At 37.9% G+C, this 144,179-nt stretch overlaps 2 protein-coding genes and 1 non-coding gene across 8 annotated transcripts in view; 2 read left to right on the top strand and 1 right to left on the bottom strand.

Annotated features, from left to right (window-relative positions):
- LHFPL2 (LHFPL tetraspan subfamily member 2) overlaps positions 1-10,651 on the top strand; it is a 145,933-nt gene extending 135,282 nt beyond the window's left edge. For 5 of the 6 annotated variants that reach the window (XM_045847990.1, XM_045847991.1, XM_045847992.1 and 2 more), the window contains one exon: positions 6,483-10,651. In XM_045847990.1, the coding sequence (XP_045703946.1) occupies positions 6,483-6,739 (257 nt within the window). In that variant the 3' untranslated portion in view covers positions 6,740-10,651. The remainder of the gene's footprint in view (positions 1-6,482) is intronic. The other variant, XR_006786737.1, reaches the window with a different exon arrangement.
- Positions 10,652-16,314: 5,663 nt separating this feature from the next.
- SCAMP1 (secretory carrier membrane protein 1) lies at positions 16,315-111,164 on the bottom strand. Its single transcript, XM_045847923.1, has 9 exons — positions 110,952-111,164; positions 83,644-83,721; positions 63,691-63,789; positions 63,030-63,138; positions 60,729-60,857; positions 54,595-54,754; positions 41,960-42,061; positions 38,480-38,597; positions 16,315-20,124 (listed from the first exon to the last, which is right to left on the bottom strand). The coding sequence occupies exons 1-9, from the start codon at positions 111,006-111,008 to the stop codon at positions 19,960-19,962; spliced, it is 1,017 nt and encodes a 338-aa protein (XP_045703879.1). The 5' UTR covers positions 111,009-111,164; the 3' UTR covers positions 16,315-19,959.
- Positions 54,326-54,429, top strand: LOC123825036. Its single transcript, XR_006786818.1, has one exon. It is a non-coding gene; the product is annotated as a small nucleolar RNA U13 (small nucleolar RNA).
- Positions 111,165-144,179: the final 33,015 nt, after the last annotated feature.

Consider the following 144,179-nt stretch of genomic DNA (forward strand, 5'->3'; position numbering starts at 1 on the left):
GAGAAGCTGTCCCTCTTGCTGTGTTTGCCTTTGCTTCCTGGTAGAGACGTCTACCTGGCTCCAGGTGGGGCGGGGCGGGGGCTGCGACCTCTAGGCTTTGTGCTAGAGGGAACTGAGCTGAGTCAACAAAGCTGGCGCTCAGGCTCTGCTAGGCCCATATTCCAGGCCCCTGAGTCACAGGGCAGACCTCACAGGGATGAACAACACTGGGTGACTCTTCTTTTCGTTTTCTTCAGAGATATGCTGAAAGGGGAATGGAGTCTCCTGCTACAAGTCAACGTCTGTTTCACAGCCAGAAATGAGGGGAACTCTTAGCCTTTTTAACCTGTGACACACCCATGAGGTTTATTGTGGTAAATGCTAAGACAAAATTGTGACATATCAAGAGGAATAAAACTTTTTTTTTTTTGCCCTCAAGGGACCCGGAGTCCTGTTAGGGTACTGTTTGTCATATCCTCGGGGCTGAGAGTAATGCCTGGAGCTTAGTAGCCAGGTATTAGTAGGTGACTCAGAGAGCAGCTGCTGGATAAATATGTAAAACTAACAATGTGATGGAGCTGAAGGGGGATGCACACAGGGCGGTGGGAGCGCACAGAGGGTGACATTCTGGCGGAAGGTGACAGGTGTTTCACAGAGAGGTGACATTTGAACTAGGATGAAGGGGGCATTTCCAGGTAGATGAGTGCCCCCAGAGTCGGCATGAGTAAGAGCCCCCTGTTCAGGGAAGGTAATGCATATTGTGTGACCAGAAAGCCTGAGTAGCTGGGGCCTGAAAGTATTTAAAGCCTGTGAAACCCTACACCACCCCACTCCTCTGCCCGTCGTGGCCACTTACTACTGCGCCTGGCATCAGGACACGCACCTAGAATGCACTTGGGAGACACTCCTCGGGAATTACCTAGTTAGAGCCCAAATTTATCAAAAAGATACTAAGTTTGCTGTCAGCTGTGCTGTGAATGCACTCTCCAGAGGCAGTAGAGTATTTCTCAGAGCTTTAGAATGAGCTCCCGTGGAAGCTAAGTGTGGCACCCCTCACTGGGGGCTTCTCCACAAGTTGCCGGTAGCAGTAACAGATGTTCTTCCTGTCTTTAGTAAATTTCCTTTGCGAACTAAGGTCTAGTCTGTCTTTACTATTTAGTCTAGAAGTCTGTCAGAAGAGGAAGAAGTGTGATTTCGAAAGTCTTCCTTGTTATTCTGTAGAAAGGAGCCAGCCTTTAGTTCTTAATACTTTTCAGCCAGGAACAATGGCTTTCTTCTGTACCCACAAAAAAAAACAAACAAACCATAAGTCCATTCCCTCGGCCAGCAGGTTGGCGGAGTGTGGAGATTGTGTGACTGATCCGGAGGGGAGGCGGCGGCACTGAAACAGCCAGGGAAAGACTTGAGAAATAGCCATGGAGCCTTTGCCCACGTCCTCCGCGCACTGAAGGGCTGTGGCTCAGACTTGGCTCCCATTGCTGGCATCTCATATTCTTAAAGCTTGAAGTGGGCATCTTCAGACCAGTAAATATTATTTAATGTATTTAGCAATGCTTCCTCTTTCCAAAATTGGGGGCTTAGCTGATTATGGAGATGTTTTTCTTCCCACCTAAGGGGAGAAAACTGATCAGAACTTATAATACTCCGTACTACATTGTGTGATTCCAGAGCGGCAGCAAGAAAGTTACTTAAGCCCTGTAGTTCTGTGACTGGTTGATAGTTTATGCACAGCCCGCCTTCTGTTTGGCCTTCGGACATAACCAACAACCAAGTGGATAATCCCTGGATGCACTCCAGATTGGTGACCAGAAACCCCATAGCCCGTTTGCAGCAGACTTGGTACTCTCTTGCCTATTGTCTGGCCTGCCATTTCCGAAGTCAAGGACTTTAATTCGGTCTCATTAGTTGGCGTCATCAAGCCCGGTTACAATTTGGGGCACCGATTTGCTCTCCCAGGCCTAGAATACGGCAATGTGGCAAAACAAGCCAGCCAACCGAGAGTCTCCGCTATCTTTCCTGCTGGCACATTACATTCTTACTGACTGGTGTCGACCAAAGTTATTTTACTGTTTTCGCCAGGGGCACAGAGGTTTAGGAATATTTTAAAACAAAACAAATTGCACTGACATTAGTCAAGTTTTATTAAGGGTCTACTATGTGTCAGGTGCTATTCTGAACACTAGCTTTATAGTAAACCAAATTAACAAAAACCCCTGCCCTCGTGGAGCTTAAAGTCTGGGACAGAAATGGGTAACAATCAAAGTAGCAAAGTAAAATGATATGTTGAACCATATGAAATGACTGTACACTTTTGTACATAAAAAAAATCAAATATGACTCAAAGTAGTAACATATCCTATGTCTGTAGTAAGTGCCAAGAAGAAATAACAAAGCAACGAAAGGGGGATAGCGAGTAGGGGAGAGGTTGGGGGTTGAAATTTTAAATAAAGTGGAACAGACGATCACGCTGAGAAGCTGGCATTTAAAGATGACCTGAAAGCTACCTGGTAGGAGAGCGCGGCAGGCGAGAAGAACAGCACGTGCAAGGTTCCGAGCGTGCCTGATGTGTCCGAGGGAGAGCCAGGGAGGGGGCCGTGTGGCTGGAGCAGAGGGCAAGGGTGTGAAAGGCAGCGGTGAGTTCATGTAGGTAATAAGGAGTTGGGTCAAATGGGGCCTGAAGGCCAGGGAAAGGAAGCTGGATTCTACTCAGAAATGGGAAACCTTTATGAGCTTTTTCTCAATAATTTTACTAGGAAGCAAAGGAATATGTTCAGATGGTGTTTGTGCTTCAGTAGGGGATGCTTATTAAGGCCAGAACAGCTGCTCAGGACCTTGTGAGGTGAGACCTAGGGTGGCAGTCACCTGAGATGGCCACCTGAATCACTAAACTGTCTAAAATCCCTTTGATGGAAGAGCGTTTTATAAATACCCAGACAGATGATGGGTGTGACTTTCATTTTTTGCTTACCCGAAGGCCCACTCTTTTCTTTACCAGACATAGGTCTTGGCATTAACCATGCTAAAGACAACTCTGATGCGTGCTGGGAAGAGTGGTCCATCAGCCAGGGTAGGGCACACAGTGTCAACTTCTTCCGCCCGCCCCACCGAGAATCAGGATGGGGCACGGTGTTTGTCTAGGCTGGGGTCGGGCTGAGAGCATGAGGTTTTGGTACCCTTCACCTCCACTAGGATTTGGACACATACCACAGTCCACTTTTTATCACCCATGCCCCCCTCCCCAGGGAATGCCCTGTGGGCTTATAAACACTGAGGAGTTGTTTTTTTTTAACTCACAAGCATGGCACCTTTTTGTGGTAAGTCTACTGTCATTCAGAAATTGATTGGCTAGTAACAGCCACTAAATTTTAAGGTGGCCTAAAGCACTTTGGGAACGTCAGCTGACCTCTCAGAAAAGGGGACACACAAAAAAAGTGAGGGAGCAATACTGGAGTGATGTTCCTGGCTGTACTGTGGAAAGGATCTCATAGGAAAATAGGGATTATTTTATTTATTTTAAAACTGCAAACTTCCCAGAAGGACCTGAGGGAGCCAAATGAAGGCATTCTGTGGCCCAGCACAGGGTAGCAAAGCTGCTACATTGAGAGCAAACTCCATGCTTTGTCTTTGGTCCCTATCATATTAACACATTGTATGCGAGAAACGTATTTATACGTTTTACATTGACTGGTAGTAGAGCACATGATAAAAACAACCCACAATGTGTTCAAATGCATTAACTTTGACTACAGGGCTTAAGTCATGTAATATATACAACGTGTGCCATTAATACTTAGTTGGAGCCACAATTCAAATATAATACGAACACTCTGGGCTTTAGAGTGTTTAGGAGCAGCTCATGTTTTGTTGCCTGGGGCCTGCACTAGAGCTTGGCAGTGAGGCTGCATGGCACCGAGTACCCTGAACCCTGTGGAGTCCCAGCGATGGTGCCCATGGCTCCCAGGCGGTAACTTAGGGTATGAGGGAGAAACGAGATTCCATATCCCTGGGGTGAGGCTTCCTAGGGAACAAGGTGGGGTTAATTAGGATTTATCAAGGACCTTGGAAACATAAAAAGAATTAGCTCAACCATTTTTAGATCTCCCCAGCTGAGGAAGATCTGTTCTGATGGGGGTGGCTTATTCTTTCAAGGTACGAGATTGTAGCCTGGGTTCTCCCCTCTCTCCAAATTATTACACCTTTCAAAACATACCCTCAACACTAAGCTGACCTACTTACTCATAACTGGTATCAGAAGGGTCTGTGAAAGGCTTTAACGTATTGTCAGATACTAGTCTCCATTCCTTGTTTTGTTACTGCTGTTATTGTTACAGATGTAGAAAGTACTGAGGTACTCCGAATACCTTATCAGTTGAACATTAGCCCACTTTACAGGTTAGGAATCTTAGGTTATAAGAGACTTTGCTAAGTCTCTTAGATTTCAGAGCTTGGAGTCAAACCTCTATCTTAGTCAAAATTCTGAGCTCTTAACTACTGACTGACCCATCTCCTAATTTAGTGAGTCCTGGCTGTGGTCCATTATCTTGATGGTTTCTGTTTGAGCTCACACTAGACCATAGGGGCTTTTCTGGTGTGTGATTTCTAGCCTTGAATTGACCCTGGATGCCCAAACCAAGAGTGCTGGTTCAATGCCTTGTGTGTTCCAGAGTACCAACACTCTCTCCACTGGTGGCCTTATCCTTAGGGGAATTCACTATGTGCTCTCTGTCACTTCCAACAGCATCTCTCCAAGATGCCTAGGTCTGCTGCACTTTTCCTTTATGCTTCTCAACCCCGGATTGCATTCCCCTAGCTATACACATCGCTGCCTCCCTGCTCCCAGCACTCAGACCTACAGAGAAGAGAGGACTGCAGGGTTACAAAGCTTCTTTTGCAAAGCACCCTTTTTTTGAAAATGGGCATATGTGCAGATTCTCTGTTCTAGTCTGAAGGCCTCCAGGAACTTTCTAGCAGGGGGGCAATACAATTAGGTTAATTTGGGAAGTAGGAACAGTCAGACCCAAAAACCCACTCTAGTCATGAACTGCCAATACTTGGAGAGCAGACCCCATCACAAAAGAAAGATATGATCTGTGGTTTCAAACATGGTCCCTGATCTTTCTTCAAACCTCCCATTACCACAAATTCATTCATGTTCTTTCTGTGGGGAAGCTGCATTAAATGACTTGGAAGCTTTGGTGTGGTGAACCCAGAGAACTAAGCCAAGATTATTAGTTTATGAGGATAGAGTTGCTATTCCATGGTGTCTAAAGAACAGGTCTTCTGGGTTAAAAACCAGCAATCTTGATATGTAGGTGTCATGTTTAAGAAAAAAACGTTTTTCACCCCTGCCACAAAGAAGAAAGCCATGCTCTTGCAGCATCCTTTCTACAAAGAAAGTTTCACTGGGTAAGATTTGGGGGCCCTCAGTCGCCTCTGTTATTTCAGGTTCCGGACTTCCTTGCCAGCAGCTTTGCTGTGTGACTGACTGCTAGCGGGGGCCAGGGCCAAGGCCAAGGCGAGGCCGGCAATGTACTTATTCTCAGATTCCCACAAGCACAAGGCAAATATCTAAAAGTAACTGTTCCTTTACATTTGTGCCACACTTACCTCACCTTGGTCCTGGCCTTGGGGTAGCTCTTAACCCCGCTGGCAGGAAAAATAACTTACAATTATACAGTGTGCAGTAAAGCTGTAAGGAACAGAAAAATGGACGTTTCATATGACAAGGTGGTGGGGTCAGCAAAATGGAAACAGCTTCTTAGTGTCTACTCCAGGCTGAGTTCACCTGTTCACCTGATAGCATTCAGACCAAGAAAATAAATAAAATTACTGGTAAGTTTGCAGTTTTTTTCTAAATGTACATGAAATATAAAATCTCTGTCCAAAGCATGCAGTTGTTTGTTGGTAGATGCCATCAAACAGACTCCTGTGGACTTGTTTAAAGCACTGACATCGGATTAAGATCTGGCCTCTTGCATTTAACCAGGGTGACATCAAATGGTTCTGTGTGAGTTACCTTAGACCAGGTGTTGTCAAACACTTTCCGCAAGTGGCCAGACAGCAAATATTTAAGGCCATAGGGTCTGGAACAACTACTCACTCTGCTGTTCCAGCACAAAAGCAGTCATAGGCAATCCATAAATGAATGGGCATAGCTGTGTTCCAACAAAACTTTATTTATGTAAACAAGGCCACACTTACTTGGCCTTGGTTTGCCAACCTCCGCCTTAGACCAGAAGGGAAATGCTCACCTCGGTAAGAGCCCTGTGAGAAGAAACAGTAACAAGTTCATTTGCTGTTCTAGAAATTATTAGTGGGTGCACATTCCAACATGTATAAAAGAGGCTTAAAATATTTCTAATAATGTGATGATGGTTATTGACCAGGTCAGATTAATTGCATAAAACAGTCCCTAGTACTTGCTATTGCAGAAAGGATGGCATAGCCCAAAGCTGGCAAATGAAGTAACAATCGTAACAAATCTGTCCTCTTCTGCCCTGCAGGCCTGTTCCTTATCCTCGGTTTGATCCTCTACCCTGCTGGCTGGGGCTGCCCAAAGGCCGTGGTCTACTGTGGACACTATGCGTCGGCCTACAAACCTGGAGACTGCTCCCTGGGCTGGGCCTTTTATACTGCCATCGGTGGGACAGTCCTCACCTTCATCTGTGCCATCTTTTCTGCACAAGCAGAAATTGCCACCTCCAGTGACAAAGTACAGGAAGAAATTGAAGAGGGGAAAAACCTTATCTGCCTCCTTTAATTTGAAAGAGACATTAAATGCCACTTTCCTCCTGGTGCAACCTTGTGAAACAGTCCACCTCTGGTTTCGTCATTTGAGTCAAGTGAAGAACTAGCCTTAGTACCTACCAAAGTCACATTCCATAGCCCCGAGCCTTAAATGGACCGATGAGCGACAACATCTAGCTAAACAGAGTGACTGCCCACGAGGGCCACCATGCAAATTACGAGATGGAACATGAAAACAGTACATAAACCCTGACATGCAGCTGACAATTCTGTCACACTGCATCTCCCCCAAGGCTCAATGAAGGATAATGATCAAAACCCTTAAAGCGGCACTTCTCTAGTATCAGATCTTAAGACTGTAGGCCAGATTTGCTGGCTGTTCTGAGATGTGCATCTGCCACAAGCCTGCAGGCCTGTAAGCATCTCTGCCTCAGAATGAGGTTTGGTGTTTGTTTCCTCCTGGTTCTTTCAAGCTGTCTTAGTCAGAGACGACACACTTACTGGGGATAGGATGTGGGCCAGATGGCACAGCAAGATCTCTTGCTTAGCTCACCAAAGGGATCCAGCAGGATCAGAGTGAAATCCTGTTGTGGGATTGATTTATGTGAGGCTGAATTCCAGGGTCAGGTAAATCAACTGAACTGTCATTCTAAGGTTAAAGAATAAGGACCTGTAAGATCATAAGAATAAAAGTACAAAATCCTCTAGTGGAGACAAATTCATTCCGCTTCCCAGCAGCCAAGCTAGCACCAGCACTGGCCCAGGCTCCTCTCCCACCAGAGGTCACATGATTCTCTCCCAGGGTTGGGGCTGTGCCGGCTGACAAAGGAAAGTTCAGTCTGTTTCCTTGTTCCAGGGACAGACTTCTCCAAGCCGGCTGTGGCTCATTCAGATGTTCACTGGGAGAACTTGCCAGAACCTCAGCACTTGCAGGGAGACCTTTTCCCACTGTTTGGTAACCACACTGTAGTCAGCTGTATTTCCAACTCTGACAGCAGCAAAATGTCATTCTGTGCATAAAAAAGGAGCTAATCATGGGACTAAAGTTTTTCTAGTTACTGGTGTTGATCCTGAGAGCAGACTGAAATAACCTTAAGTTACTGCAAATGGTGAGCTGCATCAAAGGCTTCATTCCCAGGTAAACAGAGTAGAAAGTTAATGCAGAGAGAGAGCTAGGCCAAGCTCGTCGTAGCACCTGCCTATACCTGTTTACAAAAAGAAGTCAACTACCACTGTTAGAAAAGGGTTCAGGCGCTTTTAATCTAGTTTCTATAAATTACCAGTGTCATTGATTCAGGAAGGTGGTCTTAGCCATCACCTCAGATTTACTTCGGAATGATCCAAGTCATCAGAAAGAACCTAGTCTGTTACTACGCTAAGGTCAGAACTGCAGAATGGTACAGACACACTCCACAGCAACTTAAGCAAATAGAATGGACCTGACAGATTTCTGGAAGGACTAGATCTCATTGGGTTTATGAATCTGCTCACTGGAGGGCTTGCTTCATTTGGAAAATTTAATACACACCTTGTCTAGGAAGGGTACTGTGTGCTGAGTGCCACCAAGTAATAGAACCCTGATTCAGACTTTATAGCCTTACCCAAAGTGAATTTCTGAGAGCTGCATGAGTCTAAACCCATGATTGGCTGCAGAAAAACTGATTGCTTTATGTACTGACAGAATGGAACTGAACTTCTACTCCATTCTGGCCTTTGGCCTATTACCAGAAACTGCCTTTTCTTACAGATTAAGAGCTAAAGGCAGGAAAGGTAAGGGTTTGGAACCAGGCCTTAACAGATTAAGAGCTAAGGGCAGGAAAGGTAGGGGTTTGGAACCAGGCCTTAATGAGTTCACCATTCTTAGTCCAAAGTTCAGAATAAGAAAAATGTAAATCCAATGACTTTGTCTGAAAAGAGGAGGGGTAAATACACAGCAGCCTAGGGTGAGGGGTCAGGAAGCATTAATCCTGTCCGACACCTCACAGAAGGAAGCAGGTTACTCACGGCAGCCACTGGGCCAGGCTCCTCTACCTGATGGAGCGTTTAGATGCTTTAACCAAGTCCTGATGCCACCACAGGAACTACTTTTCAAATCCCGGGGATAATTTTCATTAAAAAATATTTCATCACAAATTGTGTTTTTATTGTGATAAAAACAATTTTTTTCTTAAATGTATTGCCAGAAGGTTCACTCTATTTTTTTGTCTGTACAAGACAGAAAGCCTATTTTTCTAACACGAATTTTACACCCTCCTTACAGACAAGCTGTCATAAGCCCAGAGGATCCTCTCAGCAAGTCCCTCATCTATATGCCCGACTGGTCTTTGGTTAAGGTGGTAGTGTCACCCTTACACCACGCTGATAACAAAAGGCAGAAGTGCAAATGTCACCTCTCTTGGTCAGAAGAAAGTCACTTGACAGTGTTTACTTCATTAGTCTGAGTGCTAAAGAACACAGAAAAGCACATGCACACACAACCCCAAACCACTGAAGTACTTAAACACTGACTTAGTAAGCATAACAGAGATGGACTTTATGGGAGAGAGAGAAAGAGGTAATGTTGGGCCTTTGAAACCTTCAGTCCAATAGCCAGGCTTTGGTGGGGATGAATGTAGCATCCGAAACCATGCTGGTCTAGACCAAAACTGCAGAGCTGATTAAAAACCACTGAGTATGAGGAATATGTTAGAAAGAAATGTATTAAAAATAATTAGACTGATTGTTGACCCACACCTATTTTTCTAATAAACTTCTATTAATCACCTCAGTCTAAAAATCTAATATACCTGGACCATTACAACTACCAGAAAAGTCTTATTTATTTTTGCCTGCATTTGTGCTTATTAAAGTTTTGTGATGAGCTGGGCTTCTCAACTCCAAGAAGGCAGAAATGATTGCCTTGGATTCTGTGGATTCTTTAAACCTGTGTGCTAATTCAACAATGTTACATTAATTGTGTAAGGGTTTTTGTATAATTTCAAACATCTGTGGTGTAATGATCTTTGTTAAAACATGTAAAGTGCCATAGTCTTTTTATGTGTAGCATATTTAAAATATATATGTGTATTATACATACACAAGTCTGTGTGAAAGATGTGCAATAACAAAGGTGTATGTATGTTTTGTTTTTTTGGAAACTGGACAGGTGTCAGAACAGGGATTGTTTCTGTTTTGGCAAAGGAGAGTTAAACATTTCTGCCTTTAGGGCCTAGTATTTAAACCATAACAATTTTAATGCTACACAAACCTATGTGAAGAAAAGACTGGTATGAAATCACTTTTTTCTGGGTCTAGATTAATCACTCAGTTTATGTGAAGGTTAAGCTGGCAAGCCAGGCCCAGTTAATGCTAGTCTTTCATGTGAAATGTGAAGCTGCCCTTATTGCCTTTTTCTGTTAGTGTGATAGCTAGTAGCTGGTACATAATCACTAAGGAGCTATTTCTTAGCATGCTTTGATGACTGTTAATGCTACACCACTGTTTAAGGGCTGATCTCACAACTTTTTAGCCATAAGAGTCTGGCTTAGAACAGACCTCTCTGTGCAATAACATGTGGCCACTGGAAATCCCTGGCCTGCATTTGATTTGGGCAGCAATGACTCCCAAGGGCCAAAAGAGTTAAAGGCACGACTGGGATTTCTTCTGAGACTGTGGTGAAACTCCTTCCGAGGCTGAGGGGGTCATTAGGTGCTCTGGAGGAACTCGGCACCACTTGATATTCAACAGCCACTTGAGCCAAATATAATATTGTATTTACCGCTGATGGACTCAATTTGAGCCTCCTAATTTGTGGTTATCCTATTACATTGTAAACTAATTAATACATTGTTTGTCTAGCATTGATTAGGTTCCTGTGCATATGTATTTTCACAGCGTGCTCCCCTCCTCTCCCCAGATCTGAATTAAACCAGATTTTGCAAACTCATTCTGATTCTTTCAAATCTAAGTATATTTATTTAAATATGATATGTAAAATTTGATCAAGAAAACAGCTATCAGTCAAATTTTATATTAAACACCAACTTATGTAATATTGATGATAGGGAAAAAGATACTCAGGTATTTTAACTATTCCATTCATTGATAACATGTACATCCGTACCTTAGGTTAGCTTTAACTTCGAGGTAGGGCATGCAATTTCTTCCTTGGAGGAGTCAGTGTAGTTAAATATAAAAAGAAAAAACCCTGTCAACAGAAGTATCTTAATTTTAAAGTAAAATCAAGTCATGACAACAGACAACACTGGTGATTTGGGGGCTGGGGATGAAGGTAGAAGAGGGGATGGGGTGACAAATGGCCATGTGAAAAAATGTATTTAAAAAATAAAGTAAAATTAAGAACTATGAAAGTGCTTCAAAGCATTAAAATGGCTTTTTTAAAAAGAAATAATGTATAAAAATAAAGAAAAAAGTCTACTGTAGGTCACATTCTCCTATTCCAAACAAAAACACCAAAATTAAAAGCCCAACATGGAGCAGTTCTACATCCACATTTCCTAAAGGTAGTCTGACTACAACAAACCCCATCGAGACACAGAATTCCCAAAGATGACACAGAAGCCCTTCTCGTAAACTCCTACTCAATTCTCCATAATATCTCATGAAGCATTTATCCAATAGAATAAAGAAAATGGTTATTTCTTTTCCTGAACTAGGGCCTCTGACAGCTGAAACTACATTTATGCTTTGGTTTCTACACATGCCTGACAACTTCCAGGTTTCTAAAAGAAACCAAAATTAAACTGACAAAATTATCCAAATTACTCATGAAAAAAATTTTTCCAAGCAATTACGATCTAAATAATCCGAGCAAAATTGGAAATTTTCGGTTGCCTTTGCATCTCTTACTACATCTTTCCAAAGAGCTGATCCACAAAAGAAAGGACCCTGGCTTTAGATTTCAGCAGAGCTGGGGAACCACTTCATCCTCAGTGTCACTGGATGAGCTTTCCATGACGATCTTCCCGGAACACACTGCATTCGACTTAATTCTTAGCCCTCCTTAAAATCCTTGCTTAACATAAAACTACTTAAGAACAGTCCTGACTATGCTTGACATTTCCTTTAAGTGGATTATTTCAGTAGATTTCCAACAATTCAAGTACCTCTTTCAACTCAAACAGTAAATAAGGGCATCAAAGAAAACTTTTAGCATACTCTTCAAAGCAGCAAAGACCAGTAACTGTCTGTTCCATAACCCCTGTCAGCTGCTTAGTCATGCTGGGGCCATCTTCCTGTTCTCCTTACTACTATTCTCCACACCCTGAGAGTTCTGCAAGTCTTTAAGATGTGAACTGCTTTCACTTTGCTTAGGTACATAGGATGTAGATAAAAGCATAAATAAAAGGAAGTAACAAAACCACATGGGAAAAGAAAAGTCAATGAAAACCGTAAATATTAGCAGCTCCTTAGTTTTTTATAGTCAAATAACCTCAAAAATATAACACCTGCAGGCAAGCAGTGCACCAAATGCATATGTTTGGGGGAAACCACTATAATCTATTCTCAAGAAAGCCTGAGTTAAGGCAGTTGATAGCAAAGACAGTGAGATCAATTAGACAAATGTTAGGGAGAAGGAATGGACGGTTTGGAAACTGATTAGAAGGGGTAAGGGAACAAAGAGTCCAGGATGTCTCCCAGGTATTTCGTTTGGGCACAGATCAGGAATCCAAGAGAAGAGGAGACAGTAAAGGTGGGAAGGTTCAGCTTGGGCTGACAATGGAGAAGTCCTGTGTGCACCTAGAAACATACAGTGGAGAGAAGACCAGTCTGGAGACAGAGATCTGAGAGTCATCAACATGCATGGACAGACAATAAGAGGTTTTAATTATTGTGCACATTCTGTGTGCGAGTACCACGCCAAGCACTTCATCTAATTCATTTATTCATCAAAGCCCTGTAAGATGAGACTATTATCCTCATTTTATAGATAAATTAACTGTCACTAAGTAAACTAACTAAAATTAAGTAATTTGCCTGAGGTTAAAAAGCCAAGGCTCAAATACAGGTTTGACACCAAAGTCTACATTCTCAAACGGCTGTGATTTCCTTCTACATAGAATGCAGAGGATGAGAAGGAGGCCCATACTACAAACCCCTGGGGAAGCCAACATCTTTGTGTAGTAAACTGTTAAAATAACTTCCAAGTACAATTCCAAAAAGGTGACACCTTCAGATGACAACTGATGAAAACACTGCTCCTTCTTCCTCTCAGAGAAAAACCTGGTAATTTTTCATACTTTAAGATGACACCATGTGTCTCAATTTACTCAATCCTGAAGACAGACACTAAAAATCCACTGGGTGTATGACAGTGGCAAAACAAGTAGCAGTTTGACAGTTTTTATTATTTCTTGTTATAAATAATCTCTCATCTAAGAGAGGCAGCTATTATATAAGAGACATATTTTCTTCATGGTTAAACTAACAAGTAAGTAAGAACTTGTCTTTAAAGTTTCTCCAAACACACACATAAAAGCGGAAGACCACTGAGTAACTGAAACTGCTGAAGAGCAGGCAGCAGGTACTCACCCCCAGTGTGGAGCTAGGCCTTGGTCTGGCGACATCAAAAATACATGCTGTAATTTTGTTGGTTGGCTGATTTTTTCCCCTAGGATTCAATGTCCCTAAAAGATGGATATGAATTACTAGAAATGTGGAAGGGTGGAAAGACACAGAATCAGAGAGAGGTGGCACCATATGGCAGAAGCAGCCTCACGGAGACATTCGGGTCTAGCTGCCTCTCCCTGGAGAGACTGGCTGTGCCGCTCCATGACACTGTTCTCTCACTGAATGGTGACTGGGATAATTCCTACTCCTCTATCAAAATGGGGCCGATAATGGATATTACATCACAGGTCTGGGGCGAGGAGTAAAGTGCAGTAAGTAAAGCATTTGGCATAGTCTCTGATATACAGTAAGTCCTCATTAAGTCAAAGTTATTAGAAGAAAGTCTTATGTCTGCCTGGAGTATCATTTAGAATTGATCTCAAAAATTAAGAGTTGTTCTAAAAAATTGTGAAGAATAACAAAACCTGTTGTTAAAACCAATCTAATTTTACCTAGAGAGGCTCAATGGATTGGCTACCTAAGGCTGCCGTTTCTTTTTCCATCCTGTTCTAGAGTCTTCTTTAGCTTCATGCTTTCAGGAAGTAGATGATTTCTCTGTGGATGCAGGACACATGTTCACTCCTGGTTAGCAAGACCAAAGCAAAGCAAAGCAAACAAACAAAAAAAAAGTAGTGCTGGACGAGCACATTTATGGAAAGCCACAATGCTCAGAAAAACAAACCTTCTGATTATTTGTCAAAGCCTATTGGTGGCAAAGACTTCTTAGAAAAGGGGCATCCAAGGTTGGTAGAAGTAAAGCGGCCCTTACGTACACTGCTTATGGAGGCATAAATTGATAGAATTTTCTGGAGAGCAATTTGGCAATGCACATCAAAGGTCTTCAAAAGTGCACTTATGCTTTGACCCAGCAATTTGTCTTAAGGAAAAAAAAAAGCCTGGGTCCCCAAATTTAGCAACAGTGTATTCCTTGATAAATTATTTATACATTAAAAAGCAAAGCCTGAAGGAATAACAGGACTTCAAAAAATAATTTATGGTACACCCAAATAAAGGTAGTTACACAGCTATTAAATGTTATAGAAATACATTCAGCAATACGAAAAAAATTCCAACATATATTACATCATAATTTTAAAAGATTACAAACCTTTGTGCCTGTTAAAATTCTCCAGCTGAAAGAAACAGGAAACCAACTCAAGGTAGCTCGGGGAGAAAACAGAGTAAGAACATTACTGGGATAATGGGACGAAGCATGGGTGAGCAGCCAGGCCGCATACAGGAAAGGGAAAGCTATTAGTATCTTTTCTAAGTCCTTCCATCACCCCACATGTCCTTGCATATCGGCTTCACTCTTCAGCTTTCTGGAGACTCCTTCCTCATGGTAGAACATGGATACCCCATACTCTGGAACAATAGAGCTCTGGACAGAGCTAGCAAGGAAAAAAATTAATGAGCCAAGTACGAGTCCACCGTGGCAGGATGTGACATCCTTGCACCAGTGTGGTCTTCAGGGACCCCAAAAGAAATGGGCTTGTGAGAGCTGGGTAAATGTCCCTAAAAGAATCTATTACAAGAATATAGAGGGAAATCTTTTTTTTTTTTAATTTTAGGGGAAAAAAGTTGTGTTCCTAAAAAATTAATAGAAAGATATACACCAAATATTAATAATAGTTATTTATGGGTATAAAATTATAAACAACTTTATCATCTTTTGCTTACAACTATTTCCTACAATTTAGACTGATGTGTGTTAATTTTATGAATTAGAAGTTAATTTTAAAAGTTAAACTATCAGGTGATTATGATATAATGCTAAGGAAAATAAGATTTTAAAAATCCACATTGTTTATATCCCTTAACTCTATAACATATGTACACAGAGAAAAAGAATGGAAAAAAAATCCAGTAAAACATTAGCAGCGATATCCCTAGATGACAAATTACATATTATTTTTATTTTCTCATTTATAAATTTCTATACTCCTCAATTGTTCAACAGGTATATATTACTTTCCTACTAGAAAAAAATCCTTTGAGAAAGGGGTCTGCACAGTGAACTCAGTTTTTATTGAAGTGGTTACATCCCTGCAGGAACCACTGTGGCCACCAGATAAGAGACAGTGAGTTTTGGTGTCTTTTTTTCCTAGCCCCAAAACACCTGAAGAATTATAAAAATTGCCAACAGTAACAACTACCTCAACCACGATTTATCTTGAGAATCCCGGGCCCACAGAATATTTTAAAAGCTCTGGAGAATTCTGGGGTTATATCTAAGTGTTTAAAAAAATAAAATTTGCATATTATTATTCTACAAATGAGAACTGTTTAAATGTAAAGAAGATAATAGAGTAATCTTATACAAGTATATGAAACATTACTAGGTGGAACAGGCTTATCTTTTCTCCTCTCTATTAGAGAAAAGATAAAATGGATTTTAGTGGCAAGATGTTTTTAGCTACACCATCATCAGCCATGCCAAGCCCACAAAGATATGAGCTAAAAAACAAATCAAAGATTTGGATAAACATAAAATTTAGCACTCAGTTCACTGCTACATGATGGCTCCCATATATATCCCTTGCCATTTGAAACATGAAGAGTGCTAAAGAAAATTTTACATGTTGTAAGTTTTGTCCTAAACCCAGAAAGTTAAATTGTAAATATGGAAGGAATCCTCTAGAGAAGAATCTTTCCCTATTTTCCTAGAATCTTTAAATTAAGGATATCTGTACCTAGGACAAAATAGTGGCAATGCCTGGCTTAGAAAATTTCTACAGATTTCTTTCTAGCTCTGTGATAAAACCATAAAATAATGTTTAAAATATCAATCAATACAAAAAGCATGCTGTTTTTGTAAAATGTACCCTAATTCTCTAATGGAAATACTTCACGTTCCCCATCGAGATTTACTCAATTTACCCATTGAGATACAATTGTTCAGTAAGCACTTAATACAACTCTAATGTTTTAAAACATATTATTCTACTCTAAATAAATGTATACCATGGTACTTCAAAATCTATCAAATAAGGTATTTTTTATTTTTTAACCATCTTCAATTATTTTTACATTAACCACTTTTATTTCACCCCTAAAGGTCTTAATCACATGAAATCAACAAATTCCTCTAAACTCATTCCTTAAGGAAAAAACGGAAGGAGATACAGTGAAATGACATTTGACAGTAATGGTAATTCCAATGGGAAAATGTATGTAGAATGATAACAAGTTCTGTACATTAACAGTCTAAACACAGATTTTACCAATAAGGATAAAATTAAATGCTAATAATGTTAGTGTTTTCAGAAAAAGATATTGCAATAACTGTAAAAGCATTATGCGACTACAAACAATTTACAGAAACAACTAAAAAATTTAACATAAATTCTCTCTAAAATGCAAACCATACATCATCTCCACATGAGGGAGATACATATCCAATGACAATCCAAACTCATTTTTTTAGCTGACACCCAGAAAATTGAAAATGCTGTTCCTATTTTAACTGAACACATATTTCTCAAAATAAGATTCACCATTAACATAATTTTATATTACATTTTAACATCCTCTTTAAATAACCAAGTAAAAAAGCACACAGGTACTACCATCAGCACATAAAACAGCAATAGGTAACGAGGTCAGGAACAGAACACGGGCTCCCTCGAATCAACGCAACACTGGTGCAGAGGCATACGTTTGAACCCACTGGGAAAAATCTCAGCCACAAAACACATTTTTTCACTTTGAGTTTCTAGACAGTCTGTGTATTTTGACCTTAAAGTGGTCAAAATATTTAATATGAGTGAAGCTCATGTTTCACTACCTACAAAGGTCTAATGCAACAGAAACACTGTCATTTTATATTGCTGAGAGTTTTACCTAATCTTTTATGTTTATTTTCTTTAGCACATGATAGAATTATACAGCTTATTTTGTAAAATTCAAATGTGGAATTTCTATATACATTAAACCATCAGCACAATTTCTGCCTCTGACATGCTAATAAAGTATTTAAAATTATACAAATATCCACTAAACAGCATTTTATTTTATAACACTCTGTGTTAATACAATAAATATACAAAACTTCCAAACCACCGAAAACATGCAACAGTAGAGGGACAGATGGAGGGCATTTGTGCCGACCTGCGACAGTCACCATGATGGCAGCGCAGTACTGCTCCCTGACAAGACACACACACATCCCTAGATAAATAATCCAAGTCCCAAATCACACGTCACTGAGCCATGATTTTCCAGTGTTCAAACTTCAGTTTTAAGTAAAACAGCCACAAGTAAATATTGCAAACTAAAAAATGACCTGGGTGCTTGCTTACCCTGTGAAGACCATTTCATGATTCTGATACTGGGTAATGTTGATAATAAATATAAAACACTTCAACAAATGCCTATCTTTTGCTGAGTCAAAACATGACTGTTTACTAATTATTGTTAAGGGAGTAGAAAATATAAGAATTTAAACCCCCTACACGTTATCAAACTGTGAGCATTGCCATCATTTTAATGCACATTTATGTTTTTAAAAAACAATTCTCTTATAAGCTTTTATTAATCCAAACAACTGAATTTATAACAATGTGTTCGCCGTCCACACAAAAAAGCTACTGTTGGTTGTAATCACTCTCTGCTATTTAACAATGGGGTTTCTACAGAACAGGTACAGACACTTCTGATGCTGAAGAACAGTATCTCAGCATTTTCCAAAAGTCTCTACACTACATCTTTTAGTTGTACTGGATTTGAGATATAAATTAATAATGGACATAGTGTTCTTGCTGTATTTTGTGGTTAATGTTTTTAATGTCTGTAAAATCCACACTTAATTAAAGCACACAGATGAAACATTTTCAATAAGATTACAGATTCTGAACTGTAATTCTTGAACTGGCTTATTTGGTTGAGAAAGTAGGTGGAGATTATCGCTGATGAGAAATACTCATAAACAGCTTTAAAGTCATACTCTGAGCCCTATTTTCATCAAAATAAAAGAAATATATTCCAAGTATATTACTTCAGTCAAGTCCTAACTAAATCCAATGTAAACACCACCTGGATGGATCTGAGTCACCCAGCAGCAATGCCACGCAAAGCCTCTTCATAAACAGTGAGAACTCACCATTCCGGCCCAGAGTTAGGGAGGGGAGAAAAAGGGATTTAACCATTTGTGTCCATCCGATCTTTTTTTTAAAAAGGATGTGCAGTCTCAAATAATATAATCCAATAAATGATCCTTACTTAAAATCAAATTGAATAAATCACTGCCTAGTATTCTGTAATCTTAAATTAGCTAATGACTTTAAAAACACAGTATCACTACTTTACAAATGTCTTGGGTCTCTTAATCAGTATTAAACATGATTCAAACTTTCAACCCAAAAGCATACTCTGAGAATGAACCCCTGTGCTACACAATAACAATTTTAAAGTGATTACATTCATAATTAATGCATTCAACTGTGTATTTTCTTGCTTGGTGCAAGTTAAATGTTTTATTTTTTCTACTACTAAATTTTTTTAATATAGTTAGTCTCAAAAATTGAAAGACCGAGATACATTAGGGATTCAAGTATGTGTATGCGAGGGTCTTTTTATTTTTAATGCCACTAGATAGGAGAGGCTAAAAAAAAATCCTTAAATACTGTACGTTCTTTATGGACAAGGAGTTAGGCTAGACTTTAACACCTCTGTTAAAAATTACACACACACCCCAAAAAAGAGCTGCCAAATACAATCTCAGTTCAATTAAAAAGGGTAGCCACAAGAATATACCAAAGTTTCCATACAGTAATATTTTACTATGATATGAATACTGAAAATTTTTTTTAAAAAAGGAATTCTCATCATTACATTCTATTCCATCAATTTTCTACCTTTTCTTTTGGGTAATACACTGCATTTTATATTCTCATTACACCCCAGTAAACTTTTATTTAAAAGAAATTATTATAGAAAATCATTTCTATAATTCTACAACTTCCCAATCCTACAACCATAAGCAGTGCAGAACCCAAAATACTAATTCTTTTAATTTAAGAAACGTGGTGCCCATGCAAGATCCGAGATTGATATCAAAGTATCAACTACTCTAAAAAAAGAAAAGAAAAAGATAAAATTTACATTATCTACTACGAATGCACATAGGCTCTTCACTGGTGACTGAAACTGCTAAAAAGCAAGCCAATTTAAAAATCCATAAGTCTCTGATGGTCTATTTTTTTCAATATAAATAAGGAAAGAGAAATGAAGCAACAATTTACTGCTCCAATGTGCAACCCTTAAGTATAAGATTCTTGAAAGAATGACTGCAGCTAGTACTAAATGCATTTTTAATAATAACTACCATGTTAATTTCAGTGTCTTACCACTGAAATAATCTGCTGAACCTTCATCCTCCAAAAAATATGGAGAATATTTATTTAGCAGGTAATATGTTTTTCTGCAAGGGGCACTAAAATCTTAAGAAACTGTTAGGTAAATAATAAGACGAGGATGTTTTTCTGGTTTTCACCCATGCACAAGTGAATAAGAGATATACATGCTGTGTGTATTGTGTGTTTTAAACATAAAAATATTTATAGAATACAGTAACTAGAGAAAAAAGTACCATCAAAAGGTAACAGTGTATTGTTTGAAGATTCTCTAAATTTGGTTACCCTTGAAAGCATTCTGAGCTGCACTAGTTGCTGCAGTGGAAGCTGCGTTTGCAGCTGCGGTCTGGACAGTTTTGTTGGACATCACACCTGTTGCGAACTCTTGTTGGGCCTTCTCAAAACTAGCACCCGTCGTGCGATATAGTCCATGTACCTACGAAGGCACAAAAAAGTGGGAGAAGATAAGTGTTCATCTACGCATTCATTTTCAACAGCTCTTCAGTCAATCTCAGCATTACTCAGAAAAAAAGTAGATTCTAGGCATGATACTGAAGATCCAAAACATCAGCCACCACACTGGCACATAATATTGTATTTAAGTATCTTCTTAACACAGGATTCTCCTTTTAATCTCCAATGCAGAAAAGATAATTATCCTATGTGAAAACAAAATAATCTGAAGAATCTGACCAAATGAAAAAGCTGTGACGCTGGCTGGCAAGCTCAGGTGGTTAGAGCATTGTCCCAATCGCCAAGGTTATGGGTTCAATCCTCAGGTAGGACACGTACAAGAAGCAACCACTGAATGCATAAATAAGTAGATCAACAAATTGATGCTTTTTTTCTTTCTCCCCCTTCCTCTATCTAAAATAAAGAAAGAAAGAAAAGGAAATAAATAAAAAAGAAAAGGAAAAAGCTTTGTTTTCTGCTTTTTCTAACTAAGATATTATAGCATTAAAAGAAAATGGTTTAGCATAACAAGAGACATTCTGATTTTAAAACATTAATGACTCCCTCGACAAATCAAAGAAAATAAAGCCTTCCCTATTTCTGTATTGGCTACATATATACGACTGACCATATTATAATCATATATGATATCATTCTATCATTTGATGTACCAAGAACTATTTATGACTTAAAGATATTTCTGCTATCCACTCTGTAAACCATTTAATCTTTTGTGTATGGTCAGGTTTTATTTATTTATTTATTTATTTATTTATTTATTTATTTATTTATTTATTTTAAATCACCAAGACCAATGTCAAGGAGCTTACCCCATGTTTTCTTTTTTTTTTTTTTTCATTTTAATCATTGTTCAAGTACAGTTTTCTCCCTTTTACTCCCAATCCAGCCCCCTCAGGTTTTAGAGGATTAAAAAAAACCACTTCTCCCTGGCTGGCATAGCTCAGTGGATTGAGCGCGGGCTGTGAATCAAAGTGTCGCAGGTTCAATTCCCAGTCAGGGTACATGCCTGGGCTGCAGGCCATGATCCCCAGCAACCGCACATTGATGTTTCTCTCTCTCTCTTTCTTCCTCCCTTCCCTTTCTAAAAATAAAATAAAATCTTTAAAAACATTGTTAAAAAAAAACTCACTTCTGCGAATTATCTGTCTATCACGCAAATCTTGGGATTTATTTTCATTAGCAGAGTTCAAAAATGCTCTATTAGCATATGTTTTAGGATGCATAAACCCAAATCTGGAGAGGGACCCAAGATGGCGGAAGAGTAGGTGGAAGCTTCACAAACCTCCTCCCAGAACCAAACTGGAATTAAACGAAATTATAGAAAAATCATCCAGTGACCAGAGGGGAGAGGGAAGGGAATTTCAGGGGAAAAGGGGAAAGGTTTACAGGAATAGGTATAAAAGACACATGGGCAAAAACTAGGAGGGAGTGGAAACGGGAGGGAGGTGAGGAGGGTTGGGGGGGGCAGCTGGGATGGGAGTAAAAGAAAACTGTACTTGAACAACAATTAAAATAAAAATTTAAAAAGGAAAAATAAAGTATATTTTGAAGGACAAAAAAAAAGAAAAATCATCCTGAATAACCAACTGAACACTAGCTGGAAAGAAGCCTTATAACCATGGGAAGAAAGAAGAAGCCACATCAACACAACATAACTAGTAGAAAATGTAGAGGAGGTGTAAGAGGGTTGGCTGGGCTTCCACAGGCACCCTGGCCATGGGAGGGATATTTCAGTGGCCAGGGTGGTCCACCCTGAGAAGTGTGGCATCTAAGCCCCAAGCTGGCCTCCCTGGCCTGCAGTACCAGGACTGGGAAAAGAACCAAATAAATTCTGGCTTTGAAAAGCAGCAAGGTTTCTATCCAACAGCGAGAGACAGCTGGAGATGCAGAGAGCCTCTTCAAGGGCCAATGCACAAAACTCTGTTTGCAGCCACCTACCGTGGGCTCCAGCAGAGGGAGAGCAGAGTAGACTGGAGACACATGAGCAGAGTTTGGGGCTGGTGGCTCTGGGGAGAGAACTGAAGGAACAGTCACCAGGATCCCTGTGCTGAGTCATTCCCCACACTGCAGGAGCCATCTTTCTCAGACAGAGCACTCCTCTCCAAGTGTCCTTAGCCTGAGGGGAAGCAATAGTGCTGCCCACAAGAATCATTCTTGTCCCACCCTGTGGTGCTTAGGACCTGCCAGTCAGGAGTGTAGCTGGAAGATATTCACTGATAAAACCTATCAGATAGCCTGCAGGCAGAAGCAGATCTGAGACTTCAGCTGACACTCCCACAGGCCCAGTGCCAGTAAAAGCCAGACTTGGTGAGCAGCCTTGTTCTTTCTGCACACAAACGGGCCCAGCGGGAGCCACGAGCTGTGGATTGCTTATAGCTTCAAACAGGTCATCAGGGGCCAGTCACAGGCAGCATCAGACATAGGTCTAAACCAGAGTCTTTGCAGATCTACCTTATAAATAGAAACAAATACAAAGAAGCAGCCAAAATGAAAAGACAAAGAAACAGACCCCAAATGAAAGAATAAGAGAATTCTCCAGAAGACAAACCAGATGAAATGGAGGCAAGCAATTTATCAGATAGGGAGTTTAGAGTAATGATTATAAGGATATTCAACAGCATGAAAAAACACAGAAACCATTAAAAAGGATCAGTCAGAAATAAAAATGTAGTATCTAAAATAAATAATACACTGGAAGGAATAAACAGTAGATGAAGAAGAGGACTGATCAGTGATTTGGACAATAAGGTGGAAAAAAACACCCAAGCTGAGCAGCAAAAAGAAAAAAAAGAATTTTTTTAAAAATGAGACGACCTTAAGAAACCTTTGATTGGTACACTTGAGAAACCTGAAGTGTACCAACATACACATCATGGGAATATCAGAAGGAAAAGAGAGTCAGTGAGGGACTGAGAACCTACTTGGAAAAAATAATGACTAAAAACTTCCCTAATCTGGTGAAGGAAAAAGACACACAAGTTCAGGAAGCTGAGAGAGTCCTAAATAAGTTGGACCCAAAGAGGCCTACAGGAAGATACAATCAAAATTAAAATGGCAAGGCTTAAAGACAAAAAGAGAAGCCTAAAAGCTGCAAGAGAAAAACAGGTAGTTACATACAAGGAGGCACCAACTAGACTGTCATCGAATTTCTTAACAGAGACCTTTCAGGCCAGAAGGGAGTGGCACGAAATATTCAAGGTGGTGAAAAGCAAGGACCTACAACCAAGGCTACCCAGCAAGGCTACCATTTAGAATCAAAGGGGAAATAAGGAGCTTTCCAGACAAGAAAAAGCTGTTAGCACCAAACCAGTGCTGCATGCAACCAATGTTAAAGGGCTTGCTAGAAGGGAAAAGAAAGAAGGAGAAGAAGAAGCAGAGCAAAATAACCTAACAATAAAATGGCACTAAATACATATCTTTCAATAATCACCTTAAATGTAAATGGCTTCAATGCTCCAACCAAAAGACATAGAGTAGCTGAATGGATAAGAAAACAAGACCCATATATATGCTGTCTACAAGAGCCCCACCTCAAATCAAAGATATACACAAACTAAAAGTAAAGAGATAGAAAAAGATATTTCATGCAAATGGAAGGGGAAAAAAAGCTGGGGTAGCAATCCTCATATCCAACAAAACACATCAAAACCAAGGCTATAGTAAGAAACAAAGAATACTACATAATGGTAAAGAGAAAAATCCAATAAGAGGATATAATCCTAGTAAACATTTACATACTCAACATAGGAGCACCTCAATATGTAAAGCAAATCTTGATGGACAAAAAGGGAGAGATCAATAGACAGGCAGTCATACTAGGGGGGAATTTTAACACTCCCTTGACCTCAATGGCTAGATCTTCCAGACAGAAAAATCAACTAGGAGACAGTGGCCTTAAACCACAAGTGGCAAACACAAGGCCCGTTGGCTGAATCCAGCCCTCCACCCTATTTTATCCAGCCCAGCACCTTGTTTCTACCCGGTGGCAGTGCGGAGCTCTTATTTAACTGTTAAGGAGTAGTTACATTTATACAGTCCTAAAATTACATTCGGCCCTTTGAAGGCAACTGCAAGGCTGATGTGGCCCCTGGTGAAAATAAGTTTGATACCCAACAGTACACTGGATCAAATGTTTTTAATTGATATTCTTAGAGCATTTCACCCCAAAGCAGCAGAATATACATACTTTTCAAGTGCATGTGGAACATTTCCGAAGACAGACCACATGTTAGGACACAAAAAAAGTCTCAATAAATTTACGACTGAAATCATATCAAGCATCTTCTATGACCACAATGCTATGAAACTAGAAACAAATCACAAGAACACTGAAAAACATACGAAGACATGGAAGCTAAATAACATATTATTAAAATGAATAAACTATGAAGTGCATCAATACATGTAACATCAGCTACTCAATACAAACTTGAGAAAAAATAATAAAGCAGTTTAGAACAAATATTTATTATATGCCTATAAACTTGGGGGACAGAGAGGAAGAAACAAAAACATGAACTTGTAATTACACTGCACTGTGATTAGTTCTAAATTAGAAGCCTGACTGAAATGCAATCAAAGCAGGTTTGGTGGATGGGGGTAGTGCAACAAAGTCAGTCCTTTTCCAAAACATGGATAGAAACTGCTAATTATGGAGTAAATATCAAGTGTAAAACAGAATGAGTCAAAGACAGTCAAGTTCGGACACTGTGTTGCCATTTCAAAAAGAGAATAGAGAGGACAGGCTGGTTCAAGGAGGGAAAGAGATGCTGGGTTGGATTCTAAACAGTCGTATGTTCTACAAATGTTTATTAAATACCTATGCTAGGCCTGCCACAGAAGGCAGGTGAAGACTTGGTTTGCAGCTCAAGAGAGGAGTAGGCTAGAGACATGGACTTGGAAACCATTGGCACATAAATGTACAACTCTTGACATAAATGAACCTCTCCATGAAAACCACAAAGTAGAGGTTTTTGTGCAGTTCCTGCCAACTCTTGAGGTGATCCTTCCAGATCTGAGTGCAATGTTCCACGCGCCATGGAGGCGTTTGACCCTGCTGAGCTACCGAACTGCATAAGCTTTATTACCGGAGGCTCCTTCCCTACGCTCAATACAACTATGGTAGAGTGATAATTACTTTCAACACCAGTAATTTTCATTCACATTGACAGATGATATTTACATTCACTACCAATATTTCAACAACCAGGGTGATCTGGAAAGGAGATGCAGAAAATGAATACATGCAAGGTTGATATATGCATGGCATATTCCCACAGATCCAATCAACATAATACAGTATAGCTGGGAGCTTTCCAGGCTCAAGAAAAAAACAACTGGTGTCTGGCACTGACATGAGAGTCTACGATATGATATGAGAAGATGTCGTAGTTCTGCAGACATATATTCTAAGTGCTAGACCCACATGGCAAGGGCCATATGCATCATCAACTGAGCTTTGAAAGAGGACTATAGATTTAAGTGTTGTCTCTGGGTATATTCTGGAAGAGGAGGAGTTCACTCTTGGGTCTGCAAAAATCAGAAAATTGTCATCCACAGTACAGTCTGGGAGCCCGAAAATATGTAAAGCAAATCTTGATGGACATAAAGGGAGAGATTGATAGAAATACAGTCATAGTAGGGGGGATTTTAACACCCCTTTGACTTCAATTCTGTCTTCCAGACATAAAATCAACTAGGAGACAGTAGCCTTAAATGACACACTAGATCAAATGGATTTATCTGATATCTTCAGAGCATTTCACCCCAAAGCAGCAGCATATATATACTTTTCAAGTACACATGGAACCTTTTCTAGGATAGACACGTTAGGACACAAAAAAGTTTCAATAAATTTAAGAAGACTGAAATCATACCAAGCATCTTCTCTGACCACAATGCTATGAAACTAGAAATCAATCACAAGAAGAACACTGAAAACCACACAAAGACATAGAAGCTAAATAACGTTATTAAGATGCATAAACTATGAATCATATCAATACATATAACAGTCACTCAGTACAAATTTGAAAGAGAAAATAATAATGCAAATCAGAATATTTCTTATATGCCTATTTAAAGGGTGGTCAAGACATTAAAAAGGAAGTTCCCTAAGTGAAAAAATTCACCCTTTTGTCAGAAAATCTATAAGCATAATCCATTAGTACTTTCAAAAATATGCCTTGGTTGATCAAGATATTCTTGGACATAAAGAAAGCTGCAATAATTCTTGTTCCTGAAACAATTCATGATGACCCTCAAAAAGCTTCCAAAAGCATCACAGTTCACTTCAGTGTTGGGAGCATTTGAAGAATTCAGCCAGATATCTAAAATGACATCAAAAATGACAAGTGTGGACCCAGGCTTGAGTGGGACGTCATACTGCAGCACTCTTTTCCATGGCTGGACATGGAAGTTAGCAAAGGAATCAGTCATTTGCTGAGGAGCCCTTTCAGTGTTCACCCTAAAACAGGCTGAATTTCAGTGCCTACTGGTTCACAGAAAGTGGATCAGTTTGATCTGTTTACTGTTCCAACCATAAGCTCCATCTGCCATGAATTAGATGCCAGTTCCATTAATGAAGAGGAAGAAGAGGAGAACAATGCTGAATCCAATATCAAACACAGAATCAGAGATTATAAAAAGACCAGCCCAGGTCCTTAAATAAAAAATTTTGAACCGTTTCTCGAAAACCTGGATAAATCTCAAAGAGAACTTCTCAAGAAGAGTGATTTCTAAAATGACTTCTGAAGATAGTAACTCCCCTCCAACCAATGTGGGTAACTTCTACATTCAACCAAGAATCAAATACTTCAAGAGCCATTTAATAAATCTGGCAGAGCCATGTATGCATTTTAATGCTCAAAGCAAAATTTCTTTCTCCTGATAAATAAGTATGTTGAAAAGATTCCCAAGATCACCAAAGAAGAGTGTCCAGATTCCTGGAAGGAACAAAAATGGGAGGAATAAGAGGACTGAAAATAAATTTGTAAAATTTAATATTATATAGAGATAATTCTAAGATTTTTGATATAAATACTCACTTCTACCAGTTGCCATATATTAAGGTAACTGGGCAGTAACATGCCCCAGGCTTTAAACTCAGAGAACTGGATACAGGCTCCGAAATTCTGGAGCAAATATTCTAAGTGAATAAGGGCTTTGTCCTTAAGTCTTAGACCACTTAAGTTCATTACACCTGCAGTGTATATTCAGTCACTTCTTTACTTACTGGCATTTTTATAGGTCAGGCAACATCCCACTGCCCAGCTTTTAAAAATTATTTTAAATTAAGCATTTAAACCTATTTTTAATTCCAAAGATATGAGTTACTAGATATTAGGGCCTAGCAGAGAATTGTTTACAACTGTTGCAAACTGTAGTTCCTAACTTCTTTCCTTACAGAACCATTGGAATGGTTAGTTAGTCTATATAGTAATGAAGCAGCTTAGAAAAAATAACCAACTTCACTAACATAAAACCTGTTATACATGTCAAAACATAGGGACTTTCTATATATCTGGATATTTAAATTTAATTTTCAAGTTTTCATTTCTTTCATATTTGATTTTGTCATATGTATTCTGAAGTGTCAGATTTCTTTTGTCTGGTTTTACAACCAATCTAAATAAAACAGCATTCTGGTTTGCATTCTATCTTTTGAGAAACACTGGAAAGCAAGTTATCAGGCTGATACTTTGTGTAATTTATGAAAACTTTCCTTCTTTTGCATTTTCTTTACCATTGTTTTCTCTATAGCCACACAGTCTGTTTCAATAATCTTTCAGGTTATATAATGCAGTCAACACACTGAAATGCCCTGCATTTATCTTTTCACTTTTTAAGAAAAATATTAAAGACTATTATGCAAAACTGAAACACACACACACAAAATAAAGACACCAATATTTAAGAAGTACCCAGAACAAAAAGGAATATTAGGAAAGGAAGGGGAAAAACCAGGGACCCTTCTACGGATGTCAAGGGAAGAAAGCATGTTAAAAATAAAAACACCCAGATCGTCCTGAATCCTTCTGATACGGTGGCACAACACATGCACTGCTTTACCATGGATCTATACTACCACGGATCAGAGTGTGAAAAGGTGAGGGAGAAAAAGAGAGGACTGACAAGTATACATACTGGTAAACCCTAAAAGTCTTTTCTTCTAGTAACCACAGCACTATCCTCACAGCATAGAAGTAACTATTTTTACTCCTCTTTCAGAATGACATTTTCTATAGAACATTAAAAATAGGGACAAATTACTAATCCTGTGTCCAAGAAACTATCTTACAATGAGCACATATGACTAGATTCTACAAAATGAAGTGCATTACAGAAATCTAATAAACCTTATTTACTTACTAGACTCAGTCAGTCCAATGTAATTACAGGTTCACTTGCCTCTCTCTTCCCTTTTTCCCCCAGTTTACAGGCATGTAATAAATAAACATTTGTTCTAATGTGCTTTGTTATTTCCTTTTTCAAATGTGTATTGAGTAGCTGATGTGATATATTTATGGGCTTCTCAGTTTAATTACTTGAAATGAACTTTATAGCCCCATAGAGCACAGAGGCAAAACAAAGACAGGAACAGCACACACTTCTCAGTAGTTTGTGTCTACACAGACCCAGAGAGCCACCTAGAGGGAAGCAACCATGTCAGTACTCGGTGTACAATGCTCCAGTACTGTCATCACTCAGGACCTCGAATTCACCTTCCATAGAACAGTATTTGTTGCTCTGTCTCTGAGAGTTTTCCTCAGGATATGAAATAATTATGTAAATGTGTTACACTAATAAAAATTATCCTGTTTCCTTAATGTATCTTCAAAATATTTTAGTGTAACACTGAGGAGGTATATGACAAAAAATATATGTATGGAAAATAAAGAGCCATGGCACTTTATTTAATCAAAATGATCCAAACATGTTTCCATCAAAGATTATAGAACACCATTTCAAGAATTCATGCTATTATTAATGTAAGATCCCTGCCATACTAAAATTATTTTACCTTTTTTAAAAGCTGGGAAAATATAAACAAGTGAGTTTCTGAAATATTTTTATTCTTGTTTTGAGTTTTTAAAAAATTTATGGATCTTTAAGCCCAATTTTTTTAATTAACCATTTCCTAGAAATCCTCTATAAACCCTATCACCCACATATCTGGGTCAGATGCCCCTTCTGTAACCTCTTGAAAACCACTCTGGTTTCATGGTATTGAAAAATCCCACTCATCCTTGGAGGCCTATCTCCAATACTGCTGCCCTCTTCGTGCGTGAACTAGCTATGGTTCTCCTCTCCCTACAGTGAGCACCTCCTACACTCTGTACATCTTTTAGGCATGCATATTATGCTGCTTCTTTTGGGGGGCTTATCTATACGTCTTACACCTCACACGCTTTTAGTTCCTTGAGGGGAAGAGCTCATATTCACTCACTGTCATGCCCTCTAAAAGATATAATATTTGCGGTAGAAACCACTGAATACTTATTTGTTTATCTGCTAGGAATTAAAAACGGCCTAAAATTATCTTCATCATTAAAGTGTTATCAAAGAAGTGCAATACTGAGACTTTCGGCAAGATGGAGGCATAGGTGGATGAAACATACCTCCACACACAACCAAGACTAGAACAACAACAATTTAGAGGCAGAATAACACCCAGAACTGACAGAGAATTTATCTGAATGGAAGTTGGACAGCCAAGAAGTTGAAGTAGACCTGTTCATCCAGACTGGTAGGAGGGGTGAAGAGAAGCAGCTGGGTGCGTGTCGCGGCTTGTGGAGAACAGGGAGAACTGGGCGCATAAGGCAACCGGGAGCATGTAAGGCATCCTGGGCGCGCAAGATCACAGTGGGTGGACCCTGAGTACACAAGCAGCAGCTGGCGGACCCAGTGAGACAGTGATTGTGGACCAGGGCAGAGCGAGCAACCCAAGATCCCAGGGAAGGGACTGAGGTCCCAGGAGAACAGAGCTACCACCATTGTTCCCTCCTGCCCCTGCCCCGACATACACTGTCACAATCTAGTGACTGGGGTGCCCAGCCCTGGTGAACACCTAAGGCTCCGCCCCTCACCGTAACAGAAGCAACCAGACCAAAAAAAAAAAAGAGAGAGAGAGAGAGAGACATGTCTCAAACAGAAAAACAAATCAATGCCCCAGGGCTCATCCTTTTGAGTGACTAAGAGATAGCCAATCTATCAGATGCACAGTTCAAAACACTGGTGATCAGGAAGCTCACAGAATTGGTTGATTTTGGGTGCAAATTAATGAAAAAATGCAGGTTACCATAAAAGAAATGAAGGAAAATGCACAGGGAACCAATAGTGATGGGAAGGAAACTGAGACCCAAAACAATAGAGTGGACCAGATAGAAGAAAGAAACAACCAAACAGGAAAGAATGGAGAAATAATAATTCAAAAAAACGAGGAGAGGCTTAGGAACCTCCAGGACATCTTTAAACGTTCCAACATCCGAATTATAGCGGTACCAGAAGGGGAAGAGGAAAAGCAACAGTTTGAACATGTATTTGAACAAATAATAAAGGAGAACTTCCCCATTCTGGCAAAGGAAATAGACTTCCAGGAAATCCAGGAACCTCAGAGAGCTCCAAAGAAGTTGGACCCAAGAAGAAACACACCAAGGCACATCATAATTACATTAGCCAAGGTAAAAATGAAGGAGAGAATCCTAGAAGCAGCAAGAGATAAGGGGACAGTCACCTACAAAGGAGTCCCCATCAGACTGTCAGCTGATTTCTCAAAAGAGACCTTACAGGCAAGAAGGGGCTGGAAAGAAGTATTCCAAGTCATGAAAGACAAGGACCTATATCCCAGATTGCTTTATCCAGCAAAGCTCTCATTCAGAATGGAAGGGCAGATAAAGTGCTTCTCAGATAAGGTCAAGTGAAAGGAGTTCATCATCACCAAGCCCTTATTTTATGAAATGTTAAAGGGACTTATCTAAGAAAAGAAGATAAAGAAAAAACATGTATAGTAAAAGGACAGCAAACTCACAATTATTAACAACCACACCTAAAGTAAAACCAAAAGAAACTAAGCAACTAGAACAGGAACAGAACCACAGAAATGGAGACCACATGGAGGGTTAGCAACAGGGGAGTGGGAGGAGGAGAGAGGGGGAAAAGGTACAGAGAATAAGTAGCAAAGATTATAGGTTGAAAATAGATAGGGGGAGGGTAAGAATAGTATGGGAAATGTAGAAGCTAAAGAACTTATAAGTATGACACATGGACATGACTAAAGAGGGGGATGTGGGTGGGAGAGGGTGTACAGGGTAGAGGGGAGTGAAGGGGGGAAAATGGGACAACTGTAATAGCATATTCAATAAAATATATTAAAAAAGAAAAAAAAGAAGTGCAATACTGCTCTAACAAACTACATCTATGTTACAAAGTAAAATGCTTACTTTGTAATGATCTCAGAGGTAAATTTTTTAAAAAGTGAATATAACTACTTCACACCAACTAGAATGGCTATAATCAGAAAAATAGAAAATAAGTGCTGTCAAAGACATACAGAAATTGGAACCCTTGCTGGGGAGAGTGTAGAACAATGCAGTCCTGCAGACAGCAGGGCAAGGGAGGACAGCAGGGGGCCTATCTGTGACTACAGAACACCCGTGCAGTAAAGTGGCCAGCCTTCTGTCCTAGAGCCAAAAATAAAGCCCCCCAAAGCAGGAGGTGGGGTATGGGCAGGGGGCAATTACAATGATTTCAAAGAAAGTGAAAGCCGCATTTAATCTAAGAAGGTTATCTCTTTGCATGTAATAGATTACTGTCACAAAACCTTTCTGTAAAAACCAATTTAACTAATAAATGAGACTTGTCATTATCCTGGATAGTATAGCCAAATTCTATACACTCAAACAAAATAACAGTATTTGCAGAATATTTTGGTATATAAAAAATTTTTAAGCATTGAAGGAAACTTGTTTTTTAAAGAAGTAACTTTTTTCTAAAATGCTTTCCAAATGCCAAAAAATTCTCTATTAATAATTATATTATGTGAGCACAAGAGTCTATGAACAATTTTTAAGGTTCCATGGAAAAAATAATATGTATCTATCAACAACTGAATCTAAAAACACAAAATAAACAAGCAGAACAGAAGCAGAATCATAGATACAGAGAATGTTTTGATGGTAGCCAGAAGGGAGGGTGTCTGGTGTATGGGCGAAAAAGATGACAAGATTAGAAGTACAAATTGGTGGTTACAGAACAGTTATGGGGATGTAAAGTACAGCATAGAGAACAGTGTAGTCAAAGAACATATGTATGACCTGTGGGCATGGACAACAGTGTGGGGACTACCTGAGCGAGTGGGGGAGCAGGGTGGAAGGGGGTAAAGGGGCAACTGGGACAGTTGCCCCAAATTGGGGCAATTGTAATAGCAAAATCAATGAAATATAATAAAAAAAAAAACAAATAATCATTCAAAACTAGGCCCCAAAAGGAATATGAGTTATGTATTATCTATTTATCTCTTCCATACCAAGTTATTCCAGCTCTTACAACAATTAAAAGAGGAAATTTTGGATTGGCCTCATATATAGTCTCCTGTGATTCATTCATTTATTGTTATTTGACCCACTTATAATATCTCTGCCTTAGCCCAAAACTATTATTCAACTTTAATAATTTACCATAGAAAGATCTTTAAAAAAAAAAAACAACACCATTTAGAAATAATCCAAGGAAAAATTTAAAAAAGTTAAAGACTGAACTATACCCTTATTTATAGAAGAGGTACAAAAGACAGATATTCTTGCATTTCAACTTTTTAAAATGTGAATTATAAGATGACACTATGGGGGAAACAACCTTAAGCTACCACAGTGCTCATACTGGGAACTCTACACACCACCGATCACCTACTCCAACTGCGCAAGACATCAGAATGCCAGTCAGGTTCTGAAAGATGGAGTCACTGTAACTGAAATAGATATATACACCACAGAACACATTTGACTGGGGATGGAAACACAGAGCAATCTAATGAAATGCAACAATTCTAGAGTAAAAATGTGTGCACAGATAACTTTTAGAGGGCATTAACTGTTTATGAAGAGCCTGACCTCTAGTGGTTATAAAGGATGGCTACACAACTCCAAAGGATTTTTTTTTAAACAGCCATTTTAAGTGTGGAAAATGAAATAAAAAGGAAAAAAAAATCAGGTGTTTTTATTGGATCAAATTTCTGTCAAAGGAAGTGAAATATACACTATTACAAATATGAAAGCTGCCTCAAATTACATTTTAGCTTATATTATCCCCACTGATTGTACTTCATAAAGTCATATAGAAAATTATCTCATCTAAATTCCTTATTTCACAGATAAAGAATAAGAGATTTAGAGAAGTTCAGGAACTTGTATAGAATGAAAGAAAGTAAACAAATATAAAAAGAGAAGTAACTAGGAACTTCTTTAACTATGAGGTAAAAGAAAAAATGATCAACCAAAATACAGTATGCTGCACAATTTCCATAGCAATATATTTATTTGTGACGTAGTCACATTTCTTTTGAATGCCTGATATGCAACAAGCACAGCTCTAAAACTTTTCCTTTCATGCACTGGGCCCTGGAGAATTGTGTTACTTGCTGGGAAACACTGCAGGTCAAAGATTTAGGGTGCTGCCACATAGCAGTCAGTTACTCAACAGTAGCAAAAAAACAAAAAAACAAACACTTCCTCCACACTCTGATTCTGCTAATCATCTGTGCCACACATTCCCCAGCACCACCAGTACCAGTTAAATCTCCTCCACATTCTTCCCTCAGTAGATTCTTAAATGGTAGGGGTATTCTACCCAATGCCCTCTTCTCAGTGCATATCCATCCACTTACCAGGCTTCATTTACATCAAGAAGTCAATACTTCCCAAGTTTAGAAATCCAGCCTGAAGCTTTTTCCTTTGCTCACAACTTATAGGTCCAAAAGTCTACCAAGTGATTATACTTTAATGCCCCACCAGAATTTTAAACTCTCCACATATAAAGTTAAAAACATCTTGATGCTCAAATCTGTTCTTCCTGTACTTGCTTCCTGAATGACCCACCATCTAAAAACCTGAGTGTCATCCTTGAGTCTTCCCCTCATCCTCCACTTCCAGGCCCAAGTGGACTCAATCACTACCTGCTCATTTCCCCTTACTACAGTTATTTACACCGCCACTTTCTTAGCTTAGGCCACCATCATTACTAGCCCACTTCCTACCTTATCTACCAGTCTTACTTTCTCCAAGTACTATATCTGTGCCCAACAAATCCCAAATCTATTCCTGAATTGTGTTTCTAAAGCTCAAATTGGATCAATTAAATTACACTCCTCTTTGTACCTCTTCTATGGCTCACCACCACTCTTTGGAGAAGATCCAGACTTCTTAACAAGGTTTCGTAAGTCACAAGACTCTACAGAATATAACTACACTTGTGTGTTTAGCCTCATCTTTACTTGTCCCCCACCACCAACTAGTCCACTTTTCTCTCTGTACCAACCTTACTTCCCATCCATTCTCAGCTACTTTTAATTATCTGAACATGCCATGCTATTCCCTGCAACTAGATATGAAAACGGTATCCCTGCTACCTGGTATCTACTTATTTTCTCCCTTCTCCCTTATTCCTTGACTTAGAAAACTCCTGTTCATCACGATACATCACCCAAGGCAATACAAAAAGGCCTCCCTACCAAAAGAAATCTCCAAAACTTGGTTAGGTTTCCCTCCTGTGTGCTCCCTATATTTGGCCTTATCATAGCCACTAAATCACTGGATTGTGGTATCCATTCATTTGTTTCTCTTCCACACCAAAATGTGAGCTCCTTAAGCTTGTAGTGCAGTCCCTGGCACATAACACATAATCTTCAGTGGTTGTTTTAACAAATGAGTAAAACCTGCAACATACCACAAAACCCTCTGCTGTACTCTGAACTTATTACATTTCTAGTTTTATAAAGCACCCCCCAAAGATATATCCAGAATAATAAAGAAATTGTACAAAGAGATGCTGCAATGATCAGGTTATAGTGAAGGTATTTTGCATATGTGATTACCATGCATAATCAGCTTATTCTGAGAAACAGAGAATACCCTGAGTGATCTGGGTAGGCCTGATCCAATTAGTTCAAGGCCTTATGAACACAAATGAGGTTTCTCTGAGAAAGAAGAAATCCCACCTGTGGACTACAGCTTCATCTTCTATTTGAGTTTCCAATCCTTTCTGACTGCCCACGCTGCAAACTTCAGGCTAACCTAGCCAGCTCCCACAACCACATAAGCCTATTCCTTTCAATAAATATCTTCATTATATTTTGTTTCTCTGATTGAACAGACACCTACTAAACAAAAGTACACATCAAACCAGACACTAAATATAAAATGATAAAGAGGTCAAAAAGACTAGTAAAGAAAATTTTTTTTTAATCCTCACCCAAGGATGTGTTTACTGATTTTGAACAGAGAGAAAGGGAGAAAGGGAGGGGAGGAAGAGCAAGAGAAACATCGACTAGTTGCCTCCCATATGCACCACGACCAAGGATCAAACCCACAATTTAGGTAAGTGCTTTGACTGGGAGTTGAACCTGCAACCTTTTTGTGTATGGGATGATGCTCCAATGAACTGAGCCACCTAGCCAGGGTGAAAACTAATTTTAATTGAGACCATGTGCTATGCAATTTACAGTCATTGTTTAATCATCACACCAATAAAAGTTGCAGTTATTCTCATTCTTCATTCAACATATATTTAAGTACCTATCACATGCCAATCACTAACAGTCACTGTTCTAAACGTGAGGAATACAGCCTGAAAGCACACAGACTAGGCCCCTGCTCTCATGGAGCTTAGAGTATAAGTGGTTATAGAGCATGCCTCTGTTCACACAGCTGTATATGAAGGTGCCAGAATTTCAACCTGTGTTGAGTGGCTCCAAAGCTACTGCTCTTTTCATTTAATTCCAATGGTACAAGACATGTTCACCCTGGAAGAGCTTAACAAGCTGTGTAGCGAGAAAATGTGCGCTACAAGGGACATACAGTGGCCTGTGCCCAGATCCTGCCGTGTATAGTCCAGACAGCAAGTTCCCCAGGAAAACAGAGGACGACATAAGCCCTAAGACATGGGGTAAGAGGAAGATTCTGTTAAGAGGCAGGAAGATTTGAGTAACTTCTTGAAAGAACATTAATTGAGAACTAAAGCACCCTGAAAGTTAAGAAGCACAGCATGAACAAGAACTGGGAACATACGTGAGGTATTTAAAGAAACTGAGTAGTACAGTTTGAGTAGAGTAGGAAGTCTCGATCTGGAAGCCGTGAAAGGAACTACCTCTACTTCCCACGATCACCTCAATCCCAACTCCCCTCCCCATGTCCACTTCAAAAGTCTTCACAGCACTGGGTTTGTCCAGGTTTTTTTTTTTAAAAATATCAAATAGACTGAAGAAAGTGGGGGCAAGGTGTGACTAAGCAGTCCAAAAAAATTCTGGATTCACTGAAGTTGGAAATGAAAAGGCACAAAGATAGTTTTTTTTTTTAAAGGTATAAAAGTATCTAGGAAAGTCACTAAAAAAGTAATGGAAGCACTGACTGAAGTAGTCAAAGTGCTGACCCAAGTGATAAACAGAATCATCTGAGAAAGTACTTAGCACCACCTCATTTATAGTAGGTATTTAATAAATGTGCCTTTAAAAAAAATTGTTTCACTGAGATAAAATCTGTATACTACACACGTTAGCCTTTGAAGTGTACAATTCCATGGGTTTTAACATATCAATAGTGTTATGATTATTTCCTCTACACAACTTAATTTTAGAGCATTTTCATCACCCCAAAAGAAATTCCATAACCATTAGCAGTCACTCTATACCCCACCCCAGCCAGACAACCACTAATTTACTTTCTACTTCTACAGGTCTGCCCATTTTGAGTATTTCATATAAACAGAATCATATAATATGTAATCTTAATAAATGTTTCTTGAATATGAATCAGAACCTCTGGAAGAAGAGCTAGTTCTGAGAAGAAAATAATGAGTTTATGATGCATTACTGTGAGACAATGACACCAATCTACTGGTGATGCAAAGAGTCACCTGATGATGCAACTGAATGTTTATGCAAAGCACTGTATCTCCCAACCCCAAGATTCTAGGTCATCCAGATAAAAAAGACACTGAAACAATGAGGGAGGCTGCAATTCCTCACGAAAAAAGATTGCAGAGCAGAAAAGGGAGAACTGATTGCATTTAAGAAGACTTACTAATGAGCTGGACAAAGAAATAAATAAAAGAGGAAGAACAGCCTCAGAGGCAAGAGAATTAGAACACAATTATGAGGACTGAGGAAGAGGAGCTGCCTGTAGTATAGAAGACAACAGAATTCGAGGAGGAGGAAGACTGAAAAAAGACTTTAGGATTTTGTAACTTTAGAAAGCTGAGTTTCAATAGTATGTGTGCGTAGTTTAAAAAAAATGAAAGGTATTATGAGAGAAATGAGTAACAAAATTTGGACAGAAAAAACACTATCCAGCCTTCATAGAGTTTTGAGGACAAAGGCAAATGCATAAGTAAAATATTTCAAGAGTGCAATATTCTTAAATATAATGTACAATTATTTCTATGCATTTTGGGGACATATTCTCAAGTTACTGGGCATTAAAACATAAAAAAAATGTTGTATAGACTTATTTTCTTTAGAGTGAGACCCACCAAAAGTCTTTTATCATTTTAAAACATAGATGTTATTCCCAGGGTTACTATATCATGTTTGAACACAGGTAGAATATCAAATATATATGTATATATATCTCACAATTAAACTTTATATACACAAATAAAAACATTGGTTTCTCTCCTACCCTATGCAATGATGTTTTTGAAGGCTGTGAGACCAGTCATGGGAGTTCTACAGGAAGAAGTATAATCGGGCAGCCGCTAAAAACAAAATTCATGTCATAACAGAGCCCGAACCTGTCAACAGCTCACTTTATACTATTAGATAAATAAATTAGTGTCTTTACATTTTAAAAATAAGTTCAACTCTTCAATTGAAAAAAACTTCAGTTGACAGGATTTTAAAATATTTCCTTTTTAAAGGAAGTCAAAAATGTGATATGTGACACAATCTTCTAAAATATATCTATGCATAACTTAATTATACAAAGTAATCCTCAGGGAACCAACTTGCACAAGAAGAACAAAAAATGGCTTGAGGCTACACTATAGTGAGAGCAAAATGGGAAAATGAGTTTCACTGTAAAGATTTGCAGACATGAAATTTCACTCACCTTTTTAAACATAACTAGTGAGATGACTGCTGATGCTGTGAAAAGTGCTGCTATGAATATCATCATGATTCCAACAGGAATACTTCGGTTGAGACCAGTAAGGGATGAAATCCAACCACTAAGAAGTAATAAAAAGGAAAGTATAATTGGGCAAATAAATCAATGCACACTTTTTAGAAAATAATGTAACAACTAACACATATTCAGTTCTTATGAGCCAAGCAACATTCATGTTCTTTATACATTTAACTCATTTAATTCTCACAACAATCCTGTAAGAAAGTACTGTTTTAACCCCTACTTCACAGGTGAGGAACTGAGCCACAGAGATATTCAGTACCTGCCCAAGGTCACAGAGCTAATAAATGGCATAGTCTGAATTCAAATCCAGACATCAAACTCTAGCCCTAAGTGTGTATCACCAGATTTTATATCTTTTAGGCCTAGGTGTTCGTTATTACTTTCTTTTAAAGTTCATTTTAAATTCAGCTTAATTATAAAAAAGATATTTTCAACCATATATCCAACAAAGGTTAGCATCCAGAATATATAAAGAACTTTCGAAGCTCAACAGTGAAAAGAAGAAAGAAAAAAAATCAATAGGAAAATGGGCAAAAGACATGAAGAGATATTTCAATAAGAGGATACAAAGATCTCAAATAAGCAAATGAAAACATGTTCAACATCATGAGTCATTAAGGAAATACAAATTAAAAACCTCAGTTAGAAATCACTACACACCTATCAGAATGGCTAAAATAAAAACAGTGACAATACCAAATACTGGTGAGGATGTGGAGGCTGAATTTACTCATACATTGTTGGTGGGAATGTAAAATGATACAGTCATTCTGGAAAACAGTCTGTCAGTTTCTTCAAAAAACACTAAGCATGTAACTTCCACATGAATGAACAATCACATCGTGAGTATTTATCACAGAAAAATGAAAACTTATGTTCACACAAAAACCTGTTTGCAAATCTTTATAGTGGCTTTATTCATAATAGCCCCAAAACTGGAAACTCCAGAGTCCTTCGACTCTGGTTAAACAAACTGTGGTACATCCACACCATCGAATACCATTCAGAAACAAAAAGGAATGAACTACAAATACATACAAAAACCTGGATGAATCTCCACTGTATAATTCCACTTATATAACATTCTTGAAAAGACAAAATAATAAGAGATGATGAACAGATCAGTGACTGCTGCAGTTAAGGAGGAAACGGGGGCAGGAGGAGAACTGAATGTGACTAAAAGAGCAACACGATGGATCCTCTGGTGCTGGAAACATTCTTTACCTTGACCATATCAATGTCAAGATCCTGGTTTTGGCATTACACCAGTTTTACCAAGATATTATACTCAGACATTACAATTGGAGAAAACTGGATACCTGCAATCTCTTTGCATTATTCATCACTGTTTGTGAATCTACAATTAACTCAAAATAGTTTAATTTTTAAAAAACCTGAATTACATGAGGTCTGTCTTAAAACCGATCATCTTGTATGCACCCTCACTTAGCAGATCCCTGTGCTATTTCATTACCATTCATGCTGCTATGCTCAATTTTACCACTTTTTCTAAGTCTGTGCTAAAAAGCAAGACATTAATTTCATAACTAAAAAAACTGTTAACATATGCAGTATTTTTTAATTAAACATTTAAAACATTTCTGTTCCCTCAAATGTAAAAGACTAAAAACTTTTAAAATGATAATACTACTTTTTCCTAGAACTGATCTGAAATATCTATATAAATTCTCTGCATGATGATAATGAATACTACTTTTTCCTAGAACTGATCTGAAATATCTATATAAATTCTCTGCATGTATATATATGCCCATTAGGAGATCTGATTGCCAGCCACTTCTCTGATTCAGTAGTAGCACACTAAACATAAGCCCTCAATATACTCTACAGCTACATGCTCATTTCAGTTTATGTACACAGTGCAGTAAATTTGCCTCATACGTGCTTTCAGCTTACAAGAACACATCTACACGCACCTCAGTTATAAAAAAAGAAGAGATGGAGGAATAATTTTAGAAATGTGTACTCTTCTACCTGCCGTCTCATTCAAGGAATGTTTGCTCTAGAGTGCATAAACAGAAATATAAATATGCTATTACCTCCTAGCCTGGGTCCAAAGAGTGTCCATTTCTGAGGATCCCCCACTGATTGACTATTTTGCCATGCTGAGAATGTCAATGTTGTTTAAAAATATATGTATAGATTTTGAAGCAGCCCAAGTGTTCATAGGTAGATGAGTGGATAAAAGAGCTGTGGTTCATTTATAGAATGGAATACTACTTGGCCATAAAAAAGAAGGAAAACTTACCCTTTGCAACAGCATGGATAGACCTGGAGAACATTATGCTATGTGAAATAAGCCAGTCAGAAAAAGACAAGTACCATATGATTTCACTCATATGTGGGATGTAGTGAACTAATGAACAAAAGAGAAGCAGACTCATAAACAGAGAATAGCCTGACAGTTGTCAGAAACAAGGGGGATTGCAGGGCTGGGTGGAAAAGGTAAAGAGATTAAGGGAAAAAAACCCTCATAGATACAAAAAACAGTATGGTAATTTCCAGAGGGAAGGGGTAGTGGAGGGAGGTAGAAGAGGGTAAAGGGGGGAATAAGTGGCGACAGGAGGAGACTTGAGAAGGGATGGAGAACACGCAATACAATATACCAATGATGTGTTATAAAATTGTACACTTGAAACCTATATAATTTTATTAACCAATGTCAACCCAATAAATTCAATAAAAATAAAAAAAAAACGTGTTTAAGTGTACGCAGTGATTCCACTTTTCAAAACAGGTGTTCATATGCACGTGTATATGAAAACATGTTTGTATACCTAAAATAGTACTTTACACACATTAGGTCCCCTTTTCCTTGAAATCCTTGAATTTCTTTTCTTTCCCTTCCACTATCCTTGGCCCTCCTCTCTATCTAATCACTCCTCAGTCTCCTTTTCACTCTTCCCCTTAGTGCTTGTTACATATATATTTTATTTAAAGTAGATATAATGTGCTGTTTTTAATTAACATTTTTCCATCATAATTTTCAAATAGAATGGTTTGTCCAAAGGTTATACCTTAGACAAGTTTTAAATACTAAAAAAATGTAATTTTTACTTCTGTTTACTTTTGCTAATCTGGCTTTTCTCTGTTAACTACTTTAAAAATTTTTTTCATTGGTTTTAGAGAAAGAGAAGAAGAGAGAGAAATAGAAAGAGAAAGAAATGTCCATTTGTTGTTTCACTTATTTATGCATTCGTTGGGTGATTCTTGTATGTGCCCTGACCAGGGAAAGAACCCGCAACCTTGGTGGATGGGACAACACTCTAACTAATTTAGCTATCCGGCCAGGGTCTCTCTGCTACTTATTTTTAGGAAGCCAAAAATTACATAAAGATACTAGATGAACAGATTAACTACAGTAATTAAGTGACTTACCAGTTGCCCCAGTTGTGAAATCCTGCAGCCTGCAGAACATGTACAGCGAACTGACAAATATAGACGAAGAAGAATACAAAGAATCTGAATGAACTGTCACTCCTTTTTGTAAAAAAAAAAAAAGGGGGGGGAGGGAAGAAGATAAAATGTCATTTTTCTCAATACTTTTACATTCACATGCAGATTGACACTCAACATTTAAAAAATACATATTTTTAAAAATACCAGTAGCAAATACCTGAGGCTTGAAATTATAATAATTTATGTGAATATTTTGTTCAAATACTATATGATATTTTTATTATTGTAACCTCCATTTGTCCTTTCAATTTCCAACTGTACCACAAAATATCTTGGCAAAAATTTGTTTTCCTCTTGTTTTTCTTATAAAATAGCTTCACTGAATTATAATTAACATATAATAAACTTCAAATATTTAAAATGTACAATTTGATGGTCTGACATATGTATATAACTGTGAACATTCTCCAATAAAAACAGTAAACATATACCAAAGTTCCCTTGTGCACGTGAGTAATCCCATCCTCACTACCCCACTCACTGTTTTCTGTCACTATAGCTTTCATATTTTAGTTGTATGTAAGTGGGATCATACACTATGTACTTTTTTCTCATCTGCCTCTTTCACTCAGCCCAATTATTCTGAGATTCACTCAAGTTGCACTTGTCAAAAGTTCATTCCCTTTCATTGCTAAGTAGTATTGCACTGTACATATGCACCACAGTTTTATTCATTCACCTGTTGATAGACATTTACGTTGTTTCTAGCTTTTTACTATTTTAAGTAAAGCTGCTATAAACATTTATGTATAAGTTTTCATGTGAACACATACCTCTTTTCTCTTGGGTAACTACCTAAAAGTGGAATAGCTAGAACACATGGTAGATATATGTTTAACTTTTTTTAAGAAGCTGCCAGCCCTGGCTGGGTGGCTCAGTTGGTTGGAGCATTAGCCCATGCACTAAAAGGTTGCAGGTTTCATTCCCAGCCAAGACACACACCTAAGCTGTGGGTTTGATTCCTGGTAAGGGCGCATAAGGGAGGCAACCTATCAATCCATGTTTTTCTTTGACATTGGTGTTTCACTTGTGTTCTCTCCCCTAACTCCCACCTTCCTCTCCTCAGGTAAGGATTTAAAAACAAAAAACCAAGAAACTGCCAAACTGTTTCCATTTTATATTCCCAATGTCAATTATAAGTGTTCCAGTTCCTCCACATCTAATGCTGGTATTATCAATCCTTTAAATTTTACCCATTCTAACAGGTATATTATGGTATCTCATTTGATTTCAATTTGCATTTTCCTAATATCTAATGTTTCTGTGAGCACATTTTCATGTGCTTTTTGTCATCCATCTCAATGTTGATAAACTGTTAAAATATTTTTCTGAGGTTCTACTTGGGTAATTTTCCTTATTGTTGAGTTTTATGAGTTTGGGTATACAAGTCCTTTATCAGATATATGCTTGGCAGGATTTTCTTTCAGTCTGCGGCTTGTCTTTTCATTCCCTTAAGAGTGTCTTTTAAAGAGCAGAAGTTTTGCCCTTTTATGACTCCAATTTATCATTTTGTTTTTATGGATCTTGATTTAATTGTTATATCTAAGAAATCTTTGCTAATGCCAAGGACACAAAGATTTTTTTCCTATTTTCCCCTAAGATCCCTGAAGGGAGAACCCCAAGAGTCCTTACATCACACTTACAAACTCTATTACGGGGGTGTCAAACTCATTTTCACTGGGGGCCACATCAGCCTCGTGGCTGCCTTCAAAGGGCTGAAATCATTTCAGGACAGTATAAACGTAACTACTCCTTAACTGTTAAGGAGTTGAAATTACATTCGGCCCTTTGAAGGCAACCACCGGGCTGATGTGGCCTCTGGTGAAAATGAGTTTGACACCCCTGTTCTATTATTATAATAATATCAATTCCTGAGCTTTAAATATGATTTTAAACTTAAAATCAAGTATCTTTTTCTTTCTAATTTTATTTTAATCATTGTTCAAGTACAGTTTTCTGTCCTTTAAAAATCAAGTATCTTTACATAAAAGAATTAAACTGACTTTTTGGTTCATACTCTATGTCAAGATGTTAAAATAGTGTTGCAGTTCAATTATATTTAATTTATAACTTCAATTAACAAACTATTCCAATATAAAAGGTATAATATCCCCATGGATATGAAGTATATCATAAAGAAAAAAAGACATAAATACTGTCTACTGCCCAAAGACAGCTTTTAAAAAGTATACCTAGAAAAGCTTAGAAAAAGCCAACCTATCCTAACAACAAGTAAAAAGCGAAACAGACTGAAAAATCAACAACTCTTCTTAGATCCAAAAGGTAAGTGAAGTCACAGGGCAAACTGCTACCCCAAAATTGGAGAGACAGATGAATACAAAATCAAAGCTTAACAGAGCAAAAACCCATGAGCAAAAAAACATTCACAGAAACCAGTGCCACAGTAGGAGAAACTGCGGGAGGCTCAAGTGGACAGCTCTGAGAGCAGGGAGACCTACTCATGGGAGAAGCCTCATGCGTTTGTGAGTTCTAACACCAAGAGCTCAACCTAGTTCTCAGAGAATATTGGGGGGAAATCCCCTCATGCTAGCTGCAGGAAGAAGGGAAAAGGAACCATTTGGAAATACTCCAGATCATTCTATTCTTAACCAGGTTAGCAAAAGCCTAAAGTACTGGGGTCTTATTAGAGCCTATCCTATGTAAAAAACAATATAAATGGAGCCACTTTAAAATGGAGTCAGGGCTGTCATTCTAAAGAGACTGTCTTACACATCTTATACCTCAAACCTCTGGAATGTTAAAACACAGTAAAATAACCTTTGCACTGGGTCTAAAACAACACTGTGCTCCAAAGAACTGTTTCTAAAGATAACAAGAAAACAGATATTTTGACTACTAGACTAAAAATTAACATAGTCTAAAATTACTGTCATTAGGTTAGCTTATCTGTACCAATAGAAATGTCTTCTACTGAGATAATTGTTCCTTTCCCTTTCTCATAAATACCCTTTATCTTTGTCTCCTAATTGGGACACTATTTGAGTTTCAGCCTGAATGAGTGCTTCCCAGAATAGCTATACTTCTTTATCTCAAGTGCTTGTTGCCTCCCACTTTGGCTTCCTTATTGGGTTAATACCTGCGTGGGTAAAGGGAAATACCAAACTCCTACTCTAGCCGTCTGTCCTATCTAAGGAAGGGGGGCCACTGAGAAGCACGGGTGAAGTTCACAGTCCAGAGGCACAGGCACAAGTAAAAATTACAGGGCATATTAAAATGAAAAAAAAAATCAAGTTACAAATTTACAACTATTATTGATTAGTATGCTAAAGGCTTTCATGGATAAAGTAAGCGGCAAGCAAGAACAGATTAGAAACATAAGTAGAGAGATGGAAATTCTAAGAAAGAACCAAATAAATGCTAGAGATCAAAAACACTGTGAAAGACATAAAGACTGTCATCATGGGTTTATTAGTAGACTGGACATGGGGAGGGAAGAATCTTGAGCTTGACAGTCTCTCAACAGTATCCTTCAAAACCGAAAAGCGTAGGAAAAAAAATTTTTTTAAGATTTTTATTTATTTTATTTTTAGAGAGGGAAGGGAGGGGGAGAGAGAGAGAGAGAGAGAGAAACATCAATGTGCGGTTGCTGGGGGTCATGGCCTGCAACCCAGGCATGTACCCTGGCTGGGAATCGAACCTGCGACACTTTGGTTCACAGCCCGTGCTCAATCCACTGAGCTACGCCAGCCAGGGCTGGAAAAAAATTTTTTTAAAAAAGAATACCAAGGACTGTGGGACACCTACAAAAGGTATAATATTCATGTAACAAGAATAGCAGAAGGAAGAGGAAAGGAACAGAAGAAATATTAGAAACACTGATGACTGAGAATTTCCCCAAATTAATGTCAGATACCAAACACCAGATCCAGGAAGGTCAGAGAACACCAAACAGGACCACACCTAGATAAACTGTAATCAAACCACAGAAAATCAAATATAAATAAAGGGAAAAAAACACATTAACTATAGAGAACACAGATAAGAATTACATCTGACATCTTCTCAGAAACCATGAAAGCAAGAGGAGAGTACAGTAAAATACTTAGTGTTGGGGGAAAAAATATATACCAACCTAAAATTCTATACCCTACAAAATTATTCTTCAAACATGAAGAAGAAAAGGACTTCCTCAGGCAAACAAAGTTGAAGAAATTTGTTGCCAGTAGATCTGCCTTACAAGAAATGTTAAAAGAAGTTCTTTGGGAAAAAAAAGTCAATCCATTGTTAATATAATGAGAACAGTTTGCGCAATATCGATGTAACCTGGCAGCCAAGGAGGGTGGACTGAAATGTACATGGGTGAACAATGACAATTTCACTGTACTAGTCAGTGGAGGCAGTAGATGCCACTGAGGGAGCGCATGTACTGTGTGGCTGTAGCATTTGAAATGACTGAGAAAGTACAGCAATGAATCTCCATCAAATTTTGCTTGAACATTAAAATTTTAAGCTTGAATATTCCTCCACAGAAACTACTTAGATGATTCAGAAGGCCACAGCTGTGGGCAACTGGTGACTGGCAGCTTTATCACGACAACATGCCTGCTCATGCATCACGTTTCATGCAGTTTTTTTGCAAAACATCAAATCACCCAGGTGACTCCAACCTGCTACATGAAAACTTTAATTTTTTTATTTTCAGTTAATCTAACAGTCTGTTCGAAATAACAGCAACACTATATTTGATTATATATGCTTGTGTGTGTATACTTATGTATAAGTGAAATGAAGGACAGCAATGATGAAAATGAAAGGAGGGAGGAATTAGGATTATTTTGTATTATAAGGTACTCATACTACCTAAGATGTGGTACAGTGTAATTTAAAAGTGAATGTGGATTAGTTGTAAATGCATAGCATACACTTCAGGAATGAGGCAAGTATAACCTGCTTTATATCACAGCTTATCACCATTGTATTGTAAGTCCAAGCTAATGCAGAAAGACAAGAAAGGAAAAGATATTAAGACTGGGAAGGCAGAAATAAAACTGTCTTTGTTCACAGCTGACATGATTGTCTGTGAAGAAAATCCAAAAGAATATACAAAAAACAGCCCTCCTGGAACTAACAAGTAATTATAGCAAAGTTGCAGGATACAAAGTTAATGTAAAAAATCAATTGCTTTCTTACAGAGCAGCAATTTTCAACTGTTGTGCCACAAGGATTTTTAAAACATGCAATGTCTGACTACTTAGGGGCACTGACCTCTTTTTTCCTTAGATTGTCAAATAAAAAAATGACAATGGCCAACACAACAATAGCAATACAGTGTGAATGAATAAAAACTATACCTTTTTTTTTATCAGATGAGCAAAAAATATGCTTTGGTGTGCCACAGAATTTTAGTAATTAGTTTATGTGTGCCATGAGATGAAGAAGGTTGAAAATAGCTGCTATAGAGAAGTAATGAACAAGTGGAATTTGAAATTCAAAACACAATTCTCAGTTAGCTCAGTTGATATAGGGCATCATCCCCATACACCAAAACTAAGGGTTTGATCCCAGGTCAGGGCACATACAAGAAACAACCGATGAATGCATAAATAAGTGGAGCAACAAATCTCTCTCTCTCTCCCCACTCCCTCCCTACCCCCAAAGTCAATAAATAAAAATTAAAAAAAACACAACAGCACCCCAAAAATGAAATACTTAAGCACAAATCTAAAAAATATGTAGAAGATCTACATGAAGAAAATAAAAAACTCTTCTACTCCAGGCACTTTGAAAAAGCAGGCTTCTTTAGAGAAGACAACAATGCTGGGAAAAACAGAAGGCAGCAGGAAAAGAAGATGACCAAATATGTTAATTGACTCCATAAAAGAAGCCATTGATATGAGTCTACAGGAGCTGAGCAGGGTTGTTGAGGACATAACAACTCACTGGACATAACTCATTCATAGGGTCACCAGCAGTTGGAGGCAACAACAACATGTAACAACAAATCTCTGATAAAATAAATCAAAGAAATAAATAAATGGAGAGATATTCCACGTTTGTGGATAGGACAAGCCAATATCGTCAAGATGTCAGTTTGTCCCAACTGGTTCTATACATTTCTTTACTCAAAAGAGTAAAAAAGTTAAGTCCACACAAAAACTTACATACAGATGTTGATAGCAGCTTTACTCATAATAGCCAAAAACAGAGCAACCAAGATGTTCTGCAGTAGCTGAATGAATAAAGGAAATCTGGTACATGCAATGGTGGAGGAGTGAGTGAAAGTTATACTAAGCTCCTCCCAGGACCAATCTGAAATTACAACTAAATTGTGGAGAAATCATCCAGAATAAACAACTGAACATTAGTGGGAGGGAAGTCTTATAACCACGGAGAGACAGAAGAACAGCTTCAACACAATGCAACTGGTAGGGATTGTGGAGGAGATGCAAGAGGGCTGGCTGGGCCCCCACAGGAGGGCTAAAGTGCTGGAGGGATATCTCAGTGACTAGGGGATCCCCCAGAGAACTGTGGGGTCTAAACCCCAAGCTGGGCTCCCCAGCTAGCAGTACCAGAGCCCAAAAAGTACACAGATAACATCCAGTTGTGAAAAGTGGCAGGGTTTCTCTCTGACAGAGATGGACAGCTGGATACACAGAGAGGCATTGAAAGGGCCAACACATAAATTTTTCATATGTAGCTACATACCCAGGGTTCCGGTAAAGAGGGGGTGGGGCACAGTGGACTAAAGACGATTGAGGAGAGACTGGGGACAGATGCTCTGGGGAAAGAACTGAGAGAGCAGCCATGAGGAACCCAGTGCTGAATCATTCCCCACACTGCAGGAGCCATCTTGCTCAGGCAGACCACTTGGGTCTGAGTGGCATCAGCCTGAGGGGGCAGCCTGCACCCAGGAGGTACTATACCCCACCTGTGGTGCTTAAGCCTGACTAGTGAGTACAGAGTGATTAGATTAACAGCTGAAGGAGCCAGCCACAGACAGTAGATCCCTGGCAGTCTCCAATAGGCTGCCTAAGGCCAGACTGGGACATCTGACATCACTAGAGGCAGATTTAGAAAGAAAAAACAGTGGTAAATACTAGGTGCTACCAAGACAAAATTCAATGTGGTCTTCTCCATGATTTGCAATATATTCTTTCCTGAATAGTTTAACATTTATTTCTTGTCCTTCAAGTTTGTGCATATTAAGTCACTAGATTTTATATTACAGTTTATTCTATTTCTCGTATTTTGCTCCTCCCTTCTCGTATTCCATTTTACCTATTACTTTCCTCTTACTATTTTTGTTTTAAATTTTGTTTTCTCTCTTGGTATAACTTTGTTTCCATTCTGCACTCCTACTATTTTTCCCCATCTAGCCTCCAGAAACCAATTTTCTTATCAATGGTCATCTCACATTCTTTTCCCACTCTTAGAATACCTGTGTTCTATCTCCACCTTCAGCAATCTTTGCTTCTTGGTTGTAGATAGGGTAGTTCTTATTGCATTTTTTCAATTTTATCTCTAGACCTTCACCCTTCTTGTAGTTTAAATCTCAAATTTTACCATTCTCCTACTCCATTCTGCCTTCATCCTGCCCATTTTCTTTTTTGTCTCAAATTTTAACCTTTCCCTGTCTTAACCTGTTTTTTTTTCTTTTGAATCTTTTTTTCTTTCATCTTGCTCTTTTCTTCATCTCAAGTTTTAATGTTTCCCTGTCTTAGCCTGGTTTTTGTTCCTCACTCTTAGGATTCCCACTCCCTGTGATCTAAAAATCATTTCCCTTTCCTCTAGACATCTCTTAAGCTTTTCTCTTTTTGTCCCCTTTTATTCCCATCCCACCTATATTAATCTTAGCTCATTTGTTATTGATAGTGCTGTGGTGGATCTTTTACTCCAATTTGTTTCCTATTCTTTTATTTTTTTATTTACTTTTTTTTCCTTCTTTTTCTCTTTAACTTTTTTAAAATTTTCTGTTTAAACCTAGTACTATATACTTCCCTTCTCTTACCCTATTCCATCTTCTTCATTGCCTTTTTTATTTACAATGTAAATTTTACTTTCTCTCTTTGCATTGCTCCAATTCTCTACTCTTATTAGGGCTCCTCTCACTACCCTCTCAAAATCATTTTTCTTTCAGTAGATTACTTCATATTTACTTCTCCTTTCTTATAACAGTCTTAATCTCTTTATACCTTATTAATACCAGTTCATTTGCTGTTGACAGTGGGATTGTAGGTGGGAGTTATTTTTGCAGGAGTGGGTTTGTTCCCAGGGCAGAGTGGCTTTGTTCTGGCAGCACCTACACAACAGAATACAAGACATGGCGGGTGGAATGATGCTCACTAAGCCAGCTGGAGGGAAGGATCCAACAAAAAATCACCCATTTAGCTTGCACACAGCTAAAGAAAACATCAACGAAGTGAAAAGGGAACCAACCATATGGGAAAATATGTTTGCCAATGCTTCCTCAGACAAAGGTTTGATGTCCAAAATATATAAAGAACTCACAAAACTCCATGCCAGGAAGACAAACAACCCAATTAAAAGAGGACAAAGGACATGAACAGACACTTCTCCAAGGAGAATATACAGAGGGCCCAGAGACATATCAAAGGATGTTCAACATCACTAGCCATCAGAAAGATGCAAATTAAAACCGCAATGAGACACCACTTCACATCAGTCAGAATGGCCATCATTAACAAATGAACAAACAAGTGACGGTGAGGATGTGGAGGAAAGGGAACTCTAGTGCACTATTGGTGGGAATAAAGACTGGTGCAGTTGCTGTGGAAGGCAGTATAGAAGTTCCTCAAAAAACTGAAAATGGAACTGCCTTTTGACCCAGCAATTCCACTGCTAACAATCCTGACAATCCTGAAACATCAATTCAAAAGAACTTACGCACCCCAATGTTCAGAGCAGTATTATTTACAATAGCCAAGTGCTGGAAACAGCCTAAATGCCCATCAATAAATCAATGGATCAAAAAACCGTGGTACATTTATACAATGGAATACTATGCAGCAGAAAGAAAGAATGAACTCCTACCCTTCACAATAGCATGGATGGAACTGGAGAGCATTATGCTAAGTGAAATAAGCCAGGAGGTGAAACACAAATACCATATGATCTCACCTATAAGTGGAACCTAATCAACAAAACAAACAAGAGAGCAAACTAGAATCAGGGACATGGAAATAAAGAACAAGCTGACAGTGACCAGAGGGGAGGGGGGAGGGGGATAACCAAGGGAAGGGTCAAGTTGAGCAACATGTACAAAGGACCCATGGACAAGGACAATGCGGGAGGGCAGGGCAGAGATTGAATGTGGGAGAGGGTGGGTGGGCATGGCAGGGGAGAGCAATGGAGGGAAAATGGGGACAACTTAACTGAACAATAAAAAAATTTTTAAAAAAGAATCTGGTACAGCAGACAATGGAATATTATTCAACATTAATAAGAAATGAGCTATCAAGCCATAAAAAGGCACAGAGGAATCTTAAAGGTACACTACTAAGTGAAAGAAGTTAATCTCAAAAGGCTACATACTGTATGATTCCAACTATATGAAATTCTGGAAAATTATTGAGATTGTAAAAAGATCAGTAGTTTTCAGGGGTTGGGGAGTGAGGGATGAACAGGCAGAGTACATTATGTCATTATATATATCCAAACCACTAAAATATACAACAAAAGTGAACCCTAATATCAAATATGGTCTTTGGGTGATAACATGTAATATATATGCATTAATTGTAACAAATATACCACTCTTGTCCCAGGCCTACAGCTTCCTTAGCAAAGGCCAATCTTCACCCTAGAGTGAGTTCCGCCCCTTGTACTTATGTTTCTAGGATAACATACTTTGAAGATCAGAGTAGTTTTCTTACCCTGCCCCTTGAAAGCAGAGCAATGGCACCAGAGTGCACCACCACCGAACTCCTCATTGCTCTCTCTTTCTGGCATACCATCTCTATGAGCTGTAAGTGTTAAGTATTAACTATCCTGTATCCACCAATGTACAAGATATGTTTCTCTATTTTGTCTTTTATACAGTCCTAGAGATTCCCCCCCCCATTATGTTTTCTCCCACCTCCTTCATCAACCACCAATGGATATCATGTACCTCCCTTATGTCTTCTCCTCTGATTTCTAATATATAAAATAAACTGTAAAACTGCCACTCTCCATAGCATTTCCGATCTTGCTCCCTGGAATATGTTGTTAACTTGGTTCCAATAAACTCATAAAAATCCCTACAGGTTTAGATGTTCCTTATGTTGACAACTGATTCAGTAACTGAAAATCAATCAGTGTAACTCACCAAATTAATAAATGGACAAAATCACATAGTTATCTTGACACAGAAAAAGCATCTGGGAAAAATCTAACACCATTCATGATAAAAACTCTCAAAAGACTGGAAATATAACAGTTTCCTCTAAAATATAACAGCTTCAGGTTGAGGGAAATTAAGACAAGTTTGGAAAAGGGTACAGACTTTCAGTTGTAAGATATAAGGTCTGAGGATCTAATGTTGAGCACAGTGACTACAGTTGATAATACTGTATTATATAATTGAAATCTGCTAAGAGAATAGATCTTAAGCATTCTTAAAACTATAAAAAGGTAGCCCTGGCTGGCGTAGCTCAGCAGATTGAATGCAGGCTGCGAACCAAAGTGTTGCAGGTTCGATTCCCAGCCAGGGCACATGCCTGGGTTGCAGGCTATAACCCCCAGCAACCACACATTGATGTTTCTCTCTCTCTCTCTCTCTCTCTCTCTATCTCCTTCCCTTCCCTCTCTAAAAATAAATAAATAAAATCTTAAAAAAAAACTACAAAAAGGTAAAATATGTAAGGTGATAGGTGTCATAATTAATCTGATTGTGACAATCTTCTCACAATGTATACAAATATCAAATCATCATGTTGTATACTTTAAATATAATTTTGTCGATTATACTTCACACTTCTGGTCGAAATGGAGGTATAGGTAAACACAGCTCACTCCCTCACACAACCACAGCAAAAATTACAACTAGACTACAGAACAAATATCACCCAGAATCATCAGAAAATCGAGCTGTATGGAAGTCTGACAACCAAGGAATTAAAGTCACATTCATCCAGATGGGTAGGAGGGGAGAAGACATGGAGATGTGCACAGAAGCATGGAAACAGAGATGTGGGATGGGTGGTCCCACATCCACATGTGGTGGATAAAAATTGGGAGGGTAACCTTGGGAATGAGGGATCCCAGCCCCAACCAGACCACCACCCTAGGGTTCCAGTTCAAAAAGATAAGTCTCTGTAACTTCTGGCTATAAACACCAGTGGGTGTTGGAGCGGCTGAAAAAACAGGGAATCTCAAGAGACTCCCTTAAAGTGCCTGCAACAGACTTAGCACTTATGCAGAGTCACTCCCTCTGGGCTCCAGCATGGGCTCAGCAGCTGGAAGGGCATCAATGTCATACAGGGAGAAACTGAAGTGTCTGACATCAGGGCAAGTGTAGGACAGATGCCTGGGACAGCTTTCTCCCAAACAAAAATCCAGAGGCCAGACAGCAGCACAATCCCCTTTCCGTGTGCCCCACACACAGAGCCACAGAGCAGTGACTCCATATATGAGACTCCACCAATCTGGTTTACATGGGTTGCCCAGTCCAGGCGATTACCTAAGGCTCCGCCCCATTCAACTTAACAGGTGCACTGCACTTTTCTACAATAGGTCCCAGAACTAAGGCAGGGGATCAAAACAGCTCTATCTAATACATAGAAACAAACACAGGGAGGCTGCCAAAATGAGGAGACAAAGAAACATGGCCCAAATGAAAGAACAGATCAAAACTCTAGAAAAAGAACTAAACAAAGTGGAAATAAGCAGCCTAACAGATGGACAGTTCAAAATACTGGCTATTAGGATGCTCAAGGAATTCCCATTTGGTACTTCAACAGAATAAAAGAGACCCAGGCAGAAATGAAGGTTACACTACGTGAAATAAGTAAAAATCTACAGGGAATGAACAGTGGAGGAGATGAAGCTGAGAGTCAAATCAATGATTTGGAACATAAGGAAGAAGTAAACATTCAACCAGAAAAGGAAAAGAGAGAGAGAGAGAGAATTAAAAAAAAACAAAACAAATGAGGCTAGGCAAAGGAGAACAAAATTTTTCTTAGTTAATTGTATCACATGGAATAGAACCTTTTACAAATATTAAGGTCTAAGACTGCTCTCATTTTTCATTCATTCATTTTCATGTTTAATTTTTCTGAAGTGATAGAAAAAAATGGAATTTTATGACTTAAAAAACCTAATGAGATCCTTCTGTACTTTGTAAGTGTGACGACTGGGTATTCATGCTGTTGTGTGAGATGTGCCTCCCTTAAACCCTGTTATGACACCAGCATATTACCTGTCTGACATGAAGACAAAAACCCAATGAATATACAGGCATGTGCTATACAGACTTTTATGAAAGTTTATACCATAATAAAAAATTTTAATGAAAATGTGTCATTTTAAGGTATACCACGAATTATTTACTTCACAGATTTTAAAGAGCATATCTTAAAGTATACATATTTTACCTGAAAGCTCCGTAAAGTGGTCTGTACCAACAGACAAATGAACAAGGAGTAAAAAGCAAGAACCACAGAATACTCAATCCAAAATCAACTCCTCTTGTAGAATCAACACAAATCCAAGCCAAGCATCCAAAGATATTTAGAAATAGTGTTACAGCGTGGACTGCAGAATCAAAACACAAACAAAAAAAGAAATGTTTACATTCAATTTACGAGTTCATTCAACAAAAATTATAAGTGAAAAAATACTTCCCAAAAGTAAATGTACTGTACCATATGTTTTCATTTAGTATTTCTCAAAACCTTTCTGTTTCTTACATGTTTGATTTGAAAACAGAGTAATCAGAGAAAAACTAGCCCTAATACATGCACTGTTTGGCAAAAATTCTTTTGGCCCTTTCCTAAAGGGCAATTACACGCTAAACCACAGAAGCACTACCTGAAAGGCCTCTCTCCTGCGAAGGAAACATGTGATATTCTCTTGATCCAATGCCTAAAAAGAAAGTACTGCCTGCCAGGAAAAGAACCAGGACTTAGCAGGGAAAAGATCCTACACTCAGAACTGTATTTGTGTGGAGTGGGGCTACAGATATCTCCACGAGCACATTATACACAGAGGAGAAGTGCCCTGTGCAATCTCATCATGACATTTTTCAGCAATAAACTTAGAATCATTGGACTAAAAAGAATACAATATATAGTCAATCTGTAAGAATTATTAATTCATCTTCATTGAGTTGTCCGTTTTTTCAAAGTCCTGGAGTACAAACTGTGTTTTGGTAGAGGATTAAACTTATTAAAGGAAAAAAAAGTACACTATGACACATTTCAGCTCAGGGGACAGACCTTTCTTTAGTCAACACAAATAGATCTTGGCAAACTCTTCTTATGTTGTTAATAATTATTTTCCCTGACAGACCAAAAATAAAAAATCTAAGTAACATATGACTACACTATAATCCTAAAGAACCACATTTATGCATTATAATTAATAACTTTAGCACTTTTAAAAATGTATTCACTGGTTGAATTTATTATAGGAAATAAATTCTTTCAAAAGTTCAAATAATTTTTAATGTAACTTATCAATACAATAAAAATATACCAACAAAATACTACTTGAATTAAAAACAAATGAAAAGCCTAATGAATCTAAACAATAAAACAATCTCAATATACCTAAAATAAACTTAAAATTCTCTTTAAATTATTAATCAAATAAAGTTAATAATTAAGGAAACAGGACAAAAACAGACATTCAAGGATGCCTCATCTAATTTGCTCTCAACCAGATAAATACACAATCTGTAGGGTAAGAGAAAAAGCTCCATAGGAAAAAATCTAGGTTCTACAGAGCTAGTCATTCTCTCTGTGTTTTAATTTTTCATCTATAGAAATGCAGCTCTTCCAGCCTTAAATTCCATTTCATTCTATTACACAAGAATGACTCTTACTAATTACTTTATTCCCATTAAGATTTCTAACTCTTATGAAATGTAGCTTATTAACAAATATAATCAAAATCTTTTGCCTCAAAAGTAGTTCTGTTAAGGGCTTAAAAACAGAATTCAAAAGATTGAGAAATAGAAAACTATTATTCTGTAACATTAAATGGCATCTAACAGCCTAAATAAGTATTAAATATTCAGAACATTCTAACTCAAATATCAACTTTCAGAGAAATAATTTTTATTTTTACTTATTTTTCCCTCCCCTGAGGACATGCTTAGAGAGAGGGGAAAGGAGAGAGAGAGGAGAGAAACACAGATGAGAGAAACAGTCAGTTGCCTCTTGCATGCACCCCAACTGGGGACTGAACCCACAACCCAGGCATGTGGCCTGATCAGGAATCCAACACGTGACCTTTCAGTCTACAGGACAAGGCTCCAATCAACTGAGCCACACTGGCCAGGGTGTTAGTAGACCTAAATCTGGTGTTAGTAGACCTAAATTTGCAACTATCACAATATTCTACTTGATTAGCTCTGCATTTCAATACAGACACCTAACATAAACAGCTTTATAATATAGTATATTATCTTCTTCACTAAATGTCATTTAATGTAGCTGGCCTATATTTATTTTTTCTGTTTCTTTTAAATCAAGGGTACATGCAAAGAGGCTGAGATTCACTTCACAGTGATATTTCTTAATGCTTCAAGCAAGGTACCTTTGAAAGCATATTTGCATCGTATTTGGGTTTAAAATGTCAATTATTTCTTCATTTTGGTACTCTGTAGGTGGTACAACATGTAAATTTAGACTCTGGGCTCTGGAGTCAAACTATCTAACTCCAGCCTTACTTCCTATGTAATCTTGGACAAGTTACTCATTTTCTCTATGCTTTATTTTCTCTATCTGTAAAACTAGATATCACAGTGCCTGCTTCACAGTATGATTACAATTTAATAAAAATGTATATAACAGTGATTAGCACTGTGCCTTGCACAAAGTAAATCCTCAATAAATTTAATCTCTCATTATAATTATAATTACAGTGTGAAAGCACTAGTCAATTCCAAAGTCAGTAAAAGGTTGACACTTCTCGAAAATAACTTACTCAAATAGCTTTTATTCTATGAAGTTTAGAGGCAATACTAAACTGGTACTAGATCATACTTTGTTCCAGATAATTCTTCTTTAAATCAGAACCTTACCTTGAATCTTGAGCCCTCTTTGAATATAGTTAACAGATCTGCCAACTGAACAAGATTAGGAAATACTATAACCAACTATATCATTTCTAAGAACCTCAGAAAGTTATATATTTCTAAGACAAAACAGATCTATTTTAAAATAATCAGCATTGGTAAAGTTAATCATTCATTTAAAATTGTCCTCCCCATTCAACCTGTACTAAAATCCTTTGTTTTTGTTGTTCTTTCTTTTAAGTATATTTTATTGATTATGCTATTACAGTAGTCCCAATTTTTTTCTCCCCTCTATCCCTCCTCCACCCTGTACCCTCCCACCCTCTAGCATTCCATCCCCCACTTAGTTCATGTCCATGGGTTGTACATACAAGTTCTTTAGCTTCTCCATTTCTTATACTGTTTTTAAGCTCCCCCTGTCTATTTTATGCCTACTAATTATGTTTCTTATTCCCCGGACCTCCCTTCCCATTCTCTCCTTCCCTGTCCCCACTGATAACTGTCCATGTAATCTCCATTTTTCTGATTTTGTTCCTGTTCTAGCTGTTTGCTTAGCTTTTGTTTTTCTTTTTAAGGTTCAGTTGTTGATAGTTGTGAATTTGTTGTCATTTTACTATTCATAGTTTTTGATCTTCTATTTCTTAGACAAGTCCCTTTAACATTTCATATCATAAGGGCTTGGTAATGATGAACTCCTTTAACTTGATCTTATCTAGGAAGCACTTTATCTGCCTTTCCATTCTAAATGATTGCTTTGCTGAATAGAGTAATCTTGGATGTAGGTCCTTGCCTTTCATGACTTGGAAAACTTCTTTCCAGCCCCTTCTTGCCTGCAAGATTTCCTTTGAGAAATCAGCTGAAAGTCTTATGGGAACTCCTTTGTAGGTAACTCTCTCCTTTCTTTCTGCTTTTAAGATTCTCTCCTTATCTTTAATTTTGGGTAACTTAATGATGATGTGCCTTTGTGCATTCCTCCTTGGGTCCAATTTCCTTGGGACTCTCTGGGCTTCCTGGACATCTATTTCCTTTGCCAGATTGGGAAAAGTTGTCCTTCATTATTTGTTCAAATAAGTTTCCAACTTCTTGTTCTTGTTCTTCTCCTTCTGGAAGCCCTATGATTCAGATGTTGGAGCACTTAAAGTTGTTCCAGAGGTTCCTAAGCCTATCCTCATATTTTTGAATTCTTGTTTCTTCATTCTGTTCTGACTGGATTTTATGTCCTCCTTTTGTTGCAAATCATTGATTTGAGCCCCGGTTTCCTTCCATTCACTGTTTGTTCCCTGTATATTTGCTTTATTCCACTTTGCATAGCCTTCATTTCTTCTTTCATTTTGCAACCAAACCCAATCAGTTCTGTGAGTTGTCTATCTCCTTGCTGCTTAGTTGCATTTTTGAAGTTTTGATCTGTTCTTTCATTTGGGCCATATTTATTTGTCTCAGAGCTGTTAGGTTGTAATAGGGTGGAGCCGTAGGTATTTGCCAGGCCAGGGCAACACACTGGGCTGTGTTGTGGTGCTGTCTTTGGGAGAGGGGTTAGAGAGGGAACAATACCGCTCACTCCATTCTAGCTCCACTTTTGAAGAACTCTCCTGTGAGACTGGGAATTTCTCTTGCCACAACCCCCACAGTATTTTATAGCTACAGGTTTTGGGTATTTAGTTTCCCAGTCAGCCAGCCCTACCTTGCCTCAGTCTGCCGCCTTTCCCCCAGGTCCTCTCTGCTTGGATCTGCCCATCTCCGCCCCCCTACCGGTCTGGCTGAAAAGTTTCTTTAATACCTTGGTTGTCGGAGTTCCATGCAGTTTGATTTTCTGGCAGGTCTGGTTGTTTATTGTTTTTAAATTGGTTATTATCCATCTTTTGGTTGTGTGAGGAAGTGAAACATTTCTACCTATGCCTCCATCTCTGCTGGAACCTATTTACTAAATTCCTTATTGAATTTTCTCCCAACCCCCATCTCCACCAGCAAAATATGTTTTTCACTAAGCCAAAGAACTTATATCTAAAATGCTAGGCCAACTTCTGCCCATTAAAAAATAATTAGTATATATATTTGCATATACTATATGATTACATTGATTAAATAAAGTATGAGTTGGTTAGCATGAATACATATGAAATCAAAACCTTTAATGTTAACAATATATAATACTGACACTGGGGATTGAGGAAGAGATATTAGATCAACAACAAAAGTCTCAAAAATAAACTAAAAATGTGGGTTAATATACTATCATGAGGAATTACTTCTCACATTTCAGGGCAACTTTGCATATGTGAAGAATGCTCCTAAAAGATTTTGAGAAAATTACTTCATAAATTTGGAGGGGGAAAAAAAGTTACCTAATCATACAGGAAAAACACACAAATTTACCCCACCAAGAATGCACCCTACTAATTATCCTTTAACCCACAGGTTGTGCAGGTGAGAAGTTGTGACAGCTCCCTCTCCTATTGACAAAATGATACTAAATTATATTAAATGTTTGGAATAATAATGAAACAAGGCCCTAGCCAGTGTGGCTCAATTGGCTAAAGCATTGTCCCATGCACCAAAAGGCTGCAGGTTCAATTCCCAGCCAAGGCACATACCTAGGTTGTAGGTTCCATCCCTGGCTGTGGGGGGGCAACTAATTGATGTTTCTCTTTCTCTCTTTTTCTCTCTCTCTCTGCCTCTCCCTTCTCTCTAAAATCAATTAGCATATCCTCAGGTGAAGATTAAAAAAAAATTAGAAGTCCCAGTTCTTGATCCCCACCAAAACAGATTTCACAGTGACAAAATATCTTTTAAAAAAAGAAAAGAAAATGAAACAGAGTAAGTGGGAATTCTGAGTACATACAGTAAACTATTAATAGCTTGCCATTTTACTTTTAGTATTCCATGAGTTGTAATTATACTCAAAGGAATGTATTGCAACCTGAAATATACATCCTAATGTCCTGTTCAATAAAACATCCTATATTAATTACTTTCAATAATCAAAGTATTCATCCTCACTTGAAAATGAAGTGTAAATCATACTCAAAGCTATAAATCAGTTCATAATATTATAATAGTTTATGCCCCTTTTTGCATTCTATTTTGTATTCTTTTTCATGTAAAAAGACATAATGCATAATAGAATTTTAATAACCTTCATTTGCATAAAAATAGTATGCATAATTTTTTCACAGAAAATATTGCCCAGGTAAAATTTTTCAAGGAAGATGGATTATTGCAAAATTCTATCTATGTGACAGAGAGGTCTTTTCCTCAAAAGAATGCCAATTCTCACTATACAGGTCTCCCTCAGCTAAGAACTTAGATTGTCACATATAGTACAATTCTGAAGTACCCAAATATATATTTCACTCTGAAAATTAAAAGATCTATAGGAAAAACTCAATTAATAATACTATCCTTAATATATCAGTTCCAAAAAAACTTGCATTTTGACATTAATATATAAATTTTGTTGAACAAATATGTAATTTAGTCTGTACTTACACATCCACAAGTAGTACATAATCTTTACTGTTTTCTGGAATTCTACAGGAATGTCTACAGAAAAATCCTGATAGAAACAAGGTCCAACAGGAAAATTGCTAGGAAGAGGTGGCCAGTTATTTTTTCTGCCTGCAAAATTTAAAAAAGAAGTTACTTATATTAGGACAAATATGAGCTATTCTTATTTTTGTTTTCAGAATAAAGAACATTATCTATTGTTTTACAAATATAACAATGTATCTCTACATTCTTGGACAACTTTGAAAGCCAATCTTTGTATCTTTCAGATATTTTCCCAGAATCACTTTAGAAAACATTAGATGGTAAAATAATTTTCCAGTGTCATATAATATTTATCAGGAACTATTTATATACAGTTGAAACAAGAAAAGAAAAAAGAACGTAGGAATACATATATTCACTCTGAAAATTAATTGAAATCAATGTTTCTGAAATACCTGTAAGTAAAATCTATCCTATTTCCTTAGTGTTGACTAATGCAAGTTATTTCTTGTAACTCTGCCCTAAAAACAAATTTATTTCAAAATTCCAAGGGTCTGGCTCTCTGTGTAGGCCATTTAGTTTTTAAATCTCTACAATTTCTTCCTCAGTATCTTGAATCTTTAAATATAGTTCCTAACCCATGTGGAGAGGGAAGACACTGCTTTTGAATCTTTCAAGTTTTCTACCATTAACTTCATGAAGAAACACAAGATTAAACAACACCAAAGTAAAAATTCAGAAATCCCAAAGTCTCAAAAAAAATACCCAAAAGACACATAAGAAAATTGAAAAACTATAAGAAAACGAGAAATAGTCATGAAAAATTTGAAGCTAAGGAGTTAAAACACCTTCAAAAACCTAGAGGAAAAAAATTCAAACTGTGAGAGAAAAAACTGTATCTATATAAAGAAATTAGGTTGAAAACAGGGAACCAGTGGTGGAAATACCAAACTAAAATTAAAGCAAGAAGTCAAACATTAAAAATAGCAAAATTAACACCTAAAGGCCATTTTCTCATTTTAGATATTATAATCCTACAACTTTTAAAATTGGATTTTACATATATTTTATAGACCAGGAAAATTTTCATAGCAGAAAAAAGCATGATCTATTTCTGATACTCCCCAACATGTCTCCCCTGTTTATCATCTTTTCAAGTTTCAGGTAGTTCATACATTCCTCACACAAGTCTCATACTAGTTGAGAAGAAGCCACACATGGCATTAAAGAAAAAGGCTCTGAAACCAGAGGTGCCAAGCCACATACTGACTAGGAGGCCTTGGGCAACTTAACCTCCTGAAGACTCTGTTTCTACATATGAAAAATGACAGTAACAACCACCCTTCACAGAACTGTACTGAGGGTTAAACATATAACACACTAGAAATCTAACACTTAATATCCCACTCTTCACTACAACCTTTACTAAAATCTCTCTCATAGAAGTAACTTGCATTAGTCAACACTAAGGAAATAGGATAGATTTTAGATACAGGTATTTGAGAAACACTGATTTCAATTGCGTGTTTAGTTTCTCCCTTTAGAGATGCTGTCTTCGATGTTGCAAACAAGAAAAAGGCCCAGGATAAACATATCCTCAGGAACCCCTGGATTTACACATTCACAATAAGGAAGAAGCAGATCACTTGTTATTGCTGTCCTAGCTTTGTCATCCCATCACTATCCCAGACACATTAACAATGACTTATCTATCTCTCTTACCCCTTCTTACCCAGAGACTGCTAGCTTTCCCTAAAATACTCCGTTGAAGAGGTCTTTGGTCATCACAGCCTGTGAACAGATTTCACAGCTTATAATTTAGCATTTCTTTATTTCTTTGGCACATCAAAATACCCTAAGCTTTCTAGAGTCACCACATGACTTGGCAGATACAACATATTTGTGAGGACAAGGACAAATAATTTGAAACTAGGCTAACTAAACCAGAAGAGTCAAATGTAGGGCACACTCCCATGTATTCATAAAGTTTCATTAGCCACAAAGACAGCCCAAGTGCATAATCAAAGGCTCCTGGCCTTAGAATTAACCAAAATTGTCATATTCAATTCACCTTCTGTGTGATAAGTTTCACACTGTTCTAATTTATCAAAAGACCATGCAAAACAGCCAAGATTAAAGAGCTACACAGAGTCAAGTAGAAAATTTGTTGTGTATGATCTCCTTGCTAGAATAGAAAAACAGGGCAGTTTTATTCACAAACCAAATGACCTAGAGCCAGTACAGGCATAATTTAAAGTGTTTAAAGGTTACTTTTATTTCAGACATCTTGGATACTACCATGTTGACTGAGGTTTTGCATTTCACGTTCTCGACGATCTAATTCTGCTGCTTTTCTTTCTAGTTCTTCCTGGCGCTTAAGAAGTTCAGCCTGAGCCAAGGCATGTTCCTAAACAAAAAATTGTAAGTGAACAGGTTGTCATAAGTATAAAATATTGTAACATTGACATACTATCTTCTAATTCTCCCTCTACTATGTTACAAAGCTAATACAAAGTGCTCTTCCAAAATATAGGAATTCACTGAAGACCACAGTTTCAGAAAATATTATATAGATATTTGACCCATTTTGGTCTTTTGGTTATGAAAAGTTTCATGGGAATGTTGGGCACATAGGACAGAAAAAAAATTCTAAAAGCAGTCAGAGCCCTAAGGTAATTGAGAGAATGAAATTCAGGTGACCTCTGTGCCTATAAGAGTGAGTAGGAGAAACAAAGAGAAGAATTGAGGAAAACAGACTTGAGGAGAAAAGAGCAATTGAATTGGCTCTTGTAAATTGAGTTAAATGGTATGTAAGGTTCCCAATGCAAGAATTTATAATATCTTATAAAAGAAGGATATGGCTAAGAAATTCTGATTTATAACTCCATCTGCACTGGAAGTAAATTGATACTGATACTGTAATTTCCAGTATGAATTTACACGTGTAACATGAACTAACCTTTGCAATCTGTGTATAAGCTGGATGTTCCTCTGTTGGTTTCATTATTGCTGGCTGTGTACTGGGTACATTAGGCATTTTCACATTGCCTGGTGGAGGCTAGAAAGATTAAGAAAAGGGCAAATTACGTAACATAGAGATCCAACTTTAACTTCTTTCAAAAGGCATAATAACAACAAAAAGCAAATGCCAAGAACTGCCTCTCTTCCTCCCCTACTTCTCATAGTCAAGTGTGTGGCAAAGACTTGCTGAAGCTCTCCATCTCTATGTTCTCATTCATGTCTGCACTCTTTGGTCTGGATCTACCTCTAACACTACACCACAAACACTCTCCTCTAGGATGCCACGTGTAAATTAAAACAAACAAACAAACAAACTTTGAGTGTTTCTTTTTAGCAAAACACACATAGCACCAACTAAAGGATTTACACCAAGGTTAACTATCATCTCTTACCTTTTAAGAAAGCTACGTGCCAGCGCCCTAATAGGCTACCTCTTGACAGAACTCCACTGATACCCCTTGAAAAGAGTTAAGAGGGGAGGCCTTAGGTAGATGTAAAATAAACTGCACAACCTCCCCTTTAATGATGAGGGTCAGTTGTATTTGAAAGCTGCAAGACAGAAAAGTAGGTAGACATCTATAAGCCCATCAAAGGGGAACTGGTTAAATTACTTTGTAAACATATGATTCAGTCATTAAAAGAAATGTGTTCGAGTTTTAGGAGAATGCCTTTGTAAATGCTAAATGAAATAAAGCACACTGTAAAATAGTATGCATATGAACAATTTTTACTTTTATAAACACACATCTGTACATGTTTAGGAAAGTATCTGGAAGGTCTCAGCAAATTGCTATCAGAGGGATTTACACCTTTTGTTTTATACATTTTTCTATTATTTGCCTTTCCCTCCCCAATATACTGTCCTAAGTTTAAAAATACATGTTTAAAGCACTTTTTAAAATGACACCAAGAAAAAGACAGAAAGACAGAAGGAGAAGGGAAGAGGAAAAAAAACATGAAGCAGCAGCTGCAAAGGGAAGTTCAAAGATCCAAACTGGAAGACACCACCAATATAGCAGCATTACATCCTGAAACAGCAAACGGCAGGTCTGAAAAGGAAGCCAGGCACAACCAAAGACAAAATGGAATGCAGCTGATTCTCACACACATATGAAAAAACCAATGGCTAAGAATAGGTCAAAAAGTTTTGAAAAAAAAATTAAAAGTCATGCCTATGATATCAAGGCTTATTTTAAGGAAATAGTAATTAAGAGCATGGTACAGATGCCAAAGATCCAGAAATATACCAATAAACAGAAAGGGCACAGAAACAAACCCACACAAATACAGAAACTTTGCAGACAACAGAGGTGACACTACAAAACAGTGAAGTAACGTATTAGTCAATAAATGACCTTGGGATAATTGATTACCCACATGGAACAATTAAACTAGACTTCCCACTTCACACCATATACAAAAATAAATTCCAGGTGAATTAATGACCAAAAAGTGGAAAATCAGTACTTAAACACTTTTAGGAAAAAAATATAAGTGAATATTTTTATGAACTCAAAGTACATAAGACTTCTCAAATGTAAGCTCTAGAACTCATCCTTATTTTGCCTATGATATATCTCAAGTGCCTAAAACAGTGACAGGAACATAATACATGTTCAGTAAGTATTTATTAAGATTAGAAAATGCACAAACCATAAAGTTAAGATTGACAGATTCAACTACATTGAAATTTAGTAACATCACGGACTAGGGGAAATTTGTTATAGTGAATATAAACAAAATACTGCTACCCAGAACACATAAAGAATTGTTCCAAAACCATAAAAATGCAAATACTAACAGAAAAATGGGCAAAAGACCTGTGCAGGGACTACAGAGAAAACAGAAACAGCCAATAAAAATATGAACTCAACCTCACTAGTAATCAAGAAGTGCAAAAACAGTGACATATATTTTCACAACCATAAGAGAGAAAAATATAAAGCCTGAAATACCAAAATGTGAAACTACGGTACATACACTATGACAGTATACATAAAAATTAAAGCATATGTCCAAAATAGCATTTCAAATTAGCAGGAACAAAAAAGATAAATAGTGCTGGAACAATTATTTAAATATTTGGTGGGGAATAAGATCCTGTATCTAGCCAGAATAAATTCCAACTAGATTAAAGTCCATTGTAAAAAAGAAAAATAGAAAGAAGAAAAGAAACTATGAAGACACCAGAAGTATAGTACACAGAATAGAGATGAATATCTGACCTTGGGTTGGAGAAAAGCCATTCTAAACATTAAATGGGGTAAGGAGAGAGACATCATAATGAAAAGGTAATATATCTGACTACATTAAAATTTAGAACGTTGATAAAAGTATTTCATAAGACTAAAAGACAAAATTTAAATAAGCAATACATACCAGTCAATTCTTTACTACCTTTCATATGTACAAATCAATAAGAAATAGATGAATACATTAACAGAGAAAATGCATTTTAAAAAACTCTTAACAGGCAACTTATAAAAGACATACAAAAGGAAAATAAAAAATGTCAACCTCATTCATAATCAAGGAAATGCAAATTTCACCTAATTATTTTAAAATGATTATTACTATAAGATTATCACATTTTGGAAAAGATGCAGTAAATGGGTATTCTCACACACTGATAGTAGAAGCATATACTAGCTCATACAATAATCCTGGAGTATAATTTGGTATTCTGTGTAAGAGCCACAGAAGTATTTAAACCTATGACTAATAAAGAACTAGTCTTAGAAAACATCATAAGGCAATAATCTAGTATAAGCACAAGTATGTGTATGCTAAGAAGGCCCACTATAGCATTATTTATAAAAACAAAAAGTTAGAAATAACCCAACTGTCCAACAACAGAAAAAAATGTTTAGATAAATTGTGATACATTCATAGAACATATTATGCATCTATTTAAAAGTTCTGAAAAATAATAAAATGCAGAAAGCTTATACCTATAACAAGTGATAAAAGCACCCTGGCTGATGTGGCTCAGTGGATTGAGTGCTGGCCTGAGAACCAAAGGGTCACCAGTTCAATTCCCAGTCAGGGCACATGCCTGGGTTGAGGCCCAGGTCCCCAGTAGGGGTGCACAGGAGGCAACCACACATGGATGTTTCTCTCCCTCTCTTTCTTCCTCCCTTCCCTTAAAAATAAATAAAATGTTTAAAAAGTAATAAGTGATAAAGGCAAGTTATAAAACAAAGCTGCATATATACTGTCATCCCAATTGTTATTTGAAAATATAATTAAAATATATCAAATGTTAATAATGATTATTTCTGGAGAATAGGATATAAAAGCTTTTTCTTGTATTTTATCTCCACTATAATATATTGTTACCCAAAGAATTATAAATGCCCTGTTCTACCCCAATATCTCATATTAATGGGCAGAAACACTGAAACTAATCAGTCCTAACTGTTCTCCAACTAGAAAAGCATAGTCCTAAAGTCTCACTGTCTTGGTTTAATATGTAGTGACAACAAAACAACGACCAAGTAAAATGCCTGACAAAGTCAGTTGGAACATACTTTAGAAAAAGCACAGAAGAAATTCACCCAGTTGAAACCTTACTACAAATTCTCCACTCTTTTGAGTAATAAATGAAGAATTAAGTCACAATAAATTAGTAGGTGAGGGTGAAGGCTGGGCCAGAACTAGTAATTTGACAGATAGGAGGTCACAGCTGCTCATGATATGACAGCGATGAGAAACACTGGAGAAGCACCAATCTCCACAGGTGAGCACTGATATTAATGAGGCCGCTGTTATCCTGAGAACTTCTTCAAATTTGTAGACATCAGCTAGATCCCTGTTCAGCTCTGGGATGCAGAATTTTCTTCAGCTACAACATACTTGATTAGCCACCTCAAGCCAAGTACAGCTGTTGCCATAATTATTAAAGAGCTATTCTGATGATACCCCCTAGATGCATTCCAACTGCTCACTTCTGCACATATGAGTAAAAGGGAAACGAATAAAACAATCCACCCAAGATTTCCATTTCTGGCAACACAGAAGACCACAGATTGTAGTGAACCCCCCATACACAATACCTAAAAATGTCTAATCAAATTTTATTTAAATAATATTTTAAGTATAACTATGCTGACAGAAAATCCTGGGATGGCAGAAAGTAAAACACACACACACACACACCACCACCACCACCACCACCACCACAAAAACCCCTGCAAACCCAAACAAAAAAGAGCCTTCACGCCATTCACAAAACCACGGGTTTAATAAGCTGGAGAAAAGCTTGGGAAAAGCATGCAAGCTAAAATCCATCTGAGATCCCTCCATAAAGCCAGGTCTCCCTACAAAGCAACACTCTTAGTGGATAAGAAAAATAGCAACTTCACAGAAAAAACAGTAGGAATATCTGTTTGTCTTGCCCTTGATTCTGGATAAAGAGGGAAAAAAAGAAAGCTTCCCTGAGAATACATAATCAATCATAAACCTACCGAACCTGCAGACTTTTCACATCTACCCACACAGACAAAACAAAAATTCTGTCTCAGGAATCCTGGGTGGACAGTGACCTCGGGCACCTGGCAAACGTAGAGGAACACACTTCAAATGGGGCTTCAAAAAATCTTCGCAGATAAAAAGCTCCAAGAAACTTTGAGTCATGATATAAACACAGAAGGAAACAAGCCACCATGAGCACAGGCCCACAGGCTTACAAACTACAAAATAAGATACATGATATTGGAATTATCAGATATAAAATATAAAATAGATATGATTAATAAAGAAATGAAAGCAGGTAATAAATGTATGATTCATCAACAAAAGACTATCAGAAATGACCAAACATCACCTTTAAAAGGTACAAATGGAACTTCTAAATATGAAAACTATAATAATTGAAATCATAAATTTAATGTTAAATAGCAGACTAGACAGAGATGATGAGATAATTAGACAAATGGAAGTGGGTCTAAAGAAACTGCACAGAATGTGGCAGAAAGAGGGGGAAAAGGAAAACATGAGAAGTAAGAGAGATGACACCTGAGTGGGAAAGCCTAAGAGCGGAAGACTTTCACAGAAAGAGGACAGACAGAATGAGGGAGAGTCAATATTCAAACAGAATGTCAGGACACTAATTTTCAGATTGAAAACTCTAAAGCCCAAATCAAATGAAAAATATATTAATAGCTCATAGATACCTCATAGTAAAAAAGCAAATCCTGAGAACAAGAGATCTTAAAAACAGCAAGAGAAAAAAGACACAAACCTATGTAAAGCAATGTCAATAAGACTGACAGCTAACTTCTCAAGAGCAACAATAGAAGCCCACATAAATGTGTCGAACTGATGAGACAAAGTGTCAATGTAGATTTCTCAATCCCATAAGATTACATTTGAGAACCAAGGTGATAAATAATGATACTGAAAGAGTTACTACCAACAGACCCCCACAAAAAAACTTCTACTTAGAAATAGGAAAAATGTTGGGAGTAAAAGGGAGAAAACTGTATTTGAACAATGATTAAAATAAAATTAAAAATATATATAATATATATATATACACATATGAATAAAGTAGTATTCCAAACAAGAAAAAAAAAAGAAATAGGAAAAATGATACCAGAAGAAAAATCTGAGATGCAAGAAGGAATATCTCTCTGCCTCACTGGACACTTCTGAGTCTATCATCTTCATTTTACACTCATCAAAACTCCAGATATGGAAGGAAAGTCAACCTACCTATAGAAAAAAGAGGACATTCTAGTACAACTGAGTGTACAAGAGTAAGACAAGGTCTTTCCCTAACAACTCTGAAACTACATCTGCTCTGGCAGACCCTGGGGAAAACCTTAAGTATTGAGAAAAGCAGAAGGTGCCGAGATAGAGACAGAGAGGAAAAAAAACAGACAAGACAGGAGAATAGGACAGCAACCTTGAGGTAGAATAAAAAACAAAGTCTGGTAGAGCAAAGCTGTAAATCCTTCTCCCTTAGTAGATGAAATTTCACTAGTTAGGAATAGACTTCATTTTAAAATATCTCTGTGAAAGTTAAGGGCTATACTTTCTTTTATTTATTTTGTATTGAAGTCTAATTGACATATAACATTAGGTTCGTTTCAGGTGTACCATACAATGTTTTGGTATTTGTATATATTGCAACATGATTACTATAATAAGTCTAGTTAACATCTGTTCCCATCTAGTTACAAATTTTATTTTCTGTGATGAGAACTTTTAAGACCTACTCTCTTAAGAACTTTCAAATATACAATAAACTATTATTAACTATAGTCACCATCCCACATATTATATCCTCATGACATATAACTTGACCCCTTCACCCATTTTGCCCATCGCCCACCCCACCTCTGGGAACCACTGATCTGTTCTCTATAGCTATAACCTCAATTGTCTGTTAGTTTGTTTTTTCAAGATTCCACATGCAAGTGAGAATAAAAGGTATGCCCTCCAGGTCCATCCATGTTGTCACAAATGGCAAGATTTACTTCTTTTTTGTGGCTGAATAATATTCCATTGTGTGTGTATATATGCATATATATGTGTGCATAAATACACAGACACAAAATCTTCTTTATCTAGTTACCTAGATAAAGAAAATGGACTGATGGACACTTAGGTTGTTTCCAATTGTTTTATATTATAACACAAACTACCTTACTATGTTTGCCTGCTTGTGTGGCTTTGGAGAATTCAACTAGGACCAATAAATAAAAGTTATAGGAAGATACCTATTTTAGCTCAGTAGAATTAAGAACATTATAACAATCATGGTAATACAACAATGGGTGAACTATTCTATAATATAGTGAACTTTTTACACTAGAAATTCCAAAGGTATTCCATTATTAAATAATGACTGAACATTCAAGACCCCTTTAAGGTATGGAGTGCTCACAGCTGTCTTCCTCATGTGTAAATAAATATGTTCTCCTTCTTGGTTTTCTTCCATATTTTAAACACCTATTGAAGAAAATTTCTCCTTGCTTTTTTCCTGCACTTTCTCTTCTACTTGTGAATCTATTAATAGCGTACCTAAGTACACTGAGAGTCTACAGCAATGTTTCTTAACGTGTTCATGGATCTCCTGAATCAGAAACCACTGGTACTTATTGAAAATGCAGACTCGGACCCGATGGTGGACATACTGATTCAAAAGCTCAAGAGTTGAGAAGAAGGGACCTGCATTTTTAACATGCTGGCATGTTTAGTAAACTCCCCAGGGTGATTTTTAGATACCTTGAAATTTGAGAGCTCTCCTCTAAGGCAACAGAGTTTACAGCTTCTGTAAACCACTGTCCTATCCTTTCACCTAGTAGGGAAGCTGCCAAAAGAAACCTAAAACTTTCTGCAACTTTCAATCTCTGATTGAGCAGAGAAGAACTGACTATGTTGTGCTTAATACAGATTCCATTGTTATAAAGGGTGGTGAAAATGATACATACTAATGTTAGAATTGAGATAAATAGAAATAATTTTATCAGAATAGATAACCATTTTCAAATAAGGCTTTTAAAGATGAGAATAATTGGGGTGGAGATGCATAATAGGAGGAGTGAAGGGATATACAAAGATGGGAGTTTCCAACTACAGAAGGGCTCATAAAGGAACGGAAGCATGACCGTGCACACTCATTCATAAATTCACCGAACATTTATTGATCAACTACAATGTACCACAAACAGCTACAGACACTTGGAAGACACTGATGAACAAAACAAATAAACATTCCTAACTTCACTGAGCTTACATTCTAGTAATAGAAGATAAATAATACATGTAATAAACAAATATACTGTAGAAATTATCTTAAGAAAATAAATTTAATGGAACAACAATAACAAAAAAAGAACAGGGTAAAGGGGTTGTAAAGGTGGCATGGGGACAATTTTATAAAGGCAATTAGGAAGTGAAGAAGTCAATCTTGCAGGTATTTGGGGGGAAGATCACCTCAGGCAGAGGAAAGAGTCAGTGCAAAGTCAGAAAATGCCTGACATATATGAGGAAGACCAGTGTGAGGGACAGGAATACATGAGGGTGAAAAGTACAAGAAGATAAATAATGGAGAGACTTTAAGGACCAAACTATAGGTTATTTTAAGGATTCTTGGTTTTATATGAAGAACAAAAGCTAGTGAAGAGTTCTAAGCAGGAGACTGAACTGATTGATTTTATCTTATATTTGTTTAGTTTATATTTTATTTTATATTTTATTTTGTTTTGTTTTGTTTGTGTTATCACTCTGGCTACCAAGTTGAAAATAAATTGAAATGAGCCAAAGGTAAATGAAGAGAGAATAGTTAGGAAACCAGGCAAGGGATGATCACAGTTTAAGCCAAGTCCTGTCCATGGAGATAAGGGGTCAGGTCTGGGCGTATTTTTAAGGGAGAACCAATAGGATTTCCTGATAAAATGATGTGAGATATAAGGAAGTGGAAATAATAAAACACCACTTGGGTTTTGGTCTATGCAACCTGTAGGACAGAAGTAAGGAAGGCTGAAACTGAACTGGTTTACGAGCAGAGGATTCAGTTCAGTTTTGACAAGATGAATTTGCAATTTCTAAGACATCCAGATAGACATGTCTAGTAGGCAGCTGAATATATGAGTCTGGTGTTCAGAGCGGTGGTCTGTGACAGAGATGTAAAGTTAGGAGTCATCAGCACATAGATGGTATTTAAAGCTGTGAGACAGAATGAAATCACCATTTGAGTGAGCATAGATAGAGAAGAGCAGCAAAACTCACTCCTGATACCCTCCAGTACTGGGGGTAAAAGGGAAGGAATAGGAAAGATACCAGCAAAGGAGACTGAAAAGGAAAACCTCAAGTGTTCTGAAAGCCAAATGAAGAAAGTGTTCCAGGAATGAGATACTGATTGAGTGTCAGTGCTGGTAATAGATTAAGACTGAAAATTTACCATCAGATTAGGCAATGGGGAAGTCATTGGCTAATTTGACAACTGCATTTTTTGGTAGACTGTTGGGAGCAAAACCCTTATTTAATTAAGTATCTTTTATAAGAAAGGGCTGAGAAAAAAAAAAGCAGACAACTCTTCAGAGGAGTTCTGCAGCAATGGGGAAAAGAGAAAGTTTTTCTGGTAAAGGGATGGCAGAAATTGATAGAAAAGAAAACTGAATCAAGATAGTCTTGTTACAGAGTTACAGTAATCAAGACAGTATGGTACTGGCACAAGGAGAGACATATATATCAATGCAATAAAATTGAGAGTCCAAAAATAAACCCATACATTTATCAGCAATTGATTTTCACCAAGATAATCCAATAGGGGGGGGGGGAGTTTTTTCAGAAAATGGTGCTAGAACAAGTAGAATATCCACATGCAAAAGAATGAATTTTGACACCTATATCATACCACACATAAAAATTAGCTCAAAATAGTTCATAAACCTAAATGTAAGCACTAAAACTATACAACTCTTAGAAGAAAACACAGCAGCAAGTTTTTATGGCCTTGAGTTGGGCAATGGTTTTTAGACATAACACCAAAAGTCCTCCAGCAGTCGCCTTGCCACACTTCCTCTCCGACCGAGCTGCCTGTCTCCACCCCTCCTACCAGTGTGAGTGAATTGTTTCTTTTTTAATTCCTTGGTTGTTGGACTTCCACACAGTTTGATTTTCTAACAGTTCTGGTTATTTTTTGTTTTTCAATGTGTTGTTGTCCTTCTGGTTGTGGAAGGAAGCAAAGTGTATCTACCTATGCCTCCATCTTGGCCAGAAGTCTCTACTCCTAGACATAGATCTATGAGAAATACAAACATATGTCCACACATAAAATAATGCACAAGTGTTCACTGCAGCCAAAAATTGGGAACTACCAAAATGCCCATCAACAAATGAATGGATAAATAAAATGTGGTATAAAATTCATTAAAAAGAGCCCTGGCTGGATTGAGTGCCAGCCTGTGAACCAGTTTGATTTCTAGTCAGGGCATGTGCCTGGGTTGCAGGCCAGGTCCCCAGTGTGAGGTGCACACAAGAGGCAACCACACATTGATGTTTCTCTCCCTCTCTTTCTCCCTCCCTTCTTCACTCTCTAAAAATAAATAAATAAAATCTTTTAAAAAATCATTAAAGAGAAATGAAGTACTCACTGATACATATGACAATATAATAGAATGCTTAAAACGTTATGCTGAGTGAAAAAAAGCAGACACAAAAGACCACATATTGTAGGATTCCATTTATATGAAATGTTCAGAACAGGCAAATCTATAGACAGAAAGTAAATTAGTAGTTGCCTAGAGCTGAAGAGGAGGTGGGAATGTGAAGTGAGTGCTAAAGGATGCAGAGTTTCTTTTGGGAGTGGGAGGAACAAAAATATTCTAAAATTAGAATTTGGTAATGCTTGCACAACTCTATGACTACACTAAAAACACTGATTTGTACACTTTAAATGAGAGTATGGTATATTAATCATATCTCAAAAAAGCTGTTAAAATACATGAACAGATTTTTGTGATTTTTTTCTAAGATGGAAGAAAACACATGTTTTTATGACAGGAATAATCCAGTAGAAAGTGAAAAAACTAATGATGTAAGGGGCAATTTAGCAAAGTTCTTAAGGTGACAAGGTACAGAATCTAGAGCACAAATATAGGGACTGGCTTTAGACAGAAGCACAGATGGTTCACCTATAAATAACAGTCAAGAAAGCAGAGTATATGGGTATAAATACTAGTAGGTAGATGTGGCACTGGAAGTCTATGGATATTCTCTACTGAATGCTTTAATTTTTTCAGTAAAGTAAGCAGGATCATCAGCTAAGAATAAGGATGGGGAAGAGATTTTAAAGATGAGGAGAGAGGACCCGGCTGGTATGGCTCAGGTGGTGGGAGCATTGACCCATAACCAAAAGGGAGTGGGTTCGATTCCTGGTTAGGACATGTGACTAGGTTATGGGTTTGATGCCCAGTCCAGGTGTATACGGGAGGCAACCAATAGATGCTTCTTTCTCATATCAATATTTTTCTCTCCTGTCCTCTCTCTCCAAAAAGCAATGAAAACATGTTCTCAGGTGAGGGTTAAAGTTTTTTTAAATAATAAAGGAGAAGAAAGGAAGACGAGAGTGGACAATTAAATTACTAGAATATTCAGCACAGTTCAGAGCTGGTCATGACCTGAAAGTGAGACCCTTCAGCATGGTTTCTCCAACCATATTTAGCTGCTATGGCATGAGAATAGAAAGAGTTGTATTTAACCAGCGCTTGGGTTTTAGCCAAGGGGTTATGTCAAAGTAAGAGGGAGATGGAAAGGCAAGGAAGTTGAAGGTGTATGCAAAGGAGTGATTACAATAACTGAATGAGAGAAGACAAGAGGTGAATAAAAGGCAGTGACATAGTAGGATCAACAAACTAGAGGTCCTGGTGAAGTTTAAAGATGTGTTGAAATTGAGGAACTAGAGTAATGACTAAAGAGATACATTAACTGAAAATTATGGAAGAGTAAGTGACCACAATGAGTCTAGGATATGACCAGAGGAGTGAGTGACTTAAAATAACATGGAAGGCAAAAATCAATGGAATAAATGAGCTCAAGGCACTGAGAGGCAGAACGTTGGGAAGACTACTACCATGTATTCAAAATAAGAATAATGTCAAAAGGAGTAATGGTGAATCAAGAACTAAAACTAAGAAATTTTTAGAAAGAGAAATAGAGGGTAATAAAATTCAGGGATCAATAGATAGATGATAGCCACAAAGAGTGGTGGTACCCAAATATAATCTGATGACATTCAAAGGTGGGGATTTTTAGACAAGAAAAAGGAAGAATGTCCAGAAGCAGCAATGGGAAATAAGATATCTACCCTACTGGTTCCCACCAAGATGGAGGTGTAGATAGAAACCCTTCGCTTCCACGCACAGCCAAAAGGAGGATAACAACCAATCTAAAACCAATAAACAACCAGAAGTGCCAGAAAATCAAACTGCATGAAACTCTGACAACCAAGAAAAAAATCAGAACAACCAAACCAGTAAGGCAACAGACCACACAGGCCAATTCAGAAAAACTGTGGTGAGGCAGCGGACTGCACAGGCGGGGCTGACTGAAGGGGAAACTGAGACTCAGAGTTGATACGTGGTTGCTACGGAGGGAGAAACTCCCACCCTCACAGAGAGTCCGCTGGAAAGTGTGCTAGAGACCAGAAGCCAGCTGCATTGTTCCCTTTCTGGCCCCTCCCCCACAGGCAGTGCTGCGGTGCAGCAAAGAGGGTTGCCCTGCCTGAGTAAATACCTAAGGCCTCGCCCCCTTTCAACTTATCAGCTGTGCCAAGACAAAGAAATGTGGCCCAAATGAAAGAACAGAGCATAACCTCAGAAAGAGAACTAAACAATGAGGACATAGCCAACCTAGCTGATCGAGAATTTAAAAGCCCTGGTAATCAAAATGCTCACAAATCTGATTGAGTTTGGCAGAAAAATGAAAAAACAAATGAAAGATACACAAAGTGAAATAAAGCAAAATATTCAGGGAACCAACAGTGACAGGAAGGAAACCAGGACTCAAAGCAATAATTTGGAATAAAAGGAAAAAATAAACATCCAATGGGAACAGGATGAAGAAACAAGAACTCAAAACAGTGAGGAGAGTCTTACAAACCTCTGGAACAACCTGAAATGCTCCAATATCCGAATTACAGTGGTGCTAGAAGGACAACAACAGCAGCAAGAAATTGAAAACTTATTTGAACAGTAATAAGGAAAACTTCCCCAATCTGGCAAAGGGAATAGACTTCCAGGAAGTCCAGGAGGCCCAGAGAGTCCCAAAGAAATTGGACTCAAAGAGGAACACACCAAGGCATATCATCATTAAGTTACCCAAGATTAAATATAAAGAGAGAATCCTAAAAGCAGCAAGGGGAAAGGAGAGAGTTACCTACAAAGGAGTGCCCATTAAGCTATCAGCTGATTTCTCAAAAGAAACCTTGCAGACAAAAAGGGGATGGAAAGAAGTATTTGAAGTTATGAAAAGCAAGGACCTACATCCAAAGATTACTCTATCCAGCAAAGCTTTCATTTAGAATGGAAGGGCAGATAAAGTGCTTTCTAGATAAGATCAAGTTAAAGGAGTTCATCATCACCAAAGGCTTATTATAAGAAATGTTAAAGGGATTTATCTAAGAAAAAGAAGATAAAAAATATTAACAGTAAAATGAACAACAAACTCACAACTATCAACAAATGAACCTAAAAGAAAAGAAAAACAACGAAAACAAAAACTAAGCAAACTAGAACAGGAAGAGAATCAGAGAAATGGACATCAAACGGAGGGATTTCAGAGGAGGGGGGAAGGGAGGGATGAGGGGAAAGGTACAGGGAAGAAGAAGCATAATTAGTAAGCATAAAATAGACAGGGAGAGATAAAAAAAAATGGTATAGGAAACAGAGGACTCCAAAAACTTGTATGTATAACCCATGGACAAGAACTAAGGAGGCGGGGGGGGATACTGGAGGGTTGGTGGGGCAGGGTAGAAGGGGGAGATAAAGTGAGAAAAAATTGAGAAAACTGTAATACTGTAATTAAAAAAAGGTAACTACCCTACCTTTATGTCCAGTTGTCTGAGAACTATGAGAGAAAAAGCAGCTAAGTCTTTTTTTGGTTGGGTGTGGGGAAGGGAGGAGGTAATCCTCACCCAAGGATATGTTCATTGATTTTAGAGAGAGAGAAATTGATTGGTTGCCTCCTCTATGTGTCCCCAATTAGGGATCGAACTGCAACCTAAGTATGTGCCCGGACAGAAAATCAAAACAGCAACATTTTGATGTTTGTGGCTCCAACAAACTGGGCCACCTGGCCAGGGAAAAAGCAGCCACTTTTTGAGAAGGTTGCAAGGGAAGAGTGTCCTCATAAAAAGGCCAGTTTCCATAGAGCAAAACATAATACATTCATAAACAAGGTTAAGAATATATGGAATTTAGATGAAAATTGACTGTGACTCCCAGAGAGCATGATGGAAAGATTCAGAAATTAAGGAAATAAAAAGAGTACAGAATAAGGAATGTACACAGCACCATGAGGATTAAAATCAGGGGATCCAAAGTACCCCGAGGTGTAGGGCTTCTCATAGAGACTGACATAAACAGAAATAAAGGGCATGATGAGATAAGTCCTAGTAAACTTAGACCAGACCAAGAGAGAGAAACATTGTTTTGTTGCTCCACTTATTCATGCATTCATTGGTTGACCCCTGTATATACCCTGACCAGGGATCAAACCCACAACCTCGGCATATTGAGACAATGCTCTAACCAACTGAGCTACCTGGTCAGGGCCCACTTGGCCTCTTTTAAGTGGATGTAAAGAGTAATGGAGTAACATACTCTTATTTCAATGTAGTGTACAGCCCCTAGGGTGAGTCTCAGTGATTCTCCCCACCTGGTGTCACATCCTTATAGAATACCCTCCCCTTGAGTGCATGCAGCCCATGACTTGTTTCCAACCAACAAAATGCGGTGTGACAGAATGTCATTCTCTTGATTATACTACATTATATAAGACTTCATCTAGAGTGAGAGACACTCTGCAGACTTGGTGAACTAAGTGACCATGTTGAAGAAGACCATGTGGTAAGGAACTGTGGATGGTATCCATGAACTGACGGCAGTCTCCAGCTGACAGCCCACAAAAAGCCAAGGCCCTCAGTCACACAGTCTTAAGGACATTAACTCTGTCAACAACCTGAATGAGCTTGGAAGAAGATTCTTCCCCAATTAAGCCTCAAAATGAGACTATAGCCCAGATGATACCTTGATCCCAGCCTTGTGAAACCCTGAATAAATATCCCAGTTAAGCTGTGCCCAGACTCCTGTTCCACAGAAATTGTGAAATAAGAAATGTGTTTGTAGTAACTTGTTATCTGGCAATAGAAAATATATCTAGTATGAGAGCTTCATCCTGACCCATTCAAAGAGGTGAGGATAGCCTAGGGAAGCTGTTATGTCCACACACAGCCTCTTTGACTCTATGCAATGACTGATAAAAGGTGTAGGGGTGGTGGCCCCAATGAGGGTGGGTGTTAGCAGATGACTTCAACTGCAACAAATGGCCCAGTAGAGGATAACACTAAACAGACAATCTAGGGGATAAGTACAATACAGGAGGACTCTATACTTTCGGCTCAAGTTTTCTGTAAGCCTAAAGCCACTTCTACTAAGAAAAGTTAAAGGCAATCTGAGGCCAAGTCATGTGGGGCCCCACACTGCCACACTACTAAACAGGTAACACATAATCAATGCACACATTTCTAAGGAGAACGGACCTAACACTACACCTCTGCTTTAAGAAAATAATTCTAGTCACAGTGCAAAAACGAGGTAAGTAGATAGGCCACTGTGTTATTCCACAGAGTACCTGAATTAGGACAATTTAGTAGGAATAAAAAGAACAGACAGGTAATATCTCCTGGAAGTATAAGTAACAGGATGTGGCGGCTGATTAGGTAGGAAAAAAGAAGCTGTTGGAGCCAGAGGACTCAGGTATTTCTAGCCAGTGACATAAGAGGATGGAAGGCAACAATTACCATTAACTGAGATTAGAGACAAAGAAGATTGGTTTCAGAAAGGACAGATAACAAGTTCCAAGAAAGACAAGACAGTAAGAAGCAAAAGGGAAAGGAAAAGATAAAAAAGAAATGCACAACAAGAAGAAATAAAGACAGCCAATACAGTACAGAAAATGTTTTTAACAGTGTTAGAGATAGGTAAACTACCAAACGCACTATATTCAGTCAGTCCCTGGAGTTAAAATTTGTATCCATTTTTAAAAGAAAAACTGATATTAGAAATTATTTCCCTCAACATTTTCCATCCTGCTTCCATTTTTACCCACTAAAAAAAAAAAGATGTCCAAAGAGATTAATTGTTTGCCTAAAGTTACCAACTAATTAGTGGCACGGCCTAGATTAGAATCCAGGTCTTATCTCAGTCTACTTTACATCCTAAATTATCTTAGAGGCAGCTCTTACTTATGGAGGTAAATCAATTAATTACCCCAATATTCCCTTATGGTCAGAAATGACCACATGGGCATATGAGTCTTGACATTTTCTTCTCCTCATTCTTCTTTCTGCCAGAAAGTACAGATCTCACTGTATAGATGACAGAAATCATATACGGCAACAACTAGCCAAGCAGAAAAGGCCCATCCCTGAAGGTAGCCTATCCCTGAAGAAAATCAATGTGACAGTAAACCAAGGCCCTCAGAAACGTCACTATAGATTTATATCAGCAGTGCCACGTTTCCCGACACACGGAGGTGTCCCTATTCCTATACTTTAAAACCCACCAGAAGATATCCTGTCCCAAACCATGAATGCCACCACCAGTGGCCGAAATTAGTGAAAATCAAACTGCAGTAGACATTTCAACTGTTATCTAATTTAAAAGGGAAACATTCTCCATAAGTACATACCAATTCTAAAAAACGAACTAATTCTTCTAGTAATTTATATATTAAATTTTAGAGGGTAGGCCAAGAAATCTATCCACCAGGCCCAAAATAATTTCAGTGGGAAATGCACTTTAGTTCAAACAAAAAACAATATCTTATAACTCAAGACTACCATCATTTTTATAGCATATCTCAATTCAGACTAGCCACATTTCAAATGTTCAATAGCCTTTCATTATACTGCCAACAGACTGACTTAGTTTATACTGTGATAACTCCTTTCTCTGAATTTATAATATAGACTGAATTAATGCATAAATTATTTCCCTGGCTGGTGTGGCTCAGTGGTTTGAGTGCCAACCTACAAACCAAAGGGGTGATGGTTCAGTTCCCAGTCAGGGCACCTGCCTGGGTTGCAGGCCACATCCCCAGTAGGGGGCATGCAAGAGGCAACCACACATCAATGTTTCTCTCCCTCTCTTTTTCCCTCCTTTCCCCTGCCTCTAAAAATAAATAAATCTTTTAAAATTTCTTTAAAAGAATATACAAATTATTAAAATTATTCAGATACTTTAATTGGTGCCTTCCTTAAATAATTTAAAGTGCCATTCAAACAGAAAATTAAATATAAAAGGAAATCTAATTTAAAAAAAAGAAGAAAAAACCAAGGCAGAAACTTTCTATATCTCAGCAATGTTATACATTCATTCTGCTAAAGGATCTTCCTAGTTAACTTCAAGCAGCTCATCCCACCTTTATGCAACAATCCAGAGCTTCATTTTGAATATGAATACCACCAATAAACTAAAATAATATTTGGACCAAGTTCTAACATAATACTTACATCAACTACCCATGTACATCTAATCTGTTTTGGAAAATAGCCATAGTCATTCAAAAAAAAAGACAAATTTCTCAAACCATGCTTATCAGAAACAAAAGAATTTTTAATTTTTTTTTTTACTTTGACTGTGCTTTTCACAGTGTAACATGTTTAGTGGAAGCCGAGCACAGGAGCGCTCGCGTAACTGCCTGCCCGGTTCTGACACTGTGTCAGTGTCTCACTGCCACCTGGCCCAGCTGTCTACTGAGACCCCTCCCTGACTGTGAGGTCTCAACACTTAGGGCCATAATTTACGTTTTTGTATTTTATTTTTCCTGGATGTGTATCATTTATGTGATTTTTAAATCTCAATTAGGTAGAAATTTTTCATGTGCAAGGACAATATCTTCTATTTCTTAGGCATTAGTAATAGGGAAATGGAGAAGGCAAAGTTTTACAGAAAACAGAGGAGTTAGTAAACCAGTTCTGCCACTTACAAACTGGATGACCTTTAAAAATATCCATTTTGAATGTCGTAAGAATTCAATAATACAGATAAAGCACATGACACAAAGTAGACAACTTAATAAAGAATACTGCTATATCTGATAAAAATCATCTAAAACTGCTCCTGTCAACGTTAAATGTATTTCTTGCTAGTAAAATCTTCCCAAAAAATTATATGAAAACCTATTTTTATTCTTTATCAGCAAACTTTAAAATGTCTTGATCCTATCTTCACCAATCCCAGATGAGGTTGCCATATTTACTTGTCAAAGCTGGTCCACTTATTGGCCATTTCACATGGTTCAATCTGAAATTTACTTATTCAATTAAGTTTAGTGAGCCCTGCCTCGGTCGCAGTTGCTACACATAATCAAAAGGTATTAAATGGTATCAGTCTTATTCTAATGTTTTCACTGTGTACAAAGTTCTTCCAAAAAATAAAAGTTAATATAATAAAATTGAAAAAATTTCCAACTGAAACCCTACATAATCTCTTTGAATTATTTTCTAGACTATAAAAAACATACATGAGAAAAAGGTGATTGAGTAAGAATCATATTGATATGTACACCCAAGCACACAACTGAAAAATTCCCATACTGTTAAGGGGATGATTGACACTTCAACAGCCAGCAACTGTTACAATTAGGGACCTTGTGACTATGATATTTAAGTAAAGACTCAAACACAAAAGACAAAATTATTTACCAGAGAATGTTTTGGGAAGAAGTCTCAACAGTACCTACTTCACTAGTTCTCAAAGCTGGTTCACAATAAAAGAGCTAAGACAAAAACAAACAAAAACCTGTCCTAACTAGAAGAGATTAGGACCCTAATAGACAGTGTAATAAAGCTCCCCTGGTGTTTCTAATATACTTTCAAGGTAGAGAACCTCCATTCTACAAGGATTTTTTCCCTATACTCCTATATTTTATAAATCAAGACTAAATTCTGAAGAGAATATGTTTCTAGGCCAGATAAAGTTCCAGAGGTTCTAGTCTAGCAGAGCTAGTATTATTCAGAATAACATAATTCAAATGGCAATCACACAAATATTCATGGTATAGTTCCATATACAGGTCTCTCTCATTGTAAAAAAACATTACTCCACATTACCATGAAGACAACCTGTATACGAAAAAAAAAAAAACCCTTCCTCTCCTATTTAAACTATTGCAGTAAGATTTATATATTAGGATTATTAGCAATTTAATTTATAGAACATATAGGAAAATGTGCAGTAGTATTTCACTAAAATCAAAGTATGTTTTTGCTATCCTCACCTGAGGATTTTTTTTTATTTGGTTTTCAGAGAGAAAGAGGGTAACATCAATCTGAAAGAGAAACATCAAGCAGCTGCCTCCTACCCACACCCCAACTGGAAATCGAACCTGCAACACAGGCATGTACCCCAACTAAGGATTCAAACCCACAACATTTCAGTGTACAGGGCAATGCTCCAACCAAACCACCTGGCCAGGGCAAAAGTAATTTTCAATTACTACTAGTATTCTTTCCTCTTCAAAAAATAAAAATTGCCCTGGCCAGGTAGCTCAGCTAGTTGGAGCATCATCCCAAATACCAAGAGTTGGTGGGTTTGATTCCCTGACAGGGCACATACCTAGATTGCAGGTTTGACCCTCCCCAACCCGTCAGGGCATGTACAAGAGGCGACTGATGGATGTTTCTCTCTCATATCAGTTCTCTCTCACATTGATGTTTTTCTCTCCCTCTCTCCCTTCCTCTCTCTCTAAAATCAATACACATGTCCCTGGGTGAGGTTTGAAACAAATAATAAGCCCTGATGGGTGTGGCTCAGTTGGTGGGGCATCATCTAGGTCACCAGTTGGATTCCCAGTCAGGGCCAAAGCCTGGGTTGTGGGTTCCATCTCCAGGCAGAGGATATATGAGAGGCAACTGATCAGTGTTTCTCTCTCACACTGATGTTTTTCTCCTTCCTTTCCCCTCTCTAAGAATAAATAAAATCTTTTAAAAATAATAATAAAAATAAATAAAAATTAACTTGCTAAATTCTAAATAAAATACTAAAAGCTTGTTTTACATAAATTTAACCATTCGACTAAAAAAAACATACTAATAAAACTGTTATTTAATTTTACTTTTAACATTTAAAAGTAGTTCAATTAAGAATAGTCTTACTGTTCTAGAATCCGAGAATGGATTGTATTCATCAAGTCCTGGAGGAACATTTCTTGTCACCTGTGTAACTGATGGGTCCTGGAATAAAATTTTAAGGAGAAAAAAAGATTACTCATCCTTTTAAGACACAATTTTGATATTTACAAAGCATTTATTTTATCTGTACTTTTGGTCACCTGGCAAAGGAAATAAAAGAAAAAAAGATGATTATCAGATTTACCCAGTCCCATTCCAACGAAGTTGAAATTTAAACCCACAGCCCTGGCATCCTCAAAGAAAACCAAATGAAAACTGGGTTAGATGCAAATCAGCTGCTAGCTATTATGTAAAGACTGAAAGTAGACTGCCTCTTAACAGCTGTGGAATTCATTGCACAAGAGCATCTTGGCAAATTTTGGGAAAACCCACCATCCTTTCCTTTGGGCTCCACAAAGAGTTCATGTTCCCCCTATTTTTGTATTTTCAATCAGTATTCCCTACTACAGATTCCAAGTATGACATTACAAACCAATGTCATGTACAGGGAACATTGAACATTCAACATTAAGTACCTCTCACTTGTTTTATTCTACTTCAATATTTTCACTGACTGTAACTGTTTTCTCCCACACGATCCTGGACTATCTTCCCCTTCCCAGGTATAATGCATTACCACTCAATCCCAGGTTTTCAAATCTTTTAATATTAGGCCTTCAAGTAAATAACTAAGTCACAAAATCCTAAATACTCTATTTCACTCGATTGTGAATGTAAAACACAAACATAATGAACATCAACAAAATCAACACCATAATTAATGTGAAAAGCATTCACAAACTGTAATGTAGCCTCATTGGCCTCCTAGTCTCAAACTCTGGCATGCATCAGAATCCAATAAAACACAGGCTGCTGCACTCCATCCCTAGAGCTTCTGATTCAATAGGTCTGGGTTAACACCTAAATATCCATAGTTCTAACAAGTTCTCAGGTGATGTGTGGTTGCTAGTCTGGGGACCATTGCTCTCAACTATACATACCTTCTCTTATCCATCTTCCTCAACAGTCAAAGTTACCTTTCAAAAATGAATGGCTAAAATGGTCATTCCCCTCCTTTAGCCCCTCTCCTCTCCCTCATCTATTTCAAAAATTGTAGAGGCTCTCCACTAACTATAAAATGCAAATTCCTCAAAATGAGTCACAAGGCTCTGATCTACGTGTAACCCAGCACCTGCCTTCCTTTCCAGCCTCATTAACTTTCTCATAACCACTCTCATGTAGCCAGATCTTCCTGCCTTAACCAAATGAAACCAGTCACTGAATAAGGAACCTCAAGCTTGGCAAAAAGCAAAAAGTAAGATAAATTAAGAGTACAGCACAGACAAAAAAAATAAAGGTTTTAGGCTTGCTCTAAAATAATGGAAGGAGGGCATAAAGTCACTTTACTTCACTGGGTTCCCCTCCCATGTTTACTAGAAATGAGGAGCAGGAAGATTGTCAAGAGGGAATGTGTGTCTCAGGAGAAAAATATAAAAAACAAATAAATGTTTTAGTAAAAAAATGTTTTGATGCTCATATGAGGATATGTTTTTATTGATTTTAGACAAAGAGAAAAAGAGAAACACTTGACTGGTTGCCTCCTGTAGGTGGCCCAACTGGGGATCAAACCTGCAAACTAAGTATGTGTCCTGACCACAAAGCAAACCTGCAACCTTTCAATGTGTGGGACAACGCTCCAACCAACTGGGCCACCTGGCCAGTGCAATCAAATTCTTAGAGCTGGTATTGCTGCAATTAATTTAGAACTGGGTTTACAGTCAGCAAGTGGAGACTTAGTAAGTCTGGATGGTTCAGATGCAGTCTCAATGCCCAACCCTCCACAACCCACAAGACCAGATGACCTGTGAGTCCGCAGACACCATGTCTGGCATTGTTTCCTCCAGCAGAAATACTCTTCCAAGCAGAGTCAGCTTAGCAATCTCCTCCTCTTTCTTAAAAACTCAATCCAAAAACAACCTAATATGCTAACCAATGATTTCTTAGTATCTTCCTGCTCCCCAAGTCACTCCATCCCAGGCTCAGTACTCCCACAGAGCTTGGTATTTCTCTCCATTAACATTTATTTCACTGAACAATAATGATCTTCATGCAAGTCTTTTTTCACAAATTAGATTGTGATTTATTTGAATATAAGAAATAGGTACATAGGTCCTTTTAATTTAATCATGCATAACTGGTAATACTGGTTTTTGACTGATTAAAGTTGACTGGGAGATCTAAAGATTAAGTCTTCAAAATACAAGGTCCAGCAGAAGTAAGGCCTGCTTGAGTGTTGTTGGTAGGGTAATAATAGGGGTGCAATAATTTGTTGTTTTAATTTGAACATTTCACCTAAAATATCATATGGTGTGCTTGAATGTGATATGTATTATGTACAGAATTACACACTTGTGATTTTGTAATAAAAAAGGGGCATTATTTGCACTAGACCCTGTAGTAGCAGCTTTAATAACCAAGAAATACCTCCTTAAGAAATAAATATATATCAAAAAAGAAAGAAGATATGGTGATAGTTCAAAAATGTAAGTGAAAAGATGTTTAAGATCACTCATAAGAGAACTAACTACCAGTCAAAAAAACTACACTGATGTAATCATTTTTCTACTATCAAATTAGCAAAAATCCATTGACACACTTTGTGACAAAGCTGTAAGGAAAAAAGGATTCTTATAGATTACTAATAGGAACTGTTACGATCTGTATGAAGGGAAAGGTGGCAATAGCTAGCAAAACCGCACCTGCAGTTATAACTTACCCATAATTTCACTTCTAGAAATTTATTCCAAATATATACTGGCAATAAATGGAAGCAAACTAAATGTCTAGTAAGATGGCTGAATAAACCATGGTATATTTACCTGATAATACAATGCAGCTGAGTATCACGCAGTTGTAAAATAGTATAAGGAGATAACATATACTACCATGGGGTATGTGAAAAAGGTGCAGAAAATAACAGTGTAAATAGGATGTTACCTTTTATCCAAAAAGGAAGATAAAAATAAACTTGTTTGTGTTTATTTTTAAAAAGTAAAATTGAACCAAAAACTAATAAAAATGATTTCCTACTGGGTGCAAAAGAGAATATTGAGGACACAGCATAGGCTTGGAAGCTAGACTCCTCTGAGTGTAACTTTAACTTTGAGTGTAACCCAACCACCGGATTCCAGAGGCCCCATCCTCCTTACTCCTAGTGGCTCTGACTTTCCCAGGTCAGAACAAAATCCAGGACAGACTGAATCTCCTGGCTCTGGGGCAGGGACCACAACCACTACATTCCCTGAAGCCTGAATGACTCCTCTCCCTCACGGAAGATCCACTAGGCCCATCACCCTGACTCCACCAGAAGCTCTTTCAGTGACTGAGCCTAACAGGCAGTGGACAGGCTAGGCAGGCAGAGGGGGATCTCATCAGGGTGTGGTGGATATTTGCTGACCTGCCCTGGCACCCGGCTGGTGCTAGTAAAAGCCAAATTTGGTGTGCAGCATTATTTTTCCCACGTGCAGCCAAGCCCAGTGAAGCCACAAACTGGATTGCTTGTGGCTCCAAACATGTGGCTGAGAACCAGGCACAGACACTGTCTGACATTGCCACACAATGGTGTCCCTCCCAAGAGGCCCAGAACCAACACACTCAGTGACCAGCTTTAGACAACATCAGAGCAGGATTCAAAAGCTTCACAAACAACATATCCAAAGGGAGATCTTGGCCAGCCCAAACCCCAGCTGAGGTGAATTCCACTTCCTGTGGTCAGCACCTCCACAGTAGCTCCCATGCTATCGTGATCAGGATTTAGCCTCAGTTAGCTAGCCTGAGCACGAATGGGCCAACAGAAACCAAGACTCAATTACAACAGGGGGGCCGACATAACCCGCACAGACATTACTGGAGCATCCAGTACAAGTGATCAAGGAGACTGCACCACTGGGTCCCACAGGACACCTACTACATAAGGCCACCCCATGAAGACTGGGAGTCATGGCAGATATAACTAATACATAGAAACAAACACAAAGAGACTGATGAAATGAGGAGACAAAGAAACAACTAGTGATACGGAAGGAGTAATCAAAAAATTCCCAACAAACAAAAGTCCTGGGCTGCATGTACTCACAGGTAAATTTTACCTAACATTCAAGGAAGAACTATTACCTATCCTTCTTAAACTACACCAAAAAATTCAAGAGGAAGAAAGACTCCCAACTCAATTTATGAGACGAGCATTACCCTAATTCCAAAACCAGAGAAATACACTATAAAGAAAGAAAATTATAGGCCAATATCCCTGATGAACATAGATACTAATATCCTTAATAAAATATTAGCAAACTGGATACAGCAATGCATTAAAAATATTGCATACCGTGATCAAGAGGGATTTATTCTGGAAATGCAAGGTGGGTATAATATCTGCAAATCAACAAATGTGACACATCATATAAACAAAATGAAGAATAAAAACCACATGATCATATTAATAAATGCAAATGCAGAAAAAGCATTTGGTAAAAAACAGCACTCATTTATGATTAAAACTCTCAGCAAAGTGCAAATAAAGGGAACATTCCTCAACATAATAATGGCTGTAAATGACAAACCCACAGTCAACCTCATCTCAATGGACAAAAAAATACAAGTGTTTCTCTTAAGATTGGGGACAAGACAGGGATGTCCATTTACCTACAGCAATCAGACAAGGAGTAATAAATGGCATTCAAATTGGAAACAAAGAAGTAAAACAGTCATTATTTGCAGATGGCATGGTAGTGTATATAAGGAACCCTAAAGATTCCACCCAAACACTACTAGAACTGAAAAATGAATTTAGTCAAGTAGCAGGACATAAAATAAAAACCCAAAAGTCAGTTGCACTTATATATACCAATAATGAACTATCAAAAAGGGAAACTAAAAAAATAACCCAATTTATAGTTGATTTAAAACAAACAAACAACCTAGGAATAAATTTAACCAGGAATATGAAAGACCTGTACTCAAAAAATTATAAGACACCAAAGAAGATATAAATAAGTAGAAGCATATACCATGTTCATGGATATGAAGAATTAATATCATCAGAATGCCCATACTACCCAAAGCAATCTATAGATTCAACACAATTCCTAACAAGGTACCAATAGTATATTTCACAGAACTAGAACAAATGTTCCAAAAATGTATATGGAACTACAAAGGGCCCCAAATAACAACAGCAATCTTGAGAAAGAAGACCAAAGTTGGAGGTATCACACTACCTGATATCAAACTACACTACAAGGCCACAGTAATCAAAACAGCATTGTACTGGCATAAAAACAGACACACATTTCAATGTAATAAAAGAGAGCCCAGAAATAAACCCACACCTTTATGGTCAATTAATATTTGACAAAGGAGGCAAAAACTTTTAGAGGGTAAAGAGAGTGTATTCAGTAAATTGTGTTGGGAAAATTGAACAGATAATATGCAAAAAGATGAAACTAAATCACTTTCTTATACCATACACAAGAATAAACTTAAACTGGATTAAAGACTTAAATGTTAGACTCAAAACAATAAAAATCCTAGAAGAAAACATAGGCAATAAAATCTCAGATATTTCTCAGAGCAATATATTTTCTGATATATGATCTTAGGCAAGGGAAACAAAAGAAAAAATAAATGGGACTATATCAAACTAAAAAATTTTTGTACACTACAGGAAACCATCAACTAAGTGAATAAAAACAACCCAATGAATTCACCAATGATACATCTGATAAGCAGTTAATATCCAAAATTTACAAAGAACTTATAAAACTCAACACCAAAAAACAAACAAACCAATTTCAAAAATGGGTAAAGAACCTAAAGAGACACTTCCCCAAAGAGGACATCCAGAGGGCCAACAGACATATGAAAAGATGCTCAACAACACTAATCGTGAAAGAAAGGCAAAATAAAACCATAAGGAGTTATTACCTCACATGCTGAAAAGGATGTGGAGAAAGGGGAACCCTTCTGCTTCTAGATGGGAAGGTAGATTGGCATGGGCATGATATGAAGCTTCCTCAAAAAATTTAAAATGGAACTCCCTTTTGATTCAGTGATTTCATTTCTGAGAATATATTTGAATAAACCAGAAACACTAATCTGAAAGAATATATGCACCTTTGTGTTCATTGCAGCATTATTTACAATAGCCAAGATTTGGAAGCAGCCCAAGTGTCCATCAGCAGATGAGTGGTTAAAAAAGCTGTGGAAAATTTACACAGTGGAATGCTGCTCAGCTATAAAAAAGGAAGAAAATCTTACCTTTTGCAACAGCATGGATGGGCATGGAAGTATTATGCTAAGTGAAATCAGTCAGTCATAGAAAGACACAAGTACATATGATTTCACTTATATTGGAATGTAATGAACAAAAGAAACTAACAAAGTTGAGACGGATTCAATACAGAAGTCAGACTGACAATTGTCAGAAGAGAGGGGTTGGGGGAGGGGTGAGAAGACTGAAGGGAATAATCAGAAAAAAAAAAAAGACAGACTCAGGGACAGAGGTAATAGTATGGTGATTGCCAGGGGAAAGGGGAATTGGGGTGGGGATAGAAGAAGGTAAAGGGGGGGATAAATGGTGATGGAAAGGACTTGACTTGGGATGGTGAACACAATACAATATACAGATGATGTATTGTAGAACTGTATACCTGAAACCTGTATAATTTTATTAACCAATATCACCCCCCAAAATTCAATAAATAAGTAAAGAAAGAAAGAAAAATAAAAGTAAAAATAAACAAAAAACTAATTAAAATTATCACCTATAGGGGCAGGAAGAAAACAGTGAGGACACAGCATAGCTTTGGAAGCTACACTTGTTTGAGTGTAACTTGTTTTGTAGTTTTTTACTTTGGAACCATGAAAATGTTTTCCATAATTATAGAAGAAAATTAATTCAAAAAGAAAAAAGGGAGGAGACAAAATGTGAGGTCAGAAAGATGAATCCAGCCTCAAGAGTACATTGGGTCCAATGACTCCTTACTCTCATTTTACTAATACGCATATCCAATTATCAAGTGTCCTAAAATTCAGATGAAATTATTTCTTTTTTTAATCCTACAGAAGGGAGAACTCAGTTCTAAATTAACCCCAAATGAACTCATTCATCTAACTTTCTACTTTTGACTACTATAACTAGAATACACTTTCCTTCTAGAGTCTAGAAAAGTTTAATTCAGGCTGAAAGTTAAAAAAATCATTGCCTCAAATGAAGTAAATTCACTTCTAGTTGGTCAGAATTTCTCTTAATGTAGTATTAGGTGACAAAGCAGTAGAGTATGTACAATACACAACAAAAATGATTTAGGAATTAAAACGTAAATAACCTGCCCTGGCCAGGTTGCTCAGTTATTAGAGAGTTGCCCCGATACATGCATGCCAAGGTTGCAAGTTTGATCCCCAGTCAGGACACATACAAGAATCAACCAATGAATGCATAAATAAGGCAAGGAACAAATCACTGTCTGTCTGTCTATCTATCTCGCTCTTTCTCTCTCTCCCTCCCCCCACCTCTATCACTCCCTCCCTCTCCAAAAAAGAGAAAATTGAATAAAACATAATTAACCTTTCAAATGGATTTTAATTAAGTATAAATAATGTTGAATAAGCTATAGCCTCTAAACTGAGAGAAAACAACAAAGCTGAGTATTTAAGTAACAATGATCTTCTAATGCCAATTAAGTAACCAGCACTTATTTACATTATTTCCAATCTTTGATATAACTCTCCCTGGTGGACGGTATTGTCTCATTTTTTTTTTTTTTTTTAGAAAGAACCTATGACCTTAAAAAGGTCCATAAAGTTCCTCAAGGTCAATTGGTTTATGTCTGAGACAAAATATGAAGTCATGACTTTCTAATGCCTATATATGTTCTTTCCATCAGATATACTAAAAGTAGAATTTACTGCAATCACAACTTTATCAAGAAAAGACAGTGGTTGAGCTGATCGTTTATTAGTGATTCCAAAACTCTGACAGGAAAACTTGTGCTTCCTCTTCCACACAATCAAAACGAAACTGTTTCAACTGATAACCTGGATGATTCCAAGGCAGTGGTTGGTTCTCAAACTTAGTAGGCACTGCGATCACCTGTTAAAACCCAACTGGTGAGTCCCACTCTCAACATACTTGAATGTCTGAGATTGAGCCTGAGACTTTGCACTCCTAACAAGGAAAGCATTCTGAGGTAGTCTTAGTGCACTGACTTAGTGGAATACACGAGACTTCTGTATTTTATTAACATTCAAGAAGCAAGTAAAGATATCCTTTAGAGTTTAAATATCCTATTTGGATCTGACTATATATAAACATTAAAGTTCTATCTTAATATTTTAATGGGATTAATTCATTTAATCCAAGGCTATTCTGCAGACCCTCTAATAAAACGGGAAATGTGATAGATGATCTCCCTAGTCAGTTGCAGCTCTGAAATGTTATGCTATAGATTGTTAGTCTTTATTGTTTGGAAAGCTTGACTGCCTTTATTCAAATCCCAGTTCCACTGTTGAAAAACTGTAAACTGAACAAGGCACTTCATATTTCTATGTGACTCAGTTTCTCCATCAGTAAAATGTATCATATTGCTCATGCACTACTACATGTAAAATGCTTAATACAGTCCCTGCACATGGAAAATAGTGATTCGTGCGACTGTTTACATCATTACCACAATACCAAGCTAAGGATGAAACAAAAAAGCTCCCCATTTATGATTAACTGAAGTATCAAGACAGTATAGCACATCTCATATAATGAATAGGCTATAAAACACCCACAGTCACTTTCTCAGGAAAGCAAGCAGGAGCAGTTGTTTGCCCAACCTTTGTGTCACGTGACCCTATTACCTTAACCAAATGGTAAAGAATGAGGAACTGGCATCTGTGTCAAAGGCAGCCAATTTTAGATGGACATAAGAGAGTCTGGCACACCCCAACAGAAGAAGTGACTCTATATTGGATAATGACTAATCAATCCAATTAAATCCCATTTTTCGAAGTGCTTGAATACGAGACCAAGATTAGTAGCAGCAGCAGAACCTGACACTAATCACGGCAGAAAGACAAATAGATGCTAAGTCAAAAGAAAGTGATCAAAAGAAAGAGCAGTAGGTATAGCATCTGAAAGGAATGGCAATTACTGGAGTTGCCAACGAGTTACCAAAGCAAAAACAGGGCCCGCAGAGTTACTGCTACTCCAGTTAGGAATGACTGGTGTTACAGGAGTTTTCACCTTGTCCTGCAGATCCTCAGAAGGGCCTGGGGGTGGAAAAAAAGGAGGAGGAAGTGTGAGCAGGGAAGAAGTGAGAAAAGAGGGTGATAGAGACCAACCCTCTAACCTTCACTGAATCAGTACAGCTGGAGTTACCAAATTTTTCTGACTGTAAGATGCACCTAGCTTTTAGAAGAGGAAAACGGGAAAAAATTTGAAGCAAAAAATGTGGTAAAATATATAATAACAAATAACATAGGCTGCCCCCGCACCCGCACCCCACAAGCCAGGCAAGTTATATTCCAACTGTAAGACACACCCTTTCCTCCCAAATTTGGGGGTGCATCTTATAGTCTGAAAAGTACAGTAATTTCACAAGAAAATGGCTTCCACTACTTGCTGGAAGGGTGTGGAAGGGCAGGAAGGTGTGGACTGAGGAGAGTTTGTTAGCTCCCAAAGGCAGGTTCAGTGGAACTGCAGAGACTGACTGTTGGGCTTCCTTCCTTCCCACAAGATAAACCTCCATCCCCCAACCAGGTAACCTGAACACACACACCTTCATGCCTTAAAACCAGAACAGGTGAAACCAATATTCCTTATCATTTTGTATTCTATTAAAACTCTATGTAAAGATCTTTCTGCCATTAACTATATTTGAATAAAATCTGCTGCAAGAGAAAGATTTTAGTAAGTATGAACAACTACTGCTCCTTAGTATGCATACTGATCTCCAACACACTTACTGATCCCAAAGTGCTGTCCAGTCACTGTTTAACTCATTTCACCTCCTTTCTCTTCCCCTTCAAAAGATGAGGGAGGACAATATAAATACAGCTCTAGTCTTTAACTTATCCCTTCGTTTCTTAGTTCAAAAGTTTAAGCCAACTTGGCAAAACCTAGCTGAGGGGCAGTGTGGGGGACTCTCTCCATAACTAAATTTCACTTCTTTCCATATTTTCCCAGGAATGATTATCCTTTTCTCTAAGTTCAACTGCTTTCTCTCAGCAGCATGCCTCACACCCACATTTCAAGTCTCAGTTATCTTTAAAATGCACACAAGCAAAGAAAAACAAAAACATTCCTTCAACCATATATCCTCAAGCTACCATGAGCCCCAGCCCTCAGTTTGCTTTCCATCTACTTCACCACCTGCCGCAGATCAAGCTGCTAGTATTTCTCGCATGTAAATTCCAATAGCCTTCTTATTTCTGACCGACTCCCCCATCTATTAAAAACCAGAATGAGTTTCTAAAAATATCAACCTGCTCATGTCACACCTACAGATTTGATTAATGTGAGAATAAATGTATATTAAGCTTGGTTTATGCTCTCAATAATCAAAGAGCATATTTTAGGTCTTTTAAAATTTATAAAAACTTGGGACTGGACAATGAATAACTGGTGAAATCATTTATGGGACAGGAACTGCAAAAATGGGTAAATTCTCACCATCTACATAATTAACTGCTAAAGAAGACAACAAATATTAAGCCAACTACTAGCATTCTATTATCAGGTTAACAGTGCAAAAGCCATCTACTGTTGCGATATTTCCATTGGACTCTGCTGATCAAGGCATTACAATTTTTCCAAGATGACTTTTATTATAATTTCGCTTTCATCCACTTGGGCACTCAGTTGTTATCAAAAAATAAAATAACAAACTCAGACAAAGCTACATTTCCTCTGAGTTTTTCAAAATTACAGAAGATGGCAAGAGACCTGTACAGAAGCTTCCCACTGTTTTTATATAACACAGGAGCAGATGTGAGGTGATATCTCACTGTGGTTTTAATTTGCATCTCTCTGATGATTAGTGACATTGAGCATGTTTTGTATGTCTATGGGCCCTCTGTATGTCTTTAACCAGTAGACTGTCTGGAAAGCCACAGAGTCTCTCCCATTGGCCAAGATGGCAGCAGATGGCAGCAGAGGGAGGTTCTTACACTGAGTGTGGGGAAGGCTGGAAATATCAATGGATAGGGCCCAAGCACGAAAAGCTACAAAGATAAAAGGACAGGAAAAAGCTCTTTCCCCACCCTTTCCAGTACCAGATTGGGGGGTAGGACCAGGGGGAGGCTGACACATACAAGACAGAAATTAAAATGGCACAAGGGGAGGTGCTTTCCCTTTGTCAGTCTAACCTGGAGAAGGGATTGGTTGGGAGGTGGACCCACCTGAGGCCCCTGAAAGTTTAGGAAGTTGATTGGTCATTTTGAGAAAACAGCTGGTCTGCCCCACACCCAAAGTAATATAAGCCCAGGGGAACAAAGAAGTTGCTTTCTCTCACTCCCTTGCTTGCTCGTGATCTGAACTCATGCGGTGCAATCACCTGTTCTCACCATGGTCCATGACTTCCAGGAGGGAGTCTCTCTCTTGCCCACTTGGTGATGCAACTGGCCATTCCATTCACACACTCTCCCAGAAGTACATGACCTTGTGGCCCTAGCATCCATGGGTCATGTGGCTCCACATGAAGGCTCCAGAAGGAAGTCTAAAATAAACAGTAACTGGGAACAAAATAAACTACCTGGATGGGGATTATGACCCCTTAGCAAGCTGCCTGCCAGCTCTAAAGGACTGTACTTTAAATTGGAGCAGGAACTCTGCACACTGACTTTTGTCTTGGTCTTGCTGAGGAAATGGACTTGGAGACAGGTTTCTGCCATTCTCCCAGATCGTGCAGTACCGGAATACAGCATCTATCCTTTTGTATCAGCATCTGCCCCACGAGTTTGGCTTTTGTGGCTGCAGGCTGCCAACCCTCCACTTTTTTGGTCAGTTACATGTCCTCTTTGAAGAAGTGTCTATTCAGATCCTTTACCCATTTTTTTAATTGGACATTTTTGTGTGTGTTGAGTTTTATAAGTTCTTTATAAATTTGGGATATTAACCCCTTATCAGATATATATTGGCAAGTATTTTCTCCCAGTGGGTTGAATTTTCATTTTGATGATGGTTTCCTTTATTATGCAAAAACTTTTTATTTTGATGTAATCCCATTGGTTTATTTTTTCTTGCTTTCCTTGCCTGAGGAGATATATCAGAAAATATATTGCTCTGAGAAATATCTGAGATTTTATTGCCTATGTTTTCTTCTAGGATTTTTATTGTTTTGAGTCTAACATTTAAGTCTTTAATCCAGTTTAAGTTTATTCTTGTGTATGGTATAAGAAGGTGATTTAGTTTCATCTTTTTGCATATTATCTGTTCAATTTTCCCAACACAATTTACTGAATACACTCTCTTTACCCTCTAAAAGTTTTTGCCTCCTTTGTCAAATATTAATTGACCATAAAGGTGTGGGTTTATTTCTGGGCTCTCTTTTGTTACATTGAATTGTGTGTCTGTTTTTATGCCAGTACAATGCTGTTTTGATTACTATGGCTTTGTAGTGTAGTTTGATATCAGGTAGTGTGATACCTCCAACTTTGGTCTTCTTTCTCAAGATTGCTATTGTTATTTGGGGCCCTTTGTAGTTCCATATACATTTTTGGAACATTTGTTCTAGTTCTGTGAAATATACTATTGGTACCTTGTTAGGAATTGTGTTGAATCTATAGATTACTTTGGGTAGTACGGACATTTTGATGATGTTAATTCTTCATATCCATGAACATGGTATATGTTCCCACTTATTTGTATCTTCAATTTTTTTTCTTCAATTTTTTTTATAATTTTCTGAGTACAGGACTTTTACATCCCTGGTTAAATTTATTACTAGGTATTTTTTAAGCAATTGTAAATTGGATTGTTTTCTTAGTTTCCCTTTTTGATAGTTCATTATTGGTATATATAAATGCAACTGACTTTTGGATATTTGTTTCGTATCCTGCTACTTTATGGAATTTATCAGTTCTAGTAGCTTTTTTGGTGGAATCTGTAGGGCTCTCTATATACAGTATCAAGTCATCTGCTCCTTTACTACATTAAATACTAAAATATCAGAACAATTACAACTAAATGTACCAAGTAAGGAGAAATAAACAAATTTTAAAAGGTCTTAGTAATTTGGTCAAATTATAGGCACTTAGCTTTTTAATGTAGCTTTTTCCACCTGAGGGTAAATGTATAGTTCATAGAAGATTTTCTTATGAAATGAATTCTGGCTAAATAAGTAATCTACTCTTGATAACTTGGTAGTAAAGCACCCCAGGCCAGTACTTAAAATCATGGCACCAACAAATCCAAGCATTCTCTACAACAACATATTCCATGAAGGGAAAATGTTCAGAATTCCAGTTATGAGACCAGGAATTCATCTCCTGCTAGCTTCCCATGACTCTGAAGAGTAATCACAACTTCAGAAACTAATAGACTCTAATATAACCAAAAAAAAAAAAAACCCACACTACATGTCCTCTTCAAAAATCACCAATACTAAACAACCAAGTGCACAACTTTCCAACATTTAAACAAAACTTACATCACAAGGTGATTTGTCCTAAAAATAAAATGAGCTCTCATTATTACCCTAAGTCAAGTTGTGCTATATAACAGCTTCTAAAAGCCCTAACCTTTGTAAGACAACCAGTAATTTGTATGTTTTGTTTTTGTTACTATCTCTGTTAATACCCGAAAGTTTAAAAGTTAATAAAAATTAGAGTCTGCCTTAGAAAATATAGGCCATTTAGGGACGAAATAAAGGAGTAGAATAAACAATCATATGTTACAACCAAAAATAATCTTGCACCATATTTCCTTCGTCTATTATTTTAAGAGTTTCCCATCTTTGTCTTGAGTCAAGGGGGAAAAAAACTCCTGGAACTATAAGAAATGTAAAAAAGAAAACCAACAACAACAAACTTAATACATAAGGCTAATGTCACCTAGCTAGGAGGCAGAGAACCAAACTTAGCTGGTCTGGTTCCAGAGTCACCTTTCTACCTATTTCCCCTCTACTAGTGGAAGACAAATGTCTGCAAACATTATTTACTCCTTCCTCTAATCCCCTAACACCAGACTACGAACACACAAAATGCTTATCTTCAACATATATACCTGATAGAACATTTCCCTGTGAAATCAACTCTACCTGGTGGTGAAGTTCCCCTAAGATTCAAAATAAACATTCCCATAAAAAGTTATTTTAACCAAATAGAAAAGGCATGTAAAATGCCTTTTTAGTTTTGAGAATACATTAATTTACATATTTACAATATGCCACTGACTTGCAAGTAAATCACTAAAATGTATGACCAAGATGCCAAAAATTATGGCTAGGCCATAAATAAAACCACAAGAGTGACTAAATCAACCTAAAACAAGCACCAATAGCTCTAGGAGAATTGCTAAATGATAGTAAAATTATACTAGTACACCAGCCTGTAGCCATGACTGGTGATATTTCTGATGCTCTTTTCCCATCACCTCTCACTTTCACTTCTCACCATATATTCCAAATCACCATAGGAAGAGTCTAATCACCATTAGAGGATTCACACGGGTAAAAAGGCTGCCAACAGCATGTATAAACTCAGCCACTACTTATTGCTCTTATAGAAAGGAGAAACTGCCAGTATTTGTTGTGTATATGCTTCTACAATATGCATTGGTTTGACTGTGTTTGAGAAGCAAAAACCTTTAATAGGTACTTATACTAAGTCTCTTGCATTCAAATGTCAAATTTATTTTTTCTTATTTAGCTATCAATCAAGTTAAAATTATCAGTGTATAACTACTATAAATCCCTTCTTTCTAGTTTGATCCCACCAATACTCAATGTTTGATCTCACAATACCCAAAATGCACAACACCTTATAATATTGTTTATATGCAAAAATATATTCAGTAATTCATCTACATTTTGAAAAATAAATGGAAGCATTTCTTTTAAGGAAAAGGAAAAAATCAAGTTGGTAATGTTGACAGTGTATTCAAAATTACATTCTAAAACAAATCCATTACTACACTCTTTAAAAACATCTTAAAGTAAACAGAGATTTAGAAGCAGTTCCACACTAGCTCTAACAATTCTGAAAGCTGGGAAACTAATATACTTGTGTTATATGTACGCTAGGGACAATCATCAGGTATTTGGGGGCCACTCTGCATGAAATATAAGAGGCTTTTAAGATAAAATTTTTTTTTTCAACAAATAGCTAGAAAAAGAATACAGAGATTTTCAACAAAGGGTGCTATGCCAAGATCATTCAATGGGGAAAGAACATTCTGTTCAACAAATGTTCTAACTGGATATCCATATGCAAAAAAAAAAAATGAAGTTCAACTTTACTTCATTCCATAAACATATTTTTCTCAAAATTAATCATAAACCTAACTGTGAGAGCTAAAACTATATAACTCTTAGAAGAAAACACAGGATTAATTTTTTATTACCTCAGATTTAGCAGACGATTCTTTGATAAAATATCAAAATACAGGCCACAAAATACAGATAATTTGGACTTAATCCAAATTAAAACTTTTGTGCTTCAAAGGACACTAAGAAGAAAGTAAAAAGACAATCAACAAATGGAAGAAAACATCTGTAAATCAAATGCCTGGATAAAGGGCCTGTACCTTGAATACATAAAAATCTCTTACAACTTACTAACAAAAAAGACAACCCAATATTAAAATAGGCAAAGGATCTGAACAGACATTTCTCCAAAGACATACAATAGCCAATAAGCATATTAAAGTATGTTCAACATCATACAACCATCAAGGATATGAAAACCAAAACCACAATGAGGTACTTTAAACCCACTAGAATAAGAGCAGATAATAACAAGTGTTGACAAAGGATACAGAGAAGTCAGAACCCTCCCACACCTCTGGCAAGAATGTAAAATGGTGCCGCCATTTTGGAAAACAGTCCAGCAGTTCAGCCTAGCTACCATGACCTAGCAATTCCACTCCTAGGTATATGTACTCGAGAGATTGTAAAACAAGTGTTCAAACAAAAATTTCCACACAATTATATATTCATAATTTTTTGACAGCATTATTCATAAAAGTCAAAAGGCAGAAACAACCCCAAACATCCAGCAACTGAAGAATTAGCATTACTAATTGTTAAAAGCACCCAAAACCAAATACCAGGAAGAAGTGTGCCGGTCTACAGAGACTTGTGGCTGTTCTTGCTCAGGGAAGAGGAACAGGGGCTCCACACTGGTCTGCCATGTGGGAAGGTATAGGACAGTACAGGTTGCCTCAGTAGGAACAAAAGAAACAAAATACAAGTGGTAACACTTACTACAAAGTCAAACGCAACCATCCTCCACATTTTTTACTTCCCACACCTATTGAAAATTGGGAGATTACCCCCTTGAGGTTTAAAAACATCTCTACCACAGAAAACTAAATATAGGTTTAATTTTAGCATGTAAACTTGTATTCTATCATTTAAATCTGTATTAAGTCTAAATATAGACTTAATTCTATCATGGTTTTTGCAAGAAAATGTTACCTTGCATTCACCTTTTGGCAATTCTGGCTGAATGAAACAAATGCTGGGGAAAGGGAGGGTATTTTAAAGAGAGACACCAGGTTTCACAAGGGCTGGAATTCTTTGAGACATGGAAACATCTCTTGTAGTTCAAAAGCAATTCTAATAAGGGAAAGGAATTCTAGAAAATGACCCTCAGAAGCACCAGTAAGACGATTTCTACTCCTATGTCTCATGATTAAGATAATTAGGCTCTTTCCTGGTGTCTTTCCATGGTTATTCCCACTACGACTACCAGACTTCTCTGTGCTTTCAGTTCTGAGAAAGACAGCACAGTTAACTATTGGGTTGGCCAAAAAGTTTGTCTAGTAGCAACTGGTTGTCTTTAACTCCATTCAAAACAATTTTGTTAGATTGTGTTATGACAGTTGTCATATCAGAGTGCATTTAAAAAAATGTATCAAGATTGGTGAATTTTTGTGTAGCCATTTTAATACTGAAGATGGAAGAAAATACAAATTTTTGGCATATTATGTTTTATTATGTCAAGAAAGATCAAAATGCAACTGAAATGCAAAAAAAAAAAGATTTGTGCAGTGTGTAGAGAAGGTGCTCTGACTGATCAAATATGTCAAGTGTGGTTTGCGAAGTTTTGTGCTGGAGATTTCTCACTGGACCATGCTCCACGGTCAAGTAGACCAGTTGAAGTTGATAGCAATCAAACAGACATTAATTGAGAACAATCAACGTTATACCATACGGGAGAGCGCTGACATACTCAAAATATACAAATCAATAAAGTTATTGGTAAAAATGAAAAATATGTCTTTTATTTTATGGAAAAAACTAAACAGACTTTTTGGCCGGCCCCAAAATATACATCTTTGTTCTTACTGGGTTTAAATTTTTGGATTAAGCAATTTATCTGCTCCAGATCAGCTGAGGGGACTGGCTTCTCTGGGGCCAAGTACCTTTAGGAAGATCAGCTGAGGAAGTGTGGCAAGAGTCATACAATAGAGGGCATGATCACCTTTGTGTAAGCAACCACTTAGGGCTGTTCCCTCAGCAAAAGCTGAGGCATGGAGCACAGCAGGGCCTTAGAACAGGAAGTCTGCTGAAATTATAGCCTGAATCCTAACATCCAATAGATTAAAAGATAAGAGTTTATACATTCACACAATGGTGCATACTGATTTAAAAATGTAACAATTACAGACTTTCAAGTAGTAAAAACCGTGAGACAAGAAGATCTTTACCTCAGCATCTCTGAAGGTCATCCAAATTCTGCTTTAATTCCTTCAAGTAATGGGGAACTCCATACCCAAAAAAGCACTGTCAGACTGTTCTACTAGATGCTTTAAATTGTTTATGTTAGGACAAAACCTATCTTCATGTAAACTCCGCCTTAGATCTTTTTTTTCCTCTGAAGCAAGAAAGGGTCTATTTACTCAACTAAGCAAGAACCCATCAAGCATTCTGACTTCTTATTTGGGCACATCCTACTTTTTTCCAAACCTCTTTTTAAATAGGCACTTGGAACTGAAGACAATACCCAAGAGATAGGCCAGAAGAGAATATTGTACATTCACTTTTAGAAAATGATTACTAGTTTAATTGATCCTATATACACATACATACATATATTTTAGGAACTACATCACACTGGTGATTCATATGAAGAAAATATCCAATAAATTTCCTGAATCTACATTCAGCACTACTAAATATTAATTGTACTCCAAAAAAAACTTGTTTTGGTAATATCATGAAGAGAAGAGTTTATTTTCAAAATTTTTCACAATCACCATCATCTAAATTATGATTATTGTTAGACTCATGGGACCCAAATAAAACTGTGTTCAGGGCTATCAGTCAAGATGGTGATGTAGGCAGACATGGCGCGCCTCTTCACACAACCACATCAAAATTCCATCTGAAATATAGAACAACCATCCTTCAGGAACGTCAGAAATCAAGTTGAATGGAAGTCCGACAACTACAGAACTGAAGGAACGACAGCCATCCAGACTAGTAGGAAGGGCGAGGACATGGAAAAGGCTGGCCCCACAGCCACATGGATAAAAATTCAGGAGGGATATCTCAGGAGCGAGGAGTCCCAGACCCCCATCAGACCCCCTAGTCCAGGATTCCAGTGCCAGGATGATATGTCCCCACAACTTATGGCTGCGAAACCCAGCAGAGATTGAGTCAGTGGAGGAGGCTGCTGGAGCCCTAAGCAGTTCTCTTGGGGAACCCACACACGGACTCACCTACTGAAACTCACTTCCTCTGAGGTCCAGCACAAGGGCAGCAGCTTGAAAGGCACCAGTGGCACATGGGGAGAAACTGAAGTGTCTGGCATAGGGCTAACAGAGACCATTGTCCCTTTGCTGAGCCCTCCCCCCACAGAGCCAATAGGCTGGTGCCTTATCTAAGACTCCATCAACCTGGGTAACAGAGTGTGACCCAGCTTAGGGATCCCCAGAGACTCTCTCCCACCCAACTTACAGGCTGACCCAAGCTGCTTTTCCATAAGAATGGCTGGTCTTTGCTCCTAAATCCTATCAAACAAGCAACAGCTGGCTTCAGTGAGCCCTAGCATCAGCCAAATTAGAGTCATAGCTTGGCTTCATCTGGAAATCTCCAAGCCCAGCACAAATAGTAGCCATCTCAGATTGCTTTACAGCTCAGGCAGGGTGCCCATGAAAAAACACAGTTGGGGGCTGACCTTGGCCTGCACCAGCCTGGGAACCCCAGGGGCAACTCAGCCAGTGGACAGCTACAGACCATGTCAGAGCACTACCATCCTGCCCCTTCAGAGCTGATCATCCATGGAGGGCCGAGGTTGGTGGTCAGTGGTCATACCCAGTCCTTGCAGCTGACTAGCCTGGGTGAATCCCTCCCATTGATCTGCCAACAACAATCAAGACTCAGCTACAAGAGGAGGATGTACTCAGCCCACACTAAGGGCACACCTCAAGTACACAGTCTGGGTGATAGGGGAGGGTGTGCCACTGGTCCCTACAGGACACCTACTACATTAAGCCACACTACCAAGACATGGAGTCAGAGCAGCTCTATGTAATATGTAGAAACAAATGCAGAGAGGCTGCCAAAATGAGGAGATAAAGAAACACGGCCCAAATGAAAAAACAGATCAAAACTCCAGAAAAAGAGCTAAACTAAATGGTTATAAGGAGGCTCAAGGAACTTAGTAAGAACCTCAGCAGGATAAAAAACACCCAGTCAGAAACAAAGGATAACAAGTTGAAATAAAGAACAATTTACAGGGAAACAATAGAGTGCATGAAGCCAAGAATCAAATCAATGATTTGGAACATAATGAAGCAAAAAAAAACCCCAAAAAACCCCAACCACGCAGAACAAGAAAAAAGAATCCAAAAAATGAGGATAATAAACAGCTTGGGGGACAACTTTAAGAGGTCCAAAATTTGCCTCATTGGGGTGCCAGAAAGAGAAGAGAAAGAGCAAGAACTTGGAAATCTACCTGAAAAAATGAAAGAAAACTTCCATAACTTGGTGAAGGAAATAGACATGCAAGTCCAGGAAATGCAGAGTCCCAATTATGGATGCAAAGAGGCTCCCTCCAACACACATTATTATTAAAAGGTCAAAGGCTAAAGATAGAGACTTTTAAAAGTAAGAGAAAAGAAGTTACCAGAAGGTTGCCAGATGGGAGAGAGAAAAATGGATGAAGAGGTGAGGGGTTTGAGAAGTACAAACAGGCAGTTACAGAATAGCCATGGGGATATAAAGTACAGTACAGGAAATGAAGCAGCCAAAGAACTTACACACATGACCCATGGACATGAACAATGGTGGGGGGATTGCCTGAGGGAGTAGAGGTCACTGGGTAGAGTCAGGCAAAGGAGGAAAAATCAGGTCAGCTGTAACAGATAATCAATAAAATACAATTTTTTAAAAAAAACTGTGTTCACATACTAGTTTTGTCAATGTAGCACTTGTAAGAGGTATACTCCACCTGCACTAGAAGCCTCCCCTTGTACCTGCCTGATAACTTTCACTGGCCATAGGAGATGCTCAATCTAGAAGGTTTTCTAAGTATCTTAAGAGCATTGACCCAAAGCATCCTGACACTCTATTCTACATAAAAATGACTGTCTCTAAAAGAATTATGGATATGTTTTAAGGTACAGTTTGAATCCCAATAAGATAAAAAGAAATTGTTAAGAGCTGTCTTGTCTGAACTAAAAGTAATACAGACATTTCAAAATTAGAGAGACTTCTGGGTTCCCAATTTTCAATGGGTAAAAAGCTGACCAAAAGTGCTACTCAGCTGCAAAAAGGGGTTATTTATTACAGAGGAAACTGACCTCCCAGAGGGTGGAGCCAAAAGGAGAAGAAAGTAACAGACTAAGGAAAGATTTCCAGGTAGTAAAACTGCGACCTGTTCAAGGAACACTCAATGCCCGCAAAGTAGGAGGCCACGACAGCATGAGACTGGCTAGATTTCAGACTTCTATGGACCAGCAATCATGCCTCCCAACCCTCCTCTATATGAATGGAAGTGTGTATTGAGGTTATCCTGTACCTATCTCACCATTTGATGCTGGGTGTCTTTTTTCAGTTCTTAGGTCTGTATCAACAGAGACACAGCTGCTCCCATCAAGAAGTAGAATCTAATCCTTCCCACTCCTTTTTTGAAGCCAGGCTGGATTTGTGGCTTGTTTTGACTAACAGAATAGAGCAGAAGTGAAATGACTCAAGAAGCCTTGCAGCTTCAGCTCTTTCCCTCTTGGAACACCGCTCCCACTGCTTAAACCGCCTATGCTATTCCTAGTAGAGAGGCTACATGACAGGGAACCAATTGCTGCCCCCACTGACAGTCCCAGGTAACATCAGTGAGGGGTGTCCAACCCACTGCCCAGGAAGGCTATAAATGCAGCCCAACACAAAATCTCAAATTTATTAAAACACTGAGATTTTTTTATCATTACGTGTCGCAGTGTATTTAATGTGTGACCCAGAGACACCAAAAGGTTGGACACTCCTAAACCATTCAGCCTCAGTCAAGGGGTTAGATCAGTAATTTTCAATCTTTTTTATCTCAGGGCACAATAAACTAATTACTAAAATTCTACGGCATACCAAAAATTATATTATTTTTTTGCCAATCTGGCAAAAATAGGTATAATGTTGACTGATATACCAAAAATAATACTAGTAGTAGTAGTAGTAGTAATTACCTTCCCTTTTTGCTCTAAAGTGACTTTTTAAAAATTCAGGGACCTACACTTATATATAAGGATTTCTGGTACCAAGAATTAACTAATCAGATGCAACCTTATTATGTGATTGACCAATAAGATGCAACTCTACTATGTGACCTCCACAGGGTCTGGCAAAAGTAAGGCCTGCTTTGAGTCTGGTTGGTAGAGTACTAATATGGATGTAGTAATTTAAGAGTTTTAATTTGAACATTTCACCTAAAGTATTATATGGTATGCTTGAGCATGATATTGTTATGTTACAGAATTACATGACTGGTTTTGTAATAAAAGATTTTGTAATAAAAAAGGGGCATTATTTGTGCCAGACACTGTATTTTTATGGTTCAAGACAGGGCATCCATACTAGACAGCTACTGTTGTGTTAGTTGTTGCCATTTTTTAATTTAAAAATCTAAGGGAAAAGAGGTCAGTGCCCCTGACTAAATAGTCAAGTATTACATGTTCTTGCAAAATTCTTGCAAGCACACCAGTAGAAAGTTGCCAGGCTAGATGATTAAAGCCACATGAATGACTCTAGGCAATTGCATTAAAAAATAAACCATCCAGCTAAGTCTAGCTCAAACAACAGAACAGTGAGCAAAATGTTTTAAGCCAGTACATTTTGGGATTATTTGTTATATAGAAACAGTTAACTGAGACAGTGGTAAATAAGTATGCATCTTAATTTGATGAAACAAAATCAGCAGCTCAACAAAGGCTTTTTTAAAATAATAACCTGAGAAAAAGAGAGTGGGAACTCACTCACACAGTTGACCCAAATGTAAAATACCACAGACCATAGACTACTATCACTATGTCCAAAATAATGTTGAAAGACAAGTTTGCAAAGCTAAGACTATCACAGAAGAAATCCTCAAAATCCTTTCCTAGTGACAGCCGATCTCCAGTCTTAAATTATAAATGGATAAAGGAGGACTGACATAAACTTAAGGTAAATGAAAACAGTAGGGTAACATCTTTGAATTATGGGTCACTTTTTAATGACAAAAGTTTTCAATTTTTAACTTCAACTAAACTTTTAGGATACCATTAAAATTATTGTAACTTAAAAGATAACACAAATAAGAATGCTGAGTTGTAAGACATTTTTAAGAGAGTTAGTTTAAATTAGAGAATTAATTTTTGAGGCCAAAACAAAATGGACATTGTGCTCAATTTTATTGGAGTTATTTAATTAGAGAGGAAGCACATGTAGTGACAAAGCATTAGCATTCAGACAACCTGAATCTAGTGTAGCACAGTGACTTAGGGCAAACCACTTAATTATTTTTGGCCTCAATTCCTCATGAGTATGCCCTGACTGTGGCTCAGTCACTTGGGTATCCTCTCGCAAGTCACAGGGTCACTGGTTGGATTCCTGGTAGGACACCTGCCTGGGTTACTGGTCTGTAGGACACCTGCCTGGGTTACTGGTCTGTCCTGGTTGGGGGCGTGGGAGAAGCAACTGATCCATCAATGTTTCTCTCCTTTCCTTTTTCCCTCCCTCCCCGCTCTCTAAAAATATATAAATAAAATAATTTTTTAAAAATTCCTCATGACTATGACCTACCAAAAAACTACTACTACCACTCTAGAAGATTCAAAAGGAACATGAACTTCACCAAATTAATAAGCTAAAATAATATAGTTATGTATAACTAAATATAATTTCTTGAATTACTATTAATACTACTTATTATTACATTAAAGCCATCACACACTGAGCACTTATTACATGGTAAATGTATGTTCATCCACTCCTGTTAACAACCCTGTGAAGACAGTACCATTATCCTATTTTACAGAATAGTAAACTGAGGTGTAGAGAGGCTAAGTAACTTTCCAAAGTCTCACAGAGGGTTAGGGACAAAGCCAAGATCAAATACGCCAATCATAGAAAACAAGATTTTTGGTGTATAAAATGCAATCAAATAAAGTGCCATCATTAGCAGTGGACATGAAATCCAGAGATCTAAGTTCTAATACCAATTTTGTACTGCCTGCACCTGGACATAAGACAATGAGCAAGTAGCAAGTTAGCAATGGAAGTCAAATAGTTTTTAATCAAGAAGAAATTAGGATGGTTGCCAAATATAGAATATCGTATCTCTGAGCCTTTTTTCAACCATAGAATGAGATACAATGAAATGCATCTTAAGAGTTTCCTTTTCCAACTTTGAAATTTTGATTCTATTTAAAAATTACACTAAATGTTAGTTCCAAAATCAATTTTCTAACAATCAATTACCATATTAATATACTGAAGTATTAAGAGGCATGAAGATTTTCTGACCACTTATTGTTCCCTTCTTTGAACAAGTTGTCCTCCTTCTAGCACTTACACACTCTTACACTGACTTATGAGAGCCTATATTACTGATCTCCTTGCTAGTTATTGAACTCTCTTCTTTCATTTCACTTTTCCAAGCATGCTTGTCTCCATGTTAGGCTAATGTCCTTAAAAACAGAGATATTTCTTCAATATCTTTTGAATGAAAGAATGAATAATTGCCCTGGCTGTTGTGGCTCAGAGGACTGAGTGCAGGCCTGCAAACCAAGGGGACCCAGGATCGACTGACTACCAATCAGAGCACGTTCCTGCTTTTCAGGCAAGTTCCCGTGTAGGGGGCGTGTGAAAGGCAACCACACAGTGATAGTTCTCTCCCTCTCTCCCTCCCTTTCCCTCTAAAAATAAATAAAATCTTTTAAAAAATGAAAGAATGAATAACTGAAAAGAACGAGGACATACGACAGTTATTCAATAAATACAGTGACCATACAGATGATGTTTTTCCTCTCTAGGTTTAGAACAACATTATTACAACTCAAGACTGGATTATCAGAAACAGCCATGTAATTGATAATCTATTTTCTTTCAGATTACTACACATTTCCAGTTACTCCAAGTTTCTTCATGCACAATGAAAACTATTCAAATGCCATAAACTCATTAACTCATTCACAACCACTAGAATAAAGCTGGCACTCAAAAAAATGAATCCAGAAAATAACTTTACAACAGCCAATAAAATCAACTAAACCACTGTAGTCACATTATCTAAAGACAGTATCCTCAGAAATTATTTTCATGACATGGCTCAAGTGAAGATGTGCTAACAAAAATGTTCCTAACATACAAGTGAAAGAAATGTTTAAAAAACAGAAAAAGCAATGGAAATCAAGTAGCTTTTAATCAAGAAATTTGGTGGTTGCCAAATGTGAAATACCATATATTTTGAAAATACAACCTTTATTTTATAATATTGAAAGAAAGAACATATTTGAAAAGAAAGATGGTCATATAGTAATACAAAGATGAATGTAGAAACTTTTTACATTTAAGTAGAGAGGACACAGAATGAAGGCAAAAGTAGAAGGAAAGAATGTGCTGTAAACTCAAAGCTTTACTCTGAGAAGACGAAGGGCAGCTGGGCACAAATGGAAAGGTGCCAAGTCAGATACACTGTGCTGTGACCGTCACCAAAAACAGGGAAAGACCATACAGCAACATGTGTACAACTAAGTCTTCTTTAGGCCTAAATTATACAGCCCTTGAAATATTTTATGAACTTGAATAAAAATTATCCTGAATGTATCCACTTACAAAGAACAAAAAAAGTTTATAAGTTTATGCCACAATGAATGAGAACTATTTTGGGGTTTAGAATTACTATAGCAACTTTATGTGTAGCAGAGGATGGCAACATTCGATGTCACAAAAGACCAGCCTGGGCTCAGAGGAAGACAATGTTAAGCACTAAGGAGAGAACTAGCTAGGTAAATGGGCTATGAAATGGAATGACCAAAGAGAAAATAGACAGTCATGCCATCAAATGCTGAATAAATAGCATCAATGAATTATCTGAATTAGGAAAAGCTAACAGGTTCTTAATGTTATATCTTTAAAAATATTTTAAAATAAAACCCATTTGGCAAGTTATGAAATAGCTCTTTAGAATGTCTATGATTCAATAATCCAATTTTCTACAAAATGGAATGATGGAATACTAAATATTAAAATTCTAGGGGGTGGGAATCTCCTTGAAGTGCAACCACATCATCTGTAAAAACCTCAAAGTTCCAGGCCAGTTGTACCGAATTTTCTTAAGTGACATTAGAGGCAAAGGGATAGTGACAGGGTCTACTCTACATTTATACAGAGTCAAGTTGTCAATTATAACCAGAGTCATCTAATTAACATAATCCTTCATCAAATTATCAGGCCAATAATCAGAATGGGGATATTTTTCCTCTTTCAAGATTCCTGATAAAACCAGGAGTAAAAAGAGATGTAAACTCAACAAGCCAGAAGTGACACTTATGTGACCACAAATTAAAGTTACTATTTCATTTTGTATGACTACAAAATAAGATTACTACTGCATATATCCGGGGGAAATGAAGAAATTTCAACTAACATTTGGAAACTACTTTCGCGTGCTAAGCAACAGAGTTCATTAAGTAACCTGGAGTATTTTAAAGAGATATTTCTTTAGATATTGCGTGAATTTAAGTACAGATGATGAACTTCTTAGTCTCCTTCCTTTGCCTCCCTGTCTGGGCCAAGCCCTTCCCAAGGTGTGATTAATAGGACTCCAAGAAAGAAAGAAGCTCAAGTGGGAAATGGTATCCTCATACAGCCCAGAGGAGCGGTGACGCACCAGAAGCTTGGAAAATATCCCGTCGTTTACCTTCCTAAGAGCAGGTAGGTAGGAAGATGATCGTCCACGTGCACTATTCTTTTCCAGGTGCGTTTATTTTTAACTTTGATATCAGACCCTCAAGCTCAGCCTAAATGTAGGGAGGGGATGGCAGCGCCGCTGGTGGTGTCTGGGCGCAACACAAGTTTAAAAAATAAAAACACAACCTTTTTTTTTAATTAATTGCAGCGTACTCGGTGCCCTCACCTCTCCTCCACACCTCTGCCATCACCCCACGCAGCTCTTCGCCGCCGCCTCGAGTCTCCATGACAACCCCACCCGAGAGCGAGCCCCCTCTCCGCCGCCTCCCGGTCTGGCCAGGCCAGCCACACTTGCCTGGCAGGTGACAACTCCACCTGCCCAGGGCTCTCACTCAGCCGCTCCCGAGAGGCTGGCCAGGAAACCTCCCGGCGCGCGGGCCCACTCCGGAGCGAGGGCGCGACGCTTTTCAGTCGAGGACCTGAGGAAGGGCGGCCCGACGCGGAGCTAAGGAGGTTCCGCTCAGACCCCCATGTGAGAGGGGCCGAACGCGACCTCCGAAACCGTTGCGGCGGCCCCAGCCCCAAGTCTAGGCGGCTGAGAGGTGCAGAGGAGCAGGAGCAGCGGACACGAAGGAACTTGTCTGTTTTCACAAACAACGGCGCGTTGCGGCGGCGGGAGATGCTGGGGACAATGCTCACCTTGAAGGGGTTGTTGAGATCCGGGTCGGCAAACGGGTTACTGTCGAAATCCGACATCTCTCTCGCGCTCGGCGTCACCCACCGGACCCAGGCGCAAAGAGGTAGACGAGGGAAGGCCGCCGCCCCCCTGCGCGCTCACGTCGCAGCGGCTGCTGCCGAGCAGATCCGGGTACAGCTCGCCGGGCCACCCAGCCGGCCGCGCCACTGAGCATGCCCGGTGCGCCGGGCTCCAGGCCGGCGGCGCGGCTCCCTTTCGCCGACCCGTTCCTCTCGATCTTAATTCCGCGCTCCGCACTTTGGCTTCGACGAAATAGGGACTCAGGGCGGAGGGAGGCGGGAGCAGAGACCGGCTACGCCGGTCCTTGGATCTTTGGGTCGGACTGAGATTGTACATCTCATCCTGACCAGCAACGCACTGAGGTGGACTGATTGTATTGTCATCAATTTAAAATTGGCCCTTATGGCCGAACGTAATTTAGGAAAGAGGTGGTATTTTGTGGGCAAAAAGAATGCGTACTGCTCCCACTGCCCCAAATGAGAAGGCAGCCTGGGACTCCCACCTGGGGAGGGAGTGGCTATTTAACCACGATTCGGCGTGGGGAACGGAGAACCTCTGTCGCAGTCACCAAAGACAGGGTCCCGAGGGGCCCAAACCCTGTTAAAGAATTTTGCACACCGTGGACCCCACCTGTGAATCCTAGCCTCCAGTCTTCCGGTCCCTCCAACTCCAGGTTTCTGCCAAATCATGGAGACCAGCCTTGGAGCTACCGATCTGGATTGGCTCCGCGGAGGTTTGGGAAACAGATAAGGTTTAGTACCAGGGTCCAGTCCCTGCTCCCATTCTCTGGAATCTGCAAAATGGCCACTTCGGAAATGGTTTGGGGCAAAAGGGAACAGAAGTGGAAAGATCAAGTTAGTATTAGTGGACAACAAAAAGATGCCGTTTTTGTCTACTTCCAAACATTTGGGCGCAAAATATACACCTCTGGTTTTTGCCTATTCACTCTAACAACAGGGTTGAGGTTACTGAGGTAGGTGTAAGGAATTTATTTTAATAGTTCGTTACCTCACCCCTGAACTGAGAGTATCTCTTTCCTTCACTTGCATCTTCCTTCTGCACTAACAGAAACGCACCTAGCAAACGAAGCTACAAAGAGCCAGAATTATCTTCATTTGGTAGATGCCTAAGAATTGGAAGTTGCTTTGGCCTTTTGGAAGAATGCACTATTCTATGCAAAGTCAGCTGATTAATATTTTACCCCTGCTGTGAAAACACTAGCTGGTGATGATGGACAAAAATCACATTTTCTGTAATATGGCTTTGGTGGGATCCAGGTTGGGGTGTATGAAAAGCTGCTTCCACACAGCCGACTAGGGTGTCAGCTAATAAGTGACAATAAACAGGGGTAATCACGGCAGAACTGCAGGATTCTAGATATGAAAAAGAGCAAACAATCTGTTGTGCTCACCATCCAATTGTCAGCAGCAGCCTCGTATCTGGTTGATTGTTTAGCTTCCAAAACCCAATTATGTGTTCAAATCCCAATTGTGATATTACACGTGCTACTCCACCTCTGTAGGTCTGTAAAGGGTTATTTAAGAAGTAAATGAAATGAGACATAGAAAACTGCCCTCATGAATTTAGTGTCTAACAAATAGTATTTGTTTAATGTCTGAAAATGACAAGGGGGCCCAGCCCACCGTTCTCAGATGCTTTCCCTCATCTCTTCTGAGCTTGATCTTGCCCAGCTGATCTGCTTCTTTCACCACTGTGGCCCGCACTTGTCCTTCAAATAACCCAAATAATTAGCAGCTATTTATCATGCATCTACTATGTTCCAAGACAATGAGAATCAGATGAGGACATTGCAGGATGGATATTTCCAAATATGCTGTGTTTACAGCTGGTGACATTAGCACCTAATGCAAAAATTTACAGACTTCATTGTTCCAGAATCACTTGAAATACTTGTCAATGATGCTGGTAACCCACCTCTCCAAATCTCCTATCCCTGAGATTCGGCTGTAAGGGATCTAAGATAGAGGACCTGGATCTGCATTATTTTATTTTATTTTATTTTATTTATTTTGTTTTATTTTTTATTTTTAAATGTCTTTATATATACAAATACATTCTCTTACATAAATGCATAAATAGATTCATGGCAAATATATGGTGTTTTCACTTTTTAAAAAAAGTACAATGATGCCCTGGCTGGCATAACTCAGTGGACTGAGCCTGGGCTGTGAACCAAAGTGTCACAGGTTTGATTCTCAGTCGAGGCATGTGCCTGGGTTGCAGGTCAGGTCCCCAGTGGGGGCCGTGTGAGAGGCAACCACACAACGATGTTTCTCTCTCTCTTTCTCCCTCCCTTCCCCTCTCTAAAAATAAATAAAATCTTAAAAAATATTATAAATAAATAAGTACAATGAATATTAAATCAAAAATTATGTTTATCCTTTGTCTTTACTTCTCTCCCCCTACATTAACAACCTGGTATGCCCCTTTCAACATTCTTATAATATTATATGTCTACACTCACATAATGTAACACATAGTCATGTGCAATATATAATACATATTCATGCAGGCATATTTATACACTTGTACAAAGTTTTGGCATTGTCTTGAAAAACTGGGGTCATACTTGTATTTTTCTGCAACTTGTTTTTCTCTCTCAGTGATGTTACAGCAGAGTTTTCTGTGAGATGTGCATTGGCAAAGAGACAGTCTAAGATTTCTTACCCCAATAAACCACATAAATATAATTACTTTTTAGGGGTACCATTGCTATAGAGGTGGAAAGGGTTGGGAAGCATGGCCTAATAGAAATCCCTTCAAACCAACAATTATTAATCAAACTAATTTTTTTTAACAATTGCAAAATCAGCAATTAACAGTTGCAAAATCACCACAGGTGATTCTGATAAAGGTGATGTTCTTACCACACTTTAAGAAAGAACACTGATATAAAGATATTCAGACATATAGTCCATGGGTAAGCTTATTAATTCATTAACTTTCATGAAATGTAGAATCACGGGACATAGACCTGAGAGGAATCTTAGCCTTTCCAATGACAAGTGAAGAACTGAGTTTGGACAGGTGAAGTGATTTGCCTCAGTCATGAAGAAAGTGAATAGAGGAACTGAGAACAGAACTTGTCCCTTGAGTCATGTTTCAACATTAATTTGATAGATTTTGTTAGCAATATTTTATATAAGAAGAAGAGATGCTATGTGCAAGGTAGAATGAAAATCAGCATACAAGAGGCATCATTTGTTGAAGTAGTTCATTTTCCAGGAGCTGCCTCCTAAAGTTTATAGAACAAAGAATGAAAAATCAAAACTAGTTTCTAGATCCAACTCTACCATAAACCAACTATGTGACCTTAGTCATACCAATTTGCCTTTCTGCCTTTAGTTTCCACCTAGTTAGTGAGTCAATAAGCATCTACTCATCACCCACTAGTCAGTAAACAATGTTTTACATGCGGGGGATAAAACAGAGAACTAGATACAAGGGTAGGGCCCATTCCCAAGAAACTTCCTAAAAGGTCTAGGACTTGACTAAATGATGCCTCAGGTTCTCTGGACAGCTCTAACATTCTTTTCATCTGTGACAGTGGCTCATCCCTGCTTAACTCTATTTTGTTTTTTGTTCTTGTCTTTATTTTTTCCTCAGGGCATGCCTCACACTGTTTTCATGCTTGTTCTCAATCTGCCAAATTCTATCTGTGAATCCACTGGGCAGGGGCTATAGCCTGAATTTCATGTTTTCTATACTGGCTAGCATACAGCTAGTAGATGTTAAGAAAATGTCTAGTTAGAAAGGTATAATTTTTACTCCCAAAATTTCATTAGACTCTGGGTTCACTAATGACTTAGAACTAAAAATCCATCATCTCTCTCAGCAGACCCAGTCTCCAGGTTTGCTGTTGTGACCACTGTTACTGATGCCTATGGACACCCTAACAGGACCACCAGCAGCTCTCCATTCTGCCACTTGCTACACTTCCAGAAAGTATCAGAGGAGATGAATGCACCATGTGAGAGGCCAAGTAAGGGTCCTTCCCCAAAATGTCCACAGTCTAATACTGGAACCTTCAAATATGTTATTTTACATGACAAAAAGGATTTTGCAGATGTGATTATGGTTGAGGACTTTGAGAAGGGAAGATTAGTCTGGATTACCAAGGTGGGCCCAGTGGAATCAGATGAGTGCTTAATTGTGAAAGGCAGAAGAGTAATTGGCTTTTAAGATGGAGGAATGGGTTTACGAGCCAACATATGTAAGTGATTTCTAGAAGCTTGGAATAGCCCTTAGCTAGTGGCCAGCAAGAAAATGGAGGCATCAGTTCTGCAACCATGAGGAACTGAATTCTGCTAACAACCTAAGTGAGCAAGAAAATGATTTTCTCCTAGAGCCTTCAAAAAGGAACCAGGCCCCACTAACACCAATATTTTAGCCTAATGGGACCTATGCTGGCCTTCTGACCTACAGGACTGTAAGATAATCACACCACCCCCCATTATCCAGCTCACTGCCTTCCAAGCTCACCACTTAAGCCAACTCCAGCCCAACCAGCTGTATCTAAAGTAATCACCCTTTCCCATGTGATTATATGCTATTCAAAAGGCTGAATGGTCGGTCTGAGTATCCTTCAGATAATTACATCATAGTGGTATTATTTTATGATTCATTAGATAAGAGTGTTCTGTAGTGCAGGACCTGGCCAGATGTCTAAGCTGGTTGGAGGGTTTGACTCCCAGACATGGCACATGCCTAGGTTGTGGATTTGATCCCTAGTCAGTCGAGATGTGTGTTGAAAGGAACCGATCAATGTTTCTCTATCATATCTATGTTTTGATGTTTCTCTATCTCTTTCTCTCCCTTCCTGTGTCTTTAAAATTAGTAAATATATTCTCACATGATGATATTTTAAAAAGTATTCTGTAACACAGAAACACAATAAATAAAACCAAAATAAATATATATTTTGAGTCTCAGCTTACCTAAGATTATACGTGCACATAGAGTCCCTTCTACCAAGAATGTCCTTCTCCCTTTCAATTTCCACTTGTCATAGTTCAATCAATCCTTCATGGCCAATTTCAAATAGCATGTTCTGAATAAGTCCATACTGGCCATCCCTAATCCACATTTGTCTCTCCTTTCCCATAGTATCTAAAACAATTTGAATCTTTGTTATAGAATTTATAACATACCGTCTCCTATGGTTATAAATTTATTAGTACATGCCCAGCATATATGGTAGTTCACAATATTTGGGGTGAATGAATGAATGTATCTGTCTCTCTGCTGAAGGCAGGGAGAAATTTTATCTTTATTCACAGAGCTTAGCACTGCATTCTGCTCAAAGGAAGTACTCAAGAAATAATTGTGCTTACTGTTAAGATGTCTTTGTTTATAAAAGAGATTGCCACATAACATCTCTGGTCAGAGTAAGCCCAAATATAAGATTAAGAGCAACCAATTTATTAGTCAATACAAACAGAATTGTGCAGCTGCCATAATAAATTCTTCTGGACTGAAATTCTGAATTCTAAATGTTGACTTCATAGAAAGGCCATGGAAGAATTTCAAATAATATAGACCAGTGAGATGCAAAGACTATAAAGCTCATTTTATTTCCTAGAACAGTCTGCATATGAACATTATGGTGAAATTATCCTTATTTTACAAGACAGAAATATATTATTGTACATACATGTACATGATATACTCACACACATATATGTATACCTAAATATTAAGGAGGCATTTATCAATGATCATGTTTAAACTGCTATAAAAAAATAAGAAATAAGCCCTGGCCGAGTGGCTCAGTTGGTTAGATCATATTCCCATATGCCAAAAGGTTGTGGGTTCGATCCACTGTCAGGGAACATATGTAGGTTGTGGGTTCAATCCTGTACATGGGTTGGGATGTGTATAGGAAGCAGCTGATCAATGTTGATCTCTCACATCGATGTTTTTCTCTCTCTCCCCCACTTCCTTTCTCTCTAAAGCCAATAAAAAAAAAACTTTAAAAACAAGAAAAAGTAAAATAGTATACAGTAATAATATATAAATTATATAGTATTTAACAAACTACATTGTGTGTACATATGTAATACATAATAAGTACATAAAGTGACTATAATAGTAAAATATAAATATAGTCACATATATTATATAGTAATATAGAAATGTAATAAAATAAGTATTACAGTCCTGTAAGTACTTTGGATACTTTATGTAAAGAAACAGAAGATGGACTATGTCATTTTTTTTTCTAGATACAATTTCAGAAAACAGATTTTGTTTGTTTCAAGGACAATAAATTATATAATCATACTTGATATTACCTATGTCTATGCAATTTCACAAAAGTCTTCAAAGTGAGAACAATTTACAATTCTTAAATTGCATTTATGCATAAATCTTCAGGGGACTCTTATAAGAGAGGAAATAATTGCAGGAATCTAACTCATTTTCTTACCTCTCAAAAGAAATACCTCAACCTGATTATTAGGTCTTTTTTAAAAAAGAAAGGTTACTTTTAGATGCTCCCTGTTTACTTTAATGCTAAGATATTTTTAAAAAGAAATCAGATTCATTTAAAATGACTATTCTCTTCCTTACTTTACAACGGGGGAGCATAGAGACACCGAAAATGTCTGGAGCATCAGGCATGTGTCAGATACAGAGATGCTGGAGGCTCAGCAGACATTTTCTTGTAAGTGACATACCCTTAGATGATAAGTATTATTATCTTCATTTTACAAATGAGAAAAGGTGAATTCAGAGAGGTGAAGTGAACCTGAAAGTTATTTTAAGAATCATTATGAACAATAGATGCCTCATATCTGGGATTTTGTACTGTTTGTCATTGCATTCTACATTAAGCTTGGTCATATTGTCCAAGGAGAGAATTTCAGGTTGTTGGGACTTTTTTAGACAAGTGCTGTAATCTTGTTAGTTAGGTATGCCGTTAATAACCCAATACCTGAACCAGATAACTGGGGAGAAATAGTGACAGGGACGTGGATGACTGTATCCGTAGTCTCTGGGTCTGAGAGCCAGACCTCTTACCCTTACCCATCTCTACTGCATACCTTCTTTCACCTGACCAGTCTGTGGGACAGCTGCCACAGTTGGTTTCCCTCTGATTGTGATCTCCACAGTTGGTTTCCCTCCATTTGGAACTTGGATGGTTCTGCCTGCCTTTTGGTATAAGTTTAGGCTCTGGGGCAGAGGGAGGACATGGTTCATCCCATTAACACCAGTATGGACCTGCTCAAACTTCATACCCTCCAGAGGTCCTAGCGAAAGCACTGGGTTCTGATGAATGGGTTTCCACAGCAGAGTTCTCATGATTTTAATTTCTCACAGTGTTTCAGGGAATCACAACTTTTCCTTTTGACACAGTCTTTATATTTTCACAGCCCCTCTTTCATGGAACCTGGCATGCATTGCCTGGGAGCTCAGTTACAGGACAGTAGAAAGCCATCATGCAGCGTTGCAAGCAAACTGTCCTTTTATCCCATGCCACACCCATTATCCCTGGACCAAGCCTGAATTTCTTGCCCTCCTACCTTAAAGCATCCTGCCTGGTCCAGGGAACGGTTTCAAAGGTCAAAATGTAGACCTGTTCATATTTGTTCTCCAAGCTGCTTAGTCCAAGGACTGGGCATTAGATCCAAATTATTTCATCATTGACTCCTCCCAAGAGCCCATAAGGGCTCAGGCATATAAAACTCACTCAAATAACAAGAGATATGCAAATTAGCCTTCATTATATCATCCCAGGACCACATGTCCCATATGGAACTCTAGTTAAAGAAACTGGACCCCTGGCCATTGTGGCTCAGTTGGTTGGAGCATCATCCTCAGGAGCATGCAGGAGGTAACTGGTGTTTTTCTCACGTCTTTCACCACTCTCCCTCTCTCTTCCTCTGTCTCTAGATTCAATAAGTATACATCCTCAGGTGATGATTATAAAAATATAAATAAATAAAAATAAAGAAATTGGAGAACCTTGTTTTTCAACTACAAATTTAGAATTTCTCCCTTTCTTTGGCTCCTGCAATTGACCTATACTCTTTCCTGGAAACTCCTACCAAAGAAATTAATTGCTCCATCCTTTATAGAATAAGAGAACTCTGTGTATATTTTTATTATCTATAGAAATTATTATTATGTATTGGAAATATGAAAATTGGGTTCTGCCAAAACAGGACTTTAGGTGAAAGTGTCAAGGAACTTGGATACAAACAGTGTATTTGGATGGTGTTTCCCAGGATGCCAGAGTTAGGAAGAGGGAAAAATAAGACAGGTAGATAGGGAAAACCAACAAAGGAGAAATTATTAAGCAGCTGACAACTGCAGGTGATTGGGGCTCAAATCCCAGTGGGGATCTCTGAAGAACTGTGTAAAACATTCCCTATAATTGTCCTATGAAGGATGAGAATCCAGAGACATTTATCTACCAACTCCTATATCCCTCTGGTTGGGATTTTCCTTAGAGTGTTAATTATACACACGCACAGAAGCAGTAGAATAACTTCAGGGAAATACCTGAGGCAGTAAAGCTGAAATATTCAATGGACACTAGTAGTGAGAAGCCATCAACGTACATGGTTTCTACCACATCAAATCAGAAGTGGCCAAAAGAATGTCACCTGGGGTATCGATGACATCTATCATACCTCTTGGCACACCTCTGTCCCCCTCTACATTGTATATTACTCTGGGGCACACAGCATTCCTCGATCATTTTCACATCCCTGATGCTCAGCACAACATGTGGCATAGATGGAAACTGAAAGATTGCGTGGATGGATAGGCCACGGATGGATGGATAGTGGATGGCTTTACAGACGGAAGGAATGATAGATGGATAGATGGATGGACATAAAGCCAAAGAAATTTCTTCCACATCAGATTTGCACTCACCTAGTGGCTTTTCTAATCTCATTTTGTTTTTGTTGTTGTTTTTGTTCAAGTACAATTGGTCTCCGGTTTCCTTCCACCACTACCCCCCTCCCCCGCCCTGCATCTAACCTCATTTTGTTAATTGCTTTGTTAATAGTAGTTTTTACAACATGTTCTGAATTTTTGCCATATAATGCTATATTTTATCACAGTACGTTAAAGCAGTAGTAAAAGTTTCTAAAAAGATTTTTAAAAAACAATTAAATTTCTGTACTAAAAAAACTAAAAATATCATTTGCCTTTCCACTGCCTGCTTTGTCACCCACTTTTCACCATAAAGGGCAAAGGAAAATCAATGATGATAAAATAAAAACAGAAAGCATCTACTTTGTCAGGCAAAGTTCTGAATAATCACATTAATCACATTTTCATGAGAGTATTAGACCAGTTTCCTGATTAAACTGTGGTTTGGTACACAAGTGAACTTGTAAAATAATGGAAATTTAGCAATGTGATATTAAAAAATTAATGTTAACACAAAAGTAATCAAGTCTAATAATTTCTTAATCAGTGAGTCAGGGCTCCAAAGCATTAGCTCAAGTTGAGAAGTTGAGAACTCAGACAGGTCTAACCATGTCAGGGTAGCCTGTAGACAGGCTCACCAGAGAACAACTTCAAGAGGACCCAGGAGCATCATGGGAGGGACAGTGGGAGATGCTGAGAGCCGACCTCTAAGTCTGAGGCCCTGAAGCCAAAGAGGAAGAGAAACTCTTCCCTTATATTCTCACAGGCAATATGATCGGTGGGGAAAGAGTTTGGTCCCAGGAAAGGAAACAGGAGAGCCAGGCTTGTTCTGTGGACAAAGGCTAAGGCCCAAGAGGAGGGACAATTCTGGATGCAGTGTGAGATGCATCCTTTGATTGCCTTCTGGTCCATCCCTCAGAAATGCATGCCAAATTCCTAGGGAGAAAAATGCTGTAATAGAGAGGAAGCTAAATAAAGAGCTATTACCACAAGAAGCACAGCAAGGAATTGACAACAGACAGCTCTGCCTTGCACGAAGGAAAAAAAATACCTCACTTCACAACTGAGAACCTTGCCAATATTCAGAGACTGGAGAGAGGGGCCAGGAAGGGCAACAAGGGGCAACACCATGCACTTCCAGGTGGAAGAAGAGGGAGGTCAGATAAAATAACCTGCAGAGACAAGCAGTAACTTCAAGAGGAGAGGGTGGAGGCATCCCAGCCACCAGCTAAGAGGCAGAGCTGAGATTAATACCACACTGCATGCCTTCTGGGTGGCACAATCAGAAAAGGCATCCTCTAATCTTCTAACCTTGTGTCTGTTCGTTTCAGGCCAAACCACACTGACCAAGAAAAGTCTCACTGATATTTACTAGACAACACTGATTTTTGTTCTTTCTCATGTGCAAATTTTCTGAAAACTTAATTGATTAAACATGCAAATGAGATGTAGCATTAAATATGTCTTAGTATTTGCCAAGGTAAAGAAAATTGCAAATAAGAAACTTTTGATTTGATTATGAAATTAAACTGATGTAAATACATGTGTTTTATTATATAAGCAATTAATATCCACTAGAAGAAAAGTTCTGGATTACCCTATCAGCTTGCCTAAATTTAAAAAACAATTTTGGAATGACATTCTGGTATGTTACTCCACTAAACAAAGAAACAAAATCATCATTTGAGGAAAAATATAGAAAACTAAAGTCAAATGATTAAATCAACAATTCTAAATCTGTGCAAGGATTATTATATAAACATTAAAATGATGTTTTAAAAACATGTAATAATTTGTAAGAATAAGTATAATAATAAATAAGAAAAGGAAAGATATATAGAATATAAAGAGTAAAGGTACAATTTCATTTTTAAGGCCTAAAATTAGAAAAGAAAATAGATGAGACAATAGATTATTTGTTTTCCTTTTCTACCTTACTCTCCATTTATTTAATGATCATCCATTACTTTAACAACTTAAACATAAGTTTAAAAGAAAGAATATAGCTTAGTTTTGATTTTAATAATATGTATAAATAAGCCCAAATCTTCACAGGACTTAGAATTGAAAAAACTCACTTTACAGATATGGAAAAAACTTCATTGAATCAAATAATTATGTGCCTTAGCTCATAAATCACCATTTTTTCCTCCCCCATGATCTGGAGCACATGTGTGAAAGACTGGAGGATTATGTTCTTGGAAGTGATCTTGCTGAAAGGAGGCCCTTCATAAAAGCTTACTGGTGGTATGGCAAGGCCCTTGTTACTGGATCTTTCCCAAAATTTAATCACCCTACTCAGTGCAAAACAGGGTTCAGAGGTTTAAATCCAGCCCTAGCAAGGAGACATCCTACTTACCATCCTTTCTCTTATGGGTATGATTTGTCAATGAATGTCTTAGGACTAAACATTGATTTTGGCATTAATTATATGTTAAATGTGTAATAATAAGTTTCTGGAAGATGATCTGCGCCATAATAGTAGGAGTGTCTTTGTTTGGGATTCTAGCTGGCCGCAGTGGAAAGAACAACCATGCGATTGAGGGTAGGGGCTTTGAGTAATATGTTATCAGTTGACCTGGAGACTGAGTTCAACTATTGGGGTAATCAATCAGTCCATCAGTTTTGCGTATGGAATGAAGCTCCAATAAAACTGTGAATGCCAATTCATGCATATTCTCAAACATCAATCCTGGGAAGTTAATGGGTCATTACTCATTGGGAGAGGGCAACGAAAGCTTTGCCTTAGCAACCCTCCAAAGCTGTGTCCAATATTTCTCTTCCTGTGGCTGATTTTAGTGTGTATCATTTCCCTGCAATAAATCATAACTGTAAGTACAGTAACATTCAGCAAGTTCTATGAATCCTTCTAGTGATTTACTAAACGTGAGGGTGGTCTTGGTAATCTCCCACACTTGCTTGTGGTGTCAGAGTGACAGCAGCCTCAGGGAGTGTGCTCTCAGACTTGGTAGTATGACTAGCCCCAGGCCTGTAAATAACATGTAAAAAATGGTGGGTAAATATGGCCCTCAGGCCGTATTTCGCTAATCCCTCTTCTGGTTCATTAAGCAAAGTGTAAGTGTACATAGAATTTGTTGTAATAAATGTAAAATTTACAACTGTGTCCAAACAAGCTATAATTTTTCTACAAATCAAAGTAGAATGTTCAATTGTCAAAATTTGCAGATATATATGTATATACGTACATATACACATACATATATATACACAGAATAACTGCAACATATTTGTGACAAAATTGATGATGAAAACAAAAAAACATTTTTTGTAAATGCACTTCCTTCCTCGCTGCCCATCTTCTATTAGAGTTTTAAAAAATATCTGTGCCCGTGAAGAACTACCGTACTTTGCAAATCAACCTGTGTCCCATTGTGTTTTGTGGTAAGCAAATAGCCCCCTCCACATGTGTTTAAGACTGCTAAGCATAATAAGAATCATGACATGACTAAAAAAAATCTCAGAAAACACGGGGTTATTGACAATCTTAAAAGCTATAGAATTTTCCCAAGAAACAGGAAGAATTTGTACCTTTGCCCAATAAATGAAGAGATGCCAAACCATACCTGTTTTTAACATAAAATATTTTTTCACATCCTGATGGTCAACATGTCCCTTTAATCTTGTCAATGAGATTGTAGGGGAAAATCATATGGGAAGCAGGCTGCATTCATTTAAAATCTGGTTTTCATTTGGTAGAAACTCAATTTTATGTTTTTATCATATTCTGCTCAATATTAGACATTTTTGGGATGGTAATAATCTATTTTATATTTAACTATTGATGATGGATAATTTATTTTTTCAATTGAATTTTCTGTAGTATTTATAATGTACCACAAGCTGCTATGATTTAATTGCCAAGGTCACCTAGCTGGTATGGATGACTCTTTCTAGATGATTGACATACTATAACTAAAATATCTACTGGCTAGATAGTCAGTCCCATCTATATAATATCAGAATATGTCCTATCTTCTAAACAGTGTCCTCCCTTTGCTTATTGGTTGGGAAGCTGTCTCCCACTGTCAAGTGTTCACTTGCACTCAGCTTATTGCCTGGCATGTGACAGACACACTACTCAGCCAGGACACCCATTCAATTTTATGACTACCACCAAGATGACTTCAGGGGACAGGGCAGCACAGGGCAAAATTCACATTCCTACACTACTCTGTTTCAGTTGTAGGTGCAGGACCATTCCTAATTCCCCACAACATGAAGAACATTGGACTGTAGCACTCAGAGTTTTACTGAAGGCTTAAAAATATTAAAGGAAATATGGAACATACAAAAAATATATAAAATGGAAATTTAGATACTGGGCTGAGACTCAAGCCGCCATTGTCTTGCACTACGGATCCCCTGCATGCATCGCCCTCTTAAGCCCTTCGTACATCTCGAGTAGCCAATGTCATCTTATTGTCCATGGCTATGTACCTCTATCATGTCCTCCTTAACCAGAGTCGGGTGCCACTGTCACCAGTTGAGAGAAAGGATGAAGTTGTCCCTTCCTTTAATCTAAGGCTACCTTTACTGTTTCTCCAAGAAACTGATGGTGGAGCTACAATTTTCTTCAGCAGAGAATTCCCCATCCTCACCCTCAGCGATCCTTTGGCCTCTTTCACCTGCGCAAAGGTACAAGTATTGGGTTGGCCAAAAAGTCCATTATGTTTTTCCATAAAATAAGACATTTTTCATTTTCGCCAATAACTTAACTGATTTGGATATTTTGAGTACGGAAGCTATCTCCTGCTATTGACTTCTACAGGGTACAGGCCATGGGCGCTCCCAATGCATCTTCCAATGCATAAGACAGGCCCACAGCGAAAAATTATTTGGCCAAAATGTCAATAGTACAAGAAACTTTGCAAAACACTTTTGACATGTCCAATCAGTCATAGCACCTTCTCTATACACTGCACAAATGTTTTTTTGTATTTCAGTTGTATTTTCACCTCTCTTGAAATAATAAGGCATAATAAACTGAAAATGTTGCTTATTGCCTTCCATTTTCATTATTAAAATGGCTTCACAAAAATTCACCAATTTTGATAAGTATTGTTAAATGTATACTGATATGACAGCTGTCACAATACAATCTAACAGAATTGTTTCCAATGAAGTTAAAGACAACTAAGCAATACTAGAGCCATCATATGGAAAAAATGTGAGGGACTTTTTGCCCAACCCAACAGTATATTTCCCAACCTCCTGCTCATTCAGTTACAAGTGGCATCACAAATGAGTCATTAACTTCAGTACATAGTGGACTGTGACAACACAGTGCAGTTTCATTTCACAGTCCTTTCAGTATGCAGAAAGGAAGAAATGAGACCTATGTGCCCTCCTGGCATGATCCCAGTCTCATGATTTCCTGTGAGGAAATAACTGAATAAAAAAGCACTCTCATCTCTCAGAAACAATTCTATTAGAATTTGTAGAAAGATTTTACCCTCCTAATTCTGTAGCGGCCTCATTCTAGAAAGACATACAATTTAGATTTCTAAAGAAAGGTAATACCCGCCCTGGCTGGCATAGCTCAGTGGATTGAGCGCAGGCTGGGAACCAAAGTGTCCCAGGTTTGATTCCCAGCCAGGGTACATGCCTGGGTTGCAGGCCCTAACTCCCAGCAACTGCACATTGATGTTTCTCTCTCTCTCTCTCTCTCTCTATCTATCTCTCTCCCTTCCCTCTCTAAAAATAAATAAATAAAATCTTTAAAAAAAAAAAAAAAAGAAAGGTAATACCTTAATTAGAAACATTTATAATTGGTTCAGTGTGTCCATAAGAACAATGCTAGGTACTTGTTTGCAACAAAATGATTTTATAAGTTCACCAAAGTAGCCACACCCAGAACAAAGAGAAGGGAGGGTCCAGGTTTAAATATAAATTCCTGTGTCCGATGCAGAGACAATCCACCACTGTCCTAAATGGTTTTCCAGTGTCAACAATTTCCTTGAGGCACCAGTTTTACTGGTGTGTGATTATTGTCGAGCTTGTTGAATTCTCCGGTGATTTACTTGTCCAGAAGTTCAGTGAGTTCTTACAGAGTCCAAAGTACAGAAACCTCGGTTGGAGTGAGAAACATGTTTATGTTTTCCTATCTCAAGCAGCACTTCTTTCCTGACAATGTTTAATTTATTCTGCTATAGAAATGCTTATGAACTTCCCTCTACCCTAGAGATGTCTGAAAATACAGGCACATTGCATGGATTATTCAAACAACATATGTGTGCATAAAAGAAGAACTATCAAGTTGAAACTGTTGAATGGTAAGAGAGAAATTATAGTAGTATGTAGCCTATGGAAGGCTGTAGATGTGGCCTGATTTGTGTATGAAAGAGCTTCTTTGACTAAAATATGCCTATTTTATAATCTTTATAAACAATCATTTTGAAGACCAAAAATAAAATAATAACTTTTTAAAAACTATATTTTTTATTTGTAGATTGTTTTATTTTCTCACTAATGTGTCCAATTTTTATTAATTATATTTCTTTAAGTTTATTTTGCAATTGTGTTCCTAGATTTTTGATGTAGGTACTTGGTTACTTATTTGAAATTTTTTGCAATAATGAAATTATTGTTTAAAAGATTTTATTTATTTTTAGTGAGAAGGGAAGGAAGAAAAAGAGGGAAAGAAACACTGATGTGAGAGAGAAACATTGATCAGTTGCCTCCTGCATGCTCCACGACTGGGAACTGAACCTGAAACCCAGGCATGTTCCCTGACTGGGAATCAAACCATCGACCTTTCACTTTGTGTGAAAATGCCCAACCAACTGACCTACACCAGTCAGGACAAAATCATTTACATCTGCGTTTTGTCCTCTAAATATAAGAACCACTCCTATCTGTTTTAAGTGTGGCATTGTCATTATTATTAATGACCAAACAATCTGTTATTTCCATTTCAAATTCATTTTTTTTACCCAATAGTTATTTAGGAGAGTGTTTTTTTAGTTTCAAAGTGTTTAGTTTTAACTGCATTTGTGATCTGATATAGCCAATACAAATAATACCCTTTGTACTATTTGCTTTAGACCTAAAATATGATTAATTTTTTTGTGTAAATATTTTATGGCAATGTGAAAAAAGTGAATATTCACTGCTTATATGGTACATATATTATTAACTATTTCTATCCTTACCTAAGGATATATTTATTGGTTTTATATAGAGAGAGAAACATCAATCAGTTGCTTCCCATACATACCCCAACTAAGGATTGAACCCTCAACCTAAGTATGTGCCCTGACCAGGAACCAAACTCATGACCTTTTGGTGTACAGGACAACACTCCAACCAACTGAACCACCAAGCCAGGGCTACATATGAGGTCTGTCCAGAAAATATCCAGTCATGTAATATGAAAAACACACTGCTTGAAGAAGATACAAGATACAAGAAACATTGTACACAGAACAATAATGCCTCAGTTCCCTTCAAAGTAGGCACCTTGGGACCTCACACAGTTCTTCAAACTGCAGTACAATGTTCCTTCTGCTCAGGTAGCAGAAGCCGTGGAACAAATTTTGCTACAACATATTTCACGCCAAGATACTGTGTCAAAATCTCAGACGCAGTAGTTTTTGGAACCCCCAAATCAGCTTCTAGTTTTCACACAGTCAGTCGCCTATCGTAATTGATTGCAGCCCATACACTTTCAACATTCTCAGGTGTTCTGCTTGTTGCAGGCCTTCCAGAACATGGATCACTTTCAACAGATTCTCAACCATTCTTGAAGCATTTGTGCCACACTTTTATTTGTACCACACTTATTGCATCATCCCTAAAAACCTTCTGAATCATTTGAATAGTTTCTACAGGGGAATACTCAAGCTTAATGCAAGGTTTGATGCAGATTTTTTGCTGTACTCACTCAGTCATTTTGAACATGATGGTCATACAGTAAACATGCTCACTCAATGTCTACCATTTCCCCACTAACTAGTAAAGTCAAGCCATCATTGCTCATGTATGTGCATTCCAGTCCACTCTTCTTGGCTGCCAGGTTACATGGATATCATGCAAACTGTTCCCATTATAGTAACAATGGTGGGACTTTTTCCAGACAGACCTTGTATATATTAATATTTTTAATAAAATAATGTTTATTAATTATGCTCAGGGATTCAAGAGCAGATTTGAGCTGGCAGAAGAATGAATCAGTGAATAAAGAAGAATGAATCCATCAATTGTGATTATCCAGCGTAAGGAACAGAAAGAAAAAAGAGTGAAAAAAAATGAAAAGATTCAAAGGGACCTTCAGGACATCATAAAACATACCACCATATGTGTAATGAAAACCTAAGAAACAGAAGAAACAATGAAAGAGGCATAGAGAAAGAGGTAATGCCCCCAAACTAACCAAATTTGATGGAGGACATTAATGTACACATCTCAGATGTGCAACAAAAGATAAACTCAAAGAGATCCAAACCTAGATACATCATAGGCAAACTGTCAAAAGCCAATGACAAAGAGAATCCTAAATGCAGTAACAGGGAAATGACTCGCAAGTACTAGGACTAATGAAGGCCAGAAGGCAATGAGATAACACGTTCAAAGTGCTAAAGGACACCGTTAACCAAGAATTCGACAAAACTGGACTTCAAAAATAAGAAGAAATTCGGACATCCCCGGTTAAAAAAAAAAAACAACAACAACAACCTACAAATTTCTCATTAGGAGGCTTGCACTTACAAGAAATACTAAAAGGACCCCAGGCTGAAATAAAAGTACACTAGACAATAATTTGAATTCACCTGAAGAAATAAAGAGTATCAGTAAAGTAAAGCTAACTTTACCGATACTGGGCAAATATTTTAAGAAATCACAGAAATGTATTTTTGCTTGTAACTCTCTTATCTAAATCAAAAGATAGTTGCATAAAGCAATAATTATAAAATTGTGTCTATAGGTATGCCATATATAAACATGTAATCTATATGACAATAATATCACAAAGGAAGGGGGTGGGAATGGAGCTTTATTTAGGCAAAGTCTTTCTTTACTACTGAAATTAAGTTACTATTGATCTAAACTTTTTAAAAAATGTTTTATTTATTTATTTTTAGAGTGAGGAGAAGGGAGGGAGAAAGGGAGAGGAATATTGATGTCAGGAACATCTATCTGTTGCCTCTCTTAAGCACCCCAACAAGGGTGCTCTGGCAATTCCTAAAGGACTGAACCCGCAACCTAGGCATGTGCCCTGACCAGGAATCAGGTGACCTGGTTGAATTGGTGACCTTTCACTTTGTGGGATGACACCTTACCCACTGAGCTGTACTGGTCAGGGCTATTGATCCAGACTTGATCGTTATAAGTTAAGATACTACTTAGAGTTTACTACAGTTAGTATCTTAGTAGGCAACCATGAAAAAAATTACTCTAAAAAGATATACTAAGAGAAACAAAGCATGAATTGATGCTTACAATTAGTCATTGAGGAAATACAAATCAAAACCTGAATGAGATATCATTTCACATCCCCTAGAATGACTATAAATAAAATGATGGACAATAGCTGTAGACAAAGGTGGAGGAAATGAAACCCTCACGTGTTGTTGGAGGGAATGTAACATGGTGCAGCCACTTCAGCAAACACTTTGGCAGTTCCTCAAAGGACTAAACATGGAGTTACATATAACCACACAAGTCTATTCATAGATATATAACCACAGCTATTGCAAACATATGTTCACACAAAAATTATACATGAATATTCATGGAAGCATTATACATAGTGATTAAAGACAAGGAAATGTTGAATGTAGTTTGTGAAATTTTTCTCCATTGCTATTAGCTTGCAAAGCCATTCAACAACATCGTGTAAATTTAAGGAGTCACTAAAGGGGGTAATGGAGAAACAAGAAGGTAAGAGGGGAGAATGGATGAAGGCAGAACAGGAAGTGAATGATAACTAGTTAGGAAAGGCAAGTGAAGAGATAGAGCAGAAAAAAAAAGATGCCCAGATATTCCTTTATCATGATGTTTGTGTCCCACAGTCTTTTCTTTCCTCCATGAAATGGAGGGTATTTCCACATATAAAAAGTTAAAAACAGAATAAAAAGGAGGAAGTTAACATGTTCAATGGCTTTATGACTACATTACAGGTGTTATACGAGACACTCTCACACTTTTTGTTGAAATAAAAAATCTAGCTGTCTGCAGTAGATGTGAAGATTCTCTCTCAATACTGCCCTTCAAGAAAGTACTTGATGCCTTGCAGTATGCGGCGGTGGCCAGGGTGGCGGGGGACTCGGGAGGTATGCAGCCAGCCGGCAGCCTCTAGCTATGAGCTTTATCCAGAGACCTACTTTGCCTGAAGCCTCCCTCTTCCTGGGGTACTTTTGCCTCTGGTGGCTGAGTAAGGTAGGGGTATAAAGTCTTGGCCTCTTGGGGTACTACTCTCCCAGAGTTCCATGCCAGGTCGGATGAAGTTTTTGGACCTGCACAACAGTTTCGCTTCTCTCTCCGTCCAGTCCTGCATCTTTCCCTACTTTTCACAAGTGTTGTTCCTAATAAAGCAACTTGCTTTCAAAGCTCTGCCACACCGTTGACTTCTCAAGATCCTAACCTGTGACATATTCTCTTTTACTTCATGCGTGAGAAAGAAACAAGAAGGCCAATAACCTCCTCTGTTCAACAAGAACAATTCACAAGCATTTATGTCTTCTGGAAAACAAGGATGTCATTTTAAGTGTTTGTTACTAGGCGACACATTAAATAAGACAACCAGTTTATAACCTCTTAAGGATTAAGGATTGCTTTCACAGGCCACAACAACGATCTCAAGTCCAGATTTCTAACTGAAGTTGACAGCTAATGAATTCAGCAAACTACTGCCTAGTTGGGCTTCTGTTTTTGTAAATAAAGTTTTACTGTGACTCAGCTACATCCATTCATTTGACCACTTTCATGCTACAGTATCAGAGGTGAGTAGTTGCCACAAAGACCATGACACTTGCAAGCCACAAATGTTTACTATCAGGTCCTTTAAGAAAGAGAAGATTTTTTTAATGAAAATAACTTCTGTAAGAACAGTTTTATAACGCAAAATACCATCTGCTTTTTTCATCAGCTGCTGAAAGAGGGAGCAGTTACTTGTGCCTCCAGTTTTAAAAGACCCAGCCCTGGGTTTCCATTAATAGTCACTGAGGAGAAAAGGGCAATATCAAGAAGCCCAAACAATAGGGAAAGAACAGGGCAAAATGGGATCATTAACAAATGAAATAAGGGGTGCATATGATTTTGCATCTACACTGATCACAAGCTAAAAATATGAAAGGGGTTTTAGGTGTCTCAGGGCCAACTATAAGACTGGGTTTGGGAATACAATGATAATGATAAGAAAGGAAACTGACGAACTGACTTGTTCTAATGTAAATTTTATCAAAACTCAAAATGAAATGCCAGCAGTATAAACCAAAGATACATCCAAGTGAGCGAGACCTCTGGTTGCTTCTTTCTGATCCTCTTTGGGATGCACCAAGGTGGAGACACAAGGGGCAGGAATTCCCTGGGTCCAGTGAGGGAGGCCCGGACACAGGAACTCTGGGGCGAGTTATCTCTCCCTGCCAGCAGAGAGTGCCTGGAAACAGTTTGCATTACATCTAGACTCTATGTCTGGGCTCCCCAGGTTCTGAAATTCTTGCTACCTCAAATTTATTGAACCTAATCTTGTCTGTTCTGTCCTTCCAACATAGGAGCTACACATCTTCAATGGATAGCCAGTGTAGGGTTTTTACCATGGCTAAGTATCACAGGAAGAGAAAATCAGGACATTCGGCATGTTCTAAATCTCCTTCCCGGACTCTGTTTCTTTCATTCAATGACTGTGCTTTTTAGGCTCCACAGGCTACCTTCTCACTCTAGCACCTCTCTCACTTGCTCCTTGCAGATGCAGGCAAAAAAAAAAAAGATGCATCACTCATTTATTAATTTCTTTCTTTTATTAATAGTTTTGCAGGCAAATTACAGCTTAATGCTTGCCACAGGAAACTTTGAAATACTTAAAAATCATACACGTAGCTGTTCCAACCAACTTTTCTGTGCCTTCCAATAAACAACTGAGCCTGTAGTCTGGGCAAAGCAGATTAAACAAGTGTGTGTGTTTTCTGTGCAGTCGGGTTAGAAAATGTGTGTAGTCATCGATCCGACATTGTGACCCAAGCCTCTTGTCCCATCTCACACTTCCCTGGTATTGTTCCCTCTTCTTCTTTAGAAAAGTGCTTATCTGCCATTTATAATGATCTTGCTTTTTAATGTTTTACCTTCTTTTCCCAAAACCTATTTATATAACACTAAATTAAGCTGTGGTAAGACACCACTTTTTCATTTGATTCCAATGCTACATAACAATTTCCTATTTGAAACAACAATTATTTTATCAAGAAGAAACAGCTGCAAACACAGCAATTCCTCTGAACTACCATTAACACTGTTCCCTGCTGTCAAGCCAGATGTTCAGCTCTAGATACTGAACTTTCTGCTTAATTGAGTGGGAAGCCTGGAGATGAGTGGAGACTGGCTACACTCCTCTGAGATACAGGTGCAGCCCCTCTGCCAGCCTCTGATACTGGAAACATGGGAAATATCCTTCCCATCATTCCTTGTCTTTTGACCCTATTCTCTCTGGACTTCCTGCCACCACTTTCTCTTCAAGTTCTCAGAAGCCAGTTGTATCATCTGAGTTCTACTGTTTATTCCAGAGAATTGTAGCATTACAAAAACTCACAGAGAGTCAAACTTGTTAATGTATGTGTGTTCATAGCTTCTTTCCCTGTCCCCACAAGCTAAGTAAAACTGTGGAGTTACTTATTCTCTAGGCATTTTTTCCACTTACCTTTCTCCTGGACTTTATTAGAGAGATGAGGAAAGGAGGAAATTCTAGACCTGTTGATTGTGTTGAAGGGCTTTGGTTGGCAGTTGACAGTGGGAGTTTTCAGAAGCAGCTTCTTCCATGTAGAAAATATTGAGACGGGCAAAGGGATAGACAGAGATTTTTCAGTACGTTAGCCATGCCTGCTAAAATGCATGAGAATTATTATTATAAAATAGAAGGTAATGTTTTGAACAAGGGGAGGATGAAGAGATGAGAAGTACTAAAATACTAATGTTTTTATCTTTTAAAGGAGAAAATCATTGGTGATATATCCAATTGAAATGTGTTTTTTTCTAAAGCACAGTTAATCTACCCTTTTGACATTTTAGAGTATATAGAATCCTGCAGGAAATAATATATCTTGTGGTGAAGAAATATTTATTTCAAGTTCAACAATTCCTTCAGTTTCTCTCAATTTTTCTTTCTTTTATTAAATTCAAATAAGATTAAGTTTAATATGTTTGAGATAGATAGCATGATCTCATATTTATGAAAGTATTTCTTCTATTTGTGTGTATGCTTAGAAGGATGTATGTAATAATATTATTCTAAAACTAATAATGGTTATTTCTGGGTGGTAGGTTTGTACTGATTTTTGAGCTTTTGTCTTTGTGCAGTTCTATTATTTGAATTCCCTATGATAGGTATGAGAATAGACTATTTTTCTTTAAAAAATGCCAATATGATGATACTGATTAGTATTGATGGTAGGAATATGGATGATTATTATTTTTTCTTTATGCTTATCTCAGTCCATTTGGGCTGCTACTACAAAATACTACAGACTGGGCAGCTTATAAACAACAAAAATTTACTTCTCACAGTCTGGAGACTGAAAGTCCAAGATCAAGGCACCTGCATGGATACCTTCTGATCAGAACCCTATTCCTGGTTTATAGCTGGCGACTTCTAGCTATGTCCTCACAAGGTGGGAGAAGCAGGGGATCTCTCCCAAAAAGAGCACTAATCTTATTCAAGAGGGCTCCAGCATTACAACCTAAGCATCTTCCAAAGGCCCCCACCTTCTTAGACCATCCCTTGGGCATCAGGATTTCAACATATGAATTTGGGGGGAACACAAACATTCAGAGCATAGCAGTCCTTTTCTAGATCTGCTAACTGTTCAAACATTAAATTACAAAATTAAAATTATATAAATACCCAACCTTGCTATTATATATTCCTTCTATGTTAATATTTTTATTCCATAGCAGTTTTATGAAAATGATAATAACAAAGCATTATGTTTTCCACAGAATCCTTCAACCGAAGGTGATTTTCACCGACATACATTGAAAAAAGTATCACCGATTTCAAAATAAATCATTATTCATCTAAAAGTTGGCATGCACAGAGTTAGAGAAACAGTAGCAGTGATTGCTGTGTCTAAGACACTCTGGGGAGGGGCAAACATCCAGGGGAAAGAGAACTGGAATGCTGTGGGATTTCAGAACTCCCATAAAAATTACCCCAGCAATAAATAAGTGTCTAATAATAACTAACTAACAGAATCAAATATCTAATTGGTAACATGTATAGATAACTTTTTTCCATACCTTAGGACTCCATTTTATGAAATAGAGATAATGATTTCTCTCTATAATAAATAGTGTCCAGAGGGTAAGAGTGCTGCATGGTGATACTTACTCGGTTCCCAAGAGAACTCAACAATGTGGGTTTGCACAGGGGTCACTTTGAGATTTTCACCAAACGTGGGGCTCAAAATCTACTGTCTTCCATAAATTAATGTTCTATATTTTCAAAGCATAATGCTAGTGCATGTAAAAGAAAATGTAAACAAGTAAATATTAAAACTCCTCAGTTTTTCTTTCATATCTTCATTTGCCTTCTTCTTCATCCATTTAAAAAATATTTTCCTTTTCTTATCTTTCTATTATTTTTCCTTGCAGATTCATTTATTACTATCTTTTTTCAGAGAATATTGTCTCTCTCTTAAGTAAATGTGCATTTTTTTCTGATTTTAAAAAATAAATATTCACTTCTGTAGAAACCTCACTGAAATTTAAATGGAACCACTCTGTAATTTTTTTTTCTAGAGCAACAACACTCAGATAGAAAACTGGCTCTCAAACTGACTTCACACTTTCCTACCCTCACACACACTTTGCTGGTGGTGTCATGGTTTGTCTTCCTCACCCCTCTTACCTTCCCCCCACCCCTCCTCTAGCCAGTTCCACTGCCCTCCCACTGCAGTTCCCTCCCATCTGATCTCTGCTTTTCAGCCTCTCTGCTTTCATCGCATTTCACTCTTCTCACAGCTGAGAAATCACTTTAAAAACAAAACAAAACAAAACAAAACAAAACAAAATTGACCACTTGCAGCCCTGTTTAAAACCCTTCAGTAGCTCTGCACTGTGGAACAGGATAAAGTTCAAACAACAGGAATTGCAGGCCTTCTCATCTGACACCTCTCTACTTTTCTAAGCCTCATTTTTCTTAAAGTCACCCTCTCTTCCTCTGTACTAAGCAATTTCAATCCCCCTAAAACACCCTGGGACCTGTGGACAGTGAATAGATCTATGCTTTTGTTCACACTTTTCTCTCTGCTGAACACTGATTCATCTTTTAAGTTGAGATTAAAAGGGGTCTATGAAAGATATTTAATCTCACCAGAAGTGAGGGAAGTGGAAATTAAAATAAGTTATTAAAATATTCTACTTTTGGTTTCTGGTTTTGCATGTAAGGAGCTTAGAAATCACCACTCCATCCTAACTATCACAGGTGGGCATAGGTAACCAGGTTCTTGGTGATCACAAAGAATTGAATCGCACACACAGAGTTTATAGCAGAAAGAGAGAGAGCAGATTTATTAGGTGATAGTACACTCCACAGAAAATGGGAGCCCGCCAACTCAGAGCAGGGATTGATCTCATGAGCTGGAGAGATTCTATTCTTATAGTGTGGATATTTCCTGGCTAGTTTTGGTGGGGTTTTATTGGACATGTACAAGCAGTTATATTACTTTAAAGCTACTACGCATGTGGTCTCCCATGATTTTCCTTGATTGGCCATGGGGGAAGGGGATCCCATAATGTTAATTTATTATAATGCTATTATAATGAAGTAGAGGTCATGTAACATCTTCTGTGCAGGTGCATTCATGATTCACTATGATTCGGTGCTTTTCCAGAAAGCAGAAACAACCAGTCTTAGAATGAGATCTCCATCTTAGATCAATGTCCTTTATCTTAGCTCTGAGGCACCTCCAGGGTTTCCTCCTTCCTATCTCCTGCCTCATAACCACAAATGAAAAGATGAACAGACTGAAAAATCAACAATTCTTCTTGGAACCAGAAGAGAAGAGGACACAGAGAAAACCACAGCCCCCAAGGTTAAAGAGACAAACTAGAGAATACAAGGAGTCATGTCTTACTGGAGCGGAGATTCACAAGCAGAAACCACCAGGGGACCAGTGCCAGGATAGGAAAATGTGGACTGTAATTGACAAATTGCTGGGGATTCAGTGTGAACAAGTCTCAGAGTTAAAAACTTCAGATGGAACCAGTCATAGGAGACCCCACATTTTTGTGGCTTTTACCTTAAGGAGCTTGATCAGGCTCTCCTGTTGAATTTTGGAGAGAAATCCCCTCATGCTTCCAGCAGAAGGAAAGGAAAAGGAGCCAGGTTGAAATGCCAGAGCACTGTGTTCTTAAGAAGGCCCTCAGGGGAAGCTAGTTAACCAGAACCTAACCTGATGGGATACTATCGGAGCCTAACTCATCTGGGAGACAAGAAATAACCAACTCCAGCTTCCTGTAGCCATCCTGTCCCACCTAAGAGGGAAAAGAAAAACTGAGAAACACATGCTGTTCACAGGCCAGAGACATATTCTCATTAAAAAAACAGATCTAATCCTAGAACTATAGAGTGCTTTCCCTCCCTCGACACCTCATCACTACATTACGAAGGGCCTGTTTACAGTAGTCCCTTTCACACAGTACATGATGTCCAACTATCAAGAAAAAATTCAAGGCATATGAAAAGGTGAAAACACAATTTGAAGAGCTGGAGCAAATATCAGAACCAGACATGGCAGAGATGTTAGAATTATCAGACCAGAAATTTAGAACAACTATAATTAACATGCTAAGGGCTCTGATGGATAAAGTAGACAGCATGGGTGAACGAATGGACAATGAAAGCAGAAGGGGGGAAATCCTGAGAAAGAATAAACAGAAATGCTGGAGATCAAAAACACTGGAACAGAAAGGAAGACTGCCTTTGAGTTTATTAGTAGATTGGACAGAGCCCAAGAAAGAATCTCCTAGCTTGAGGATATAGCAATAGAAACCTCCCAAATTGAAAAGCAAATAAAGAAATAAAATCACAAATAAAGAAAAGTCCTGAAACAAGCTGTAGGAAAAAACACCTTGCCTATAGAGGAACAAAGATAAGAATTACAGCCACCCTCACTGGTGTGGCTCAGTTGCTTTGGCGTCATTCTGCAAAGTGAAAGCTTACTGGTTCAGTCCTCTGTCAGTGCACATGCCTGGGTTACAGTTCAGTTTGGTCCCCAGCTGGGGTGCATGCTAGGGTTTTTTATGGATATTTCTTTCCCTCTTTATCTCTCCCCCCCCATAAAAATAAATAAATAAAATCTTTTTTTAAAGAAGAATTTCATCCAATGTCTGTTCAGAAACCATACAAGCAAAGGTGAAACATACAAACAAAATGGGAGCAGGTCAAAAAGAGAGTACAGTGAATTATTTGAAGTGTTAAGAGAAAATAAAACCTACCTACTTAGAATTCTGTACACTACAAAGTTATCCTTCACAAGTAAAAGAGGAAAAGCTTTCTCAGACAAATAAAAATTGAGGGAATTTGTTGACAGTAGACCTGCTTTGCAAGAAAGATAAAAGAAGTTCTTCGGAGAAAGGGAAAATAATACAAATCAGACAGTTGGATCTGTACAAAGAAAGGAGGAGCATCAAAGAAGAAATAAGTGATGGTTAAAAAAAAAGCTTTTATTTTTCTTATTCTTAATTAATTTAATATAATAGTTTGTTGAAAATCAAAATAGCAATAATGCATTCACTTATTTTCAACAAGTGGTGCTGGAACAACTAGACATCCAGATGCAAAAAGAAAAAAAAAGAATCTAGACATGAACTATACATCCTTCACAAAAAAATAATTAAAAATGGATCATAGGACTAAGTGTAAAATATAAAACTATAAAACTCCTAGAAGATAGCCTAGGAGTAAACCTTGATAACCTTGGGTATGGTAATGACTTTTTAGGTACAATACAAAAGGCATGATCCATGAAAGAAATAACTTATAATCTAAACTTACAATGTAAAATTTCTGCATTGCCAAATACAACATCAAGAGAATGAGAAGACAAGCAAGAGACTTGGAGAAAATATTTATAAAATACACATCTGATAAAGGACTGTCATCCAAACTATACAAACAACACATAAAATTCAACAATAAGAAAACAATCAAAGTTTGGCTTCCTGTCAAGATAGAGGCATAGATAAACAGCTCACCTCCTCTCACAATCACATAAAAATTACAACAAAACTATAAAACAACCATCACTCAGAACCATCAGAAATTGAGTTGAATGGAAGTCTGACAACTACAGAATTAAAGAAAACACATCCATCTAGACTGGTAGGAGGGACAGAGATGTGGAGAGGCTGGTCCCGCATCCACCTGTGGCAGGTAAAAATTTGAGAAGTATATCTCAGCAGTAAGCATCCCAGCCCTAAATTGGGCCTCCCAACCCAGGGTTTCAATGACAGGAAGATAAGTCCCCATAACTTCTGGACGTAGAAAGCAGTGGGGTCTGAGTTGGTGGAAGAAACTGCTAGAGTCCTAAGCAGTTCCTCTTAAAGAACCCACACACAGACTTATTTGGACTCACTCCCTCTGAGCTGCAGACTGTGGTTGCAGATTGAAAGGCACCGGGGGCATATGAGGAGGAACTAAAGAGTCTGGCATCGAGGTGAGAGTGGGGGGACAATTTTTTCCCAGACAGAAAAGTGGACATAGGCCATTGTCCCTTTTCTGAATGCTCTCCCAACAGGGTCACAGAGCAGGCAGCCTGGGGCTATATATGAGACTCCATCAACAGGACTAACACTATTAGCCCCACCCTGGAGATCCCCTGAGATTCCACCCCACTCAACTTATAGGCTTACCCAAGCTGTCGTCAGTGACTTTTCCATATGGTCTTGGCTCATGTTCAAAACTTCCTAAATCCTCTCAAACAAGCAACAGCTTCAGTGAGCCCCAGCCCCATACTTCTTGCTAAGTGGCCCCTTACCTGGCACTAGCAGCAGTGAGCCCACATTCACAGCTTACCTTCTGCTGGGAACCTCCAAGCCCAGCACAAGTAACAGACATCTCAGATTGCTTTACAGTTCATGCAGGGTTGCCCCAGGCAGAACAAAGGTAGAGACTGAACTTGGCCTGCACCATCCAGGAAACCCCAGAGTCTGAGTACCAGGTGGACAGCTACAGACCATGTCAGAGAACCACAACCCCTGTCCCTGCATAGGATCCTCCATGGAGGTCTGAGGTTGGTAGTCAGTGGACACAGCCAATATTTGCAGCTGACTAGCCTGGGTAAATCCCTCCATTTACCTGTTAACAGCAATCAAGATTCAAATACAAGAGGTGGGTATACTCAGCCCACCCTGATTACTCAACTTGAGTGATAGGGGAGGCTGTGCCACTGGACTCTACAGGACACCTACCACTATGTGTTAGGTAGAAGCTCTACCTAGCACATAGAAACAAACACAGGGATGATGCTAAAACAAGGAGGCAAAGAAGCATGTCCCAAATGAAAGAATAGATCAAAACTCCAGAAAAAGAACAAAAGGGAGATAAGTAACCTATCAGATGCAGAGTTCAAAAAACTGTTTATAAGGATGCTCAAGAATCTTAGTGAGGACCTCAACAACATAAAAAAGACCCAGTCAGAAACAAAATATACACTAGTTGAAATAAAGAACAATTTACAAGGAAAAAACTGTAGAATGGATGAAGTCAATAATCAAATCAATGCTTGGGAACATAAGGAAGGAAGAAATGACCATGAAGAACAAGAAGAAAAAGAATTCAAAAAAATGAAGTTAGTGTAAGCAGCCTCTGGGAAAACTTCAAGAGGACCAACATTTGCATCATAAGGGTGCCAGAAGGAGAAGAGAAAGAGCAAGAAATTCAAAATGTATTTGAAGAAATAATGAAAGGAAACATCCCTAATTTGATGAAGGAAATAGACATGCAAGTTCAGGAAGCACGGAAAGTCCCAAACAAGATGGATGCAAAGAGGCCCACTCCAAGACAGGTCATAATTAACATGCCAAAGGTTAAGGATAAAGAGAGAATCTTAAAAGCAGCAAGTGGAAAGCAGTTAATTACCTACAAGGAAGTTCCCATAGGGCTGTCAGCTGATTTCTCAAAAGAAACTTTGAAGACTACGAGGGATTGAAAAGAAATATTCAAAGTCATGAAAAGCAGCGACCTACAGCCAAGATTGTTCTACCCAGCAAGGATATCATCTAGAATTGAAGGGCTGATAAAGAGACAAGAAGAAAGCTAAAAGAGTTCATCATCACCAAACCATTATTATATGAAACATTAAAGAGACTTATTTAAGAAAAAGAAAGTCAAAGCTATAAATAACAAAATGGCAATAAATACATATCTATCAATAATTAATCTAAAAAACAAACTAAACAAACAAGAACAAGAGATAGAATCATGGATACGGAGAGCATTTTGATGGTTGCCAGATGGGGTGGTAGTATGAGGGAATAGGTGAAGTACAAGTAGGAAGTTACAGAAGAGCCATGGGTATGTAAAGTACAGTACAGGAAATGGAGTAGCCAAAGAACCTGTATGCATGATCCATGGACATGAACTATGGTGTGGGGATTGCCTGAGTGTGTGGGGGTGTGCTGGGAGAAGGGGAGCAAAGAAGGAAAGATCGGGACAACTGCAAATAGTATAATCAGTAAAATATATTTTAAAAAAGAAAACAATCATATTTTAAAATAAGCAAAGATCTTAACAGATGTTTCATTAAAGAAGATATACAGATGGAAAATAAGCATATGAAAAGATGAGCCACATCATAGGTAATTAGGGAACTGCAAATTAAAACAACAATGAGATAATACTACATGCCAATTATATAGAATGACTAAAATCCAGGACACTGACAACACCAAATACTAGTGAAGTTGTGTAGCAAAAAGAACTCTCATTCGTTGCTGGTGGGAATGAAAAATGATATTACCAGTTTGGAAGATAGGCAGTTTCTTACAAAACTAAATATATTCTTACCATATGATACAGCAATTGCTTTTCTTAGTATTTAAATGAAGGAACTAAACACTTATGTCAATGCAAAAGCCCCCACACAGATATTGATAATAGTTTTATTTATAATTGCCAAAACTTGGAGGTAGTAAAGATGCTCTTCAGTAAGTGAATAAATAGATTTTGATACATGTAGACAACAGAATACTATTCAACACTAAAAAGAAAAGAGCTATCAAGCCATGAAAAGACATGGAATAATCTCAAATGCATATTATTAAGTGGAAAAAAAGCCAATCTGAAGAGGCTACATACTCTGTACTTACAACTATGTCAACTTGTGACATTCTTAAAAAGGCAGAATTATGGAGACAGTAGAATATCAGTGGTTACTAGTGGTTTGGAGGAGGGCTGGGGAATGGCTCAGAAGAGAACAGAATTTTCAGGGCAGTGAAAATACTCTGTATGCTGCTATAATGATGGCTATATATTATTATGCATTTGTCCCAACCCAAATGTAAACTACAGACTTTGGGTAATTACAAGTGTGAGCTCATTATTTATAACAAATGTACCACTCTGGTGGGGGATGTTGGTAATCAGGAAGGCTACATATGGATGGCAGTAGGGAGTAGATGGGAAATCTCTGTCCCTTCCTCTCAGTTTTGCTGTGAATCTAAAAATAGTCTAAAAAATTAAGTCTAAAAAAAGGTTTACAATGTTCTCAACTGGTAAAGGTATGGGAAAACAAGAAGTCTTTTATGAAATTAATGGGCACACATATTACTGTGTTTTAGAAGACAATGTGACAATGGTTACCATGATTTAAAATTAATAATTCCACTCTTAAGTACATGACCTGAAGGAATACTCACATATGTATATAAAGATGTTTGTGGGTGTTTGTGGGTCATTTCAGTATTCATAATAGTGAAAATTTGGGAGGAAGTTATAAAAATTTTTATCCATAGGGGATTGGCTAAATAAATATGGTAATCCTGATTTTTGTATGTTCATGTGGGAGTACTGTAATGAAATAATATGCATGATAAATTAAGTAAAAAATGGAACAACAATATTAATTTTATCATGTTTGTGTACTTACACATGCATATATGCATATATGTCACTGCAAATATATATGAATTCATGTAAGTGTACAGAAAAAGTCTGAAAATATACATACAATATATTAAAAGAGTTACTTCCAAGTAGAAGAGTAATGAGCAGAGTGAAGATTTTCACATTTCTATATTTTTAAAAATTGAAATACATTCATATATAACTGATTAGGAAATATATGCTTCATTTTTTCAAGTTTTGAGAGGTTTAGCCAATAAAGAAGTGAAGGAAGAGTATCTAGACAGAGGGAACAGAATAAAAAAAAGGGGAAAAAGGCCAAAGCTCCAACATTTCCTTCCCTCTAGACTTCCCAGTCCCCCTTGCTCAGCCATTCCCCATTCTCTACTCCTCCCTCCTGTCGCACCAAAGCTTATAGGTACTTCTTTTTTTTTTTACTCCAGAGCTTTACTTTTTATTAACTTTTTTCACATATTTTTATTGTTGCTCAAGTACAGTTGTCTCCATTTCCCCCCCCCCACTTCCCCCCACCCCAACCATCCCCATTTCCCACCTTTGATCCTACCTCCCTTTGGTTTTGTCCATGTGTCCTTTATACATGTTCCGGAAAACCCTTCCTCCTTTTCCCCCTTTATCCCCTCCCACCTCCCCTCTGGTTACTGTCAGTTTGTTCTTAATTTCAATGTCTCTGGTTATATTTTGCTTAGGTACTTCTAATACAGAATCCAGAGAAACTAGTGGCACTCATTAGTTTACAAACATTTCTATTCCGACCACACTGCAAACTACTGAAGACAGGGATCTTATCTTATTTGCTTTTGTAACCCTACATCCTAGGTCAGTGCCTGGAAAGAATAATGGGCCATCCTGGTGTTTGATGAATGAACAAATGAGTAAATGAATAAATGGATAGATGGATGAATACTGGGTCTTCATCCAGTTAAGTTTGGTTGTGAAAATTACAAAATAATTCCAATATAAGGCATTTCATTTTTCTTTGTGTTGCATGATATTGTTAGCACAGATTTCAATGATTTGAGTAGCACAAATATTCTAGGCTAACTCTATACTATTCAGTTGTAGCACCTCAAAAGAAGCAAAATTTAATTAAGGCTCAAATATAATATAAAGCATGAGCACCCTCTGGCATACTTATACAAAGTATGGACTTGTGAATTACAAACAGCTTTAATGTGCTTTTTACACCATTTATTGGTACTTCCACCACTCCATTATATAGAGAACTATCCTCTAAATTGCACTTACATGTTCTCAAAACTATTCTATGCTATGAAAAGTGCTAGGAAAAATGCTATACTATTAAACATTTGAACTTTTATTTTATTTTCTCAAAGTATTTTTTGCTAACTTAATTAGTTTAACCAATGGAGCTAATTACCACTTCGTTTTCATATATCTTGGTAATTATTGTCTTGAAGTTTTTTTCCCTGGAACATGGCTTGTGCTGGTTCCACTATTCATTTCCTAACAGCCTTTAGATAAATTTATCAGTGATTTACACCTGGAAATCCCTATGTTCTCTTTGACAAAGGACAGCTCCCTCACCCCTAAACTTCAAAGAAACCACCTCAGAAATATCTTTACTGGCTACTACACTCGCTGTTACTCCATACTTCCCTTAAAAACTACTGTTGTCCTAATGGGTAAATTTATTGAGTATGCTATTAAGTAAACAGGCATAGGATTTGCATATTAAGATGGGAAAATATAGAACATGTCCATCTCTCATAATTGTGAAAATTGTGGCACGGGAAGATGAAAATTTAAGGTTTGGTGTTGTAGTCTAGATAGTCAGCAAGTTTTGTGTGTTGCTGTTTATGGGGCAGCTATGAATCTAGATATGAGCTTGCCTCTCACCTTGACACTTTATCTGGAAGTATTCAGGCACTAGGAAGACTGTATTCAAATGATATTTGTGTTCACATGAGAATTATTCCTACATAAAAAT

This window comes from Phyllostomus hastatus, unplaced genomic scaffold (genome assembly GCF_019186645.2).
Source record: "Phyllostomus hastatus isolate PE091 unplaced genomic scaffold, TTU_PhHast_1.1 phas_contig_58, whole genome shotgun sequence".
Lineage (NCBI taxonomy): Eukaryota > Metazoa > Chordata > Mammalia > Chiroptera > Phyllostomidae > Phyllostomus > Phyllostomus hastatus.

Coding starts and splice junctions, on each gene's coding strand:
- SCAMP1 (XM_045847923.1), bottom strand. CDS start 111,008: ATGTCGGATTTCGACAGTAACCCGTTTGCCGACCCGGATCTCAACAAC. Junction 83,722..110,951: donor ATCTCAACAACCCCTTCAAG/GTGAGCATTGTC, acceptor ATTTTATTCCAG/GACCCATCAGTTACACAGGT. Junction 20,125..38,479: donor CACTAGTTATGTTTAAAAAG/GTGAGTGAAATT, acceptor GTGCCTTCGTAG/GTACATGGACTATATCGCAC.